The sequence below is a fragment of the Gymnodraco acuticeps genome, unplaced genomic scaffold, assembly GCF_902827175.1.
Source record: "Gymnodraco acuticeps unplaced genomic scaffold, fGymAcu1.1, whole genome shotgun sequence".
Classification (NCBI taxonomy): Eukaryota; Metazoa; Chordata; class Actinopteri; order Perciformes; family Bathydraconidae; genus Gymnodraco; species Gymnodraco acuticeps.
The window spans coordinates 3,911,198-4,035,256 of record NW_022990042.1 but is presented as its reverse complement, the minus strand read 5'-3'; the positions used below and the strand labels follow the sequence as shown (position 1 = coordinate 4,035,256).

At 40.5% G+C, this 124,059-nt stretch overlaps 6 protein-coding genes across 12 annotated transcripts in view; 3 read left to right on the top strand and 3 right to left on the bottom strand.

Annotated features, from left to right (window-relative positions):
• Positions 1-5,250, bottom strand: part of ipp (intracisternal A particle-promoted polypeptide) — a 7,375-nt gene extending 2,125 nt beyond the window's left edge. Inside the window, exons 1-9 of the mRNA XM_034215174.1 lie at positions 4,754-5,250; positions 3,948-4,360; positions 3,658-3,869; positions 2,639-2,858; positions 2,354-2,509; positions 1,430-1,597; positions 1,207-1,344; positions 356-478; positions 57-277 (exon numbers count right to left, since the gene is read on the bottom strand). Of these exons, the coding sequence (XP_034071065.1) occupies positions 57-277; positions 356-478; positions 1,207-1,344; positions 1,430-1,597; positions 2,354-2,509; positions 2,639-2,858; positions 3,658-3,869; positions 3,948-4,278 (1,569 nt within the window). The 5' untranslated portion in view covers positions 4,279-4,360; positions 4,754-5,250. The remainder of the gene's footprint in view (positions 1-56; positions 278-355; positions 479-1,206; positions 1,345-1,429; positions 1,598-2,353; positions 2,510-2,638; positions 2,859-3,657; positions 3,870-3,947; positions 4,361-4,753) is intronic.
• Positions 5,251-12,352: 7,102 nt separating this feature from the next.
• Positions 12,353-19,136, bottom strand: LOC117545568 (phosphatidylinositol 3-kinase regulatory subunit gamma-like). The gene is made up of 10 exons (XM_034215398.1): positions 18,791-19,136; positions 16,831-16,942; positions 16,626-16,724; positions 16,354-16,534; positions 16,126-16,242; positions 15,880-16,022; positions 15,399-15,575; positions 15,209-15,283; positions 14,931-15,101; positions 12,353-14,838 (listed from the first exon to the last, which is right to left on the bottom strand). The coding sequence occupies exons 1-10, from the start codon at positions 18,843-18,845 to the stop codon at positions 14,565-14,567; spliced, it is 1,404 nt and encodes a 467-aa protein (XP_034071289.1). The 5' UTR covers positions 18,846-19,136; the 3' UTR covers positions 12,353-14,564.
• Positions 19,137-59,565: 40,429 nt separating this feature from the next.
• On the top strand, positions 59,566-91,173 carry sgip1b (SH3GL interacting endocytic adaptor 1b). 6 transcript variants are annotated; one of them, XM_034215365.1, is made up of 24 exons: positions 59,566-59,926; positions 67,602-67,665; positions 68,097-68,142; positions 68,571-68,627; positions 68,894-68,951; positions 70,065-70,240; positions 70,363-70,374; positions 71,975-71,986; positions 72,804-72,828; positions 73,416-73,479; positions 73,617-73,687; positions 73,799-73,873; positions 74,756-74,824; positions 74,912-75,679; positions 78,547-78,668; positions 79,307-79,457; positions 80,760-80,871; positions 81,108-81,263; positions 82,044-82,176; positions 82,266-82,468; positions 84,609-84,656; positions 84,762-84,826; positions 86,535-86,693; positions 87,584-91,173. In XM_034215365.1, exons 1-24 carry the CDS (start codon positions 59,917-59,919, stop codon positions 87,604-87,606), a joined length of 2,679 nt encoding a protein of 892 aa, XP_034071256.1. In that variant the 5' UTR covers positions 59,566-59,916; the 3' UTR covers positions 87,607-91,173. The 6 variants fall into 6 exon arrangements, with proteins under 6 accessions (XP_034071256.1, XP_034071255.1, XP_034071260.1 ...); XM_034215364.1 differs by having other exon boundaries at positions 86,529-86,693; XM_034215369.1 differs by lacking the exon at positions 68,571-68,627 and having other exon boundaries at positions 86,529-86,693.
• A 3,271-nt stretch (positions 91,174-94,444) lies between these two features.
• tctex1d1 (Tctex1 domain containing 1) lies at positions 94,445-98,418 on the top strand. The gene is made up of 5 exons (XM_034215407.1): positions 94,445-94,645; positions 94,990-95,079; positions 95,715-95,806; positions 96,967-97,091; positions 97,181-98,418. The coding sequence occupies exons 2-5, from the start codon at positions 95,000-95,002 to the stop codon at positions 97,382-97,384; spliced, it is 501 nt and encodes a 166-aa protein (XP_034071298.1). The 5' UTR covers positions 94,445-94,645; positions 94,990-94,999; the 3' UTR covers positions 97,385-98,418.
• On the bottom strand, positions 97,525-98,111 carry LOC117545574 (relaxin-3-like). Its single transcript, XM_034215408.1, is given in 2 exon segments — positions 97,525-97,737; positions 97,790-98,111. Coding segments are annotated over 2 exon segments (339 nt in total). The 5' UTR covers positions 97,982-98,111; the 3' UTR covers positions 97,525-97,590.
• A 5,398-nt stretch (positions 98,419-103,816) lies between the features above and the next one.
• mier1b (mesoderm induction early response 1b, transcriptional regulator) lies at positions 103,817-115,188 on the top strand. 2 transcript variants are annotated; one of them, XM_034215400.1, is made up of 13 exons: positions 103,817-103,945; positions 104,695-104,719; positions 105,423-105,571; positions 106,242-106,433; positions 106,558-106,687; positions 106,781-106,848; positions 107,389-107,461; positions 107,555-107,706; positions 110,044-110,125; positions 111,033-111,127; positions 111,483-111,529; positions 113,005-113,132; positions 113,589-115,188. In XM_034215400.1, the coding sequence occupies exons 1-13, from the start codon at positions 103,937-103,939 to the stop codon at positions 113,915-113,917; spliced, it is 1,479 nt and encodes a 492-aa protein (XP_034071291.1). In that variant the 5' UTR covers positions 103,817-103,936; the 3' UTR covers positions 113,918-115,188. The 2 variants fall into 2 exon arrangements, with proteins under 2 accessions (XP_034071291.1, XP_034071290.1); XM_034215399.1 differs by having other exon boundaries at positions 111,402-111,529.
• Positions 115,189-124,059: the final 8,871 nt, after the last annotated feature.

Below are 124,059 nucleotides of genomic sequence, written 5' to 3'. Positions count from 1 at the left end.
TGTGATTTTGAATAGTTTTTAAAGGTATTACTGAACATTAATTGATCCCACTTCACCTCTTCTGGACAGTACTTCTCCACCGTGTCCAGTGCCCCCAGCGCCTCGTTCCAGCCACCCACGGCGTAAATGCAGTTATTGAGGCAGGCGACGCCCACGTAGGCCCGACGCGTGACCATGACGGGGAGAGCGCTCCATCGGCGAGAGATGGGATCATACACCTCGGCTGAACGCAGCTCCATTCCCTCGTCACTGATGCCTCCAATCACGTAAATAAAGCCTGGAAGGAAAAGTAAAAAATTCACTGCAGTGTCATTGTTCACACTTTAAATAACAAAGAAAAAGGCTATGAACACACCTTGTAGCTCACAGCAGCCGAAGTAGTACCGAGGGACGGCCATGCTTCCGATCACCTCCCACCGGTTCTCCTCCGGGTCGTATCGCTCCATCGTCTTCCCGATCTCCGAGCCAATCCAACCACCTGCAGGAGAACAGGAAAATCTTCAGCTTGTGCTTTTTTATGATGTTTCCCAAATTGCACTTGTTATCTATTTATTATCATTGGACTAAATTATTTGGTTGAATTTTTACAGCTTTTCATTGTCCCATGTTATGCACTCATGTTATGTTATTCTATTGCTCAATCCAGCTGTGTCATTGCATGTATTTTATTGCCCTTAAAAAAAGGTTTTTGTATTTTTACCTCCAAATTATTAACTTTTTTCTTAATTATTTCAGTGTAAGGCTTAAAGTTGACATGCTTTAATATACAAAAAGGTCTTTATTTTCCTCATACTGTCTATGCTGCAGCACCTCTATTCACCCTCTGTCTGATGTCCTGCACTTTAACCTATCACATACAGAAGCGCGAGTGTAACATAGTGATGTCATTATGTTACGGAAGTAAATAACGGAGTCTAACGGAGGCGTTTCAGGCAGGGGGGGAAACTCCCTCCGGAGAGAACTTTTGGATTTTAGCCTTTGCAGACCATTTACATGCACACAAACTATATAACACACTACAGGAAGGGGAAAACCCTCAAAAGCATAACAAAAAACCTTTAAGAGTCCTCCTTTTTTCTTAACAGCACTTATCAGGCCCTACCTAGAGTTTTGTCAATACATTTTATTTTACCAAGAACAGCTACACGACTAATAGATTTTGTGACATTGTGTGTTTGACAAACATGGTGCTACTGTGGCATTTACCAAGTGCATACAGAGCTCCGTGGCAGGGGCAGACGCCGACCCCACAGCGCGGGAAGTTCAAAGACGCCACGGCGGCCCACTGCTTAGTCACCGGGTCGTACCTCTCAGTGCAGTCAAAGATCATCGAGTCTTTCTCCCCTGGGGAAACACAGATTATTTCTTACAGACTGAAGACTGTTGAGGTTATTTCATTCCTGGGTTTGAAACCCGACAGCTCTCTCACCTCCCACCACGTAGATCATGCCCTCCAACACGGCGACCCCCAGCCCGCTGCGGGCCTGATGCAGGGACGACACCGTGGTCCAGTACTGGTTGAAGGTGTCGAAGCGCTCCACACAACTCAACGCGCGGCTGTCACTCCAGCGGCCGCCCTGCAGCCGAGTGTAGCCCCCTGGGAAGAAATATAGAGATAATGTGGCATTTCAGAATCAAAAGTCCTTTATCCCTCCAAAAGTGGGGACATTTACATTGTTACAGCAAGGGGAGAGTGCAGAAAGAAGGTGTAGACTAACGTTGTTATATTTAGTTGTACTTATTAGTTTGATGGAGACAACAGAGATACTCTTTTACGGTACGTCCACCATCTTGCCGGTGGGCGTGTCTGGCGTGCGACCAACAACCAATCACATTAATCTCCCGCCCCGGACACACAGGCACGCGGTTTGATTGGCTAGAGCTTGTACTGGCATATGATTTGATTGGCTGACGCTTCCGTCGAAGCTTGAAAAGTTGAACTTTTCTCAACTTTTGAAGCGAGCAACGGAGGCCAAGCGACGCGACGGAACCACAATGCAGTTCGGCAAAGCCTGACGTCACCCCATTCAAAGTGAACAGGAAGCGTCTCCGTTGAAGCACGCGAGGCTGCCGTGTGGACGTACCGTTAGGGTTTGTTGATTGTTACGTGTCTATCTGAGAGAAAACTCCCTCTGGAGGGAACACAGAGATTGTAGCCTTTGCAGACAAATTACATGCACAAAAACCAATATAACACACTACAGGAAAGGCAAGCCTTGAAAAGCATCAGGGCCACTTTAACAAATGTAAAATGCACAGTGTTACTTCAGAGTAACTTTTTCTGGTGTTTCTTATTTAGAGGAAATCAATCAGGTGAATTTTGAATGTTGACAAAGGTCATGTGAAACAGCACCTATAGCATAGAGGTATTTTCTGGCTTTTCTTCTGGGTCTCATCTTGGCTGGTTGGAGCTGGCTGTACATCTTATTCTCTTTGGGAGACTTTGTGACTTCAGTGTATTCCTTAAGAAGAGTCTGCAGTGCCACCCGCAGGCTGAAGTCGGTAATACCTTTAAAAAGCATTTCAAGATGTTGTTAACAATGTAGCTCTTAATCAACGTTACAGCAATATTGTGAATGCTACATCAATACATGTGTAAGATATAAACGTTGGGATGCCAAATGTTATGTTCCCTCACCCTCGATGTACTTGAACAGTCTCTGTGGGGAGAGCAGAGGGAAGCGCACCGGCTCCAACACCTCCACTACGTGTTTTTTCCTCTTTGCCATGTCTTGGAGGACCCAGTCCATGGCTGCCGTGAACACCTGGTACTCATCCTCGATCCTCAGCTCTTCACTTCTTAGGAGCCTCACCAGCTGATCCTTCGACAGGCCCCTGAACTCATCGGTCACACACACCTAAAAGGAAGCAGATGATAGGCAGAGTTGAAATGCTTCCATTCGGATTAAATGCTGATGGTCAGACATTTTTTTACAAGAAAAAGAAGATTTTGACAGAAACACTAGGGATGGGAACTGGTTCCAAATGGTCCGATCCATTGTAATTGTAGCGCTCTGAGGTTTTACATTATCTTAAATCATATGCCAGCATGTTTTTCTGACAGTTTTGTGCTGCAAAATATCTGCGGTATGACGTCAGAATCTGTGTCTACGCAACTTGAACTTCAAACAAATGGGAGTCATTGCGGAGAGGAAGACAAAAGGGGAAAAAACTCAAAAAGTAAGCAAAAGTGCTACTTGTGATGTCTGTAAAATTGGTGTACTGTATTTTAACAAATGTTATAAGGCAGAAATTCAACACTGTGTCCAGACTCAGAGATGCTAAAACAGCTGTGGTGACGCTAAAAAAACCTGTGTAGGACTACTGTCTTTCATGTGAGAAAATGTAACCTACATCAATAGGGAAATAGATAGAGAATCAAACTGATAAGTAGAATAAAGAATGGATTTTGCATCAATCAGAGGTGTTAACTTGAGTCAGATTCGTGTCACAGATTTGATGACTTAAGACTTGGCGGGGCATTAAGATTTGATAAGGGCTTCAACATTAGTTAAGGGCTTTCAGGCATGGCCTGGGACTTGCAAAGGCTTAAGACTTAATTTCAAAATTAATGACTTGGTCGCACCCCAGGTATCAATAAATACAAATATTATCCCTGTCAGAAACAGTGCCTCTTATTATTATATTGTCTCCTACCTCCAGAAAGTGAACCTGAATGTAGTTCTCTGTGAACTCCAGCATCTCCATGCAGGCGATCTGCTCCAGGAACTGAAAGATGCCCACACAGTTGGACGGGTCCATGTGGCCCTTGAGGAACCCTCCGCAGATGGACACCACCTCGTTCAGCTGCAGCATGTCCGCCGCCACCATCAGCTCCTGGACGTTCTCCACCGTCACACTGATCACGCCTGATAGGGAAGCAAAAATGATATAAAACAGATCTGATGGAACATGATGATGTGGGGAGTATCAGAGGAGATGCAGACCTGTGTATATGAAGTCCAGGAGAATCTCAAACACTTGAGTCTCCAGTCCGAGGATCTGCACCTCCTTTTTATCCGCCTCCCTCATCCCCCCGGAGAACAGAGCGGAGAAGTAAGGGCTGCTAGCAGCGAGCACCAGGCGGTGGACCATGAAGACCCGGCTGCCCACCTTCAGACCCACATCACAGAAATCTGTGCGGAGCCGCATCTTGTTCATCTGGGCCAGGATGAGTCTGGCGTAGCGATCTGAGGCCAGCAGAGCCTGCTCCGACGCCTGGGTTGCCATGACAGCACCACCACAACCAGTGGATGCTGACATGGAGGTGGAGGACATAGCAGCTGGGGCAGGTCTGTGCTAACATGGAGGCCAGTATTCCCAAACCCTCCTCTCTAGTGGGTGTCAGCATGAAACACACCTGCAAGACATACAAGCTCATGCATTAACAACAAAACCCACACTTTGCTGTTGTGTAACAACACAACAATGAGGCTTAGTCGGACATATTATAAAGAATATACGTTTACAACGGACTTCCTTGATTGTCTCTTGCTAAAGTCTTAGTGCATTTATAGAGAAGTTACTGTACGTTCCTGTTGCTATTATTTGCTATTAAACATTTAACGAAAAACGACGTTAGCCAGACGTGCTAGCCAACACAGACAGCCATTCAACCATCATATTCATCAGTTTAATACTCCACTGAAATGAGACAACTTTACCACGAAACAACCCCTTCTATAAGAGTGCAAATTCACTTGTATTGGGGGGAAAATATATGAAATTCAGCTTGTTTTTAGCCGTGACTTACCCATAAGTTTACTGATGAGGATGCAGGCAACTTCCGTCGCCCTGCAGACTGTCAACACATCCTCCACGATCGACTGCTCTGGTCTGGCGGTTGAATGTGTCCAATAATGACTAGCCGATCCCCGATAGAGGTACACGCTTTTTACCTGAATAATTTTGTTATGTCGCCACTGACCCTTGTTGTCGGCATGTCCGTCCTAAGAGACAGAGCTTAACATGAAGGTATGAGTTATTTAGCCTAAGTTTGAATTATGTTGTGCTTCCTTCCTTCATTTTGGCCTGTTTACTCAATAACTTTCGCCAGGCTGGTTGTAACACACAACACCAGATGGCAGTGTCGCCTTTGAACAAGCAGCTAAACAAATGGAAGTCCTTGACAACAGCCACAGAAACCTGTACATGTACATGTACATTATCATTATTCATAGCATACCAGCCCCCAGCACAATAGTACTTTTTCAGATACAGCCAGCCAACACTGTCCCATGTCATGCTTTTCCGGTTATTACCCGTATGTGTGTTATGAAGGTTTTTCTGCAGGTAAACGGTCTGCAAAGTCACAAACCCTCAAAGTACACCCTGTAGCGAGTACAACTCTAACACAGAAAATATCTGTCTATGCTGCCCCAGAACGCCTCGTTGGAGATTTCTGTTTTTCCATTGTTTTCTTCCTGGGTACAGTGACGTGCCCATACTCAAATGGACCCATTGGTCCGAATGGACCAATCCGTGGAGCCGTTACGTTACGTCTGCGGAGCCGTTAGGTCCAAAACTTTATATACCAATCCACGGACTTCCTCACACACACACACACACACACACACACACACACACACACACGCACACACACGCACACACACACACACACACACACACACACACACACACACACACACACACACACACACACACACACACACATACCATGTATACATCACTTCAGGGGACATTACATTGACTTACATGCATTTCCTGGAGACTTATCCTAACCTTAACCATAACCAACACATGCCTTACCCTTACCCTAACCCTAACCAAGTCTTCACCCTAAAATTAATGATTCCCCTCATGGGGACCTCCATTTTGTCCCCATAAGGGAGGCGAGTCCCCACACGTGACTATGTAAACAAATTTAGGTCCCCACAAGTATAGTAATGCTAGACCACACACACGAACACACACACACACTCAATCTTTTCTCAGATGCAGCTCCGCCGATTTCTCCTCCCTGAGACGGCGGGACGCGGCGAGGCTGTGAGTTTGTGTGTGAGCACCATGGTGAGCACTGAGCACACACACAAACTCCCAGCCAGGCTGCGGGTGTGTGTGTGTGTTCGGGCTATAAATCTATTTTAGTATACCTCAACAATAGAATTATGATCAGTAGAAATGGCCATGACATGGGACCTTTAAACTGTAACCTCATTCACTGGACACTTGGCCTCTATGAGCTAGCTAACATACTCTCAGCAATGGGTAGTCCAGTTTGTTTTAATCAGTAGCTTGACATCAAATTGGATTTAAATATAATGTTGGAAACCTGTTATTAAACAAAATCTAGCACTGCTTGGGCCTGTCAGACCTTTCTGAGTTGAGGTGAAAAACACCTGTGACAATTACAGACAAAATTCCTGTAACTGTCACTTGACTTGTATTTCCTGATATGTCAAAGTGTCACCCAGGATCTAACAGCCAGTGCTGTACTAGAAAATATGTGGTGGCACCAACTTTGGCAAATTAAAACTCAGACAGATATGTGCCAACCTGGCAACTCCCGTCGCCCTGTTTAGTTACATTTCCAGCTTTTCCTTTTATGCTAGAGGTGATCCTCCATTGCCATTATCTTAACTAAACAATAAGCTCATTGGACACAGCTTAAATAGACTCTAAGCCAATATAAGGCAGAGCTCACCCTTTCAAACTTCAATTGACGCAGGGCTCAACAATTACCCGCTTGCCCAGGGGCAAATGAAAAGCCAAGTCGAGCTAATAAATCTAGAAACTCATTTGCCCAATTTGGTGAGTTCTAAAAAAGAATAAAGTTGAGAGATGCCAATGTGGGAAAAAGAGAAAGTCGAAGCTGAAGCGTAGGCAAGCTATTGATTTATCCTGGAAACACACTATTATTTAGGTGGTGTAAGAGGATGTGGGTGAAACTCCACACATAAATAAACAACTATCGGGGCAAGTACAAATGTACTTTGGGCAAGATTCCAGACTTACTTGCGTAATGGGACAAACAAACCCAAACATAGCTGTGAAAACCTCATAAAAAGCAAACACTAATTGGAATGTCCCCCCCCTTTCTTTGCATCCAAATAACTGAAAATCTAGTCTTGAAATGTTCCTTTTCATCCCCGAGAGACTATGGAGATTTTCAGAACATGAAATAATTATGATGACATGACAGCCTACCCTTAAGCAAATTAATAAATAGCGTTTAATGATGAAGTAAAACAAAGAAAATATACATTTATATACTGCCAAGATCTGTCATATTCAGCTTTCAATTGATCTTACCCTGAATAAACTTGAACCTTTTTAAACCAAGCTATATTGGGATATTTTCCAAATGTATCCCATTGAAATGTTGATCAAAACGTCTTAAACTTAAATATTAACATTTTCAAAGGAGGATGTTTTCTTTATCTTTTAATCAGATTCGTTTTTTCTCAATGGTAGCACAAGCACTGTCACTTTCCACACAAGCCTGAGTTGTGTTAATCACATTACGTATTTTTAGCAGTCGTGAAGTGATCAGAGCTGTTTTGCAATTCAAGAGCCTCATTAGTTTCTCATTGAAGTTTGAGCACAGCCACTATTCATCAATGGACGGTACATGCTATTGAGGAACATACATGTTTTCTACAAGTCCAGGATGATAATATGTCCATGGGACATTGGTATAAATAACTGAGACATTTGTTGTTTGTGGCTTCTGGCTTTTTATATCAAATCAATCTTTTAAGCAAATTGACACTGCTTTAGGTGTTTAATTTCCAATATGAACATGTGTCTTTTTCTTTTGCCTTTTGTTCTTTAGGCTGTTGCCCGGGCAGGTGCCTCTTGTAAAACAGGTTTTAGTAAGTAGGTGAGGTGTTAAAATAAATGTGAAAGTAGTGACACCGCCTTCTTTTGGTTAGAGTTGTTCTGTTACATTATGAATTTTTTATTTGTAGTCTCTCTAAATGTTTGTGCTTGTCACGAGCATGAGGATTATTTTCACCAATAATAATATCCCTTCACTGTGGGGATGGGAGCAGTACGATTTCCCTGCTCCCAGAATCTCCAATGTAGTGGGAGAAAAAAGTCAATAGTGTGAGGGTCATCCTGGAAAGCGGTCACCATAATTACCATTCAGGTTTAAGTGCAGGGTATGTCTGACTTTTTCATCAGGGCTCTGTTTTCTTGGCTCGACGATGCTTTGACCAGGAAAGAAAAACATCATGAATTGAGCTTAAGGCTTCTTATGGGAGTAGGTAGAGTTCAGCGTTTACTGACTACTTGGCCATCAAACCAGATAATGCAAAACAAGTCATTAAAGCGCTCTGTGGAATAATGTTTTATCATTTTTTCCATGATATTGCGCACAACGTATACTCGAAAAATCCCTGTTTTATGATGAATGTATTCAATTTTCTGTTGTTAATACATCTTCTTTCTTATTTCTAATACCCCTCGATTGTATTTCAAATGGTGTCTACTTGTTTGTTCTTATCTTGCTAGACAAGGCTCCTTTCCTCACCTGACAGGACTTGTAAACTGCGTAACCCTTCTTTATCTTGGCTTGGTTCACCACCTACAATGTACATACAGTATTGTGCTTTCAGACCAACCTGGTTTCTGATTTGAACTCTGAAGCTTCTCTGCAGTGTTTCAGTCCTTTGCAACATTAGTTTGCTGGCTATGTGCCTGCTGGTTCTTTTTTTTTAATCTATTTGAGATGTGAACTCCTGCAGTGAGATTGTCCTGAGAGCTTGAGGAATACAGAGGTTCTTCTTTTATTATAGGTAGTTTGTAATTCATTTATTAATTAGGTTGTGAGCACTTTATAAATCATTAATAAGCTTTTATAAGACATGAGATAAACAGGGCAACTGTGACCGGTTGCTTGCCAAATAGTGAGCCCACATGTATCTGTACTGCTAAACCTTATATTGGCTACCTAGCTTGATTCATCTTCTTCATCAGCCAGCATCCTTGGTATCTGTTGCTCACCGAGTTGATTCACTAAGTAGCCAATGTAAGGCTTAGTCATCTTGCCAAATAGTGAGCCTGTGTTGATGTATGAAAACTATGTTAGATCTGGTTTATAAATGGTTCTTAATGATTAATAAAGTGTTTACAACCTAATTAATAACCTAATTATAAACCCTTTATGAATCCTTTATAAGGGTAGTCTTATTGTAAAGTGGTACCGTTACAGGTAAAAATGCTCTTTAAATATGTAGGATGCCCTATTATTAATCATGTTAGAACCACTTTGGGTCTAAACAACACAATCAAATACAAAGGTGTTTGCTTTTGGCCCATGGTCCACCATTACGTTTCAGTGTAGGCCCTACATGGAAAAAGTTTGTGCTCCCATGTTTCAAACTCATTAAATTCAGGGTTCATGATACAGTGTAATCTTCATTTTTCTGTAATTTAGGACACAGATTATTAATGCAAGAGACACACTGATGTTTGAATTGGGTCAAAAGGATGACATAAAGCTTAAAAATCCCTATGGGCTTAAGTGTTATTATCCTAAATATTTTCTAGAATATGTACAGCATTCTGCTTTCAAGGTTTTGTTTAACCACTACTGTACATTGGTCCTTATTGTAAGTAATCAGATATGTTGTGATCTTGCCTATACTTTAAAATGATAGCAAATATATATATATATATATATATATATATATATATATATATAATAAAATCATCTCTTTCGACTCCACTTCGAGCGTTAGAACTATTAACGAAGCACTTTTATACTAATAAAGGACTGGCTTACCTAAAGCCAGTTGAGTAGCATTTGAAATGTTTGGCTCTATGAAACCTGATGTACTTATATGATTCTGTTTTCTTCAAGGTTGTGTCTTCCTGGTCGAATGTACTTATTGTAAGTCGCTTTGGATAAAAGCGTCAGCTAAATGCAATGTAATGTAATGTAATGTAGTGCCTGAAAAGAAAAAAATGAAATATAGGCCTATGTTAAAAACTTTCCAAGCATAATTTCAAACTTGTTTAATGTGTATCATTTACCATAACTCCTCCAGGTTTTGAAACAATGTTCTGTCTTTATTTATTAGTTTTTCAGTTTTGCCATTACCTTTACGACCCAATAACATGAGCAGCTATATTATAAAAAGAAATAGATACATTAATTCACACATATACACGACATACAGACTAACTGTTTTTTAGAGAGGCTTCAAAGAAAATGTAGAGCTGTTATGTTAAATGGTTCAGTCCGTAGCCTACATGCTGCTTGGCAGGCAACAGCATCGCTTGCCTTCAGCCTATAAGCCAGCTATAATGTGAGCTAGTAAAAAAGAGGGGGGAAAAATCCGTTTTATCGATTCTGCCTCCAACATAGCAACTGGTCGCTGATTGGCTGACGCACGGCACGTTCCCGGCTTCCCATTGGCTCATCGGGTAGCGTGAAAACGTTGGTATCGGACGGAGACAGAGGGGAGGACAGACGCGATTGGCTCAGGGCAAACTGAAAGCGAAAACCTCTTTCCTGAGAGCCTGCGAGACAGTTGATGGTGTGTGTATTTTAGGCGTTACTCCAAAGGTAATTCGTCCTGCTGCCCCCCCAGCCAGGGCTTATTTGAATTGAGAACTATAAAGCAAAATGTCTATGAATTTAAACGACCGAGTTAGGAGACTATGGGGTACTACCGACAAGGAAGAAGGAAAGGGAGGAAAGTAGAGACATACTGTGGAATGAGCAATAAAATATGTGGGGGGGCTGGGCTTTTACATAGATTAAACCCATTCAGGGAGCTAAGGAAAATAGGACTTGGCAAGCAGTGTAAGCTAAATAGCTGTGAAAGCAAATAGCTTTGGGGACAAGCTAGGTGGGAGTGTGTTTCAGGGCAACGGAAATGTAGCAAAGGCCTAACTTGACCTTTTCAGCCTTCATTCTTTTATACCATCCTGTACATGAGCTAGAAAAATGCACTGTTTCCTGCCCCTCCTCTTTCCCTGTCTGTCTACCCCACACACTTTCTCTACCCACTCTCCTTGTCTTTTGGACACTCACGAAGCCTGACTGAGTCAGCGCTGCTGGTACAGTCTGTCCTTTCCATCTCCTCTGCATCTGGTCCATCTCTTCTGTCTATGGTCCATCCTAGCAGATGCTTGCCTGTCCACCAGCTCTCTTTGCTGACACAGGTAAGAGGTAGTAATCCATTGCCTGGAACTGACGCTCACCCAAGCACATCCATGCCCTCTCCACCTCATTAATCCCAACCTAACACAGACCTTATGTGATGGATGAAAGAGGCCACCTGTTGCTAGGTCACGGAGGACCAATGGTGGTGTCACCCAGGGTTGTCCTCATTATCAGTTGCTATATCGTGGGTTAAAACAGGTTTCTCATGGTAGATGGTGCTCAAGTTAATAAAATAAAAAAAGTTGTGGTAATAAAACGTAACTACGATTTCAGCTCAGTTCTAAATAAAATGAGCAACGTGTCTTTGCCTGTAGCAGGTAAAAATGTCATGTCCCCTGTAAACATGGCATAGGGGTGTGAGATGATATTGATACACTTGAGTATTGCAATATTATGATTTGTGATACTAAAGTTATTCCATAAAACACCTGGTTAATTTTGAATAATGTTTACATGCAAAGATTCAAATTGCAAAAAAAGCAAGACTATGTTACAGTGATTGTGGTAAATGCAAATCCACTGTTCTGAACATGTTTTAGATTGTATTCATATTGTGGTTTGTTCTATATTCTGGGACATGTTTCCTAAAAACACATTAAGAAAATCGCAATCTATGATTTATTTTATATTTCTGCTGTCTACTACGACGAGCTCTGTTTAAAATTATAAATCATTCTCAAAGATGTAATAAGTGGCAGACATAATAAATGGAATATCCAATAGAAATGTTAATTTAAGAGCATGATAAGAGACTAAACTCAATCTGCTGAAGCTTGCTGGTACTCAAAGTGGAGCAGCATTCTTTCCAGGAGCTTCAGGAAAGTTGTGTTGAACAATGCTGGATGTTATTAGTGAAGAAAGTTTGATGGATTGTTTTGTAGTGACTCAACGGCGGCCCGGCTGAGTAGGGAAAGGGCCTGCACATATCCTGCTATTGTCTTATCGCTTCCTTTCTCTTCCATCTGTCCACAGTGCGTCCTCCGGTGCCCTCGCCGCCTCCTATCTCTGCTGACCCAAGGATAAGCTCATCGCACGACAATGGCTCCACTAGAGACAGGAGGTAAAAACCAGATAACAACTTGTCTTGCTTTGTATTTTAACATTTTTGCTACCCAGGTTGAAAATGTTTTACCCCAAACGATAAAAAGGTTAGACATTTTCTTGGACATTAACTGTTATATACTGAGAACAAAAAGCAATGGATCACGCAAGTTGACAAAACCCTCATCAGTTTATTGTCTGTCAGCAAGAAAAAGGTCAGGATCTCACATTGCTTAGCTTCACCCGAGGAGTTTCCTCAATCCCCCAGTGGAGTTATATTTTTATAAGAGGCTTAATCACGCTCCTTCCATAAACCAACCTCAGAAATACATTTTACAGTTTCTCTGTACAGAGTATCTATTGTCCTCAAACTTGAAAAATGTGCCAAGTTCAACATGGATTCCTTTCCTCTTAAGCTATGTAGGCTGCATGTCATGAAAAACATTCATAGCTCGAGCAATGCCACAGTTCAAGTAATGGAGGCAGGATACTTCCGGACCTCTGGCAGTTCACACAAACATCGGAGGCCACATCATACCGACACCACCAAGGAGAGTGCATTTTTGTGGCAAATGTCAACCTCTCATAACAGCATTACCTTCTCCACCATCATCATCGTCAAACGTTGCAACAATAGAAACACTGTTGGATTGCACTTTCTTCTAGCTTTCATCTTGTGGCATGTTTATAGAAAAAATATATATAGAATACAAAAAGCTTATACTTCTTTGAGTAACAGAATATAACATACAGTACTTCAGATTATGTTTTGATCAGCACATCAGCAGGTGTACATAAATTGCCCTCCTTTTTGCCCAAATGCGATTACGGGACTCAACGTAAGGGACGAAGTTTTGCTCACTATTAAGTGCTTTGGTCAATGGTTATAACATTGAGTATGCTCTTACAATGGTATTCTACAGGATGTTAATGCTACATAAGTATCCACTGTATATGAATGTCTGTTACGAAAGGGGCAAATTGTCAAGATGTACCACGACTTTTTCACATATTCACACGTGGCATTTACCCAAAACATTGTTTGGTCCACCAAACCAGTATGACGGAAACAGCCTGTTTACAGCACCATTTATCCCCCTTCACAAATGCACTAAGTAGTAGTAACGTAATTATTATTCCAGAGCACGCGATGGTACATTTTAAACACAGGAAAATATTTCCTAAAATCACACAGATTATATTTTGTAGAGAAAATAAAGTTGCGCAAAGAATTTAGGGTTCTATACACTTAGTTTTTCAAGTTCACATAAGGGCACATTGGTTTAACTGATTTCCTCCCTCTTAAATCTCTGTAATTGGACACAAATTCATTCTTTCTCTTATTCTCAACATCTCTGCTGTGATTAGATCTGTATGTGCGTTCAATTTGTCACAATGGCAGCCAATCAGAAAACTGGAGTAGGTCATTCCTGATTGGCTGTTGTGTCTCCAATCTGATTCTTACTCTTATCAGTTACTTAGGGAGGGGGGGAAGCTTGATAAGCAGCTCTAATTAAAGTGTTGGTGACATGCCTATTTTAATGAACTTTAGTTAGTTTGTCTTTATTTATTAGCTTGAAGCTTAGCTATCTTGGGTAGGTTGCTAGCCAGCTAACGTCTGCCGTTTATGCAGTAGCTTATAGGCTTGCTTCGTGATTGCTAGCTACACGGCTAAGGCATTGTTAGTCTGGAGTCATGTATTGGCTTCAATATTTCAATTAATTCATTACATTATACAACCTGTCGGCAATCTTATAAAACAAGAAGCGGTACCCTCTACTGTTTAAATGTACGCAAATGTGCAAAACAGAGTGAAAGAGGTTATTATTGTATGCTTATGTGGATATAAGCATTTTTCTCTTTCGCTCAAATTAGACATTTCTTTACATTTCTCTACTGAATATAATTTATGTGGTAGCTTACTTTTCTGTGTTCAAAATGTTCCATAACACACTCAGAAATTAGCCACAAATATAACTCCATAATAAACAAATATATTTCTAAACTATTTGTCGGATTTTCTGAACTAACTAGAGAAATGGACATCTCTAGCAACATCAACTCTGCTTGTAAAAGCTAAAGTTAAACAAAGGTGCAGCACCTGATTTCTCTGGTTTTCAACATCCCTACCATAAAATGTGTCCATTAAACAAATGGCAATAAATGAAGTACAAAAGAAAATATTAAAAGCTTAAACAGTCTCTTTGAAAAAAACAAAACCAAGTTCAAGCTGACATTCAAGTTCCAGTCCCACTTCAATCTGTGAAATCCCATTCACAAAACCGATGGAATCACTCTAGTGCAAAACTTTACACAATGCACCTCGATGCAGTCATTCTCACAGGATACAGTAAACATGTCCTTTTGTCTCTTTCCCGTTGGATTACATTTCTGGAGCGGCAGGCGGGAGCCCCGACGTGTGTTTTGGAGTCTGTAATAGTTTGTGTTCCTCTGCATGTTGGGAAGGCGTGGCTGCAGCTTTGGCGTGAACTGGATGTGTCAGCCGAACATCCAGGGCATCATTGTGTTGCACTAAGGAGTGCAGGCGATAGTGCAGGACAAGGTCTTTCAGTGAGCAGTGGGCGTCGTATGGCTCTGCAAATCCGTATCCGTGCGGTGTGCTGTAGACCATACAATGCTTCACTTCTTCATTAACGCTGTAAGAAACAATAAAATTACATCGATGAGTGTCAGCTCAAGATTCGTCACAAATACATCTGATATAGTTTTCCAAAAATGTTATACTCACACAACAGAGCAAGCGTAGCATCCCTGTTTACTGCTCTCGCGGATCAGGAACGTTCCGGGTGCTTTTCCTTGGAGCATCTCCTCGGCCTGTGTCCGGCTCATTTCACCAACAAACCAATTTGTCTCCTCCTGATGTGGCAAATTCTTCTCGTCTCCTTTTAACACATAAGTGCTGAAAAACAAAACAAAAGTTGTATTGTAACACCTCCGTAATCTCATTTTTAGATTATAAGAAGCATTCTTGAACTTTGTTTCCATAATTAATTAGTTGAAACGTACTCATCAAGGCTGTCACTCAGAAGCCCCAGCCAGTCGTTTATGCGTTTCTGCCTTACGCCTTTGTGATTCAGCCAGCTGCAAGGAGAGGTGTAAACAAAGGTTTTGCTTTAATACAGAATACTACTTTACAGAGCAGCTTCAGAATGAATTCTCACCGACACCACAAACAATACTCTGATAATTGACTTACTTGAGGTACAGGTCTCTGATGTTGCGCAGCTCTATGAGGTCGGGCCGCAAGCTGTTAATTTTCCTGTCCGTCTCTCTGTAGTCCTCCACCTGCGTTCTCAAGTCTTCTTCCAGATGGATTTTGCTGTCGTAGATCTCCCCAAGACGACACTTCAGCTTCTCATAATTTATCAAAAAGCTAAAGGGGGGGGGGAAGTAAAAAAAAAACACCGGTCAGATGGCTCTACATGCAACCATATTACACAATTTTAGGTACACTTTTTGGGACGATAAAAATACAATAAAAACCTATAAAGCTGCAAATATTATTCGATTAGTTGTCAGAAGAGAATATCGTAGTGCATAAAACAAGACTTTTCATAATGTCATCTTGAGCTTTCGGAATAACAAATTGACATTTTTAAACATTTTGAGACACCTTATAGAGTGGACAACTTATTTTATATTTACTGTCGAAAATAAACAACAGATTATTAAAGTACCTCTCCAGATCTTTGTCAGCTCCTTCGGACTGATTGTTCATTTCAAACTCCTCTCCGTAACGCTCCTGTTCGCGACACTGCTCCTCGAAGATCAGCATCGTCTCGTTGAAGGCCTCAATTGCCGTTCGTTTCATTTGGATCTCCTGAATCACAAGGAACACATCTATTCAGAAAATGTCTACTTTTTAAACAAGTACTGATGTTACCACAGATCCATCAGGGTTCATTTAATACGTTGGTTTTTACCTGTGAGGTCTTTGTGAAAGTTTCATAAAGGCGATCAAACTCCTTGGACTTCTCTTGATACTGACAGTGAACCTCCTTTAACTTTCTTCCAGCGACATCTACATTATCCTCTTTCACCTGTAGTTAACACAAAATACACTTAAATTAGTACAATGATCACGCTATTAATACTTTAAAAAAATGTCTGACTGTCAAATTTGTCAAGCAAACATAACGTTGCTCACTAACCTGCTGGAAGCGGGATACGGGATTGGTTAGCATTAGGTCCAGTGTGGCGTTGTACTCCACCAACGGATGGTGCTGATAGTGCCAGATGAGCTCCACTACCGATATGAACGTGAGGGGGTCCGAGAAACCGTACTTCCCATCACGGTGGTAGATCTTAATCAGCTTGTTGTGCCCGTCTTTCCTGAGAACATGAACGGCAAAAGGAACACCATCAGATTATTGACGTCAAGTAAAATGTGATGTTATGATTAGATCTTTTTTTCTTTTTTTACCGTAACGTCAGTGTGAAGTCTCCTTGCAGCTTTGTGGATGCGTCACGCACCAAAAAGGAGCCATCAGGTGTGTCCCGGAGCTTCTCATTCACCTCGTCCCTAAGGGAAAATCAGTTAACAGTTAACAGATGTAACATACAAACGCATTAAACAACAACACATACTTTGAGAGAATGATGCCGTGTTTGTAGTGAAGATACCTTACCTGGTTACATCTCCCCAGTACCACTCTGCGTCCTCTATGGTATATGTAGGGGGCGAAAGGCAGTTGTTGTTCATGGTGGAGGACACTGGCTTTGTTGACCTGGGAGGGAGAGCTACAAGCAAAAGAGAGAACAGATAAGGTTAAAAATCAGGATAACGGTTTCTTAGAAAGAGCTCTATCAGAGACTGTAAAGCATTGATCTAGTGTGAGATCACATTTTGTTAACATCAATATTGCAATAGAGGATGTGCGCATGTATAAGTGTTAAGGAAATGGTGAATGTTTGCCACCCCCCACCACACACTCTGTCACACCCCTTTCTTGATGGAGCCTGTCATAATCTGAGGACAAGCCCAGGCATGTTTCCAACATGTATCACTTGCCAAATCATTACCAAGTGTGGTCAGCACTAAAAAAGGGAACAGTGGCAGTTATCTCTCATTTACGAGCACTAACAGTCAACAAATATGGAACACGTTTTATTTTATTTCCCAGAGATTCTCTGCTTTTAAGCATCGAGTTGCCTTTGCATCTAGCAAAGTTTGCAGCAGCCATTGCCTGGCACTGCCATGAAGTGCATGAAAGGCATTTAATAAACCATAAATTACATTTTGAGCCCCTTGGATCACCCCCTCCCATCGTTATAACCATTGCACGCTGACAGACCCTTCTCAAGTTTTCCGTCAACCTTAAAGGAATAAAAACCTGTGAGTCTGGCTGAAAGCGTTTTCCTAAAAATGAAAAAGGAGGGCAAACCGCATCAAGAGGAGGTGAAGGGCGATATATTTCACTGCAGGACAAAAGTGCCTTTCATGGGGCAGTTAGGGAGAATACAAGAGCACCCTCAGAGAGGAGAAGATGTGGGTTTCTCCCACCATCCGCTCTCCGATTTTCTGACCTTAAAATAAACAAAAGGCAGGTGCAGCAGCACAGTGGCAGGCACGAAACGCAAAGCTGCGGCTCCTGAACTCAGCAAAATTAAATCTGCACACCTTCCCCCTTTCTGTTTCCTGCCAAGAAAGTCAACAGGCTTCCAAAACCCACACGCACATACCAGCACAGACAAGAGCCACGTAATTTAAGTAAAGAATAATACCAAAAAAGCAGTTCTGCACTTTCTATAATAGCAGAAACACATAAAAAGCTAACACTTGAATTGACACTTAAACGCAACAGCACATAGCCTACCTTAAAGGAACAATGCATTGTATCTGTATTTTTCTCAATTGTATCAACTGTAGTTTTTAAAAATACTCTTTAATGTATGGGTAAGCAATTTTAATGAACTAATCAAATGAAATTAGCTTTTTTAGTTTTGTTTTTAAGAAGAACCCACAATAGCAGTGCATTATAAGTGTTATACGCCTTTGTAATAACGCTTAGGTCAAATGACAATAAAAACATGAAGTGTTGGTGAGTTGCCGGAGTTAAGTCATGAGACGAGCTGTCTAGTCTGCTTGCCTATAGCCTACTTTGAGAGCTAGCACACAAATTAACCACGGCTGGCTGCAGAGGAGAACAAAGCAGTCGTTTCATGCGGCGCTCATTAACGCACCCTCAACTATATTCCCTTTCAAAATGCAATTTGTACATCGCCATACGCCTTCAGCAAATCGCTTTTAGTTCACGGGGACAGGCAAAACCGCCATGCATTTGTGTCCCAAGTTTTGTCACAAGCGCTGGGACAAAAGAAAAGCCACTGCGCCTGGTCACAGAAAGGTATTACGTAATTGGCAAGTGAATTGCGCTATGCATGCCTGGGCAAAGCCACTGGGGGAGCTCAGCACTGAGGACCTGGCCATTATAACGTTTAACTAACACCTGCATAGCATTTGTGGAAATGTCAGCTTTATTACATATATTACGCAACATAATAGCAGCTAAAGGAGAAAGCAGAATATGTTTTTTCGACTCCCCCCCGAATATAAAAAAAAAAGACAATGGCTGCCTTTAAACTTACCTGGTGCTGCTTGATCCATTTCGATGTAGAATAGACCTTCGGGAGGATAAACCATTCCTGTTTCAAAAGAGTAGTCCAGGTTGCTGTCTTTGCGCGTAATAAAAAAGAATGCACGTTTCTTTTGCGGCAAATTGAGTCAATGCATTTGCAAACGCCACGTCCTACATAGATGAGGACAAAAAAATCTCCTTCGATTCCGAGTCCATGAAACATCCCAGAGTCCTGCGGTGTGTTCTCAACATATCCTGACTAAAGGGGTTATTTCTGACACATCGGTTGTCAGTTCGTGCCTTCTCGCGGTGCGGCGGATCTCTACTTTACTTCATCTCGGAAGTGGAGCGACTTTAAAGGGCTGTTCGTAACATCATCTTGGCACCGTCCAAAATGCTCCAATAGGAGGGGGGGATGTCTTTTTTATACATGATTCGTTCTCACATAAAACAAACCCAGTTAAGTTTATATTTCATATCCAAACAAAGATAATCTATTTTAAGTATATTATGCAAAGGAATATTTTATAACTTGAATTTAATCCATAGATACTGCGTATTCCTCATCCGTAACCCCCTTAATTGTAATGGAACATTCCAGACCTTTTCATTCAGTTCTCCTCAAGCTGCACTGTAACAGCTGAACAAATCTTTGCAGGCATGAATGGAAAATAAAAACGTAGTCTATTATATGGAATAATTTAGAAAGAACATAATTTTATATATACCATATATGTTTTAATATTCATTACAAGTTATAATACAATTATTTCCTGCCATTTAAGCTTTGCGCACATTTACTGGCGTGTGAATAGGTTGCAATAGATGACATCATGCTTTAGGTTCTTTGATAATTCAAGTGTCTTCAGCTGTTCGGCATACAGAGAGCACCAGACTTCAACCCCTTTGTCTGAGAGGTGACAGAGTTGCCTGCCTATTTGCCAACTGTATATTATATTCTCGTTGAGCTTGTCAAACATGTTCTGCAGCAAAAATGGAACGTTATTATTGCTGCTCTGACATCGACCTGTTCAAGACACGATAGGTGTTACCACCTGTTAACATCAGTTTTTTTTTTATGGTGACGCATTCTGCAGTTTCTTTCTTCATACGCCAAAAAAAGGATCAGGATTATTATTTCCTTTTGCAATTGTGTTGGATGAATACATGCATTGTTGTTTGTTCATGACACATGATGATACTGCACCATACATTTAAACAACCAAGGCCTCCAACACCAGCTCACGTTAGTGGCTGCAGGGAGAGTGAAACAAGGCCGGCATGGTCAGAGGTCTGTCTCTGTTGGTGTCCAGGCGTTTATGGCCGGTCTCCTTTTGAGTGTCAGGGAAGTAATTGCCTCAAGCATTCCTTTTTCCCATCAGTAAGACGATTCTTTACTGGATCCAGTCAGTGCCAATGAAACGTCCTAAACCAACTGCCATGATGGGGGCATATCTTGGCAAGAAAGCAATGCTGAAGAATGCTGATCTCACATGTACAGAAACAAAATCAGCAGGTATTTCAGTCAAATATTTGTTTACATTTAACGTTAACATTCTTTTATTGTATTATTTGCATGTTGTGTGCAAATGTTGTTTACACACAAGCAAACTTTCCAAATGGTAATTTTGGGACATGATACGACAGTCTGGATTTCCATTGGTAATCCTCTTAAAAAAATGGCAACCTATTTGTGGCCTTTGGTGGCTTTCAAAGGCATCACTTTTTTAACATATAGGTCAGTGAACAGCAACACGTGCACCTGTATGTATAGGAAGGGATTTAGCTGTCGAAGCAGAATCAAGGCAGATTGCTACTTTGTTTTTGTATACCAGGAATCAAAAGTGTATAGGTTAACTGATATCACTTTAAATTCGTTTTCTGTAAAGTATCCAAAAATGCATATTGTCTTGATTGCCGACCACTTATAAAAGTGAATGTTTAGTGGTAGATGTTGGCATGCATTATATCCACCATTTGACATGTACTGTATGTAATAGTGCAGGTGTGTGCATGTGTATGTTCTCTTGTGTACTTTCCATGTGTTTCCTGCTTTAAGAAGCCCCGAGGCCTGTCACGGCATGTCACTTGGCTGCTTTCCACCCCCCCCTTCTGGTGATGGAAGAGTACAGCCTTTCACCTTTGACTTCAAGGCCTGAACTCTGTGACACAGTTCTCCAACTCCACCTCTTTAAACTAAGGCTGTCAATCAATTACAATGGTGAATCAAGTTGATTACATTACATGCTGATTAATTAATCGCTTTTAATCGCATTTCTCCCATTTTGCTTGGAAAGTCCCCTGAAATGAAGATATCTCAACTCAAAAACATTACATATTGTTTGCACACGAGTGAATTATTGAGAAGAATTATCACAAGTGGCATTAGAAATCTTATTATTTCTAATCATGTTCGGGTGGGGTGTAGGAAAATCCGGTAACAGGTAGGGAAGCCAAAAAAGTATTCATTTTTACCAAACACAGAAACTGCAACTATTAAAAGCCGATAGGAAATGAACTGTTAGGTGACTTTAACACATTTTCGTTAGAAATAAAGACTGGTGCTATCAGAGGCTCAGATCTGAATGACCGCTCCAGGTAAAGTGTCAGATTTTTGGAGCATCTTCACAAAGTTGAAATTGTTTTAAATATGTTGCCTCTATGATAAATATTACAAAACCCTAAAAATGGGGATGAACGATATTAGATTTGTTCCAATATTTTCCACCTGGTTTGGCGTTTATCATTGCCATAACCGAAACACACACTCGAGGCTCTCCTGTATTTGAATACACATATGCTTGCCTACTGTTATCATAATGGCCCACTGGCAAATAAAAACATAAAATACAATAATTTTTCAAATCACATTTAATTTGGTTGATGATTTTATCAAACTCCTAACAACAAGTGCAGATATATTCACTTCAAGCTAGTCATACCATTGTAAGTGTTGGTGAATAGTTACAAGGCCCAAGCTAACTCAAACTCAAATAACTGTTCAAATTCACTATGCAAATTAAGACATAACTACTTGCTCTTAGGTTAACTGTTAATGTAACATATCCACCTGTCATGTTGAAGTAAATGTTTTATTGGCGGATAGATTGGCTGAATTTATTTGACATATTTAATTTTAAAACCTTTATCTGCCATCCCAGTTAGACTAGAGATACTTTTGAGCATCCCTACACTGAAAAATGTAGGATAGCCTGTGTATGTGTCCTGTGTATGTGTCCTGTGTATGTGCGCCCCGTTTGTGTACGTGTAGTGACCAGGGTGAGGGAGGGCTGACTTGCAGGATAAACCTTTAGGCTTTGCACCCCAGATCCAGGCAGTCCTGATGGGATCAGTGAAGGCTAATCGTAAGATTAACGGGATAGGCTGATACTGCATCTGCCAGCTGCCTGCTACACTGTAGCTGATGTGACTCATCTTGATATCCACCACCGCAATATGCCACCGGACTGTGGGAGTGCTGGGAAACGCTGCAGGAGTTTCAAATTAATAGACAGATGTTTCTCTGTGCTAAATGCAGATAACAGTTTGACTGTAATGCTGTTAGATTTGCATTGTTGACACTGACCAGCAACTTAGAGTGAATATTATAGGCAGCAAATATTAGGGAGAGTCGGTGTAAGAGATTTGGTCATTTATCTGGTCTGGAAAGGAGTGTCAGGATTGGAAATGGAGTCATGGAGAATGGCAAACAGGATTGTTTTTGTGTCCTCGAGGTTATTAGGTCAGTGGTTCAAGTGAACTATGTGGTGAAATTACGGAAAGAGCTTTAATCCCCATATTTAAGAGTGTTAATGCGTACATGATAGGCTACCCGCTGTCATTGAGCCAGCCACACTAAATGACAACAACCATTTGTAGAATCAGTGTTATAATCTCTGGGCTTTTTAGACTAATGCTTGTTTACACTTTGTCCACTAACTGTGTCATGGAATTTAGTAATCAACTGTTTTCATATTTCCCGTACGGGGCAACGTAGGACACGTTTTATCAGGATTTGTTTTGTTTGTTGTGGTAAAAAAAGGAAAATACGCATAGACACAACGCGGAAAAACCATGTCAGCAATGAGTTCAGTTTAGCCATGTCGGTATCTGTGTCATGGTCTCGCGCTGCAGCCCTGGGTGAATTGCACATCTCTCAAATCTTCTGTACTGTAGTGTGCTGCTATTCACGGCCATTGAAGGGCTGCATAATGGCCTTGGCAGGGCCTTCGACATTCACCATGGAGAGACTGTGGGGTTTCCCTGATCGGTGGCCAGAACCAGCACACAAAGCACGCAGTAGTTCTGCCAGAGGCAACTCAACTGTGGGCAGAGTGTAGGGCGGCTATGGTCTGGCCCCCAGGACCCTGCCATTGTGGAAATGTAAGTGGGGACAGTGTCTGAACGGCTTGAGTTGGAACAGAAAACTTTGGACGACCAAAACTATGAGCTTCAAATAGCTGGGCCCTGGGAAACATAGCGTGTTCTTTTAAAGGAGGTCAAAGAGAAGCCAGAAAGAGAAAAAAAGAAAACAGAAAACCAATGTTTGGTGGATGTCAAATTGGAGGCTACTGTTACTATAGACATCAGCAAAACTGACATGCCATTTTTTCAAACGCTTCAGCGTGTGCCTGCCTCTCTGTCGCTGTCCTCTGCACCCGTTGGTCACACACACTCATCATCTGTCACTCCACTCCGCCTGAGCCTAATCTTACTAACAGAGGTGACATCTGAGGTACTCGTGGCATGCCACCAGATAGCGTTTACCAGCCATGTGTCTGAGTTATGCCTACGATGATGATCCTGTGGTGTCAGCGGCCTCTGTCTATTCAAAGAGGCCTGACCGTGAAGAGTGCAAGTGTGATATATCAGTATATATAAGTTTGTTTCAAAGGGAAGTACTTGATTATTTTATTATAAGTCGAATTTCAAAGCCAATGGCCGTCTTCTATTAAAGAAATGTTTGCTTTTAAGAAACCAGGATGTAATACTTGGTATGTTTGTGATTTAGCGCTCTTACAACTTTATAATGCAATTCACTTACACAGCATTGTCTTAAAAATGGACAGCTATAAAATGAGTCATTACATATGCTTTTCTCCTAATTACATTACTAATGATCAAAATCTAGCGAGTCAACAACTTTGCCTACACAGCCAAGCAAAGAGCAGGTGCATAAACAAAATACTTAGCAAGCTAGCTAATAAACTACTACCGTAACCGTAAAAGCTATGTTTCCGTTGTGTTGCTCCAATTCTGGAACAACAACGGTGAACACCTGAAAACCTTGTCGTCCTTATCACATCATTACAAAATAAATAAAGTGCAATTCACTGATTCATCGGTGTTGCAAATGTAGACAGCTAAAGCGTTACAAGTGCATTGTTACGCTAATAAACAAAAACTCAAAACACAGCCAAGCATGTATCAAGTGCAACAATAGAAGACATAGCTAGCTAGCTAATATGACTTACTGGCCTGTAGAGGTTACTAGTGTGTTGAGTGGCTATGTTGCCTTAAATGTCAGAAATAATGCAAACATTTCCATCACAGTTTCCAGAAAGTTGGAACTTCGCATTGCTTACCATTTGGTTTTAACAGTCAAAAACCTAAAGCATTTTTTGTGTGTTTAAAGTTGTCTCTCTGCTTTATAAATTATACATTACTCAAATGAATCATTCCAGGAATAGTCGTGAATAAGTTCTTAAAATTACCCATTTGTATCTATAAAAACCCCTCTATTACGTCTGACTCATGCGGCCCACTTGCAAATTGTCATCAGCAGAACTTCTTCTGCATTGCATCTTTATCTGTGACTCAACTATGAGTCTTTACAAAGAGGACGTCATGTGTGTCAGTGAGCAAGGGATTCATGGCTGTAAGTTCAGAGAAGTTAAGTCACCTCACTCTCTTCTTCACACACACACACACACACACACACACACACACACACACACACACACACACACACACACACACACACACACACACACACACACACACACACAATCCCAGGCTTTCATGCAAAGCAACATTGAGAAGCCGTGGACTCTTTCAAGCTCCTTGCCAGTCCCCCCCCCCTTTATATAAAAGGACACTACTCTCCTCGGCTACGCAGCCATCACATCAGCACTATAACTCTATTAGGCACAGCTCCAGGACACACTAAGCAACCCATAGCCCACAATGGCATCATTGTCAGTGGGGATTGCATCCATTGTCGTCCATGCTACAGGATTTATTCCCCTCCTCCCATATTGTGACCTTCACCTCTGACCCCGCCTGCTATCTCACATGCTCGGGGACTGAGAGCTTGTGAGGCTTTATGCCTTCCAGATCTTAAATGCTCCTTTTACAATGACCCAAACCTGCTAAGTGGCTTCTCTCCACAGCACCAGTGTTGAGATGATTCAGCCTCACAGCAGCAAAGAGAGAGAGAGAGTTGAGATGAGGGAGGGGGGGGGGGGGGGGTCGCAGTATGGAGTTGTGGTTGGACTGATTGACCCTTGGAAAAGGTCAGTTGGAAGGCTCGAGAGGAGCAGCCTAAATGGCTCTTTTCTCTTCTTGTTCTCCCCCTGGCCAGGGCAGAGACTCTGTATGGTTATTTATGAGCGTGTGGGAGAAGAGAGAGGGGCTGCAGTGAAACCCACCAGCCCTCTTTGTTTCCAGGGCTGGGCTGGGCTGAGGTGCCTGTCATTGGTTCGGTTCTGTCATATATACATGCACATGCACGCACACGCAGGCACTCACACACCATTAAGATCCCAGAGCTGCAAGGACAGAGGAGAGGACTCTGTTGCGAGGCAGATTGGGAAAATGAGGTGTGCTTCACACAATAGCTGTCAGCAGTTTGATAGATGCCTCTCAGGCATTTAAGCTCCATGAAACTTCAACAAACTAGAGTCCTATGACATGATCCTGAACTAAAGCTGGCAGATATGTTAGTATTATGTCCGAATTGTCCCGAGTCAAGATGTCTGTTTTTTTAGATAAGCGTTGATAAACTTTTATCTAAATAATTGAATGTGACTGTTGTAGATTAAGTGGCTATTTCTGGCACCTACGCAGGTGATGAATCTTGTCTTAAAAGTTTTCATTCAATATTATGCAAAAGCACGACCAACAGAGCCATAACATTATCATGTTATTGTGGCTTATCATTGTTCGGAGAGCTATTATGCAATCTATTACTTAACACAAGTATTAGAGTACAGTTTACAGGTCGTGCATAAAACAACAAAATAAAAGATTTGAGTTGTATAGAAAGATAAATCAGAGTAGTTTTGTTTCAGTAGAGAAGAAATGGTTGAACTTTACCATTTGTGGCCCAAAATGCATTGTTTTAATGCACAGAAAATGGCAAAAAAGTAGTTTAAATTCTTGAATCATGACTGAAGTTGAAATACAAGCAAGCTGCAAAATGTAGTCAAACCAGCAGTCAAATGTTTTTCTTCTTATGATTTTCAGTATTGTCCTCTCCAATTGTAGCCCAACCACTTCTTAATCAAGTAAGTAGTTGATGCGTGAGATTGTCACGAGTCACATATTCCCCATGTGTTTGATATCCTAGAGAATACATTAACTGTGCTTTCCCTGTAATGCAAAAGTTACTGTTCACACCAGCGCTGCGCTCTGCCAGTGTAACACACACCACTTCTTCTGTTTTTCCCCTGACAAAGTTAAATCAAGCTTGAATTTCACGCTGAAGTCAAATGGTCATGATGTCATGGTTTGAGGACAGAATGACTCGGTTTGTCTGTTGACTGAGAAGGCCTATTCTTGCATGTTTGGGTGGGAGCGTAGCATATAATTGCAGAGCGGGATAGCATGAGGGGATGGGGGGAGGGAGAGAGTTAGCACGCAACATGAGTTTTGGCCCACAGTTGCTGGTGTGGGTGCCAAACTTGTCCAGAGGGCTGCTGTGTATATCTGTGCGCGAGCAAAGTTTCTGCTCAGCCTCGAGGCTCGCGCTGTTCCAAGACACATCTTTCATTTGCACACGCTGAATAGCTTAGGGGAGCCCAAAGGCAGTTTGGACTGGGGGACGGATCGGTCTTTTTGGGGCTTTTTCAGAAGGATGTTGGGTGGTTGCCTAGCTGTGTGTGTGCGCACGTAGGACAGATATTTTCTGGACGTGCAAAATTCTTCTGAGTGTCCCTTTTCAGCGAGAACCGTTGCATTGTTTAGTTGTCAAGTCAGTTGTTAGGGAGCAACCAAACCGCTGTACACGTGTTGCAGCCATTTGAGGATTACACTGATCCAAAAATCTGACAGTATAAGAAGAGAATGGAAAGCTTTGTCGGGCCTTTTCATATCCTCTCAGTGGGAGGTAGAAAGGCAAGACCTCCAGACCTGGGCTTGCAGTGGTGGGTGTTAATGGGGATGGAGGGGGGGCTCTCAACTGCCAACCAGATGGACAACCAAGCCCTGTGTATTTAGGGAGATCATATGGGATAACCTTGCAAAGACAGATTGACATTTTGCTGACAAAACAAACCAACCCTGTCTCGCACGCAAGTGGCCCCCTTTCGAATTTCACCCGCACTCTCATGTTCCGGGCGTACAAATGCTTTGAGTGGTATTTGCTTACATTGGTCTTAAGGAAGTTATTTCAGCATGTGTTAAGCACTCGGTCAGGAGCCATAACAATAAGAGGATAGTACAAAAAGAGTCTAGGATTACACAACTCCTAGACAAACAATGGCAGCCTCAGTGACCTGTGTAAATGAGACAACCTTGAGCCGTGCGGGGGGCAAGTTAACTCATTTTCTGCGTCATACACTGGGATTTACCTTGATGGCTTAAAGCCACAGGTTGGGATGTACATCCAAGAAGACTTGAGAACGTCATCATCTGTTTAACTCGATCTTGCGACCTTGTTTATTGCGTTAAAAGCATTACACTACTTATGAAAAGATCAAGTAGTGTATATCAGCAGCAAACTAAAGTAGGTCTTAGAGTTGTTCATCTAAATCTATTACGTTGGATTTATGTTAGCTAGTAAAGGAATCACACCAGATTAGATCCCAGTATGTGGTGCCTTTTCTGTTCCTCCAGTCTAGTCAAAATAGTCCAGTCAGTTTGGGAAAATGAGTCACGGGAACAAAACATTCTCTGCCATAAAAGAACAGAGTAAATACGATTGAAATGATCAAGAGTCACTCTGCTCTGTTCCTTAAAATTGTATCTGCAACAATCTAAACTTTACGGCCCATGAACTCCCTCCCACACCTCAAATGTACATTATTGATACGCATTGTACCAATACCTACCAAAATACTGATAACAATTCTTCATAGGTCATACAAGTGATACAATATCAATAAAATAGGTACAGATGTAAGACGATGTATCACACTATATACAACACAACTTCGTATATAATAAGGAAAGATCTACCAACAAATCCAGAAAGAGCATTGGATCTCATAAGATGAGACATTGTTTAACAATGAGATATTATTATTATACAGCTGAGAACTATAGGAGAAATCAAAAGGGAGGTATCTAGTTTATTGGAGTCTGGCATGATTTCATGAAGAAAGTCATTAAAGAAAGTCGAGTAAGCAAGTCCAATTTTCTCACCCTTTCTTACAGCTGCTTTGTGTTTTAATGTCACACCACAATGGTCTGTGGTACATGTGTGGGACACCAGAATGTTGTGGTGACATCTGTGTGTGTCTGTGTAGACTCAGAGACTTGAGCGCAACATGTGTCCCCTACCAACCCAGTCTCATGGCATTTCGTGTTCACCAACACGATTTTTAATCTATTGATTCGTGTTCACCAACACGATTTCCCCCTTTTTTTCGTGTTGCACAGCACGATTTTAAAAGCAATGTATTTCTACTGGTAATGACGCTCATGGAAGCACGGCATTCGTTTGTGTCGGCTGCCCTTAAAGGCAATGTGAGCGTCCATTCTCATTGGATAACGGAGAATTGTACACCCGGAAGTAAGTATTCCCCTTACTGTCGATTGATTTTACAGTGATATCTGCACTACTCATCGACTAAAAAACACCAGATTATCCTTGTTAATTACACAACATTGATTGGTTTAAATTGTGTGCAATGCTTTTGTATTTTTCCCGTTCGATTCGGAGAAACAAATATTTTTTCGGAGTAAAGGATGGCAGAAGACACTACACTACCCAGAATCCCCAGCTATCGTTTGGACTACACCATGTGCTCTGTTTGACGTCACGTGATCTTCAAATTTCTCCCTGCAGAAAAAAAAAACATGGCCGAACTTCGTTTTATTCTCGGTGGAAAATGCCTATTTTAAAGTTAGTTTGGCCATTAAAATGCGTTTTGATGTCATTTGATGCGAGAAATATGAGTTGTTATTTCAGATTATGTGTGCAGTGGATGTACATGATCTAGTTTGCTAGTTATTAGGAAGATTACTTCCGAAGTTTTCATTATTACCAAGGTGGTTGCTAGGGACGCTGCTATCGATATTATTTCTGTTATGTTGTGTAACTGTTTAATGGTGTTATCTTTATTGCTACCCCCTTCCCCGTCAATAGTGTTGGTCCACAGCGCAAACATATTAGTTTAACAAAATCCGCATCTAAAGATAGCCTACGTTATTTTCCCCTGTACAATTGCAGTCTCACATCTCACAGCACATCGTCATTAACAAATACCGGAAACAGACCGAAAACATTTAAAAAAAATAAAATAATACTTTATTCCGAGTGTGCTTGCTTTTCTCTTTGAAAGTCATCACATACCGGCATTGTAATACACGGTTCGGCTGCATTAAATATTACATATCTGCCGTAGTTCTGTATTTATAGAGCCCTGATGAGAAGACTTCTAGACAAACATGAGGAACTGAAAACGTGACGTGGATCATAAATATATCAGCCATTAAACAACATCTTACATTTCTTTTCACACAATACGTCTCCTTGCAGTATCAACACTAATTCGGCTGACTTCTATATTTGATCCAATTGGTAGATAGGCTGTATTTACACCATAAAGGTGCACAGCTGATATAAAGGGACACCTAGTGGTTAAAGCATGTTATTGAATTTCATTATTTTTATTATTAGATATTAATAGGATCCCTATAAAGTATATTCATTACTCGTTATTCTCTACTAATAGTTAATTAAAGACTGTATATAATGACTATTTTGCACATCCCTTTCAAGATTTCAAGATTTTCTAAGGTTTATTGACATATCATATAGGCCCACACAACTATGGTGTAGTTATGCATGGAATGAAAAACTTGGGTCGCAGGTTCCTCAATAGTGCACCACGTGATGGCCTGCTGAGGACGACATTTCCGCATGATTTCAAAGTAAGAGCATGATAATTTGTTTAATGCTCTGTTTTTGTATTATAATGAACAGCGGAACGTTAGATGCATTCTTCATCACCATCACCATCATCATCATGTTATAGTGATACAGTTAGTTTGGTTCAATGGTTCAATATAGCATATATCGAGCACTTTCGTTGATGTTGAAGTGCAGGCTATACGCCACTTTCGGGTCCCGGGGGAGCAGCTGGCAGTGAAACAGCCCAGATAAAACTCTTTCTTCATTGTTTGTTGTGTATTCAGTCAAGCGGGTCGAAGTTACAAAGCACTTCACATCTTATTAATCGGCCTAATTTTACCTTACCAGTGCAGTAATAAAGTAATCTGTAGAAAAGCACCGTATTTAGGTCAGGGTTATGGTGATGAAGAATGCATCTAACGTTCCGCTGTTCATTATAATACAAAAACAGAGCATTAAACAAACCATCATGCTCTTACTTTGAAATCATGCGGAAATGTCGTCCTCAGCAGGCCATCACGTGGTTTCCGAAAAATAACCGAGTGACACGAGTAGATTTTAGCCGAGACCGGCGGAAAATATGTCTCAAAATTCCGTGTGTGTAAAAAGACGATCCGCGAACAGATATTTGAGATCCGTGAACAGAGATTTGAGATCCGCAAGCGCATTTTTGGTCCACAAATACAAAATGGATTCACAAATGCCTGATCGAAAGGTGTAAATGTTAAAGAGATATTTACAGATCTTTTTTTTAATTTGTGAACATATTTAGCGTATTTGCAGATCCGTTTTACACTTGCAAATATATTTGTGAGTTTGCAAATCTTTTAAATGCATTTGTGCATGTTGTTTTACATTTACAAATCACATATTTACACACAAATTATTTTTATGTTCACACAAATAATTACGAGACATATCTATGCCCATATTCGAGGCTCGGTAACGGGGTTTGTCAAACAGAGCACATGGTGTAGTCCAAACGATAGCTGGGGATTCTGGGTAGTGTAGTGTCTTCTGCTATCCTTTACTCCGAAAAAATATTTGTTTCTCCGAATCGAAGGGGGAAAATACAAAAGCATTGCACACAATTTAAACCAATCAATGTTGTGTAATTAACAAGGATAATCTGGTGTTTTTTAGTCGATGAGTAGTGCAGATATCACTGTAAAATCAATCGACAGTAAGGGGAATACTTACTTCCGGGTGTACAATTCTCCGTTATCCAATGAGAATGGACGCTCACATTGCCTTTAAGGGCAGCCGACACAAACGAATGCCGTGCTTCCATGAGCGTCATTACCAGTAGAAATACATTGCTTTTAAAATCATGCTGTGAAACACGAAAAAAAGGAGAAAATCGTGTTGGTGAACACGAATCAATAGATTAAAAATCGTGTTGGTGAACACGAATCAATAGATTAAAAATCGTGTTGGTGAACACGAAATGCCATGAGACTGGGTTGTGCAGGCAGTAGAAATACATTGCTTTTAAAATCGTGCTGTGAAACACGAAAAAAAGGGGAAAATCGTGTTGGTGAACACGAATCAATAGATTAAAAATCGTGTTGGTGAACACGAAATGCCATGAGACTGGGTTGTGCAGGCAGTAGAAATACATTGCTTTTAAAATCGTGCTGTGCAACACGAAAAAAAGGGGCAAATCGTGTTGGTGAACACGAATCAATAGATTAAAAATCGTGTTGGTGAACACGAAATGCCGTGAGACTGGGTTGCCCCTACAGGGGGGCGATTTGAATAGAACATAGTTATTAAAGGGGTATTCCAGTGAAACACTTTGTGAGTCACCAGAGGCAGATTGGAACATAACCTTTTTTGTTTATGGGTGGGTTAACTGTGAAATCGTCACCATCGGGGCCTTCTTATTTCATATGTGTTACTTATTCAGTCTCTTTTTCAGTGATAGTGATTGTTGGAACAACAGAATTACTATTTTATTTCTGTGTAGTTTGAATGAAGCGCATTTGACGCATCATATTACCGTTTCTGTTGACGGAGTCTGGTGGCTTTGAGGAGAGCATGTTAAATTGTTTAGTATATAAATAAATACGAGTATTTAAATCCCTGTTGATTTGATACATTTTCTGTTTACTTAAACTAACTTCATAGCAAAGGGGACTGGATTTGGCTTGTCCATCCGAGTGTCATGTTTCCATCTTAGCCAATCAGAGCTTTAGCCAATATATTTCCCGTAAATAATAGTAATAATAATAATTCGAATGAATGCCTATTGTAACTTTTCCTACTTTAGATCATAAAAGCAAGATGTTAGTGGGTGGTAGTGTTTTTTTTGTCCGTTTAGAAATGGGCTAAAGAGTCAGAGTTAAGCACAGCAGTGTCACTCTTAGCTTAATGCTAACATGTTGGTTCAAAGTAGGTTTAGCTAAGCGTGTTAGCATGCTAAAGTCTGCTGATCAGTAGGTTACCAAAGGAGTACAGCTAGGCACTAGTGAATATCTTCAAAGTACATTTTTGACAGTGTGATTTGCGTAAAAGATGGCAACCCTTTACAGGCTAAGAAGTACTTCCTTTGACAAGTAAACTCGGGGGTTGTCATGTTTCCATTTCTGCCAATCAGAATTGACAAAAAGCCAGATGTTAGTGGGTTTTATGTCCGTTTAGAATTGGACTAAAGAGTAATACACAGCAGTGTCACTCTTAGCTCAATGGTTACATTCTGATTCAAAGTAGCCTATGTTTAGTTGTGCGTGTTATCATGCTAACATCTGCTGATTATTAGGTTACCAAAGTACATTTTGACAAAAAGGTGACATGTCTTTTTCACAGGCTGAGAAGTACTTCCTTTGAGGAGTTTACTGTCAACGTCCTGTGTTAAATTAGTGGAAATTCCTCTAATTAAAACAATGATTAAATGCGTTTATTGGGGTCAAATGTGACTTGTTCTTGTTGCCCCAATCTTCCTGTAAATCTCTCCGGTGTTGAAACGCAGAGTTCCCGTTAGCCGGTAATTACCGGACTACGACCGGTAAAATATGCTGAGGACCGGCAAATCTAAATCTCTCCGGTCAAAGTGTCCGTTCAAAATAATTTCCGTTTAGCGCAATACCGCATCAGTTGCGCAATTTGCGCCACGTACGTGACAGACAAAAGAGTATGTGACAGAGAAGAATAGTCCATTCTAATGTCTAACACTTAATGTGGAGAAAGAGATGTCCTGTATGGGTTGATTGTGCGTTGATCTGTTGGTAATGCCTCGGGGTTCCGGTGGGCATGTAAACAAATTCATAATGCGGCGCTATACTTTGTGGCCTCACCCGGTTTGCATAGCGACACTTATTGTTTAGGTGTCTTTTAATAAGCAGGTAGTCATATAATTAGCTAGAACTAGCTGGATCTGATCGATATGGACATAAACGCGAGTAAAGTCTAATCTGGCGGGAGAGAGAGATCAGCTGCTGCTGACGAGTCGACACGCAGCTCTGCATAATCACCTGCAGCGGTGAGCGGAACAAAACACACACTTCAGATTAGAATATCACACATAGCTATTTTAATGACCTCTCAAACTACCTAAACTAGTTATAGATAAGTTTAGTTTTACTGTCGGGTCACTCATTACTGATCCGCGAGCTGCATGATACTGACGGGCTGTCAGGAGAAGGAGAGAGCGCGCCGTTTATTATTCCCGTGTTATTATAATTACTGTACACTTTTGAATAGTTTATCTACTATGATTAGTTTGTTTAATATCGAATAATATCAATTTGTTTTAAAGCACAATAAATAACAAAGAAGACCTTTGACCGGCACTTTTCTCATTTTGTCCGGAAGATTTAAACTTTAACGGACATGTTGACCGGCGAAAAAATATTCTAACGGGAACTCTGAAACAAAGATGAGTTTACTGAGTGGATTCAATCCGGTCTCGTCATCTCACGAGGATAGAGCGAGCTGCTTGAAGGTCAAAGGCCTCTTAATCTCCTATGACTACCTTTATTTGACAATTACGCATGTCAGAGAAGGTAAGCTATTGTCAACAGAGGACATGTCAACAGGTAAGCAGGTAACAGCCTTTACCTGGGCTTTAACTGCGGAGACGTTGTAATGTAATAGAATGTCCTGGGAGTCGGAAAGACAAGCGGATAAAGAAACATCACGGCAGAGAGGCAAACACAAAGATGAGACAAAGGAATCCTCAACATCACATGGTCGCAAAGATGGTTTATGTCCAATGTCTAACCCTTCTCAGTTTGATTACACTCATCATGTTCAAATGTATGTTACCAGCAGTGATTCTTGCCTGTGCTATTTTTGTAAAAGGCCGTTGCTCGGGCTTGTCTCTGACGATCCAGCTCTCTCCAGCTCTTTCTTGAACTCTCTCCATCACACACACGTGCACACACACACACACACACACACACACACACCACACCACACACACACACCACACACACACACACACACACACACACACACACACACACACACACACACACACACACACACACACACACACCACACACACACACACACACACACACACCCACACACACACACACACACACACCTCTCTCCCTTTCTCTATCTTTCCCTCCCTACCGCTCTAGCCACATTGCCACACTAACTTTTCCATGGCCTCTCATTCCCGAGTTCTCTGCGAACTAAGTAAATGAACGACACAATCCGGAAATAGTGTTCCAGCCGGAGATGGTGGGAAGGAAAATCCCTTGACTGGTCCTGGCAGGAGGGTGGGAGAGAAAAGGAAATGGTACTGCAGCCATTCAACACTTCAGACAAAGCTTTTCACAAGACTCTCTCTTAAACTCCAAGTCCTTATGTCATTTCACTCCCAAACAAAACTGTTTGGTAAGGACATTTCTACTTCTGTGCGCTAACATAACAGCGTTATAAGACACCGCGTTGGCAGCTTCACGACATGATCGTGGAGGTTAAGTTATCTTTAGCCCGAGAGGTCAGAGATCAACATTAAAAGAGGGGCAGATGTCTCTGAGGAGCCTGGTGTGGAGGAGTGGAGCCTAAGGCGCTGGAGTTTGGCAGTGGGCGGGGGGTGCAAGGTGAAGACAGGAGGTGTGCCAGCAGGTTAAAAGCAGGGTCAACTCTATACCAGGGTGTTATCTGGATTCCTCTCCACAGCTGCCAATCACAATCATACCACAACGACCCGTCGCTTGCACTTTTCTTTTTAACAGGATGGTGGTTCAGTGTCTGCACTCTAACATGCTCAGAAAATGTTTCAGCTCTCTTGAAAAACCTCGTGCAACGGCCTCTTGGTCAGGGTGGTAAAATGGTCCTGCATTTGCCGGAGGATGTGGTTAAAGAAGCTGCACTGGTGAAGCAACACCGGTCATTTTAGATCAGTATAATTAAGAGTATTTTATATGTGCCACTGTCGGATAAGCAAATAATGCCCTGTCACGCATCTTTAGTTCTGTTTAACTTGTCGAATGGCAAACAAATGCTTCGCTGACATTTTCTAAAGGGGAGGAAAGCCTGCGTGAGTACATCTCACTATAACAGTCAGTAACATGAGATGGGGAACCACATAACCGCTAAATCAGTCAAATGGGAGGCCAGAGTCACTGTAATTTGGGAGAGAGCTGGTTAACCACTCCTCATAATGGATGGTGTTTCTGTTTAGCCTAAGCGTTGGAGCTGAGGTCATATGCAAACAAGGCAGATCCAAGGCCTTGGCTTTAACACGGTGAAAAATGCTTCCTTCCACTAAATACATTTGCATAAATATCATGCAAATATTAAACAAAAAAAGTAAGTTCCTAACTGCTTCTATTATTAAAGTCTATGGAGAAATGTTATATTCTACTCATTTTCCAATGCCAAAATGTTTGCAACACTTTCATTTAATGTACTTTATGTGAAACATATTTATTTTGCTCCAAACTAGGTACATATTTGTGAGAAATATTTGATGTGACTTTCAAATTTGCCTTCAGGACACATTTTTAGTAACCATAACAATAAAATCATTTTATTTGATGCCCTCGTATAGTATGTTGCATCCTTTGAGGAGCCTGGGACTTTTATTTATATTGCTGTAGCCACATAACAATAACGCTTTGATTATTTGAGACATATTTCATCTACATACTGTAGATACGGATTACCACACACACCTTTAGACAAACATTAGAGCTGATACAATAGTCTTTATACTCAAAGACACTCGATACCTGAAATGACATTGAATCAATCAGCAGCTATTTTCATAATGGAGTAATCAAGCAAACAATGCCCACTAACACTAGCTTGTTCCAGCTACTCAAATGTGTATTCACTACCTGTGTTTCTGAACTGCTGGTCTGACACAACAAGCAATATGAAGACATCACTTTTGTTTCTGGGGAATTGTGATTAAGAAAATAATCATTCATTTAAACGCGTGTACATGTCGTCGTCATGACAGCTCCACTGCACCCTTGCATCTTTTGTTCCTACGTTTTATTTTTGCGTGAATGTCCCTTTAAAGGATTACATCATCGTCTTCGCTCCTTTTTTCCCTCAGCACATTTCTCAGTGTTCAGCCTTTTCTGCCCAGAGACAATTGGTTCATTCACGGTGTATAACACTGCCACCTCCTGATCCACGGTTCCATCGACACACCTTTCACTGGCAGGTTTAGTCCGTCATGATATCATCCATCACACCTCGGATCACAGTGCTAAAAAACAAACTGCGTTACCGTATTGACGGCAGTTTTCATTATCACATGACACAGTGCCTTTGTGGTAAGAACATGTACAGCAGATGCTTTATGTTCATGAATCCACTATAAGAGCTGATTTGGTGCTTTCAGTGTGCGCTTCGGTGTTCATAGTGCTGTTGCGGCATCTAGTGGCAGAACATAAGAAAGAAACTCTTACTGTTACTCCATTATCCATAAACTCAAGGACATGTTCAGTCAAAATGTTCCCCTCATTGTAAAATGCCTGTTGCTTCCTGTTTGTGTTATTTTTTTGAAGTTGCTCAGTAGCTCTTTGTGTTGCCCACCGGGTCAGTTGACATCCACGAGTCTGTGACTTTAAGAGGCGCTCGTTCATAACACCACTACACAGCTTCCATGAACACTTAATGTCTCTTTGAAAAAGCCCCATGAAAAGCAAATGCTGGAGGGAAGATTTTTCAGCACAAAGAGATGTTGTTTGGCCACACAAAAATCCCCTTCTGAAAATATTGCACGAGCTTTGAAATATCCTCAGTATTAAGCAGAAAAAAACAAACATAAGTAGGCCTGCCATAATAAACACTTAATAAAGAATAAAGAATATCATTTACATTTTAAGACCCTCTTATACATCTGATATAATAATGGTAATTATATAATAGCATAGTAATTCAAGAGCATGATCTAGTTAAACATTTAAAAATGATCTAGGTCATGTCAGTATATAGCGCAATATGTTTACAATTCAAAGTTTAACAATTTGATGAATAAATATGGTTCATTTCATGTTGTCAGTAAGTCAAATATTATCTACATTCATTTATCGTGTGAAACAACACACATAAGCAAGCCTGTCATTTACACTCGTTGAATGATTTATTGTCCCAGAACTATATCTGCTACCTGTGTGTGGACGATACATTTATTACGTCAAAAACTGATTGAGGATATGACCATATGACTTACGATAATGTTAAAGGTCCCATGTCATGCTTTTCCGGTTATTACCCGTCCCCTTGTGTGTTATGAAGGTTTTTCTGCATGTAAACGGTGTGCAGAGTCACAAACCCTCAAAGTACACCCTGTAGCAAGTAAAACTCTAACACATAAAATACCTGTCTATGCTGCCCCAGAACGCCTCGTTGGAGATTTATCTTTTTCCATTGTTTTCTTCCTGGGTACAGTGACGTGCCCATACCCAAATGGACCAATCCGTGGAGCCGTTACATTACGTCCGCGGAGCCGTTAAACACACTCAATCTTTTCTCAGCTGCAGCTCCGCCGATTTCTCCTCCCTGAGACGGCGGAATGCGGCGAGGCTGTGAGTGTGTGTGTGTTCGGGCTGGGTTTCGCTGTGTCTCGCTGTCTTGCAGACGGCCACTGGGCTCATAGGGAGGGGGGGCAGGAGCTCCAACAAGCTGTTTAGGACAGAGAGTGAATACACATACTATACAGAGAGATGCTGTATGAGAAACCAATGTGAGTTTGGAAAATTGAACAATATAAATCTATTCTAGTAGACCTCAACAATGGAATTATGATCAGTAGAAATGGCCATGACATGGGACCTTTAATCATTAAAAAATGTTATTTTGATAATGTAAAAATGATCTGGGTCTTGAGAGTTTATCATACAAGTAATCAATAACGCAAAAACTCATATTAGTATATTGTACGATAAGTCAGTAACGTTAAAATTATCGAAGTCATGTCAGTATATTGTCAGTAAGTTAAAAACGTATTAATTATTTAGGTCATGTCATTATATCGTAGGATAAGTCCTTAACCTTAAAATGATCTAGATCTTGTCAGTACATGGTCAATAAGTCAATACGGTTAAAATGATTCAGGTCATGTCACTATATGGTACAATAGGTCGATAACCTCAAAAGGATCTAGGTCACATCCATGTATCGTACAATAAGTTGGTAACGTAAACTGGTTCCAGTATATTGACGACAAGTGGATAACGTAAAAATAATCTAGATCATGTCAGTATATCGTTCGATAAGTCGTAATTATCGTGACAGAATCAGAATCAAAATACCTTTATTTGTCCCACAGAGTGGACATTTACATTTGTTACAGATAAAAGTAGAAATTACACAATTTAAAATGTACAAAATATGCATTCAACCTATTCATGATGATAATCACACTTTTGGTCTAATGATATTTCACTTTCCTGCACATTTGATTATCTCTGGGTCTTTTATGTCACTAATTCAGGAAATTATTTCTGTGTGAAACAGGGATTCTTAAATCTGGCTTTAAGCTCACACGTCTAAAGATAGCAAAGCAGACATCAAATATCTCATGTTATTCCTCATGGTGATGTTTGACAATGTAAAAATGAAGGTACATTAGTCCTAAAAAAATAAGAAAAGCTTTTAGTTAACCTGGAGCTAATTCTATTCATACTTTTTCCAGAAGTTTCTGCCTAAATATTTTGCAACCAGTTATTCTTCTTGCCCTTCTGTTCCACCTTGTCCCAACTGAACCCCTAAAACCTCATAGAAAAGAACTGTCACTCACTCATTATGTGCCAAAACAAGCTTCAGAACAAATAGTCTTAAAAACAAACTTTTTTGAATACGTACTTTATTGTAAACAGAGCTCACAGTATTTTGCCGGCTATTAATGCAGGCAAAATTAATGAGGCTGTAATTCCCAGACAGCCAGGTGGTAACGTTGAAATGCTTCAAAATCAGCAACATAATTACCAGCACAGCCAGATGTGCCATATAAGGTCCCATGTCATGGCCATTTCTACTGATCATAATTCCATTGTTGAGGTCTACTAGAATAGATTTATATTGTGCAATGTTCCAAACTCACATTGGTTTCTCATACAGCATCTCTGTATAGTATGTGTATTCACTCTCTGTCCTACACGGCTTGTTGGAGCTCCTGCCCCCCCCCATCCCTGTGAGCCCACTGTGCTCTGATTGGTCAGCTGGCCCACTCTGTTCTGATGAGTCCACCACCGTCACAGCGGAACATCAGTGATTATGTGTTACAATGGCGTTAGCAACCAGGAAATGACACCAGTAAGGACAAACATGAGAGAATGCTGCGTGGGTCGTCTGGGTGCCGTGTTGGTGGGACGTTGCGGGGCTCGCTGCTGTGAGTAGGGGACAGTGTGAGCTCTATTACTGGTGTCGCTTCCTCGTTGCTGCGTGGGGTCTGCGACAAGCCCCCAGGAAGTGCGCCGGACTCAGATGAAAATATTCGTGCTGGCCAAACGACGGTACTACACTTCCGTTTGGTTGCCAGGCCTGGAAACACTTTTTCCCATTGACTTACATGGGGAAAGAGTGGTCTGTAAATCGTTGGATAATTTTTTTGAAACTAAATAAACTACCCAGTATGAACACTTGTATAGCCCTTATTAAAAACATTCGTTCCTCAAGTTGTAATAATGTGCTAATAACGTTATTCTGAGAGTTATTTCCCTCTGCATTATGAACGCGCATCTAACCCACGGGATCGCGCCGCCCGGCACGTTCATGTTACATGTCCCGACCATAGACAGTATATATAAATGGACGTAGGGTCCGTGACGTCACCCATAGGATTTTGCAGAGTTGCCGTGAAGCCCTTAGTAGGCGGAGTCGGCCACTAACGGCTCAACAGTGACCTCAGAGTTCAACTCCCGCCTTCTCCAGCCTGCTCCAAATAAGGGCAAAGAGGCGGAGCCGAGGCGGGACCTGCTGCCACCGAGCTGGAAGTTCCAGAGATAGCTGAAGCTACCAAGCTAAGCTAACATGCTCCCCATCTGCATGCTGTCGTCGCATTTTACGTTTCTAAGGTAAGCGGACATGAAACTATTCAGCAAAACTATAAATAATAATCTAAGTTATTGAGTTTTTAGCATAATACTTCAGAATCTTAAAACCCCTTAACGTTTGTATGCAATTGTGCTAAATTCAACACTGGAATCAAGCAAATATTAATATGTTTGCATGACATTAGTTATTTATATTTTGATATCACTTAACTATACGTTTAATACATTTAAGTCAAGCTAAGGTACATGTGATGGTAGCTAGTTATTACGCTTACCTGTGAGGGCTCCTCCAAACAGCATAATAACCAGACTGTATCATTAAAACTAAGTACCAGTTATAGATCCTTGACTTTAGACAAACAATTCAAAAGACAAAATGTATTTAAAGACCAATCTTTATTTGAATGTGCCTCTTAACCTGAGATATTAGTTATACAGTAATATTGACAATCTAAAAAAACTGAGCAACTCAACAGTCAACTTTATGTTTCTTATTGTCTAAAGCATTTATTATTTTCATTTTTCCCCTCTCATATTCAGTGTGGACGGATTGAGACAGTCTGGTGTCCAGAGAGCTGCAGAGATTTCAGGGAGAAACCTCCGTGTGATGGACGTCCTGTCTGTTGGTTTGGAGAGGACTGAGGGTCTTTCCTCTGCGAGGAGGACCAGGCCTGATGAAGGAGCCCATGCTGGGCAAAGCTGATACCAACTGCACAGGCCTAGTCTGTCACTTTATTTGACTAAATGTGTTTACTTATACATTTAATAGGTTTACACCTTCTGTCCATATGTGCTTTTTATTTAAAACATTTGATTAACTTTTGGTTCACATTTCAATAAATTGTATTTGTATTTGCACTCCTTTTGTCCATTATTCTTACTGAAAATGTTAGATTACACATTCACATCTGACTGAAGATTGGCCCCATTTATTTGTGACGTTGCAAAACAAGGTACATGTTGTGAAGCTCATAAAGTGAGGCAAATATAAATAATCAGCTGATGGAGTGTAGATGTGGAAATAGCTGCATTCGATCAGCTGACTGTTTTTACAATAAAAGTAGTTTTTTAGTGAATGTCCTGTACTGGTCTTAAAATCTCATAACATCAGCTTTTAATGTTCCTCTTGGATGTTCTTCTTGACCCTCATAGAAGGAAAAAATGTCGTGTCTTTCAGGCATGTCCTTTCCTAACAAAAATGACAGGAAACATAAAACATATTATTGCAGAACAAGTGTGTTATTTATGAAAGCGGTGTGTTTGTGTGTTTAGGGGCTGTAGATATAATTATTTTGTAATTGTAATGTTTTTTTTTTATTTCAACAATGAGCTACAAAGACAATCAGATTATGAATGAACAGTATGAAGTTCATCAACAACATTGAAATATATGTTATTATCAAAATAATATTGAACTGTTATCAAAACGTAGTGCAGCTGTAGAAGCTTGCTCTGTTGTCTCACTGAAAGAATAACTTTTACCACGTTTTTTACAGACAATATTAATAAATAGTAGCAGTTCTCACTATGTGTTAAATATCTTTGCCTTCAATACATTAAATTAGAAAGCTGACAAAGTCATATTGCTAAATATCTAAATGTAACTTTTTGCATGGAAAAAACCCTCAACTTAGGTGATCTAGTATTTAGTATTGTTTAATGGAATGTATATCAGTGTATTCAAGTCAATACTTCATTCATTTAAACCAATATCTTTCTTGATTCTTTGTACAGTATGAAAAAAGAGTATTTGTACCTGTGCTGAAGTTCACTGCTGTGAGGAGTCCAGTTCTGTCTCTCACTCTCTGGTCCAGCCTGTCTGCATCACCTGGACACATAGCCATCGCCTATCGGCCAATATATGAACTGCAGTGTGTGGCACTTCCGTATTGGCTTCCCGGCTGTTCCCCAGAGTTTGCCGCTTGGTTCATACATGGGCCGCTAGGGACTGGCTGCAGAAAGTAGCAATTTCCATAGACCCCCATGTTAAAATGCCCAACTTTACAGCAGAAAAAAACATGTTTCTACCCATGGATGCAATAAATATTATTATCGGTATAGTTAGATTCCACCTTCATGATTATGAATCTGTGAGTGAATTGTTTTCTAACACGACCCTTTTATTTATATTAGGTCTTAAAGTTTTTGCATAAATTAGGGCGTGGTCACGTTGATGGACACGTACATGCCTCACTGTCAGCTAACATCAACTTGTCCACTCTGCTAGGCTACAACCATAGAGGCTACAACGTTAGTTAGTCATAGTACTGTACTTGACCCTTTAGCTTTAGCCGTGTTCATGGTGATTGTACCTTTTAGGGAATATTGTTACAAATACCAGACAATTAAAATGTCGTGCTGTGCGCTTGAATGTACTAACAGAACTTCCAAGAAGTCTAAAATGATAATATTATACATGTTAACCCCGTTCGCAGGTGTTTGTGTGCTTGGTAGCTTAGCTTGTTACTTATTAGCCAGCTAAGGACGTAACCCTTTATGCATACATACATATACATTTTAGTTTATGATTCAGCCTTGGGTAAGACTTTTATAGTCTATGGCTATGACGCCCATAATGCTAAACGGGAGCAAATGTTAATAGGGGACCCAATTATCCCAGTGGTGGCCGCCGGAGCTAACGGAGCCGCAGGGGGCTAGCTCCAGCCGGCGTCCCGGAGCTAGCCCACTGCGGCTCCGTTAGGTCCGGGCGGTGGAGTCCGTCTTTTCTCAACGTGTGAATGACAAGCATTAAGAATAACAAAATATAGCTAATTCTCTTGCAGATTGTCTCATTTGATTATGAATGTAACGTTTATATAGGGGAACTACACTGTTAGCAGTAACTTGGTATGCATGTATTTCATGTTAGCTTAGCTTCTTAGTCTGAGCTAGCTCTGTTTACTTCCAGTTCGGAGGCAGCAGGTCCGGCCTCGGCTCCGCCTCTTTGCCCTTATTTGGAGCAGGCGGGATTATACTCTGACGTCACAGTCGAGCCGTTCGTGGCCGACTCCGCCTACTAAGGGCTTCTCGGCAACTCTGCAGAATCCTATGGGTGACGTCACGGACACTACGTCCATTTATATATACAGTCTATGGTCCCGACCAATCAGAGCACACTGTGCTCACAGGGAGGGTGGGGGCTGGTTGATTGATTGATTGATTGAAAAGTTTATTAACAGCTTGTATATTGGGTACAGTACAGTACAGCTCAAAACATACAATTGTTAAGGGGATGCAGACCAGAGAAAGACTTTCGTCTTGTTTACATCAGGGTCCCCCATTTCCAATTCATCATGTCATTTAAGACATATAAGACATATTTGACATACAGATGGCTTATTTACAATTTACATACAGGTGGTTTATGGAGCTACAACGAGCCGTTAAAGGCAGAGAGTGAAATTCAGTGAATACACGTAGTTTACAGAGATGCTGTTTGAGAAACCAATGTGAGTTGCGTTTATCTTTACCCATGGATGCACAATAAGAAAGGACCCATATCGTCTTACTGCCAGCCCACGGAGCTGTAATAATGGATATATTGCACATGTTTGCTGTAATTCATTATCATACTACATGGGCTGTATGATTAAATCTCCTACCGTAAATGTTGTATTAAATAAAGTTAATATTACTTATTATTATAAGTATATATATATATATACCAGGGTTGCCAACTCTCACGCATCTGGCGTGTGACACACGCTTTCACTCTCAATCTCACGCTCTCACGCTGCCCAAACTATTCTCACGCCAAAAACAAGAATACAGAAGACTAGAAACGGTTTTGAAAACTTTTGTCAGGTAGTGATCGTCTTCTCAATAGAACATCTTTGATAATGTCTTCTGGCCAATCAGAATCAAGATAATGGCGTGGTGTTGTTCCAGGAATTCCCGACGGAGAATACTTTTGCTGTAGTACATCTCTATATACATCGATACAACATTACGTGTTGATAGAAATCAACACGTAATGAAATAAGACCCCACGGTTTGATGATTGATAGGTGCAGGGACGTGCACAGGTACGGGCTAATGTTGCCAGGGCAACGGCCCGTTTGGCCTTTTTGGCTGACCTGCCCCTCTGGAGAGAGCGAGAGTTTATTTTTATTTTTTCTGTTGTGGCCGAATCAACATGATCGAGGATCTCATTGTTTGACCTTAAGGGATATAGGCCTACACTGTGGCCCTAAAGCAACTGCTCCATTATCTGTATCAAATGCAGACATTGATGCCACCAAATGTCAAAAATAAAAATAGAAAGTACTACAAATAAACTGGAATTCATTTACATCTTAAATTATGAATATATATACACAAAAAAAGGTTTACAAATATCCAACCTTCAAATTGCTTTTTTAAATCAACACTGCTCTGCACACTTGCTAAAGAACATTTGTCTGGAAATCTCAATTCATTTGTAGGGCTGCATGAGTATGGCCAAAAGTATGGGAGTAAATCTCACTGTAAACTATTTAATCATCACCAAATTCTGTGTTATTATGACCGATCATAACTCAGCTTTATGCAGACATATTTAGCATGGTGTACAGTGTACTCATCCTAATTTTCGGCCTTGATGTAACAACATTCATAATTAAGTCAAGGTAACACCCTTTTCACCCCGGTTACACTTTTCATTTGCCCTGTACGATGGACGCTTTAAGTGATGAAAGTGGGGGGTGTTGGCTTATCAGGCGTCCGCAGCTCACACCCAAAGTGGGTGTGGGATCGAGCGAGAGAGATAAATGCAATTTATGTAAACAAATATTTCCAAGGCTCTCTTTTATAATTATTGGGGTAAACAGGTTTGAAATCATTTCAATGTATACTATAGGACAGAAAACCAAAAATATCGTTTAAAACTTGAGAGATACAAAAATATGCATAAATAACTAGGTAAAATAAGATATGAATGAACAAAAATAAAATAAGTTGCATTTATTATCTATTGGTAGGTTACTGGTTATGTTCACATACTTATTTGATTATTAAATTGTAAACCAATCTTTTTCATATGGGTGTTTAGAGTTCAATCAGGAGAGACGTGATGTATGGAATACATATTTATTATCGGTCACATTATATAAATGAAACATAATGATGACAGTTCATAACAAGTGAATGAAATGGTGTTTTGGCGATTAGGCCCAGGTTTTGTAGGATATCAATCGGGAAGGGAAGAACCGTTTCCGATGAACCCCCCTGGGTCTAGACACTGGTGGTGGTGATAAGTGGTTAGGTCCGGTTGGAAGGGAGAAGGTTAAGCTTGGTCCTGAGTTGAAAGCAGGAGGCGAAGGGGTGGAGGAGGGTTGCGCGTTGACACCTGGAAGACAGCTGATAGGAAAGGGGAGAGCATATATAGAGGGATTAACAGATGCGATGATTAGGCTTGTAAATGGAGGGGAGTGATAGGTTAGCTGAGGAGTGGCGCTCCCTCTCATTTAGATGCAGGGAGCGAGTATTGCCATGACGTGCAATACGGAGTGATAGGTCTTCCTGTCTGAACTTGCGCTAAGCTTCATTTGTACCCCCTAGGTCAGGTCTCTAGTAATGTGTGCTCAAAGTGCACCCGATTGAAGCATTTTACTTTAAATGTTCAAACATTTCTTCCCGGGGGGGGCATACCCCCGGTCCCCCCTAGAGGATGTGACGTCCACACCCCAATTCAAATATGTTCATACAATACCGAATACATTTGAAGCCTTTTTGATGTATATTACCAACATGTCAATACGTTTCTGTTTTTGTAGTATATTGGTCTTTTGTAGAGATTTTTCATTTATTCTTTATATATTCTATTGTGTATTCCTTGGGTACTTTTAGCTTTTCTATTGTACGATTGAAGTAAATGTGGGAAGCGTTTAACAACAGCCATTTACTTCAAAGATAGTTCGCAATGTCATTCTTATTTTTGTTAATCCTGGAAGAATGCCAGAAAAAAAGACATTTTCTTCAAGAATAAAAAAAACATGACATTAGTAATTGTGAAAACAAATTAAATAAGTTGTTAGGTTAAGTCAGGGCCGGTTTTTGGCATAGGTGGTCGCCTAGGGCGCCAGATCTGGGGGGGGGGGGCGCTGCGCTCGCAGTTCTGGGAGGGAAAAAAACATTTTGACTGTTTGCGCTCATCCTAATTTTCGGCCTTGATGTAACAGCATTCATAATTAAGTCAAGGTAACACCCTTTTCACCCCGGGTTACACTTTTCATTTGCCCTGTACGATGGGCGCTGTAATTGATGAAAGTGGGGGGTGTTGGCTTATCAGGCGTCTGCAGCTCACAGCCAAAGTGGGTGTGGGATCGAGCGAGAGAGATAAATGCAATTTATGTAAACACGTATTTCCAAGGCACTCTTTTATAATTATTGGGGTAAACAGGTTTGAAATCATTTCAATGTATACTATAGGACAGTAAACCAAAAATATTGTTTAAAACTTGAGAGATACAAAAATATGCATAAATAAATGTTAACTAGGTAAAATAAGATATGAATGAACAACAAAAATAAAATAAAATAAGTTGCATTTATTTGCTATTGGTTATGTTCACATACTTATTTGATTATTAAAATGTAAACCAATCTTTTTCATATGGGTGTTTTACGGCCCGTCCACACAGCAGCGTGCGTTGAAAGCTTCACCATTCACTTTGAATGGGGTGACGTCACTTTGCTGGCGTGGCTCACTGCAAAAGTTGAGCAATGTTCAAGTTTTGAAGCCACGGCAGAAGCGTCAGCCAATCGAATCATATGCCAGTACAAGCTCTAGCCAATCAAACCGCTGCTTGTATGTCAGGGGCGGGAGATTCATGTGATTGTTTGTTGGTCGAGTTTCAGACACGCCCGCGGGCAAGCTTCAACGCACGCCGCTGTGTGGACGGGCCGTTAGAGTTGTACCCCCTAGATCAGGTCTCTAGTAATGTGTGCTCTAAGTGCACCAGATTGAAGAATTTTACTTTAAATGTTCAAACATTTCTTCCCGGGGGGGCATACCCCCGGACCCCCCTAGAGGATGTGATGTCCTCACCCCAATTAAAACATGTTCATATAATACTGAATACATTTGAAGCCTTTGATGTATATGACTTATGTCAATACGTTTCTGTTTTTGTAGTGCATTGGTCTTTTGTAGAGATTTTTCATTTATTTTTTATATATTCTATTGTGTATTCCTTGGATACTTTTATTTGTTCTACTGAACGATTTTCTGGCAGGGGGGGGCGCCAGCTAAAATCTCGCCTAGGGCAACAAATTGGTTAGAACCGGCCCTGATGGTGTAGGAAACGGGCTCCGTGTTACAAGACGGGTCGGGGGTTTGGCGGTACCACTGCAGACTCTCTGCACACACACACACACCGCTGCAGACTCTCTGCACGAAGGAGCCACGGTGCTGCAGCTCCTGATCGGAGCAGAGACACACGTTCACTAAGCGGAAAAACGATATCCTGTCACAGAGATCTGCTATTTTAAATTTTAAAGTCAACACATATCGACCCTAAATAAAGTCTATATTAAGAACGAGAGATGTTTTGACATTATGGCTTAAACAAATGACAAATGAGCGAGGGCGATGACGTCAGAGCATCGTCCTATGTGCCGGGGCTGAGCCCCGGACAGCCCTGGACAGCCCCGGCCCAATTTAACCCCTGGTTAGAGGCCCTATTTTATCAGTATGTCTGGACTGCACAGCAGTTACAATGGTCAAACTACATTAGAACAGAATTGTCCCCATTTTGTCTTTAATAGTTATTAACATTAGATATTTTAATGAGATATGGACCACAAAACAAAAAATGTCCCTGATTTTCATTTTTGAAATTAAGTCACCGAATGCAAGTAGTCGCCTTAGCTTATTTTGTTATGAGATGTGAATTACTGTTCAATTTAGTTGATGTAATGATCATTTGGTTTCTTTTACATTAAAAAAAGGACTTATGTTTTTTTTTTTCGGGGGGAGGCCCTTTTTCCAGTTTAGAGCAATAGCCCCTCCAAATGTCTGTGCACGTCCCTGGATAGGTGTGTGGGCTGTCTTTCATTTTGACACAAAGAACAATGGGGCCTATCCACCCTTATCCACAATGTAAAGTAATTCACACAGCCTCTTCCCTCTTCTCTCTGTGAGGAGCAGCAGGTTCAGCTTTCAGAACAAAGTAACAAAAAACTAAAATGGCATTACTTTTTTAAATATGTTGTGTATTTATTTATTTTTCTTCTCAAGAGAGTAGGCTACCAGAATGTGTATTTTATGTTAGTAACCTATTTCAAAACTAAAACAAAAAAATCCCCCCAGACCACCCTGCAGGGGTTGGGTTTTCAGCATCTCAACTCTTTCATCTGTGGGGAAATTGCAGGATTGGCTCCAGGTCGCCCTTTTTATTTACTACAAGACAAATGTGCCTTTTTATTTCATACAGTTCAATTTGGATTGAGACAGGGAAATAATCTAAACCTCACGCGTGGCGTTTCACTGTCAAGGGGAGCGTGTATGTAATTACATTGCAAATACTGACATGAGCCCCACCACTGTATGGGTTAGCCCTACCATAGATTACCCAACAAAAATACTCTCTCGCAACTGCCGACCCGTATTGCGCATGCTCAGATCTAAGAACCAGTAGAAATGATAAAAAAGTAAAAGTCTGCTGCTTATTGTTCTACTAGGCCAAAATAGAGTCAAAGAGTATATGAGAGTGAGAGTGTGTTAATTAATATATTTGGCAGTTTGGAGTAAGTCTGTAGATTTGTTTGTGTGTGTGTGTTTCATGTATAGCTCTCACGATAATTAATTTTGTTGGATACATTTTCCCGGAAATTATTGCGATAAACGATAATATTGTCGACACCGTTGTATGACCATTTTAGACCACTGACATAATGATAATATATAATAATAATTCAAGTACATCCTTTCAAACTGCTAGTCACATCCTCATGTAAATGGAAATGTATCGAGTTCATTTTTATTTATCGTACGATACGTCAATTCATTGCTTATCGCGACAGGCACACAATAAAACAGTGGAAACAAACATGTGTTTGACTTTCATTAGTGAATTAAACTTTGTGCCTTTTATAGTCTGTGTCCAATATTGTGTATTTGTATATATTGTATATATATCCTATATATAGGCTATGCTAAGGTCCTGCTACTGACACGATAGCAGTCATTTCGTGCGCATATGTAATTAAACCCATGATATCCAGTAGCGTGGCGTGGGGAAAAATGTAGGGGAAGCCCATTTTTTGGGTCGGGGGGGTGGTCAATAACGTAACCAGATGAGTGATTACAGCACCCGGTATCATTTTTACACACATTTGTATCACACAGATGCAGGACTTGCACTCGCCTGTTATCTAACCGAAAGGTCCGCACGCACTCTCCAGCTGAAACTCTCCTTATTAATTTAAGCATTTTACTTATTAATGTATGCAGACAATAACACAATCTATGTGATTTTTGGATTTACCGTGCCTCTCAATTGCCCGTGACAGGTTGGCAAGGTCGATGAATCCTGAAGTTGCCCAAGGATTGTTCAGGGAGCACGAATCCTTGTCAAAAAGAAGACATGGCCAGCAAAATAGACGCTGAAGTTTAGCGCTTCCAGTTAGCCACTCCGTGCGGACATAATTGTCCTCATTGAACGTCCGATTCTCTCCCTTTTTCCTCTGTGTACACACAGCTCGAGTGCGGGCATTGGCCTGTCATCTGATTTAATTTTCAGTTGCTGCTGTAGCGGAAGTTTAGTAAAGTTATGTTTGATTAAGTACGCCAAATCTCCACCCTCCATAATGCTTCATTTGCTTGATAATTTCTGACGGCGGTGATGACAGTTACAGTATTAAAACTGATGTTGATGTGATTTGATTGGATGGCAGTGTCCAATCAAATCGCCAGCCGCCAGCCGCCTCTGAAGGGAAGCAAGAGGCGGCTGGCTTCCCTTGGCATGGCCTTGACCAATCACAGGTTGGCAGGGGCATCACGTGGGCCTCATCTGATTGGTCAATCCCTCCATTTTTTTTCACCAAGGGAAGCTAGATTCGGCTGGCCTCCTCTCGCAACAGAGAGTGCAATCTACTGTTTCACCATAACATCTAGAGGGGCGCTGTTTGTTTCACTCTTTGTAAAATACTCAATGAGAATGGGGGAGCGACGGGCCGGCAGCAACACACAGCAAAGGAGAATTATCGAAACAAAACAAAGTGTTTTTATTTATTTATTTAAATTATAACTACAATCCGAAAAAACAAGGGAAGCCTGGCTTCCCTTGGCCTCCGGGAGAAAACGCCACTGATGATATCAAAATCTCACTCCAGCCAGGTACCCATGTTGGCAACCCTGATATACAGTGCAATCATTCTTTCATGCTAAATGAAGCTCTGTTGCTTGGATATCACTAGATCCTGTTACAGCGTAATATAAGTAACGATTGATGTGTACATTAGCATAATTACTAGCTAGCCGCTAGCTGCTAACTGCCGCCTCGTTAATATCAAATCCATCATAATAACAAATCATTACCATGCTGTCATGAACGTGAGGTGCTGTTACGTGTACGCAAATTGACGTGCTTGATGTGAACAAGCATTTTGGTTAAAGTTGCGCATGCGCTATGAGCGCACATACGGGTACTTCTCAGGCATGCCGGGTAATCATCATGCGCCATTGAGCAACTCTCATAGGAATGAATGAGGCCCCGCCTCCCACGCTGTATCCAGTTCTTATTATACATCCATGGTCTGCGAGACAGCGAGACATCGCGAAACTCAGCCTGAGCACCATGGACGCGGGAAGGGGGGGTGCTGAGGGGGCTGCAGCACCCAATCTACCGTCTGCGAGGCTCCACTATCACCCGCACCCCCAAACACGGCGCACCTACAGTGTAAGCGCATCACAGGCTCCACTTGCACCCCCCCCCCCCCCCCAGCACGCCACAGTTTCGCCGCTGAGAGAGTGTGTGTGTGTGAGGAGCTCCACGGATTGGTCCATTTGGACCAATGGGTCCATTTGGGTTGATTCACGTCACTGTACCCAGCAAGAAAAAACTCCAACGAGGCGTTCTGGGGCAGCATAGACAGGTCTTTTCTGTGTTAGAGTTTCACTCGCTACAGGGTGTACTTTGAGGGTTTGTGACTCTGCAGACCGTTTACTTGCAGAAAAAGCTACATAACACACAAGGGGACGGGTAATAACCGGAAAAGCATGTAATGGGACCTTTAACAACTTATTTAATTCACAAGAGATCTTTCCGCAACTCTTTTCCCTCCAAATTGGAACAACCTGTTGAGTTCTAACCTGTCAAACTGAATCATTAAGTTCAGCTTGTTTCAATATTTGTCAAACTGTAGTGTTCATTCATTCAAACAAACGTTTATGTAGGCTTTTGAATCAATTGAGGGAGACCCTTATTTTTTTGATGATGTTGAGCATGAAAAAAGACATAAAACAATCATAAGATTATAATATAGAAATATAATCATAGAAAACAACAAACAATATCAATTAAAATACTTACAGGCTTAAAGTATTGAGTTTTAGGTTTATGTGGAGAGAAATTCCATGAGTCTACTACACTGTTATATTAAAAGAGATATCTGAATCAATTTTAGAATCAGAATTTATACCAAAATTATGTTTTTCTTACACTGGCTCCATTAGAACTAAACTATTTACATAAACAAGAGTAAGTGTGCAATAATTTTTTTTAAATAAAATAACATAAATATACTAATATATACATACAAAGTTAAAGTACAAATGCCGAATTGCACAGTTTAAAAGGGTTTGGGTTGATGGTGAAGTCCAGTGCCAGTAAATAAACATCATCTGTCATCTGGAGAAAAGCAGTGGTTCCACTGAGGAGCCATGTTGCACACACACAGGATTAACAATGAATTGAGAACAGTCTCTCCTGCAAGAGGCAGACATTATGTGTTGTATACCTTGATTGTGAAAATGTAAATTCTACAGTATAAGCTTCAAATACAGTATGACCATTTAAATACAGGGATATACTGCCGCTTTTATGAGTTCTCTGAGTACAGTATCATCTTGTAGTTTGAGGAACTTTTCAGATTTTCCAAAGTGTGCAGAAAGTTAGTTCACACACCAGTGTGGAAATTAAATTACATAGTGTCATTTAACATTTTAAAAAGAAAAGATCACAAACTGGTTTCCTGATATTGTTTGTTTGGTATTTTATTCAAAACATTATACTTATTTTTCAATGAAGTGATGACACCTATATTATTAAAATGATTGATGTATTAAAGAGTTTATTTTACTAGAGCGCATATACAGCTGGGTAGCTGGTACATTTCAACAAGGGAATAGAGAGGCGAAGTCACGCCCATCTACTTCCGACCCATGGGACCTTATTTCATAAAAATTATGTATTGAAGTCAATGGGGAGAGAAAACTTATCTTTCGATCCCGTTTGAATTGTGCCACGAATTACATGATGTTTGTCAATCTTAAAAAACTATTTCCATGTCAAAAAAGTCACAGTTTGTCGTAAAATTGTTGAAATATAAGACTATGAAAGACTACAAATCCCAGATTCCCGGTCCCGCATGCTGGCTCTTACGGAACCGACTAACTGCCCTTGTGTGTATTGTACACTGTAAAATATTACCATGATTTCACAATATTTAGCTGTAATATTTTACAATAAATTACTGTTTTACCACTTTACAGTCTATACCTGTAATGTTCACAATATAATTTTGAATTTCACAGTGAAATCAATACAGGCACAGTTAATTACTGTGAATGTACAGGATCAATGATTACCAGGATTTCACAACATGTTACTGTATTATTTCACAGTAAAATACTGTATTCAGACCATCCTCTGTGATAACACAACAAATTAAGTGATTTTCTTGCTTTTATCGCTCTTGCTTGGCTTTAAATACTAATTTATTTTTTTGGTGCAGGTTTTACTTAAATTGAAAGGGGCACCGCTGCATGTGCCTTAAAATAAACGATGCAACATATAAATCTATGTCAAATTGAAATTGTTGTCTTGGCTTATTGTTTTCAGGTGCTTCCTGGGCATTAATCCCAAGACAGGCTCGAAAGCCAAAAAGAGTCATGGCAATTTAAACCCCCATGTCAGCACATTCTGTGTAGACAAGTGCTCCCCTCCTTGTTTTATTTTCTGTCTCCCTGCTGCGCAGGTGCACCTGGTCTGCACCTGGTCTGCCCCTGGCTCCGCCTCTGCCCAGGTGCACTTGGTCTTCCCCTGGCTCCGCCTCTGCCCAGGTGTTCCAAATTCCACTCAGCCGTGTATATATAAAGAGAAGCTGGAGGAGAAGGATGTCTCGCCTATCCTAACGCCGGGAGACACTCTCCTTAGAATACCTCTTTGCCATTTTGAGCTGTAGGCCATATTTTTGCAGATGTGTTTATGTTTAGCCTGGAGGACTGGCTACTGGCTACTGTGTTGCATTACTTCTACAGTAATAGTGTGAAAATACAGGTAATTACTGTAATCTATGTACAGCAAGGTACCATAATACCACAGCTCTGTACTGCTATATCACAGTAATTCCATGGGCTTGTCAACTGTAAAGTCACAGTATTTAGTTGTACTTTTATTCTAATTTACTGTAAAATATCTACAGTAAATTACTGTGAAATATTTACAGTAAATTACTGTGAAATATTTACAGTAAATTACTGTGAAATCCATGCAACTAGTAGCCAGTAATTTACTGTAATTTTACAGCCAAACATTTTACAGTGTACAGCTCTCAATATGCCCAGACTTGTAGTGATTTTCACCTCGTTTAATACTTTTCGCTTCATTCTGAAAGAAAGAAGTGAAATGTGCGAACATGACGGCCGTCTTGGTGTGTGGTGCGAGACGGGAGATGTAGTTCATTGAGCAGTTTCACACAAAAAAAAGTGTTACTTCACAGTTTTACTACACATTTAAAAAATGTTGACTTGCAAAATTATCTTTTAAATTGACAAACATCATATGTGTAATTCGTGGCACAATTCAAACGGGATCGAAAGATAATCTTTCTCTCCCCGTTGACTTCAATACATACTTTTTCCGAAATAAGGTCCCATGGGTTGGAAGTAGATGGGCGGGACTTCGCCTCTCTATAATAAAGTGTATGCTAACTTATATAATAAAACATGATAAATGATTAGTTCATAATAGTTTGTGTTAAGTAAATGAAGTGGAGTAAAAACTGTTCTTAAGAATATTACTCATAGTACTAAATGTAGTACTTTCCACCACTGCTGATGATGAGCTCTCAATAACTCCATCAGTAGGTGGCGGTATAGAGCCACACACAGTAAAGGGATTTACAGCACATAGTAGTCCTGTCAGCCATTATATATCATCCATCGTTTTTATTATCACCCTGAATTTCATCTATATGAATATAATACAGCTTGGTTTATATGTTGAGGAATAAAACATAGCTCAACCCACCTGGAAGAGGCTTTTTTTCACTTGGTACGTTGGACATATTTTCTCAAAGACATTCAGAATAATCTAAGTCCATTTACTTCTTGGTTATGTCATTTAGTATACTTTTGAGGTACTTGTGCCTTAACTGAGTCTTTTATTTTTATGCCACTTTTTAATTCTATTACATACATTTCTGAGGGAAATAATGTACTTTTCAGTTTACTAGAGATATGTTACTAGAGCTTTTTTTTACTTGAAAGTTACTGTTGTGCTTTTGGGGGTTTTCCCTTTCCTGTAGTGTGTTCTAGGTTTTGGTGCATGTAAATGGTCTGCAAAGGATAAAATCCCAGAGGGAGTTTCTCTCCACACATTCTTTGAGATCTCTGCGCCTGATCGAACAAAACAAACGTGGGGAAAAGGCCCTGGTTTACATGGGTTATTGTAACAGCTCTTCTCACAGTTTTTTTAGAAACCAAACAATGCAACAACAACAAAAAAGGAAAAAATGATTTGCAGAATAATACAGAATCAAAAATGGTTATTAGTTTCCGTCCAATACAATATATTTAGTCAGAAATCCAATGATATAACAGACAGTCAAACAGAGGAGAAAGATATCCACCTTTTATTTTTCATATCTTAGTACATTTCCTGATTAGTTTACTTTCAATTAACAATTTCCATACATAACTTTTATTAGTTACACAGTGTCATTTTACAACCTCCCTTTACTTAAATAAAATATCTGAATACTTCCTCCACCAACAGAAGCATTCATGATGTATTCAGTTTCCATTCTCCCCTGTACATCTGAAGCACATTTCCAAACATGAAGTCATCCTGGGCCAACAGCTCTCCATGTGTTTTTCTCTGTCCAGCTCTACTTTGTTAATCCTGCTTGTTGTCACCTCTGACCCCTCGATGGCCTCTTATGTAAGTAGCAGGTTAAGAAAAGCATACGGGAGCAGCCCGTGGTGTATTGCCAGGTTAGGTAAGCTCATTATCAGTTGCCCCTGGATGCCCAACAACAGCTACAAATAAACCGCAGTAGTGGGGAAAGTAAATCAAGGAAGTGATGACACCAGATGAAGGTGTTAGTTTCCTAAATAGTCTGGATTTCCGGGTTTAGAGCATATCTGACTCGACCTACTCAAGGGCATTAAGGCTTATTCTCTCTATGCATACAAACAATATCAAGTAACCTACAGAGGTGTGTTTGGGTCTGATTACACACTGACACTATACCTCACTGACATACAATAGTCACGGGACAGAAACATACCATGTGTAAGGTTACAATTAGCATCAGGGTTTTTATTATGTGTTCATCTTTGAAAACAACATGACCTCCACAGCAGAAACATCCACCCCCAACACTAATACATACACACACGCACACCATGGTACTATCCTCTAACTGCCTTCCCCCATCTGTCCATCCCCTATCAGTGAGGCTGAGTCACTCTGCTCCAATAAGCAGCTATCAAAGCAGCCATACCATAGCTTTTACTAAAACGTCAATTTTTTCTACCAAAGTGTAACACAGTATCACATGTAGGAAATGTTTGTCCTCTGCCACCCTGTCTTTCTCCCGGGCGAAAATGTGAGTCATGATTACAGCTGACAGTGTGTTCTCTGCGGTGGTAGACACACTGTCGTCCTCCAGTGTGACACACATTTCTAACAATACAAACAAACTCCCAATTTGCAGTTACATGGCAGTTAATAAAGAGTGGTGCAGGAAAAAGTCCTGACCCTGGAAACTAGTTAGCATATTAGCACATATTAGCAACTCAGCACTTTTGTCTCAAAAACAAGTTTTGAGATTTTCACGTTTTGTTCTACGGATTGAATACGCAAGGAAATACCACACTTAGAAATACCAACACTTTTAGGTGTTTTAAAAACAGAGTTTGCTAACTAGTGGCTAAATGACACAACTAAAAGTCATTGCGCCAAACATAGAGAGTGAAGCCATGCATTATTTAGTTAATTAATAGCCTAACATTAGACTATTATAAAAGTATACTTGTTAATATGTGGAGATTATCCTTCTCAACAAAACATCTAAGTGTCATGAACGTGTGCTTTTCACATATCTTTTTTTCTGCAATATTCTGAAATCCAATGGAAAATCCCATTGCTTTCTTTCATGGCAGCCCTTGCAATGCTAACTTCCGGGAAGACTAGTTAGCATCACACAGATTGTTGCTGGAAATGAAGTGTTAGGTAAATATGATACTCACACATTCTATTCAGCAAGATAATCTGCAAACCACATTTTCCTGATCCATCAGCTAAAGCACTGTGTCTGTATTTGGACTGCATCCACTCTAATGTATCCAATATAAGACTTGGCCCCTTCCACTGGGCATTCTTGCTCATCCTTGGTTCCCGTATCCTGGAGGCAACCCGTAGGCTCAACTGTCGCTCTTATCTTCTTCTCCATTTATTTTCCCTATTTAACCCTACTGTTCAAAAAGATGTCTCTTTTGATTAGTATGTTGTTTCTAATTTCATCTCTCTTTAAAGCCCCTAAATATGTCAAGTCTTAAGTATGTTATCAAATATTCGTGCATGGATAAGCTACAGTAAAAGCAATTATTAGCTATCAGCTAAAGCTACGATTATTCATTAAGAGTTTAACACTTAAAATCCAGAATAACAAGCTACTCCAGTAGGAGTAGTTTGATCAAATCTGCAGCAACTGTTATCCCATTCTGAATGAATGATTTCTATATCATGATTGGTTAATAGACGTGCGCGATGTCACCATGACGAAAAACAAGTTTGCTTAAAATTTGGCAGAAACTAGGCGTCTCTACACAGTTCCTGTGGAAACGTTTAATTTAGTTGAAACTGATTGAGAGAAATATTTATCTTTTGGGCCTTTTAGTACAATAGAGGGAAAAGTTGACTGATTTGAGTCAAGCTGCATTCACATGATACGCGGTAACACAAGTCTGCGCTGACATTGCCGTTGTGTTTTCATGGAGAATGCAGTAACGCCCGACTCGTCGTAAGCACTAGCCTCGGCATCGCTCGAAAATTGTCGCTGAGCGCTGCAACGAAATTATTTCAACTTTGACCTTGACACCGCTGAGCCTCCGACGCGCAACAAATCAGATGTATGTAGCGGCGCAAGCTAGCAGCGGACGAAACAATATAAACAAACTCAACTATCTGTTTTCACTACAAGACCCTGAGCTTTTTATTTTACTATATGCTCATGTGCATTAATATTCATTGTTGGTTGCATGAACACAGTGATTTCAATAGTACTAGTAGTAGTCTGAAACTCCAGAGGGGTACTTTCAAAACTTGGACACCTTTTCCCCTTTATGTTGAACCATTTACAATATACATCTGTTGAATTTGCATGTACGTTTGACTGACTTCATTTAGCTCCAGACAATAATTTTGCTTGTTATCTTTGCTGTCAATTGCTTTATATTCTGGTATCACTCAAAGACTTCTCTTTTCAACACTCAAACCAAGCCAAACCATTACAAAACTCCCTTCCCTAAGAAACCCAAGGCCTTTTTATCAGGGCTTTTAACTGTCGCTCTCTCAAGGACAGAATCATGTGGTTAACCAACCCCAAAAAACATGAAATAATCTTTCCTCTTCAGTTATATATTTTTTTCAGTCTATTCATGATTTCAACAAAGGACTTAAGGAGACTTAAGGGTTTCGACGACAGCGCCTGACCTCTTATTTTTATCCTTTTATGTCTGTGGTTGAGTCATGCCTTTTTCAAAAAGATATCTCTGCTGCTCTCTGTCCTGGATATATAATAGGGGACCAAGAAGTGCTACGCTCGATTCAAGTTACAAGTAAAAGTCTTGCAACATCTTACTTAAGTAGAAGTGCATAAGTATTGGCATCAAAATAAACTCATATAACAAACGTTTAATAAATCGTTATGGTAAAAGTCTGAAGTAGCATAAAATAAAAATATAAAAATACTCAGGTAAAGTACGAATAGCTGAAAATTGTACTTAAGTACAGTACTTGAGTTACTTTGAGGTAAATGTACTATTAAATTCCACCATTAATGTGTATAAAATAATAATAAATAATTAATATCATATCATATAAAAAATATAATGAATAAAATAATATAAAGAAGTAATAAAGGGCATACAAAATATAACATATAATTATACAAAAATAAATGTTTAGCTTACATATGAATATATAACATCAAATATATAATATTAAAAATATATATATATACGCTTATATGAAAAGGGGATGAATCACACTGAGACATTTAGACACACTGATTAAAATGTAGGAAATGTTCCAATTCTTATTTTCTTTCCATGCATCCCATTTCGTGTGACCTTGTATAATATGTATGCAGATGGCTGTGGAGTGTCTGCTCAAGGCAAGCCGAGAGGTGCTGAGGGGACAGCGGCCATGTGACCGTGGCTGCAGGGATTGGCTTAGTGCAGATGTGACATCAGCAAGCCTCCCACTCCCTCCCTCCCTCCCTCCCCTCTCTCTCCGCCTCTCTCTCTCTGTACCGCTCTGCTTTTTCCCCCTCCCCTCCTTCTCCTTTCCTCAGCATCCCCCCTCTCAGAGATGGCGTGTGTCGGTGCTGCTCGGGCGGCCGGGGCCTAACGTGCACTCAGAGAGGACGCCCCCTCCCCATCCCCCGATTTGCTGCATATTCCTCGGGTGTCTCCTCTCGCCGTGTCCTCCACCGCCGCCACTGCTGCTTCTGCTCTTCCAAAGCTCTTTACCACCCCACCTCCCTGTGCGGGTGTCTGGGAGTCGGGGGCCCTCGGGGGTGGAGGGGAATCGTGCTTCGCTGGGGGAGCTGTGCGGAATTAGCTATGCCCTACCCGAGCATCCTTTGACCGGCTGGATTTCTCCATTTCTGCGCACCAGGGGGGGGCGCCACGTAGGATGAAAAGCAGCAGTCATGATGCAAGGTAAATCATCAGTGCTCCTGCTCCTTTTATTCCCCATGGTTTCTTTTGCGTCCTCCTCCTGCCCTCTCGTGTCCCTGCTGGGGCCGTTAAAGCTCCTGAATCCCGGTGATGAGATCCGTCGTACCATGAGGACCTTTGAGCCGAGCTGCATGCATGACCGGTGTGACAATGTCAGTGTGGGAGCGTGGCGTTGTTAGTGACACATTAGGAGAAAATGCAGGTGATAGCAGAGGTGTGGATTTGTAAAGGAAGAGCAGTGTAGCCCTGCCTTGCTAATATCCTGCTGTGTGTGTTTACACGTGTGTGTGTGTGTGTGTGTGTGTGTGTGTGTGTGTGTGTGTGTGTGTGTGTGTGTGTGTGTGTGCTCCCTTTAGTTACACACTTAGTCATACAAATACATGTTTCAAAAGAACAGGAAGCGGCACTCATTCAAACCTCTGCTGCTATCAGAGCTTAATATAATATTCCAATCAATGCCTTAAACCATACCTTTCTTTAGTGCTCATGTTGCATTAAATAAAGTTACAGCTGCTGTTGCAAAGTAAACAGTAGTGGAATAAACTCGGATGGAGGAGCTGAATCATTTATCCAACCCTCCATGACAGATGCTGGGCCCTTACCATCCATTAATGCCAACATGGTAATAGAAGTTGGCTATTATTAGCAAAAAGGCCTGCAGTCAGCCTGCCATGATATAGTACTCAGTTCTTGAGCTATACAACAGCACACGTGTCACATGCTCATCTTAGCCCTCGTTAGCTGCGTGGCTAAGTCCACTGTGTACAGTAGGCTGTCAGGTGTACTTAGTGGTGTTATCTGGACGCAGACATGGAGTGTGCAGAAGGCTACATGACAACTGTTTTGTTTATGCAGCATATTATAGAACAGCTACATTATTTTAAACATACTCTGAACAAGCCTTATAATGTTAGACTACATAGTGTAAAAAAAGGGATGTTAGTCTTTGATCAAGCTTGTGCAAATGACCTTGTTTGGAACTGTTTACACTACAGTGGTTTGACATTGATTCCATAATGCTTTTTTTTAAATTGTAAAATTGTTATGTTCTTTACACTAATGGCTCCCCTGCCCCGTGGTTGGTTTTGTTCTTAACCGACTAAAAGAGATTTCTTGAATAGATTCAGAATTTTTTTTACACCATTTTTATGACGTATTAAATATAAAAACCTATTAGGACATATTTGGCAAACACAGATTTAAGGTGATACTTTTGCATGGATCTGTTTGTAACTATTGTATATAATGTTCAACAGATCTAGTCAATTTAATCAATTAAGTGGCAGAATCGAGGTTATTATTTTAGTGGAGGACGGTACAAATGTTGTCCATTTAACCGAGCATGGCATTGTTTCCAATCTATTCAGGCTGCCTCTTGATGCAGTTAATACCAGGACTGTATGAAAATCAACTTGTCAAAAAAGTGCAGCCTTATCGATAGGTGATCCATTCCAGGCAACACTATAAAAGGAAATTGATCATCCGACCACACTGTAAAGACAACTAATTGGACTGAAAACCAAGACATCATCATGTGTAATATGAATGATATTACATGTATTAATTGGTATAAGATATCAGTAGGTGGTGGTGCCACTTGTTGTTTTGCCAACTGCAAAATAAGTGGCTTATTCTAAAATGTAACACTAAGGATACACAATGATTTTGGCAAGTCATTGGCATCAATTGGAATTGGTTGTCATTTCCGATATCTGCACAAATCCTATATCCTACATCCCTATTTCAAAATATCCAACAATTATTAAAATAAAGGTCCAAACAGATAATAAAACCTTCCCCATTTCTAGGTGTACCTTTAAACAAGTTAAGTTACGTTTCCTTGGGATTGTTTGGAACTAGTTTTTCCCAACCTTGGTTGATTGGTTTTGTCTTTCCTCCGTAATTCAAAAATATTTCTATATGACTGGTAACTGAGGCATAGTGTTGTTTGGCTGTCAGTGTTGCTATAGCAGAGGAAGGTGTGTAAAGAATGTTCACACCTATGCACAACTGAACAACCAGTATCAATAACGTACATCTTCCCACGCTGGTTTGTTCAGATATGTTTTGAGACTCCATTATCAGAGATTTAGTAGTCCGCTGCTGACAGTCAGAGAATTTAACTTTAAGTATAATTTATTACCTTAAGATTGCCTTAAGTCCAAATCCACATGGAGCTCTCAGTCTAATCTAGTAGCCTTCATCTGCACACACTGTTTGTACTCCATCTATTGATAAAGGCCACCAGATGCAGCTGAATGCTCTTGAAGAAATTGACTTCCTCTGGAGCCTTCTGCCAATAAATACTACAAGATAATGCTAAGAGAAATCTAGACCCTTGATACATTTTTCTCAAAGCAAGAAAGTTGGAGGTCATGAAAATGATTTCAGTTTTGTAGCAAGGCTTTTGGGAAACCAACAGATGTTTTAGAGACAGTGTGCAGTGTCAGTTTTGGATGAAATAATTCGCTTTTTTCATGATGTTCGGGTTTCCCTGATACATTTGAACATTCACCAAAAGTGTACTTGAGGTTTACCATATGAAGAAGAATTTTATGCCAAAGTGAAAGTGATGGGAGTATATGTACGGAAGATTATTAGGGACAGACATACAGGGCTGAAACGAGAGGAGGAGGACATTCTTGACAATTGAACATTATTCTCAGAAAGAAAATAAGATAAAGGTCCTTCACCTCTCAAAATGTCGGCCTTCAAATTTGGGAAGTTTTTAGCAATTTTCTGAAAGCATAGAGGCATGCATTTGAAACTCTAATGTGAAAATCAAATGATGTTAAAATTGTAAAAATATAGTAATATCATTACCTCATTCTTTAGTAAAAAAGCACCAATCTCAAGTATGTGCCAAAATAACAACAACATATTCTAGATCTTACCAAAAATATTGCCCAACTTGTCTCGCAGTATTAGCACAAATAAGACCCAAACTGAACTACAGCTAATATCCTTAGTTACACTGTTTAATGAGAGTTGTAGGGCTCTCCTCAGGCACACTTGGCTTCTAAAAGCAGCAGTTTGCTTTTTCTCTCCCAGTATGTTTACTATTCTTTTAGCAAGTTTGTCACATTCAGCTTGAATCTCTATGTTGACTCCTTATCACACAACACACGTGCAGGTTAGGAGTGGACAGAAGGCTGGCTGTTCAGAGCTTTCTCCACTGATAAAGGTCGTGATGCAGGAGTAATCCGTGCTATTGAGCAGCCCGGCTAGCTGCTAATACATCACAGGTCCTGACACGTCCTTCAGTACACTGGAGAGCTTCCTCCCAAGTGAATGGTACTGAGCACCAGTCTTCCCTTTTATAGAATGTATTCTTATCAGTGTGTGTGCTGACTCAATATTTATTAGATTTCCAATTCAGTTTGATTTACTTTTCAGTACAGGACTACATATTGGAAAAATAAATGAGCAATCATGTATTCTTGTTTTCAAAAACAGCCCACAGGCGGCCTCTGAATAGCACAAAATGTTCACCACCCAACTGTCTGTCACACGTGTCCCTGTTGCTCTTGTATGGATGTGAGAACCAACTGTGCTCTCTTGTAAGAAACATGTTCCACACCGAGCCAATGCATAAAGAAGAGAGAATACAACTCAGATTATTTTTATTTTCTTGCAGTGTTTTATACTTCAGATCAACTGTCTTTTTGTTATTTAAGGTGTCAGACGAGTACATGTTTAATACAATCATATTTATTTTGACATTCTTAACTTAAGAGAATCAGGAATATTCTCACTTAGAACAACTCGGCTTGTTAGCCTTCTTAGCCTCTGTTGTTTGTGTATCCACAGAGCAGGACAAACAAACAAACAAACAAACACTGAGTAGCCATTCAGCTCTATTTGACAGAGAATTCTACAACTCTCAGACCTTTTTGAATCATCAATGTCAAATGGTGTCAATGTCTAATCATCTGCTTATTTTAGCTACACTAGTCAAAATGGAAATGCCTCTGTCTATGCTCAGTTGGTCTTTCAGTCCATCACCATGGTCCAGACTGAAAATATATAAATTATTATTAGGAAGATTTCCATAAAAAAATATACAGACATTTGTGATGTCCAGAGAATAAATCATTCATCCCTTTTACTATTCATCTAATGCAGGGCTTCTCAAACTCCGGACCAAGATCCGGATCCGGACCGAACTGCAAATCAATCCGGAATGAACCCTGTGTCACATTATAAAAAAATATATATATATATATATTTAAAAATTTAAAAAAAATCTGATTCTGATGTAAATTAAAGTGGACCTATCATGCTATATTGGAAAAAATATATTGTAGGGCCATACCTATACAAATATAGGTCTGTGAAGTTTTTTGCTTAAAATACCAAACAGTTCACCCATTTTAGCCATGCCTCATACTGCTCATACCCCTCTTGTGCAGCCCTGTTAGAGAAACGCGGATTTTGGGTCCTTAGCTTGGAAAAAAAAGAGGAGGCGGAGCTAATGCCTGATCAGAATTCTACCGGAGATAAAGTTAAATTCTGTTGTAATAAAACGGCATCTTGTTCTTATCCACATCAAGGATTATTTCTGAAACAGTATGGATCTCAAATGCTTTTTCTCTTGCGGGTTTATCACAAGGTGAGTTCCTTTTTTGATTTCCTGCTTTTTAAACACATGTGCTCTGCAGTACAGGTTAGCTCTGAGTGTTAGCGAGGCTTGCTAATGTAAACAAAGACGAGATTTCGTCCAAAACACGTTCAAAACGCGTCAGGCATTGTTTCTGATAGCAATTTTCTGTGGGTCCGCTGCCGATTTGACGTCAGATTGGCAGCAAATCTGTATCCGCCTCTTGTACACCTGTTTTTAAAAGATTTGGGTACGGAGGAAAAGAGAGCGGGTTTTATTTTCTGACACTGCGTGAGTTCCCCGACGCACCGGGGACACATATTTATGTATAAAAGACAACACAAAGTGCATTTTGCATGATAGGTCCCCTTTAATGTATATTGTCTTGTATCTGACGCATTCTGAGAATGAACGTGCATATATTTACTTGTGTGCGCGAGCGTGACACGCATTTAAGTTAACCACAAGTTTACCTTGACTTTCTAATGCTTCTAATGCCATTTTTGCCGAGGTTCAAGGCATTGGCTACAGACAAACAGTGCCATTTCTCCGACTAGTTCAAGCCATGATACTGTATGTATGTATGTATTGAATGTCTGTGTGTATACAGGGGCGCTGTTTACCGACAGGCAAGTGCTTGGACCAGAAGGGGGCTAAGGTAGATTAAACCAATCCAACTTTATTTATATAGCACTTTAAAACCTCCTGACCAAAGTACATGCATAGCACGCCGTTTAATTCGTTGCTCCGCTCCGGGGGGGGGGGGGGGGGGGGGACACTTTACTGGCATTGATCCGGACCATTGACCTTGTATAAAATTCGCAAGTGGACCTTTAACAAAAAAGTTTGAGTACCCCTGATCTAATGTATCTACCTTCAGCTAAGCTTTATTAGGCCTACAATTCAAATGTTAACATGCTAACACATTAGCAAAAACATTCATAAAGACATGGTTCACATCTGTAGGTTAGCTTGTTAACATGCTACACTTGTACCACAAAAATACATAGTAGATGTCTGGATGTTATCATGCTAACACGATAAACTATTACTATTACATCAATGCATGCCAGCAGACGCCTATATTAGCATGCTAACACATTAAAGTAATACATCAACAATGCATGCTAAATATCAGTGTGAAGCATGCTAACACACTAAAGTAATTCAACAACAATATAAACATCAGCATGTGAGCATGCTTGGTTAAATAATCTGAAAGTTTGCATGCTAACTCGCTTCAACTAGTTACTGATTTACATCAAATGTATCTATACTCTTTTAAAATGTAAATATTGTTGCAGACTAAAATCACAAAATAAATCAGCTTAAGAGATATTCAAATGTTTTTGTCAGACATAAAACATGTAAGTACCACTGACCGGTGTTAACCTAATTTCAGAGGTGCAGTGCATGTGTGACATAGGTTGGTCATTGACACCACAAACCAGCGTCAAAAACACAGATGAACTATTCGACTACAATTCTACATAGAAATACCTTGTTCTGCAGAGATCTTCATGCTCTGCACATGTTGAATGATTACTTGTCTGTTGTCCCAGCCGTCCTGACTCGCTGCATAGTGCCAACCGTCTGTGCTGCAGGGGTCTTGGCACCCAATTTGGCTGACTATGGCTGCTATAGTAGATCTTTCCCCCACTCTGCCTTTAATCTCGCTAATGAAGTGGACACATTGATCAATGTTTGTTTGTTTAATTCAGTCAGGGAGGGGACACTTTAGAGGATTACGTTTGCGCTGCTTCATTTTACATGAAGGCTTTCTCCAGATGATGTTTGTGTCCCGAATGGATTTGTTAATTTAAATCATCTTATTGTGGTTACTGTATTTCCTGCGTATCCAACAGGACAGAATCATCCTCACGTTACTCTACATCAGCCTGTTACCCTTTGGTGTTATTTACTTTTAAGTGCATTGTAATGACAAGACTATTAGCTTTATACACTGAACAAAAATATAAACGCAACACTTTTGTTTTTGCTCCCGTTTTGCACAGGTGTGCCTTAGGCTGGCCACAATAAAAGGCCACTCTGAAACGTGCAGTTTTGCTTTATTGGGGGGGTCTGGGGGGGTCCGAAAACCAGTCAGTATCTGGTGTGAGGGGTAGGGTTAGGGTTAGGGTTAGGGTTAGGGTAATGTTGTGAATCGAGTGGCCCATGGTGGTGGTGGGGTTATGGTATGGGCAGGCGTATGTTATGGACGACGAACACAGGCCATTCGATTCACAACATTACCCTAACCCTAACCCTAACCCTAACCCTAACCCTAATCCTACCCCTCACACCAGATACTGACTGGTTTTCGGACCCCCCCAGACCCCCCCGATAAAGCAAAAATGTACGTTTCAGAGTGGCCTTTTATTGTGGCCATTCTAAGGCACACCTGTGCAATAATCATGCTGTCTAATCAGCATCTTGATATGCCACACCTTCGAGGTGGGATGGATTATCTCGGCAAAGGAGAAGTGCTCACTATCACAGATTTTTTCAGATTTGTGAACAATATTTGAGAGAAATGGTTATTTTGTGTATATAGAAAATGTTTTAGATCTTTGAGTTCATCTCATGAAAAATGGGAGCAAAAACAAAAGTGTTGCGTTTATATTTTTGTTCAGTGTATATAAAGCTAATAGTATTTATATATATATATATATATATATATATATATATAGGCTCTAGAACAGTGTTTCTCAAACTTTTTCATACTAAGGACTACTTAACCGATGAAAAAACACTCGCGGACCACCTAACTCCACAAATATCCAAAATCACATCGTTTTTCTAGAGCAGATTACAAATCGCCTGAGAATGGTACAAACAAGTGGCAACATGTGTGATGAAGGTGTTGCGCTGGGCTATAGCGCAACATGAAACGTAAGCTCGCTCCATTGCGGAGATATTCCCGCGAGAGTGCGAAGAACTTACATTTATTTATTTATTTCAAATGTGAAATTTTACCAATATACACACTTTGAGAAACACTGCTCTAGAGCATTAATTTAATTCTTCATCATGTTGTTCTCCTTCTCTCTGCACTAGGACTCAAAAACAGAACCAGAAAAGCCCTGGGCTTAAAGAAGAAGGACAGGGATACGGATGGAACGTGAGTTTGTTCAGACACAACTAACAAGCCAAGTTCACAGCCGTCCAACTCTGAAAACAGAATTGGGATGAATAGGGCTGGGTATCAAAGCTCAATCATTTTACCGACTGAAATATGTCTCTACCATTGAGTATATAACTTTGCCAAATACAGAATGTTTTGTTGGATGTGTGCCTTTTTTGTATTCTCTAAAATAATATTTTTTTATATAATTCAAAATGTTGCCAATTTTAGTCAATTTTGTTAAGGCAAGGTTCTTGTACCGCTGTTTGTGTTTTGACAACATTCACATTTGAGACTATTTTTGTTAAATGAAAGAAAGGGATATTGTAGAATAACATGATTATATCTACGAAAGTATAATTAAATCATTGCCAAACCTAAAATATTATTTTCCTAAAATTGACTTTTTTGTCCTTTTGTCAAAACAGGAGTTCACCTGACAAAGAAGGAAGTGGAAGCGGGAAAAAAGGAAGTGTATGTACATTTCACATAGTTTTGTAGTTTGTTAGGTTCTTTTCTCTGTTAGTCTGTCTTCTTCTCAGTGCTTTTCAACAACAAAAACCATCCAAATACAAAAGTGATATTGTGATATACATACTATATCCATTGATTCAGTGTTTTACAATGCAACTGTTACTGCCTTTGGAGTATAACTTCCATGTATTACAACTTGCTTTACGTAGTTTTTGGCCACGGCACGACTACCAAGTCTGCCAAAGCACGAATCTTGAAAAGTCAGACAATCGAACATGTCATAAAAAGCCAACATTTAATTTGAACCACACTTTTTGAAAGTAAAAAGTTAGTAAATAAAGTAGGTAAGCACAATTGATTATTCACACGGACATGTTTATACTAACTTCTCTTTTCATTATTCTCTCTTTGGTCCATTTTGTAATTAGAAAAAAGCCAATGGAGCACCCAATGGTTTCTATGGGGAGATTGACTGGGACAGATATGTAAGTCTGCGCAGCTTCTCCTTTTTTTCAATATTTCTTACCAAGCACACTTGCAATCAGTGCCACATATCGTTAGGTTTGATATTACTGAGTAAACGTTGCAAATAGAGTGCTAGCTGCATATTCTGTGAGTCAGCAGGGGCTTCCAGCAAGACTTTTGTGAAATCTGACCCATATTTATATGCAGAGCTGTTCACAGGGAAGAGTTTAGCGACGCCTCTGTGACTGTACATCGTGTAACAGACTTTGTCCTCTCTCTTGTCCAGGCCTCTCCTGACGTGGACGACGAGGGCTTTAGCCTCCGGCCCGGGGACGAGGGCGATGATATCCTTTGAGGAGAGAAGAAGTAGTCCTGGGACTCTTCTCCTGCAAAACTATTGACCTGTTCTGCTGAGTGACTCTTTGGACGAGTACTTCGCTGTATTAAATAGGCCAAATCAATAGTCCTTCACTCTCTTGCCACATCACATGTGTATGTCCTTGCAGTTGCACAAAAAAAAAGAAAGAAGAAGGGCAGCCAGACTAGAGTTTTGGTTCTCTGCCCTGACCCCATTGGGGCCTACTTGGCCGCAAGTTTATTTTTTCTGTCATTAATAGGGAGTAATGTTATACCATCTCTATGGCAATGGCCTGTTAAATTGTTCTTACTGTGGAAAAGTGGCCTTTAAAAAAACAAAACAATATTCCTTTTGGGGGTTTTCCCTTTCTTGAAGTGTGTTATATAGGTTTGTATGCATGTAAATGGTCTGCAAAGGCTAAAATTCCAAAGTTACCTCCAGAGGGAGTTTCTCTCCCACACTTCCGTAACAAAGTGACATCACTTTGTAACAGTCTGCCGGCCAGCTAACCAATCAGAGCAGACTGGGCTCTGGTTTCAGAGCCCAGTCTGCTCTGATTGATTAGCTGGGTGAAAAGAGGTGCTGCAGCAAAGGCAGTATGAAAAAAAATTAAGGGCTTTTTTAACATTAAGGCATGGAAATATGTCACAGTAGAGTCAAAGACTACAAATATGAACCTGGACATTTGCATAATAGGGCCCCTTGAATCAGAACCTGCTGACATGGTTTAGATTCGGATGCTTGGACAGAAACTTTGCAGATTCATGTAAGGTCAGGCCAGATTTGTGTAGCCCCATCTTGGCTTTAATTGAGCACACAATCATCATTAAGATTGACCGCATGTTCACTGTTTCATCAATATTTTTTGCTCATGTAGGTGTCAGTGGCTTTTTGTTTGAAAAATAGTCTAAACATTTGCCCAAGAAGTATCGTTTGGAGTTTCATCAACAGCAGGTGTAATACAGTTAGTAACTGTGATACAGCAGACTGAGACACAGAGCATCGCACTCTCATTTGAAAAGAATATGCTATTTTTAAATTCTGTACAAGAGTGACTAAGCCTCCATCTGATGTTACTTTGTCCTTGACAAATGTTCACCAGCTTCCAGAGGAAAGCACTTTTTCTCCTCCAGCGACTCGGAGGACGATGAGGAGAACAAGAAGAAGTTCAAAATCAGGATCAAGCCGCTGGTGGCGGACAGTGCCAAGTGTGTCCCCTCGTCTATGGACGAGCTGAAAGCCTCGGTGGGGGGCCTGGCCCTCTCTCCGTCTCTGGTGAGCGCTGCTGATCAGAACCCTTGTTCTGCAACACAGCACTGAAGGTTCATGACGTGTAACAGCTGTTAAAGTCTGTATTTGTTTTGTCTTTTCTTCACTTTTTTGCTGTCGTCTTGTAGAAGAGAAGTCCGGTAAGTCTTTTTTTATTTATGTTTCACCAGCAACAGCAGTTGTATGGCATGAATTCACTTAAAAATGAGAACGTGATAATTCCCTTATAAACACTTTTTTTGGCCTAACACTTTTTTCTGCATGCAGTTTCTGTCTCACCATTTCTAATCCCTCAACTTCTTTTTGTTGACTTGGTTTCTGTTTCTGTTAAGCTACAGCTTTACTTGAACCTGAATGGCAAAGCGTTACATAATGCAGATTAAACATAACACCAGTGGTGGAAGTACATTTACTCAAGTACTGTTTTTACAAACTTGTACTTGAGTTTTTCAATCTATGCTACATTATACTTCTACTCCATTACATTTTGGAGGCAAACATTTCATTTTAACTCCGCTACATAAGTCACTTTGTATAAATATAAACACATGATAATGCTTTTATGATGCAATACTAATCCACCCAGTATTTTAAGAAGTAATTGGAAGTAATTTGGTTCAAAATTGACAAAGAACAAAGAATTTAAGATATTAAATACGGCGGCTGATTGGTGCAAACACGGCCAAAACATTTTCGCGAAACGATGCAATGATAAAAACACAAAAGTGCCAAAACACATGCAAATGAGGAAACATCTTCAACAACTTGATAACCCATGCGCAGCATTTAGAAAACATTCACCAACTTGACGAAATATGGGCAAGCTTTACTTAAAAAATATGTTGCAAAAAGCTCAAAACACAACGGAAACGGGGACATTAAAAAGTGATGCACCCGGCTGGAAGTGGAGCACTTGTTGATGTTCGTGGATTATAAAGTTGACCCACTGTCACTGTCACTGTAAACTTACCTAAAATTGTTAGTTTTATTCGTTTATTTTAACAATGTGATCGCGTGATTCTTGCAAACGTGCTGTAAGCTAAGTAGTTTACGTAGCTGACCTAGTCATTTCAAAGAAACTGACAAAACACTTACAGTTATGAAAAGACTAACTCTGCAACAGTGACAGTTGGCCGACTTTATAATCCCTGAACGTCAACAAGCACTCCGGTCCCAGCTGTGTGCATCACTTTTTAATGTCCCTGTTTCCGTTGTGTTTTGAGCTTTTTGCAGCGTTTTGTATTCGCAATGTTTCTCCTAATGGAAGTGTTTTGGGCCGTTGCAGCGCGTTTGCACCTGTCGGCCACCGCATGATATCGTCAAAAGAGCCATCCTGTGTACTGAGTACTTTACTTTTGATAGTAATCTAAGATGGTAGTATAGTATTTATACTTTTACTTAAATAAAAGCAAACAGATGGTATACGCTACTTAAGTAAAGGATTTGAGTTCTTCTTTCTCTACTGCATAAGAGACACCCACACATAGACCCATTGATTTGGAGCTAACATGCGGAGCAACTTGCTACATTAACCACTGTGCATGTCGGTCGTAAGTGATGCTGGTATTTTCCTCATAATCTCAAAGGGTGTTATGGCTCATGCTGCTGCATTATGAAAGCTTTGTGGTGCAAGTAAAGTGGTGCGATGTGTGTGTGCAGTTTTAGTTGGTGTCCATTTGACTGATTTGTCACTCACTCTCTGACCCAGGTCTGTTCTCTCTTCCTTTTTGCTGGTCTCAGAGACGCAGCCCGGTGAGTTTCTTTACACCCTCTGCTGGCTGTTTCAGAGCCAACATCCTGAAACACAGCTCTCTAATCTCTGCTGTCTAAATCAATCATTCAGTTATAAAGAGAACATTTGGTATATTAATCTGGACCCACTTTTCACATGTGTTGTGTCAATGTGCCCTTTTTGATTAGAGCGATTAGTAGATTGACAGATTTCTTTCATGCAAAAATGGCAGAAGAAGAGATTTCCTGCTTTTTTAATGATGTATATAATCCTAAACTCAATATCTTTCAAACGGTTTAGGATAAGGGTTTGTTTTTGTGTCTAAAAAAATCTCGCTCAAGGAAAAGTCCTTGTTCTGAAATGTCACATTGCCGAAAACAGCTAAATGTTTAGCCACAATATTATATAATATTATTTTTTAGATAACACTAATCTACACTTTTTGTACTCCAACACAATATGACAACACTGGCCTTCCAATAACAAGTCCTAATGACATACTAAATTTGACTCTTAGATTATATAATATAGTCCAGGTTGAAAGGTCTATTATTGTCCCTAAAACAAGTGAAATATGTAATGTTTTGTCTAGATCTCAGTTTTTTAAGATTGATAATGTTTCTTGATATGACTAAATTGACCTGCCTTATTTGAAAATATATATTTGTGCCTCAGAAGCTATCATACATAAATGTTTATGAATTTCCTCCTAATCTCACTTCTTTGTCACTTGTTTTAAGAAAATAAAACGTGTTATAATTGAATGGAAGAATGAAATGAGCTGTGACGTACTATTGTTTCTTATTTTACTTTTTGTTTGGATTCTATTTTTTACAGGGGCAGATGAAAAGGAATTTGTCCTGTAAGTACACCTACTGCTGACATATTTTGTTTACAAAAAGATGTATGAATGGGAGTGGAGAATGGGAATGAATCATGTTAACCATTTTAGCTTAGCGTGTTAGCATGCTAACATTTGCTCAAACTAATTGTTTTTAAAATGTTTTATCTTTATGGAATACAACACATTTACCAGAAATGTAAAAATGTTTTCAAAATCTTCATATAGTTGCTCCAAAAGCCAGGAAAGTTATTGTCTTTCTTTTGTCAATATACAGTAAGCTAGTCTCTCCAAAGCTAACATTTGCTAATTAGCAAAGTACAGCTAAGTGTAATGGAAATGCCAGTTTTGCACAAATAGAATTTTTCTATTTTCTTATAATATCTCCTGATGAAAAGTTACAATCACCCAAGTGATTGTAATATATGTATCAAATTTGGGGTCAATCCAGATATATTATATTCCAGTCCAGACTAAGGTGGTGGACGGACAAACAGACCAGCATGGCCATCCATCGAGCCAACCACAATTGCCAATTTGTATACATTTGATGTGATAATATTAAAAGTGCAAAGAGCAACAACTGAGTTTTTGTTGTGTTCCTGCAGGTGAAGAGATTGCCAGACCCAGACGCTCCACCCCAACACCAAGTCCCGCCCCCGAGACACCGAGGTCTGTCCTTATTTTAGCAATTTTGCCAACTGATTGGACTAGTACACTTATATTCAGTGTGTAATATGTTTTTGGTAAACTGTTGATATTTCAATTGTAAAGAGGTGAAATGTTTTTTGTGATTTTTCTCATTACAGTGACAGGCTCTCGCAGAACGTTCCTGCCTTCTTTGGCCCGCCTTCAGAGACCAGATATGCCAGATATGATGGTCTGTCCTTTATCCATATTAAGCCACATTCATTTATACTAACCAATTCACGTAGGAACTGCCAGTTAAATATGTGACATTTATTGTCTGTTTATGGTTATCCAATCACAGTGGTCCCTGCAGATGCGTGGGGAGAATCGAGACCGCACTCAGAATCCCCGCTGAGCAGAAGCTTCCCATCAGGAGGTGAGTCAGCTTTAAATACAACTCTGTTACCCTTTCTATAACTCTTATGTCTATAATGCATACTTGTTATGTGTTATAAGAATCGTATAGAGCTGTATAATCACAGAACATTGGACATGACTTTATAATGACTATATGTTATACAACTTAATAACTGCTGCTCAATCACTGACATTTTATATTTATTAGCTATTGTTTTTAATTCACAATAAGTGCTTTAATTAAAGCAAAAATATAATGAATACAATATAATCACATTAAAATGTATTATAACAGTGATTATAAGGCATTATACAAATATATTATAAGTCACAGTCACATGTGAATTATAATACACTGTTGCCCATACGGTTGGAATAAAACCATTTGTACACCTTCTCATGAAATGATTGTGACAATGTGATTTATTCTTGATAGATAAAGTGTATATCTTCTCAAAACTTTATTGATCAATCTCTTCCAAACATATCACAGTGAAAATTAAACCACAATTAAAAAGACGAATGTGTCTGAAAAATGAATTCTTCCAACTTTATGGGCAACAGTGTATATACTGTATCATGCTATTAAAAACAATGTTAGTGTGTGTCAGCAATTAGGCATCACCATTTTTTTATGATGATATTTGATCTTATAAGTTATTGTAAAACACCTTGTGTTTGATTATTAGCCTTAAGTTAATTGAAAATAATAATGATTATTTTAATTGAAGAATCTTATTTTTTTGCGACCAATGCCTTTATTAAACAGACAGAGTTGAACCAACACATGGGCTGCTAGCTCTACCAATTGAGCGATACGTTGGTCTTGATGTGTTCATTTCTGTCTATGTTGATATCTGAACGTCATGCTAAACTTGTCTGAACTTTCATCCCTGTTCAGCTCCTCCTCCGCTTCCTCCAAAAAACATTCCATCCAGAAGTCATTACGGCTATTCTTCGGACTCTGCTGGTAAATATAAAGCTTTCAATATAATTCATCCGGTAAATCCTTTCAAGTCTTTGATCTACTCTAAAGTCTACCTTTAACCCTTTGCAGCTGATCTACCCAATGGCAGGGCAGGTCGCAGTTCTGCCCCCATCTACCTGAACATGCTGTCCCCCGCCTCGTACCGCAGCCCCCCGGCCCCCGACCTGGACGACGTGTTCGGCCCGACGGACGGGACCCGCCCCAGCGAGGAAGCGATGTCTCCCAGATGGGTTACATTCACCAGCGACAGACCCCCGCCTCCAGATGAGCCTGCCCCCCCTCCGCCTCCGGACTCCCCCCCTCCGGACACGCCCTCGTCCACCCCCTCCACCCCTTGCCTCTCTCCAGGACCACCGCCAAACGAGCCCCCTCCTTCGCCTCCCCTCCTCTCTCCCGGGTCTCCTCCTCCTTTCACGCCGCCTGAATCCCCCCCCTCCATCATGCTCAGACCTCCACCCCCAGATGAGCCGGCCCCTCCCCTGCCTCCCGACTTCTCCCCCTCCACTTCGCCTACGATGTGTTTCGACGACGATGCGATCGACGAGGAGGTGCTGCAGTTTGCAGAGGCAATTTACTGTTCGTCCCCCGCCCCCACTAGCCCGGTGCCCCCTCTGCCAGCAGAGCGGAGGTCTCCTCGGACAGGAGTCATATCCCCGCTGGTCCTAGGGGGCTTTGGGGGGAAGAGGACTCCAGAGGGAGCGTACCTAAGGGATGATATCTCAGACTTTGTAGGTTCTCCCAGGGAGCTGACGCCGAGCTTCAGGGGCACGCCCCCCCCTCTTCCTCCTACCACCTACAGGTCTATCATGTCTTCCCCGGGACCCTCCTCAGGCAGCCGTGAGTACTCTTTCCACATCTTCACAGTGGGTCATGCAGCCTGCACACAAAGGGTGATGGTGTATTCAACCCTTAAATGAGCAAACACATTTATATTTTGGAAAACAAATGGATTTTTTGTAATGTATCTAGTCATTCATGATATCTTTCAAAATAGCTTTATTTTCTAACTTACCCTCTGTATCTCGTGAGATACATTGCACATTTTATACATTATTAAACCTATATTACACCTATATTACACCCACATTACACCATTAATACACAATATCACACCTATATTACTCATGGACAAAGCCTGTCAAATGAATGTTTTCCCCAGCAAAAAGAAACCATTTAAGGGTTACACTTTGGAGAGTGCTTGCGCCTGGATTCTGAGCGGAAATAGAAACGAATGCAGCCAACAGTGCTACATGTATACCTTGGCCAAAATCATTTAATGATTTCGTCAATTTTTTTGGCAAATGAATTACACTTAAAAAATTTAGGGAAGTAGAGAGACAGTGTCTTTAAAAAAAGTGTACTAAAAGAACAAAAACACTAATTCACAGCGAAAAAGTAAATAGATGAATGGTCGAAGCGAAATGTAAAGAAGTGAAAATTATTTGAGGTGCTGGATTATTTACACAACATTATCTTATGTGTATTATAAACCTGATATCAAAAGTTCACTCATTAAATTCAAACAAGATACACTTTTAGAGTCTGCGGTAATGTTCTGCCAAACTAAAAGTTGGATATAGTTTTAGTTTGGCAACAATTCAAAAAGTAAACCTGTCACTATTAACAAACAATTATATCCTGCTTGAATCACACATAACATGACTCCTTGCCACCACTGCGCTGCCTAATGTGTTTTCGGTGATATAGATCTGATTTCAATTTGGTCGTAATCTGAACCAGCTACAGAACAGCAGTCACCATTTGAGTTTACCATTTGTTTTTCTGTACATATAAATATGATTCATATCTTGATGCCTCCAAGTCAGTGAAAGCCAAGGCGTAATGATTTGGGTTGTTGTCCATCGCTCAATTCTTGTTAAGGAAGGCAATATCTCAGGAACCCCTGGAGATAATTTCTTTAACTTGGTCAACAAGTCTGCATGGACTCAAGGATAAACTAACTCAAATTTATATTTCCCTGTGATGGAGAATACATCTGCTATTTATGACAATTATACACACATCTCTAACAGGATAAAGTGCTGAAGTGAGGACATTTTGAACACACATTGGCGTAAACTGACATATGACACCATGATGTTATTATAGTCACTGGAAACATCATATGGCATGATTTAATTCTAAGTTACTTACTGACATCTAGTGGTATGAATATAGAGTAACAGCCTCTTTGTTCTTAACCCTTAGCATTAACTCTGGAAAACTACATACTTCTATCATTTCCCTTATCATAGATTGTGAAGCTGACCGTTGAGCGGCCCGACCAAGTAAGGAGGCAGAGAGTTCAAATATAACCCGGTGTGGGCATTTATTCCTCTTTGTGGTACAGGATACACAGCCTCAATATGACTGTCTCCCCTGAACACAGTCACCAGCCACAAGGACCTCACACACACACTGGTCGTTTCTCAATCTCGAGGATGCTGGCTTGGTAGTCGCGTACTTCCAAGTCACTTCCTTCAGAAACGAAGTAAGTATGCTTCCAAACCACGGCTTCGGAAAAGGAAGAAGAATGGAACAGACTAACAAGTGTGCCACTCTCTCTAACGGTTTCAACATAAACTGTACCGATAATATATACCTCACGATGTCTATCTAATTATGAACTTGCTTTACTTTCACGGAACACATTTTTGGTGATAACAAACAAATGTAACAAAGTAACATATTAACATATTTACAACACATGTTCTACGCCACTACATACTTACATTTAAATGTGTGCTGCGTCGGTTCAGCCATTCTCCGCAAGGGTTTTTGAAATTGGTCCGTGCGCAAAGCATTGTGGGGATTTTAAGGACGCGAAGTCTACCCATGTGCAGCCTCGAAATTACCCCCAAACCAAGGACGCAGCCTCGGTGGAATTCCAAGTATGCTGGAGATTGGAACAGTTCTTCGGCGGCACTCGATGACGTAGCATCCTTGAAATATTGGCTTGGAAGCCAGTTTCCTCGAGATTGAGAAACGGCCCCGAACAAGCAAACAGAACCTAAATACACACAGAATAATCAAACCAACAAGACACAGGTGAGGGGGGAGGAGACAACACAGGGCACCAGGTGACCACAATCACCAGTAACAGACAAGACGGGAGGGGGAACACTTTTGAAAATAAAACAGGAAACAGAGACAGACAAACTAAAACACCAACGAAGCTATACAATCCGTAACGGAGGCCGAGATCTATGGCCCAGAGATCACCTCTGTTACATAGATGCTAAACTATATTCTTAATTTAAGATACATAGGACATTGGTACACACACTTGACACTTGGGGGTGTGTATTAGGCAATGTCAATGGAGTTATCAAATGGGTATATTTATCACTATAGATAAAGTAATAAGTGATTGTGTTGGCATCCCGGAACAGCTGCCCTCCTTTTTTGTTGCTGAGAAAGTTAGGTATTTTCTGTTAAATGTATCAATTGTAGAATGGAGATTTGGTTAAATGTCACAGACACCTTTTCAAAACCTCATTGGTCAGAAGTCAAGGGCCGTCTACACCAAGAACAATAATTATAAGATGGTGTGTAGGGCCCTTTACTGTCCGAAGCACGCTCCTGTGAGGTCATCTCGCTCTGTGAGTGACATGAGTGGAGATGTAGGAGCTGATGTTGAATGATAACCTCTCTCGCTGTGATCTGAAGGCAGCGCTAACCACAGACACTGGTATGTGCCACAGGCCCCTCGTCCCCCGCTCGTCCCGCCACGCCTCAGTCTCGAGGAAGCCCGGTCCCCCCGCCTCCTCCTCCTCGACCGTCCTCGCGACCAAAGCTGCCCCCGGGGAAGCCAATCACAGACCTGGTACGTGTGAAATGTCCTTTCCTTTTTCTGTTAAAGGCAAAACAGAAATGCAAAATACACTTTTTGATGTTTTTATACATAAATATGTGTCCCCAGTATGTCAGTAGACTCACAAAGTGTCCGAAAATACAACCCTTTCTCTTTTCCTCCTTACTCACATCTCTAAACACGGAGGCACAATGGAGCTGATCCAGATTTGCGTCCGATATGACGTAATATCGGAAATGTGGGCTGGCTTTACGCCCACAGCCCTATCAGAAACGTCCCTATTAGAAACAATGCACAAGTAATATGTGTGTAAAGAAGCCGGATATACTCACCTTGTGGTAAACACGTGAGAGAAAAAGCATTTGAGCTCCATACTGTTTCAGAAATAATCCTTAATGTTTAATCATGTGAGCGTTTAGCTGAGTATCTGGGTAGAATTCTCCTGCATGAGCTCTCGTCACTTGTTTTTTAATTTTTTTAAAGCTACGGACCCAGAATCAGCACTTCTCTAACAGGCTGAAATAGAGGGGTATGAGGCATGGCTACACTGTTTGGTATTTTGAGAAAAACACTGCATAGACATGTTTTTATATATCTGAGACCTTTAAAACTGATATCAACTGATTTCTAATTCAACGTTCTGTGTCCAGTCTCGGCCCTTCAGTCCGCCGGTGTCATGCAGCCCCCCGCCTTTCGCCCCCCTGGCCCGGGCAGAGAGCTCCTCCTCCCTCTCCTCCGTCAACCTACACAGCGCAGCGTCCACTCCAACCTTAGGAAGGGACCTTAACATGTCCGGCGCAGGTACAACACTAACAAGTCATCGTGCTCTTCCTGTTTTTCATCCGTCCATGTTGTCTGTCGCTCATCATGCCTCACAGTCTTGTCCCTCTCCATGACTCTCTCCTCCTCATGTCTCACTCAGAGGCCTCACAGCCTCTGGTATGGTTTGACCACGGCAGGTTTTATTTATCTTTTGAAGGTGAGTCGAGCCAGAATGTAGTCCCAACAGTGCATGGGTTGCCCTCTGCCTACCTGCAGTCCTCTTCATGTTCACCTTCAATGCTAGGAACTGCTGCCCATCCCACCCCATGTCCTGCTTAATCAGAAAATGCTGCTTTCTAGATGCATTGTTGAGTTATGAGGTTTTTTTGTTAATCAGGGTACCTGCAGAATCTTAAAAGTGTTAAAGAATATTTTTTTAAGTATTTATATTCCTTAAATTAAATGGATTTTTTCCCAAAGACCTTCAATCGTTTTGATGGTCCTTTATAAAAAACTGAAATATCATATAAACATCTTAAATAACTGCTACAATTGTATAGTGTGTCAGAGCTCTGACCGCAAATCAGTCAGTTGATCAGTCAGGAATGATAACGAAACACCTTGCATATTGCTGCTAACAAGCTAACGTCAGCTTAACGTCTGTGTGTGTTTGTGTTTGTGTGTGTGTGTGTGTGTGTGTGTGTGTGTGTGTGTGTGTGTGTGTGTGTGTGTGTGTGTGGTGTGTGTGTGTGTGTGTGTGTGTGTGTGTGTGTGTGTGTGTGTGTGTGTGTGTGTGTGTGTGTGTGTGTGTGTGTGTAGTTAGTTTTATTATGTGCATGATTTCTGGCAGCAAATTTGTTAGTTGTCAGAAAAATAAACAAAACTTTGCGCACTCTGCTACTAACACGCTAACATTAGCTTATCACATCAGTGTATCTTCTTTTTTTGTAATCATAAAATGTTCTGTATGTGTGTGAAGTTACAATTAAAAAGTGTGCGTGAACTTAAGCTGTGAATCAGACAGCTCGAAATATCTTGCACCTTGCTACTAACAAGCTAACATTAGCAGGTAGCCTCAAAATGGGCAACTGTCGATTTAACATGGAACCACATTTTTACCAAGGGAGCAGACCGCCAAGACCGGAAAGCTTTTGTGTGCAGTTACTAACATACATTATTAAAGTTGAATACATTTTCACTTGAGAACCCTGGGGGTACCCTGTTTTTAATCCTCTCCTATCATTTGCGTATAACCCATAGCTGAACATTTGAGCATATGAGGAAAAAGCCCAGAGAATACTCCAAGTGTATTAAAGGCATCATTTGTGTGTGTTTCATCAGGATGCTCCAGAGGACCCAGTCCGCTCACCATGGGGCCCCAGGACACTCTACCAGTGGCAGCTGCCTTCACAGAAACCATCAATGCCTACTTCAAAGGCGCAGACCCCAGCAAGTAGGCCCACATTTCTCTGTTCTAAACACGGTGTCCTTTACCCTTCTAATGACCAGTATGCATTGATATGCAATGATTTTCATTTTGTTAAGAGTCGTTTTTAGAGGAATGATACAATCTTGGCAGCTACACACCAACTTTGCTGTTCAATTTGGACACTAAAGGGGTGCTGGGAGTGTGTGTTTTTTTGTTCAGCATGATCTCTGAGATCTGCCTCTTCACTCCCTCTGTCCCAGATGTGTTGTGAAGATCACAGGGGAGATGGTGCTTTCCTTCCCAGCGGGCATCACCAGGCATTTTGCCAGCCACCCGACTCAACCCATCCTCACATTCTGCATCAGCAACTACAGCCGACTGGAGCAGGTCCTCCCCAACCCTCAGCTACTGTGCTGGTAAGAATAGCATTACAGGCACACAATAGTCTCACTTGTCTCTGTATTTTTAATACATGCAGGGCAGGGCTATTAGGGCTCTTAGGGGTAGGGCTTATAATGGCATCTCAATATTTTTAGACTTCTGGTATAAGATACAAATCTTGACATTTTTGTATATCTTCTCCATAAAATATGTTTGATTTGTAACCTTTGGAAAGTATGATCCTTCAGCATCGTGGTGGTGTTTTACTGTTTGTTTTAAGTCTCTGAGATTGGTCACAGGAAATGTATTCTTGAATATTAATATTTTTCATTTGATTTATTTGATTTTTATTGACTGATTAACTTTTTGATAAAGTCACGTTTATTTTAGTTCTTGGACACTTTTATTTTAAAATCACTTCTTATACACTCTTAATGTAATACCTTGTATGTGCACGTCTCATAAAATAAAGGGGTGGCTGGTTAGTAGTCTTTTTCCGAATCAGGCTGGCATTATCCATTGGGCTTTTTCGACCTCAACACATAAAATCTCATAAAAAATGTCTAGATATTAAAACACACACACTCACTTAGGAGAGTGTGTCGGTGGGGGAGAGATCCCAGAGAGAAGGGGAACAGTAAAGAGAAGCTTATGCCAACAGTCATTTAATACATCCCACAGAAAAACGCCGCAATACATAGTATATTCAATATATCACTCTACTTGTATATGATATAATTAAGTGTCTTATATTAATGCTCACATGGTAAATGGAGTAGATTGTTTGAATCAAAAGAATCCCTCTCGTCCCTCAGTGATTCCACAACAGAAAGTGTAGACACCAAGGAATTCTGGGTGAATATGCCAAACCTGATGAGCCATCTGAAGAGAGTGGCTGAGCAAAAGCCTCAGGCGACATACTACAACGTGGACATGATCAAATATCAGGTATCAAATATCCCCTCGTCTATGTATCTAGTTGATCTATAGTATCCATCCACATGACCCCACCCCCTCATTGTGTCCATGATTCTCAGGTGTCTGCAGAGGGAATCCAGTCCTCTCCTCTGAACCTGGCGGTGAGCTGGCGAGGCGACGCCACCAGCACAGACTTGAGAATAGACTACAAATACAACACGGAGGCCATGGCCGCCCCTGTGCCACTACACAACCTCCAGTTCCTGGTTCCTGTGGACGGAGGCATGGCCAAACTCCAGGCCATGATCCCCCCCGCCACCTGGTAAGGAGTCCTTTCATAAAGCACTATCTCTAGGCAGGGGCGGACTGGCCATTGGGAATACCGGGAGTTTTCCCGGTGGGCCGGTGCTGTGCGTTTTGTTTTTTTCCTAAATCCTACCGGCCCACATTTGTAAGTGTTCCGGCCACTCCCTGGAGGGGTGTGGTCCACACCCCACTGGGCTGGGCTGGGCAGGGAAACGGGGTTCAGGGGAGTGGCTGTACCCGTAGGATAGAAAAGGGGGAAGTGACGTCTGACTCAGAGGTCGCGCCGATGTGGAGAAGAACGTGTTGCCCACATTCTGTTACTGAGTTTAGGCTAGTTAGCTAGCAGGTTTATTGTTTTGGGTGCAGTCACTTTTGCCTCCACTTGCTGTTCAAATAAATGTTGGAAGAAAAATTAAATCTGTTTACAGTTCTGTTTCATATGGGTGTTGAGAGATGTATCCATAGATTTAGTCCCTAATTTTGTTCTCAAAGTGCACTAGATTGACGCATTTAACTTCAACATCTCCCCGGGGGAGCTTACCCCCGGACCCCCCTTGAAGAGGTGAGGTCCACCACCTGCCCACACCCCCTGTTAAATTGTCTCACCCACATTAAGGATGCTTCCTACGCCCATGTTTTATTCCATGCGTCAAGTCAGGCAAATTGGGTCCAAATGTTATTGCATCAATGATCTGTTAACATTAAAATCAAGAAGTATATGCTGTAACTATTTTGCTCTAGGCAACTCAAGGGCTCAGGTAATGTGATTACTATATGAATAATGGTCCAAAATAACATAAAATGCATTGGGTTTTTTGTTAAGTAACATACTTTCGTCGCCGGCCGGCCGGCCGATACATGCCGCACGTTAAGTGGGCCTGTCTGTCAATTAATCCCCGGGCCACTTTTTCCCCCAGTCCACCCCTGTCTCTAGGGGCTGAAGGGGAGACCGTTGTGGGGAGTACAGCTACAAATGTTAAATGATGAATCGGGTGCACTGTAGTGGTAAAGATCAGAAGAGTGGCGCAGGGATGAGTCCTAAGACCTGGAAATTAGTTAGCATTTGACCACTTACAGTGCGGTTCCCTCGTCATGCAGTCAATGTTTTTTATGCAGTAATTTGGTCCGATACTTGATATGAGATATGTGGTTAACACAAGCTTAAGATATTTTAACTTTTGTTCTAAAACATGAAATATGTCAGTAAATACCCCACTGGTGAATGTCAAAAAACAGTAGTTGCAAACATGTGGCTAAATAGGACTGCTAAACATCCTCACACTGAACATTAGCCGCCTTTAGCCTAGCGGCGGTGACATGAAGTCATATACCTGTGATGTTGTTCATTTATAGCCTAGCGTTAGCTTTTTACTCAGTGTGATACAGTTACACTTCAAAAGTGTTGTTATTATATGGAAATGTTCCTGCAGCAAAAAGTTTGCCACAGAGCTTATTTTCTACAATATTCCTAAATCCAACGGAAAAATCCCATGCTTATTGTCAAGGGAGCCCTTGCTATGCTTACTTTCTGGTCGGTTTACACAAATATGTCACTGCACCACTCGATTGAAACAAAGCAGTGGCACTCACACATACAAGTTTGTATAGAAGCTAACTTATCATACTTTATTTGCACTTCTGCCAAAGAAATGGAATGTTTAGATGCTAGGTTTTGATTTTAAAATGTAAATGTTTCCATAATGAAGTGGAAAATGGTATATGTGTCAACACTATCTTCAAGTTTTCCCGTAATAATGGAATAAGGCCAAATTTACTTTCTACCAATCAAAAGAATACCCAAAATGATCATTTATATATCAATTACTCCCCCCATGTTACCTTGAATTCTTGAAGAAAACTTTGTCACCTCGCATGAGTGAACGCAGAATATAATAATTCATAATAAATTCACAGCTTACTATATCAAAACGCCCACATAAATAGTCTCACACTTGTGCAGGTCCGCTTTTTGTCCATGCTTGTTAGGTTTATGCTGTTTAAAATAGTACAGTTTTAGTAAAAATGTATGTGTTTGTGAAATAGTGAGCCTAGAAGTAGATAAATAACACTTGGATTATACTGCACAGGTTTTCTAAGAGTTTATAAAAAGATATCTTGCTATTTGTTCCGTTTCTGATTCTTCCTTCACCGTGGAGGCTTGTAAGAAAAACAAAGTTATCTTCACGAAATAAAGGTAACACAGGGTGAGTAGTTGATATACAAAAGGTGATTTTGTAGGTAAATTGTTCCTTTAATGCATATCAGACTGCAACATTGTCTCTGTAATGTGGAATCACTTTCTTATAAAGGAATCCAGAGCAGCAGACGATACAGTGGAAAATCCCCAGTCTCTCTCACAGATCAGAAAATGGAGGTACGTTTTCATTTTTGTGTTCATTCATATTCTTCTTGGTGAAGTTCCTTTGTTCTTCTTATGTTTATGCCACCTAATGTCCACACTTGACCATATTTAGTTATATCTGTGTGAAGCTGGTCTCTAGGGTGTTGTTTTCACATTCCTGTCTATGTATCCTCCTAAAATCTGAGATTCTAACACACTTGCTAGCTGTGGGGGAAACTTCTGTGTAGCAATGTAGTGGGAGTCACCGACTCATGAAGGAGACACGGGAAGAGCAGGAGCTTTCATGTCAAACACTGATGGTTTATTAGGAGCTTCGGCCGGAGGATTCACAAAACAAGTCACACAGTCAGAGGTTCTGACTTCACGGTAGAGTTGCCACGTCAATTCTGAAGATCTCTACCCCAGACCCATACTTAGCTAGTTCAGAGAGAATAATCAACATTGTGCAGAACAAGATAGAATCCTAACACCTCTATCAGCTGACGCCAACAGGCAGGAACAGGGAGACAAAACACTGAGAGCACAGCAGCCAAGGTTACAGGTGCGTGTGCTCAGTCAGGACAGTATGAACTGATACACTGGGTCAAAGTTATGGGCTTTGGAAAATATTTCCCTAACACTAGCTACAAGCTAGCTTACGTGCGTCACAAATTGAGCAAAACCCAGTCGTATACGTCAATGCATACATATACTGTACCAACAAGGAGGGTCTTCAACACAACAGAGTCCTGAGGGCAATGTGTAGAGTGGGCTTGTGGTACAGCGAGGAGAGTTAGCATTAGCATTGTGAAGGTTTTGACAGCAAACATGGAAAAGAAGACAGCTTTTGATGTAAATTGGACGCTGGAGCTTCCTTCCACTATCTATAAAAATAATTCACTAGATTTTTTTGGAATAATTTACAACCACTAACATTTAATAAACCACTGAATGATTTATCTAGCAATGTAAACAAATAAGAAATGCTAACTACAGACTCATCTTACTCAAACATGTTGGGACAGAATTTGTCATTAAGGGAGTTTTTATTTATTTCAGACTTGAGAAATGTCAACGAAACAAAATGTCAAATTAAATATTAATCATAACATAATTTTGCATTTGTCAAAACATGTATGGAAGGGAAACAAATTTTAAAACAAAATCAGTTCTCATCTTATCATATTCTCCCTTATACTGGACTGAACTGAAATCTCAGTTACAGGCTAGAAGTGTATTACTATCGTCTTTTTAATTGATTTCTACATTTTGAATTATTACTTTATTAATCTCGGGTGAAATTCAGTTTCTGGGCAGATACTGCATTTTAGAATGAAAACAAATAAAAAATAATAATACATGTGATTTATAGCGCTTTTCCTGGTGCTCAAATCGCTTTACAAGTAAAGAAGAAAAATAACAACAAAAGTAAAAGGTGCTAAACTAAGTGGAATAGGGGCGAGGGGTTAGTGGATTAGGAGTTGAAGGCAAGAGTGAAAAGATGTGTGATTTTGTGTGAATGAAGTGAGAGTGTTGGCAGATCAGATGTGGCTGGGAGGGAGGGAATACAAATATGCATAGCATAAGAAGTTAAAGTTATGTTGTGCTATAAAAAAAAGATAAAATTAAATAAATATATTTTAAAGCTTCTATATAAGAAGTTAAAGCAACATTTGCAAATATAAAGTTAAAATGTGCACATTGTACCCATTAGTACTGTGTGTGTGTCCCTCAGGAGTAGGGGCTCTCCTGGGCCGGTTCCAGATGACAGAGGGTCCCTGTAAACCCTCCCAGCTGGCTGTGCAGTTCAGCAGTGAGGGCTGCACTCTGTCGGGCTGCGACATCCAGCTTCTAGGGACGGGCTACCGGCTCTCGCTGATCAAGAAGAGATTTGCTGCAGGTCAGTTTGAGCATCCAGTATTTATGTGACCTCTTTAGGGCAGCATTCTGTTCAGCCTGACATTAACATGTGATCCCATCACAGTGCACAGCTTTACAGGTGATATACAAGGTTTAGTTAGTTTCCAGAGTGTTTGCTTGCTTTATTTTAATTCGTTTTAGTTTATTTAATATATTATGTCTTAGTTTTTTTACAAGCTTGGATAACTATGTAGGCTAGTATATGTTTTGATACAGCAATTAACTTGATTCTTCTTTCACCATCTTACTTAGAAGAACAGGACCACAGTGGGTTAAAAGTTATATATACAGTCTATGGTTAAAACTAGCATAAGCACAATAGTTCATGTTTATGTAATTTTATCTGCTACAATATTTAAATCTGTTAAGTATGTTCATTTTCTGTGATTTAATGTCACCAGAGTGACAGAAAATCTATTATATCAAAAAACTAGAACTCAAATTAATTCACTTTCTTCTTCATTGTATTTTAATTTGTACTTAATATATATATTAACCGGGGAACATTGTTTCAGGTTTTCTTTATAAGGATATTGTTTTTATATAGTTTAATTTTAGAGAAAACAATTTTCATTTTAGATTCTGTTCTACCCCACGATAATAACCCTGGTTCCTATTACACGACAAACCTCTCCAATACAATAGGACAATGTGGATTTGTATCGGTGCCTCCTGCTGGTTAAAACGGAAACAAATTTGTTTTTTGCAAGCAGAAAACATAAATGTGTTTTTTTGCATAAAGGGCCATTAAGTTATACCTAACCACAAGTGGCCAATTACTTAGGGAGAGGCATTTTAATGTCAGGGCTTCATTGCACAGACACAGATGAACCTTTCCGCTTCTCTGACATATTTTGTTTTATTTCACAGGGAAATATTTGGCGGATAATTAGCGGACCTGTTTGGGAACAGAACCAAAAGAATCAATGGCATTTGACTGTGAAGACTATGGATCCATCCCATGTTTAGTGCATCTGAAACCTCATTTTAGGCAACCATTAAAATAACTGGTTGTTATTTTACAGAATAACAGAACACACACACACAGGATTATTTATTTCATGACATCATCATTCAGTAGACGGACTCCTGCTGAGTTTATGCAAGTAAAAACAAATCATTCGTTTTGTGCACTAATGGGCTTATATGGAGTAAAACATTGCAAAACCCTGATTCTTTGTACTTGTTAACATATGTGTGGATTCATACAGTGATCCAGCCTTATTCATTGCAGTTTCTGTTGTCATTGCAAAATGCACTGTAAAGGATGATGTGAGTATAACGCAATCTAAAACAAGGTGGAAAAGACAGGAAAATGTAAAAAAAATGGTGTATTATAGATTTGCTATACAGTTGTATTCCGATAAGTTGTAGGTTTCATGGTAATATCTGATATACACTGCCACCTCAAATCAGAGTTTTTTTTCCACCATGAGTGAGATCTCACCGGCCGTCTAAGCAGAATTGACGTTTCTGTTTAGACAGCCTTTGAAATGTCACAGTCCATTCTATCAGTCTTGTGATTGAAGGGGATTGGTCAGTTCACAGTTCAGAATGACCCGCAGCGCTGGATCAGCACTTTTAACCTGAAGGTGCTTTTTATACGGAATTATATTGGTGCCTCAATCTGGAGCACATGATGGGGAATTTGAGGACAGTAAAACTTTGTGTGCAAGCAGGTTAATATTATTTTGTAGAGTTTGAGCCATGCAAATAAAACATTTATTTGAGCATTGGAAGAATTATACTTATTTTACTTATCTCCAATTTAAATTAAATGTAAATGTGAAAAAGTTATAATTAATATTTTTATATTAACACTGTATCACATAATTACAGGCAGCTTTTATAAGAGTAAAAGCTCATTCAAACCCATCGTACAACCTGCCCAGCAACAAACAGATAGCATCATAGTTAGCAAACTGGCTAGAAGACGCCACAGTGACAGTGATCCTCAGGAGTTGGTAGGAACAAGAAAACATGAGTTAAAGGCGAGAAAATATTGGACTGTCAAACATCAGGTGACCAAAAACACAACTCCAAAATGCTAATGTTACTACTTATTCGCTGTGTGTGTTTATCAGGGCTAATACGCTAAAGTGTTGATCAAATCAACTTAAAAGCTGATTAAATGTCAGTGTTTCCGAAAGGAACCAGAAAATCATCAAATTGCAGGTTTAACTTAGCTTTTTTTAAGTGACTATATTAATTATTATAGTACCATGGCTGTGTATCTGACCATTATGAAGTTAGCCAGCTAGCTTAGTTAGCTACGGCATATCTAGCAGCCTTTTGCTAGCTAGCTACCAAGATAGCTAGTGTTCTTAATGACTTACCACCAGTTTCATTAAATGTGTGTATGTATTGTATAAAACATACTTTATTTGTGACTGCTTTCCATTCTACAACCAGATAAGTTTATTGTTGTGAATTTTATTTGGCTCAGCTGATAACCCTTAAATAGCTGCTCCTCGTGGCCGACATCAATAGGATGGCCGATCGATTTTCCATTTTTGTATTCTAAAAGAGAAGTTCATAACCTGGCTGAGATGTAGTGAGCTAAGAAGGAATGCAATACAATCCCATAGTTCTGACCTAACCAAATGAAAGTGGCATCACTATTGTTAATTTACAATGAGCCTCCTCAAATGCTATTACATTTTCTGGTAGAAGAATTGAATTGCAATCATATTGTCGTATACTGCAAAATTCTTCTACACTGGTGCAAACATAGCTTTCTAGAGTTTTCTTCTTCTTGAATTTTTTTTAAGTCAATGAAAGTCATACTTTATTATAGGAAGTTAGGAACTGTTCGTGATAATACACATTTCCTGTTATTGAACAATTACTTATTGACCGGATTTATATTGTGCATCCCTTATGAATACTCTACAAAATATCATTTATGTGCTTGCAACAAAAATACCTTATTTAGTCCCATCCTGCATTCAAGATTGAAGCACTTACTGTATATGTAATGCTACAATTTTACACATGCAGCTTTTACCACTGCAACGATGGCATTTTGTCTTTAAAGGGTCATGTGAACAGAAAGTTGAAACTATCTGCTGAAGAACAAAAAGCATTACATAACCACTACGGGCACGTGCAATGCTGAGATACATCAACTTCCTCACACCACAGGACTTTTAAGTGGTATTTGTTGTTGTGAATGGTCACATTGTGTAACAAAAAGGCGAAACAGAAGCTGCTACTTTCACTGGAAGGTTAATTTTATTCTGTTAATGTTACAGAAAATATGTTTGAAAAGGGCCTTAAGACGCATACAGAGCCAGACGTGAGTGCCATACAGTGGGGAGGAGGAGCTTTAAGTTTCAGGAGAAATCTAGAAGGGGTTGAAAAGTGTAGGAATTGCCTTTGATGCTGCTTAAAAAAGTCAGCCACTTCCTTTGACCACGATCTTTGATAGAGGTCTTGACGAGGAATATCGGGGACCTCACAGAGTAACAAAAATAAATGTCTATGAAGAGGACAGCACTATTCATGTCCCTGTTTCATTTCCTTCCTTTTCCACCACGTTGAATACATGTTTTATCATTTTCTAATAGCAATATTTAAGTGTATAAAGTGTACATAAAAAGCTATGTTTCGAATATTTCTCTGGGCATATGGATGTGTCTGTGATCGTCTTTTGGGTTTATCGATGTCAGCACTCATGATGAATTCTGTAACAACACCAACACTCATCTATTGTTTTACATGTGGGTTTCTGTACCAAAAAATACCTGTAACTGTTGATGAATAACTCCAAACGGTGCCGCATGAAATCTGCATTCGTTCCATTCCAGTCTTATCAATGCAATTCCAATTTATCCATTTCACTAAGGTCATGATGCGTGTGTTATTGTATAATCGTGCTATGGGAGGAGACTTTCTGCCTTCACTTAAACATCCACTCTGTTTTGCTGTTGTTGCACCTTCAAAAAACTCGTCGTCCATACATTTGGCATGTATTCATAGATAATCCCATTCCATGCATCTGATGTTCTCCTGTTTGACTTGCACACAAAACACACTCATCCCATTAAACAACCCATGGGCTCATGTCACATATGTGTTTGAACCATTTTATACAATGTTTTCATGTGTTGACTCACAATTTGGGCATAGGTGTAATATTTCATTATGTCTTAGAAAAAGAAAAAACGATATTTAAGTCATTTAAGAAGGACGGTTTTCAGTGTTTCTGTTTGTTATGCTTATATTTTTCTTTGCCTTATTTTTCAGAATACACTTATTCCTCCGATGCGTGACGGTTTCTGTACGTTAATTTTTTCTACAACTTTTATGGCTGTATTCCTTTCACTGCATTAGACACAGAATATGCAAACATGTCATGTAAATTTCCCATCCAAAGATTTTGAAAGTAAATATATGAAAAAAAATCAATATAATGTAATACCTGTTTTACTTGGTAATAAAGAAGAGGAAATATGTGACGTGTATCTCACTTTCATTTGTCCAAATATAGAAAAGTATATGATTGTTTTGTACAACATGTTTTAGTGGGGCATGTTCTTGTGAAAGTGAATCACTCAACCTGATTTCCACTGGTTAACTAAAATAAATATATAATTTATTTCAGGATTTATTCCTAAATGCCACCAGTGGTGGAAAGTAACTAAGTGCATGTATTTAAGTACTGCACTGAAGTACATTTTTGATTACTTGAGTATTTTTCTTTTATGCTACTTTATACTTCTAATCCATTACACTTTGGCGGCAGAAATTGTACTTTTTACTAACTTTATTTATTTGCAAACATTAGTTACTAATTACTTTTGCAGGTTTATATTATAAATACAAAAATGAATGACTATCATGGATGCAGATACCAGGCAGAATACAAAGTTATCAATGTTATATCATCCTTTAACCCTGTAAAGCCCAAATATAGAAAACCATTAGCACATTTTTTACATCATTAAAATGATAGACATATGAATCCATCTATGCTTTTGTACTTTTCTAGGTCATATTTTGAATGCAGGACGTTTACTTACGGTATTATTACTTTTACTTGAATAGAATCAGGTTGAGGCTATTTGAGAAATCAATCTGACCACAAGGACCCGTTTTCCCGTTTTTTTCCAAAACACTTCAATCTCTCACATGTTATCTTAAAGGCTGAGGTTGAAAAATTCATTATTGAGCTTGGAAAAAAACTAAAAGGGAATGTGAACACATACAAACCCCATAAATATTATGTAATTAGGCTATTCAAAAATCTCTATACAACAAAATCTATCTTAATGAGATTATTTCTCAACTGCTGTGTCCAAAATCCAGTATAAACACAAGCTTTTTTAAGAAGCTTACAACAACATTTAGCAGTTTGTAGAATGATGTAACAGCACAATAGTCATTTTATCGTCGATACACAAAAACAAAATGTACATCTTTAGAGCAGATCGGCAGCAGGAAGTCCCACCGTTCGTAGGCTCTTACTGGAACAGAAAGGGCTGCTGAGTAGTTTTCAGAGCGGATTTCTGTACTTTTCCAAAGGGCGGTCCACAATAGGTCCACAATAGATGCATTAGTAAGAGTGAGTAATGATGTGGAAAAAACATTGAAAATGAAAGAGATAATGGCAATAGTGTACTTTGACATTGAAAAGGCGTATGAATGTGGAGGGATGGATTACTGATCAAATTGAGTAGAAGGGTATTGGAGGGAGAATGTTCAATTGGGTAAAGGCCTTTTTAACAGACAGGACATTTAGAGTAAAGGTTGGAGCAGATATTTCCAATTATTTTGAAATAGAAAATGGTATTCCCCAAGGGACTGCAGTCAGTCCAATATTATTTAACATCATGATTAATGAGATATTTACATGCTTAGACACATGCATCCAATCGGCTCTATACGCAGATGATGGGGCTATTTGGATGAGGGGAAGAAATGCCCCATACGTAATGGAGAATATAGCTAGAGCGATTAAAAAAATGGAGAGGTGGTCATATAACTGGGGATTCAAAATGTCAGAAAGCAAGTCATGCTACATGGTATTTACAAACAAACGCAAGATTGATGGCCAACAGCTAACACTATATGATCGTCCAATGACAAAGGTGAATGCTCAAATACTTAGGACTGTGGTTTGATAGCAAATATACATGGAAAATGCATATTAATCAAGTGGAAACAAAAAAAAGTATAGTGTATGGAGCAGCAGCATAAATATCGCTTTTAAAAATTGATAGAATACAAAGCATTGCAGCTGTGTGTATTGGAGCGATAAAGTCATCCCCTATCAATGCAGTTCTGATAGAAGCAGGAGAGACACCTCTGGAGATCAGAAGAGAGAAACTTGCTCTGTCATACTGGGTCAGACTACAAGGAAGTGGAGAGGAAAATATCACAAACAGAATATTACAGGATTGCTGGGAATATGCAAAGTTCCAGGGGCGTGGGTTTGGCTGGACAACTTAGTAAGGAAAGAACGAGGGCATGTGGAGTGGAGACCATCACGTTTGCCAAAGCAACCCCATTCAGCAGTGTTCCCCCATGGCTTTTCCCAGAAGCTAAAATAGATATGAGTATTGTAGAAAGGAAAAAAGAGTGGCAAATAAATGAAGTGGGAATTAAAACAAGTATCTGAACGAAAAGTACTACAATTACCTAAAAATGTACACAGATGGTTCTAAGAACAAGGAAGAGTGTGTTGGACTTTAAAATATCGATTTCAAAAAGAGCATCTGATCAACTATCAGTGTACGCAGCAGAAATGCTTGCTGTAATAATAGGATTACAGTGGGTTGAAGAGGTCAGACCAGATAGGGTGGTGATATGCACAGATTCATTATCCATATTAAAAAGCACACAATCAACAACAACTGCCAGAGAAGACATTCTCATAGAACTGAATCATAGCCTGTTAAGACTTCACAGAGGTGGTATAGATCTGCAGTTCTGCTGGGTGCCTGCACATGAGGGGGTGAAAGGGAACGAGTGTGCTGATAAATGAGCAAAAAGTGCACTACAAAAGGAAATAACATTACCAGTTCAACTTGGAAAAGGAGAAGGAAAAGCAGTCATTAAGAAAAAAGGGATGGAGATCTGGCAGAAAAGGTGGGAGAAAGACCAGAAAGGCAAAGAATATCACAAAGTACAAAAGACAATTACAATTAATATTTATAAAGAAAGAAACAGAAGGGAGGAAATCATGATGGCTAGACTCAGAATAAATCACACAGTTTTGAATGGTACGCTGTATATCATGGGGAAAAGTGACAGTGACAAGTGTGGGAACTGTGGAGTTAAAGAACATGTAGAACACATCTTGTTACATTGTGACATCTATAAAGCTGAAGGAGAAAAACTAAAGGCTAAAGTTTTAGAGGCAGAGAGGGAATGGAGTGTGGTTGGTGTTTTGGGAACAAAAGGAGAGGGAGTAAGAGCTACCAGAAAGGCACTGTTTACCTTCCTGAGTGAAACTGGGGTAGGAACAATTATTTAACATTAGGTCAGGAAAGATCATTTTTATTTGTGTTTTATTTATTTCATGTTTTTGTTGATTTATTTATTTATTTTTGATTAGATCATAGGTTAAGAGCATAGACTAAATAAAGAGTTTAAGAGATTAAATTATATGATTATTCATACTCATGTGCAATAGGTGGCGGTATGCACCTTTAAAGTTGTTTGCAATCCGCCAAAAACGGAGAAGAAGAAGAAGAAGAAGAAGAAGAAGAAGAAGAAGAAGAAGAAGAAGAAGAAGAAGAAGAAGAAGAAGAAGAAGAAGAAGAAGAAGAAGAAGAAGAAGAAGAAGAAGAAGAAGAAGAAGAAGAAGAAGAAGAAGAAGAAGAAGAAGAAAGTCCCGCCCACTGACTGATGGTACTTGGTTGCTATGACGACACCAAGCTCTAAAGGGCTAACTACTTCTGCTCGGTTCAAGAGTTCCTAAAATCGGTAATAACCTGTTAAAATCGCTTTGGTTATATTTATTTGTGTCCTATTTGACACAAAATATTCTGTAAACTATACTGTTTTCCAAAGTTAGCTAAAAGTAATAATGGGTTAACAAACAAGCCAACTACAAACAGCCTTGGTAGCATATTATGTTTACATACCCTGAAGAGCTAGCGCATAGCACTGTTTCAAAGTGTTAGCGTTAAATGCTTTATGAGTTTTCATTTTGACAATATGTATTTAATACTCGCCCTCAAGTGTTGAATTTAGCTTATGTTTAACTATACCACTGTATATGTATAACTGAGCTAACGTCAGTATGTTTTTGTTGTCGTCCTGTGAAGACAAGCTGTCATGTCTGAGGTGTTTAAAGACAAGTCCCAGAGGAGAGGACATGGAGCCCGAGGCAAAGAGGCCACAGGCAGGACCAAGGAGTGAGTGCTCTGTAATCATGTGGGCAGATATCCAACTTTAATATTATTGCATTTTCCTCAGTCGTGTTTATTATTTGGTCCGATAGTAAGTAACCAAGTACATTTACTCAGGTACTTAAGTACAATTTAGATTGACTTGAACAGAACTTGAGTATTTCCATTTCCTGCTGCTTTATACTTCTACCCCAGGGGTGTCAAACTCAATTTCATCGTGGGCCACATTAGCATTATGGTTGCACTCAAAGGGCCGGTTGTAACTATATAAATATACATATATATTATAAATGCATAATGTATATGAAATAATGTATTATATTATATTATTGCCTCTGCAACTGAGACGTAAAGTGTATTTGTATTCAAAAATATTTTGTACTATTTCATTTAAGTAATACTTTGAATACAGATATGTAATTGTAACATAGAAATCATACTTAGTTGTCATTTCTATTTTAACTTGAATATAAGATTGACATATTTCTTCGAACACTGATTTGAACTGATATATAAAAAGCATTCCCAATACGTGTGTATCCTTTCTGGTTGAGAAGTTCCTCTCAGCTCTTTTTCAATAATTCCAGAGATCAGGAACCACACACCCTGTTAATGTTCCTGTATCTGATCCTGTCTTCCAGCTCCATAAGCACTGTGTCGTACATTGATGAACTCGCACACCATGATGACAACGCTCGGATGGCCATAACAACGGAGAACACCTACCAGCTGGGTGAGGTCATATTTACTTGTTTGACACACATGCTATACATGTTTCTGGTTTATGGTTCACACATGCATCACTGAGATGTATACTGTCACATTTACGTTTTATGGACTGGTGTCAAACTGGTGTCAAAGGTGTCAAACTCAATTTCATCGCGGGCCACATCAGTATTATGGTTGCACTCAAAGGGCCGGTTGTAACTATATAAATATACATATCTAAATATATAATATACATAAAATAATGTATTATATTACATTATTGCCTCTGCATTGGATTATTATCGGATAGGGTAATAACTTCATAATTAACTACGTCTGAAAGCAGAAGTCTAGGGCAAATAATTGCAAGTCTCTTCAGTGCGCATGTCACAAAATGAGATGCATTGTGGGACATGTAGTTTATGGGCAACCTGCTTCTGTAAAGTGGCATGTGACCATATAATAAACGTATTATATTCTTTGCAAGCTCTTGCGGGCCACATAAAATGAAGTTGCGGGCCGGATTTGGCCCCCGGGCCTTGAGTTTGAGACCCCTGCTCTAAACTATATTATGACATTGTGTTGTTTTAGAGGAGATGTATGCCACTGATATGATAGTGATAATATTACAGCATCATTTTAAAGAGCAATGGACTTCTAATTCGAAAGAATAACCAAACTTTGGAATTTTTATGTAAAACATATATGAAAGTATCCTAAATAAACAAAACATAAATAAACCCTTACTAAATAAAAATTGGACTAGGCCTACTGTTTTAAAAAAATCACAATGTTTGTGTGATGTGAACTGACAATAATATTATATATAGTATTCATTTTCTAGCGCCTCTCAAATCATCATTTTCTCACTTTGTCTCCTTCCCCCCTAGAGCACCACACACTAATTCATTTGATTCGTTTTCTTAATTAAAAGTAGACAAAATGAAGAAAAAAAGATTAAGATACATTTTTGTTATAATGTTAATTAGCGATATAGGCTATACATGTTGTAAAATCTGATATAGTAACACCTCTAATTGGTAAGGGATGGAAGCCTAACTAGACCAGAAACAGGTTTAGCATTAGACATTTTGACGCAATATTCATTGAAATTTCAAATGATATATGATTTACTGCACAAAAAGTAAAAGTTGGATTATAGTCTCTGTGTTTTTCTCACTACAGGACCAAATAAACGCATGCCTGTCCCTGCTGTCACAGACATACTGAAGGACGTACTGACCAGTTACCTCCAGGAGGAGAAATACGAAGTAGAATGGTCTCAGAAAATGACAAAAACAATATGTGAGGTAAATAAAACAGACAAAACAAATGCAACACCTTTTGAACGCTTGGAACTTGTTTTCTATCAGTTCCCTTCCTTGGCTTTCCCCTCCAGGTGATCAGAGCCCGTGTGAAGGAACTCATGATTCCCAGATATAAGATCGTGGTCCTGGTCCACATCGGCCAGCTCGCGGGACAGAGCATGCAGATCAGCAGCCGCTGTCTATGGGACGCCGCTAATGACACCTTCGCCTCCTTCTCCTTCAAAAACAGCTCTCTGTACGGCGTGGCCACTGTCTACGCTGTTTACTATGAGTAAACCATACACACAAAGACTGATAAACACTTTAGATTCCTAAAAGATTTCTGCTGTTAAAGAGTATATTTTGCCAAGTATCAAATGATAAACAAGAATTTGTAAGCAAAATCACGGTGTTTTTTATTATTGGTAGCATGGAAAGTGAAATTACATTATGTTCTGAAGATTTTATTTCAATGTGTTGATGATTTTGGGGATGTTGTCCTCTAGCAGAGCATGGAGAGGTCACTCTTTCGACAGCCTACTTGGCAGCACACTGTTATTAGCGCCTGGTTTAGGTCCCGCCACTGACGGTCATTATCTGTCCTCTTCAGTTCTGGCTCTCTGCGACCTGCAAACAGACATAAACCAATCTGTCAATGATTTGAAATGAACCCCAATGCTACAAAGAGAAATATAAGTGACTGTTCACTCACCGTCTTGCAAAGTCTCCTCTCCCCCCGTCACTCTTCTCCACCTGGATCCTCCGCAGGTGTACACCACTGCCCGCATTAACGCCCGGCCACACAGCCTCAGTGTGTTTTTGTTGTCCTGCGTCTGAACATGCGCCACACACACCGTGCACAGCAGCAACGCAAGCAGGAGTACAGATTTCATGTTGTTTATTTTCAGAAAACCTGATCCAGATCAACCCTTTTTATACAGAGTCTACTGTGACGTCACACATCTTCCTATCTCTGGTCACCACCATGCGCTTCAACAGCGGATGTCCACCTGGTCATTTAGGGATATGTGTGGGAATCTAAGCCATTGTCACTGATTAAGGACGTTTTCTTAAATGTTAATGAGAATGAATTGCTCTTTTATGTCCCTTTTTATTGCCATGGATTTAGCAAAGTGTTTCCTAATGGGTGGCTTGAGATATCCGTCCCCGAACAAACTGAGATGATGGCTCTCTACATAGCAACAGTGGAGAGTGGGCCGCTATCATGGACATAAATCAGTGATTCCAGGCAGAGACCTTTGCATTAGCTGGGACATTTGTTGTCAAATTGAACTGTGTCATGGAATAAATATCACCTTCAAATAGTGTTGACATGCCCATGTTTAAATATCAATGGTGTGGCTAAGCCTAACCAGCATCAAAAACACAGTTTGTATTTATTATAATTGTGTCTTGAATTAAGTTTTTTACGTTTTAGAAATATTTGTATTGGCATTTCTTTCTTCCCGAAAAGGACATTAAACAAATGTACCCCCCCACCCCCCCCCCAATTAAATACCAAATAAATAAATAAAACAGAAAGTTAGCAGGGATAACGTTTAATTTGTAATTGCAGTTGCTTGAATTGTTTCATGGTGGTAATTTTTCATAGACGTCCTTTTATAAAAGGAGCATTCAGTTTCGCCAGGACTTATGAATATACAGTATAGAGAGCTTTTGAATCGTTTTGCTGTGGTGAATGATGAGCTTTTTGGAAACACAAATTGGCATAGTCTTGGCATTTAGATGAAATTCTTTTTTGGGAGTTGTTTTCTAGTTTTTTAGGCAAAATAATAATCGATACATATTTTTGAATAAATAATCAATCTTAATGGAGAGCAAACTTCCCTTGGGCAACCCAAGACTAAATAAAAAAGGGGAAATATGTATATTTAAATTCTTTACATTTGGAGTCGAGTAATATTAAAGACCAAACAGACCAACAAACTGTTGTTTATTACAAACAAAACAAAATAAGAACAGAAAAGTCTAAATAAAAAGTTGTTGTTTCTGTTTAAAAAATAAATAATAATGTTGTTATAAAATATCTGACTTAAATGCACGGTAGGGGCTTGGACTGGGAGCCGTAGGGTCGCCGGTTCAAGTTCCGCCTGTTTTTCAGGTCTCAGGCTCGTAAATGACATTCCCAGAACAAATGACCATATCTTCCCTTCTAAAAGGGTTAAATTAATATTTTCTCTCAAAGCAAGGTTACACCTGTTAGTTGGATGTAGAAGTGTCAGAATCAATATAGATGTTTTTTATTTTAAAGTAAATTCAGATTGAACACAGTAAAAAAAATGTAAATGATTGTGTCCGTCCAAAAAAATAAATAATTACTTATAGTGAAAACCACCCTTGAATGATGGGATGGTAGACTAAAAGCTTTAGGAATCCAAACTACAACATATAATAAGTACCCTGTATCAAGATTGATGCAAAACAAGTGAAATTTGACCTTTTTAGAGAGATTTAGCAAAAAAAAACACTTCTGGGGTCATTTGGGTGGATTTTCCATATCTCTGGCCCCCGTTGGTCGATTTTGCTGATTGACATCTCTTTCTAACCGTCAGAGCCAATGGAATCGAGGGAAACTCCCACATACTCCTTATTTGGTAATGTGTGTGTCTGAGACTGCCGCATACATAGATATATATATGGCCGCATAGCCAAGACCGGAAGCTGCGATAACTCTGGTGGCTACCATTAGCAGCTAACTTTTACTCTCCGATTTTTACATAAAAATGGAATTATGGATTATAAATTAAACAAATTATTACCCAGAAACATTATCAACCTATGGATTAACCGAGTCAGCCGCGTTTTTTCTCGTTTTAATGCCATTGAACCAGCCTTTTGATCAGATTCACAGCTACAGTGAGACGATCTCCAGTAAAAGCTCCGTAAAGGTACGTGTTGTGATGTCTGTGTTTACTTCCCCTGTCAAGAGCTCGGATCACTCAGTGATAATATATATACCTAAATAATATGTGGAACCTCAGCTTTAATCGGATATCTTGTATGTGCAGCTATGATAAGTAATAAGGGTATATTTTATATTGAGTTCTGTGCCAAAGTGCGTTAGAATATTTCGTTCAGGGGTCATTTAGATGCTTCTTATGAGACTTGTGTTTTGTTTTGGTAAAAATGGTTTGTATCATCAGTTAGCTGAGATTATTTCCGTTAATCTGGTATAACACATTAATAGGTTCTTAAATATTAAGATCCCCTGAGACACAGTAGCGTGGCGTGGGGAAAAATGTAGGGGAAGCCCATTTTTTGGGTCGGGGGGTGGTCAATAACGTAACCAGATGAGTGATTACAGCGCCCGGTATCATTTGACACACATTTGTATCACACAGATGCAGGACTTGCACACGCCTGTTATCTAACCGACAGGTCCGCACGCACTCTCCAGCTGAAACTCTCTCCTTATTAATTTAAGCATTTTACTTATTAATGTATGCAGACAATCACACAATCTATGTGATTTTTGGATTTACCGTGCCTCTCAATTGCCCGTGACAGGTTGGCAAGGTCGATGAATCCTGAAGTTGCCCAAGGATTGTTCAGGGAGCACGAATCCTTGTCAAAAAGAAGACATGGCCAGCAAATTAGACGCTGAAGTTTAGCGCTTCCAGTTAGCCACTCCGTGCGGACATAATTGTCCTCATTGAACGTCCGATTCTCTCCCTTTTTCCTCTGCGTACACACAGCTCGAGTGCGGGCATTTGCCTGTCATCTGATTTAATTTTTAGTTGCTGCTGTAGCGGAAGTTTAGTAAAGTTATGTTTGATTAAGTACGCCAAATCTCCACCCTCCATAATGCTTCATTTGCTTGATAATGTCTAACGGCGGTGATGACAGTTACAGTATTAAAACTGATGTTGATGTGATTTGATTGGATGGCAGTGTCCAATCAAATCGCCAGCCGCCAGCCGCCTCTGAAGGGAAGCAAGAGGCGGCTAGCTTCCCTTGGCATGGCCCTGACCAATCACAGGTTGGCAGGGGCATCACGTGGGCCTCATCTGATTGGTCAATCCCTCCATTTTTTTTCACCAAGGGAAGCTAGATTCGGCTGGCCTCCTCTCGCAACAGTGAGTGCAATCTACTGTTTCACCATAACATCTAGAGGGGCGCTGTTTGTTTCACTCTTTGTAAAATACTCAATGAGAATGGGGGAGAGCCGGGCCGGCAGCAACACACAGCAAAGGAGAATTATCGAAACAAAACAAAGTGTTTTTATTTATTTATTTAAATTATAACTACAATCCGAAAAAACAGGGGAAGCCTGGCTTCCCTTGGCCTCCGGGAGAAAACGCCACTGCTGAGACACAGTGTCGTGAAAAGAAAAGAAAAAAGTAGGGGCTTAACAGTTTAAAGAGGCTTTCATCCCTCTGATTCTATATCTATCTATAATGCATTTCATTGATTTACATTACAGCTTTTTAAGGTACAGTTAGAGACACAGTTTATGCCTTTATGTACATGTTTTGTAGTTGTTTTGTTGAAATAATATGACATAATGCCATAACACCACGGTCAGTGTATGTTTTGGTCATTGGATTTTCTTTTCTCGAAATGATATTCAATAACAAAAAACGACTGGATATTTAATTTTCGTTTTAAAATTGAAAAAATAGATTAGGGATTAACTACATTTAAGAAACGGGATGATTTGCATTATCTACTTCTCAAAACTAAAAATAAAGCCACTAATGAACAGAAACGAAAAAACCGCATTTTTTTCATATTTTGCTACCGGAAGTTGTCTCGCAAAATAAGAGCGCAGATCAGTACGGTCCTGTGTCGGCCGTGATTCGGTGTTCCGTGGTCAAATCAGCCCGCGATAAAATAATATATTTAACCCTCCGGTATCAATCTGGCCATTTTTGTCCAAATGGGTCATTTTTTACTTTTCATTTGCCAATAACTTTGGTTGTGTAAACCAAAGTTATTGGCAAATGGCATGATTTTTTGTAACAAGGCTATTTTCTCGATATATTTTAGAATCCCAATTGTTCTAATGGGTCTATAATTCACTGTGAACAACATTGACTGCCCTAATTGACCATTCGGGACAAAAATGTCCACTGCCAAACATTTTGATAAAAACATTATATTAAAAATATTTTTTCACTACTTTTTTTAGATCAATCTTTAAAGCAACTTCAGCCCTAATCAAAAATACCAAATATTTTATAATTTTCAGGACTTAATCCTTTAAATGCCATTTTGAATACATGAAATCACTTTTGTTTTTCATGAGAAAAACACAGAAAATGTGTTATCTTCCGTATAATACATATCTGGAGACTGGCTTTTTTTTTTTAATGACATCAGTCTTGGACGAGATTTGTCGCATTTGTCATGGGCGCACCCCACATACTCAGCTCTGCTCATCCCACAAATGCATGTTCCTCACAAATGTGGCACCATTTGAAAGGTAAATAAACAGGCTTTCCAACTGATTTATTGTCAAAAAGCATTGTTACAACAAAGAAATAATATACCAAACACACATTTCACTTGTTAAGTTTAGATATACAGTATATTATTGATGTAGTCTTTAGCAACACTTTTAAAATATAACGAATAATTGTTTTATAATATTCTTTACAGAAAGTTGCGTGAAAATACGTGGAAACTTTATTAATAGCCTAGCAGATGAAAAGATTTGCAGGAGGATCAATTATTCATGCTTTTCAATGGCTCTCTAGATAAATAACGTTTTATGTTTGCTTGTATTATCCTCAGATAGTGATTTATTAGGATAACTAGTGATATTTTAATAAATATTGCAACAAAAAAAAGCCTATATCACCTTTGGCTTATTTTTTCAAGCACCACAAGATTCACAGTTTATAAAGTACAATTCTGGGCCATTTATTGTGTAATTTCTCCAAAGACATACAGTAACAATGCCTGTTTTGCAGCCTTAAAAGGGTGCTCATCAAAAATAGCAGGACAAAATGCATTCTTGTACTCAGGAGGGGGAGGAGTATTACTGAAAAAATACATAGTAAAAGTAAAAGTACTTCATAGTAGTTGTGGTAGTAGTTTAATTAGTACTGAGTCAAACAATATCAATATCATTAAGAGCTCATGACAAAATATATTTGTATCGCTCATCAAACTTAGCAGAAGTGGCTTGATTTTGTTCTCAGTAGGGGACTTTGACAAGAGTATTCCTTACAAATTAAACAGTAAAAGTACTTAATTGTATTGCTAGTAGGCGTACTACTACTGAGTCCAACAGTATCAATTTCCTTAAAAAAACTAATGGTAAAAAAAACGTTTATCACTCATCAAAGCGTCAGTGCCGCTTCACAGCGATTACCGTAAATTAAGAGCTGCTGATTTGAACAAGCAAACGCGAGAGACTGCTGAGTTGACCGCAGTGTTTCACGGCCGACACAGGACCGAACTGATCTGCGCTCTTATTTTGTAAACAGCTACTTCCGGTAGCAGAGTATGAAACAACGGGCGTTTTTTCGTTTCTGTTTTCAAGTGATTTTATTATTTGTTTTGAGAGGTAGAACATGAAAATCATCCCGTTTTTTAAGTTTAATTAATAACTTTTTGGACCATGATAAAGAACAAAGCCTTGTATTTCAAGTTTATTTCTTCAATTTTAAAACAAAAATCAAATATCCACTCGTATTTTGTTTTTTTAATATCATTTTGTGAAAAGAAAATCCAATCACCAAAACATACACTGGCCCACCACATCATGTCCCTGCATCATCCGCGTTTAGGAGCATTCTGGTGTTAATACTGCAGGTGGGCGGGGCTCTACATCCGGGGACCGCCGCTAACCCCTGACGTGACCCTGCAGGATTGCAAACATGGCGGAGGTAAGAAAGTGAAATAAATATTCGGGGGAAATAAATGTATCCTGCAAAATAGTCGGTTCGGTCGAACGTGTTCATAGTTTGCGTGATGTAGCTTTAATACACGAAATTAAGAAGCACATGTTTACGTTGCTATATTTTGCCAATTTCTTCACAGAATGATGTTTAGTAAACTTCGGATGTAGCTAACGTTAGCTGCGCTAGCCTGAAGGTAGCTGCGGCATTAGCGATGTTACTTCTCGGTTTTGTTTAAGAATACTGAACTATACACTTTAACGCTTTTAATTAGATATGTAGCAGCAGCTTGGTGTTTGGAGGTGTTTTATGTATCTTTTCCCGGTCACTATTCACAGGCAGTTGATGCCAAGCGTAAGTTGGACGCGTTAGCTTAACGTTTGAAGGAGATTTAGCTTTCTATTTGTATGTGAGTTAGCCAGTAAGTACATTAACACAGTAAGTGCCGGTCTGTTAAGCTAACTGTGGTTGAATGCAGGCGATAAGCACCACTGTACCTGGTTTAATATCGAGATGCTTTGGAAGTGGTGACAGTTTTCTTTGTTTCTTTTCTCAGTGAACTGCATTCGGGGCACAGGGTCGAGCGCGCTTTTTCTTTACTCACATCTGGCTCTGTGTGTCAGAGTAACTTGCTCCAGTTATCAACAGCACTAAGCCCTGTGCAATTGTAATGTTATAGGAACACGTAAGATATTTTGAAGCTGTCTTTTAACTTTATTTATGTTTTTGTTTTCCAGCCCTCCCTCGGGAATTCGAGCCCAGGTACATAACGTTGGAGCCTTTTTGTTGTTGTTGTTGTTAGCGTGCACCTAATAGTACGTGTTCAATAGGATTCTTAAAAAATAAAATGTTGGTCAAACTCAGAATTAGAACTTGCCATTATCCAAAATTAATTGATTGTTGAAGAATTAATGAGCTCTGTAATATCATTAATTTATTATTTATGTATGTTATTAACGACTTCTAAAAATAGGTTGATTATTATTTTTTGTTGCCAAAATTGTTTATAAACAATGATAAAACACATTTAAAATCATGATTGTTGAAACAAATAATCTTATTTTGCAAACCTATGTTAATATTTCACAATATGCATACTACCAAATAAATGGTCATAGTGTGTATACCCTGCATCAGTTTTCTAAGGTTCTTACGAATGGCTTATTTTCCCCTGGATTATGATGAAACGTGCATTGAATATCAGAAAGAAACTATAGACAATTTGCAATATGTGTATATGTAAATATCTGTTGCTGAATGTTTACAGTTATCAAATAAGAAAATGAATATTTCCAGTAGCTTATTGCATGCAAAGATTTCATCTGTATTCACAACCCTATGCCTTAACACATCTGTTATATACATATACATATATTCAAACTAAATAAACAGTGATACTACAAGTAAATGTCCAATTCAGTCACCTTTTGCAATATTGCTTTCATTTTTGTGTTTCCTTGTGTAGGAGGCTCAGCAGTCGCCGCTGACCATGATTTCGACCCATCAGCAGACATGCTCGTCCATGACTTTGATGATGAACGCACCCTGGAGGAAGAAGAATCGATGGAGACGTCAGATGAGACCAACACCAACGAGATCGAGGATCTTGCACGCGTGAGTTTCAGGCTCCACTTGTATTCGTTTTTTTCAGCCCTGTCCGAAAAACAATAAAATGCTGTGAGGTTCAGTAAGCTCTTGACAATTTAACTTAGCCCCCAATCCTGACATTTCAAGGAGGGCATTTTCTGCTCATTTTCAGGTTCATATTTGTATTTAGTGACTTTAATGTTCAAAAAGCTCTTTATTGTTCTCATACTGCCTGTGCTGCAGCACCTCTTTTCACCCTCTGTCTGAAACCAGAGCCCAGTCTGCTCTGATTGGTTAGCTGGCCGACTCGGTTGTGATTGGTCAAGCACTTTGCAATGTCCCTGACCTAAGTCTATCACGTCAAATGTGTTGTAGCGCTAGCCAATAGAAGCGTGGATGTTACATATTGATGTCACTATGTTATGGAAGTAAACAAATAAGTCCAATAGAGGCGCTTCAGGCCCGGGGTGGGGGGGGAGTGTTTTGGAGAGAAACTCCCTCTGGAGGGAACACAGGGATTTTAGCCTTTTGTAGACCATTTACATGCACTAAAACCTTTATAACACACTACAGGAGAGGAGATAATAGGGCCTCTTTTTATATCCAATCACCACAGTGATTTGTTTACTCATCAAATGATTCGTTGTAACTTTATTTTAATTTACTGTGACTTTAAATGTGACTTTTCTGCCAACAGGAAGGAGACATGCCCATTGATCAGCTGCTGAGTCTCTATGGTTATGGGGGCGGCTCGCCCGCAGATGAAGAAGATGATGATGACGAAGACGAAGAGCTTGAGGAGGAAGATGACGATGACGAAGAGGATGAGGAAGAAGACCTAGACAACGATGAAAGCAGTAGAAGCACCGGCGAGTTAAAAAGAAATGAAGTAAGTCTGTTTGTCTTGAGCATCTTTTCAATGATATCATTCCCATACATTTTAAATATTTAGTTGTGTTGACTGTTTTTGTATTTTCAGCATTGTTGGCAACTAGATGTGTATGTTTTTACAGGGTGATGGAGGTAAGATGTCATCGGGACAGGGGGATGAGTCCCAGATAACATCTGAAGTCCGCACGCGACCAGTCAGGACGCTGGGCACAGCAGAACTCATTCGACCCCAGAAACTGAAATATTTTGAAAGTACGTGCCATCTTCATCGTCTTCTCTTCATCTTTTTCTTTCTTTCTTTGGTTGAGATTTAGCTGGTTAAACGGATATCACATTGTGCCTCAGGTAATAATGATGCAGAGGATGAGTCAGATGAAGATGAGGACTATGTTCCATCGGAAGACTGGAAAAAGGTATGTGAGATGTTTTTATTTTTCAGAGTGGGATACAGGTTCAATTACGGCTTAATTTAAACTACACTAAAAAAAAGATATATACCGGATAAGAAAGATGGTTTAATTAAGTAAAATAGCAAATACCATGATCTCAAAATACTCCATTTCAAGTAAACGTCCTGAGTTGAAAATGTTAAGTTATTACGTTTTCTAAGCTCAATGTGCTTCAAGTATCACATGTTAATGTTCTCAGTAGGCACAATGACTCTTTAGAAGATTATTATATTATACGGTTTTTTTAACCGTATAATTAAATATGTGGGAGCATTACAAATGTGTTGTTTTTCAATGTGAGGCCAATTTACTAACGATTTCCCTCTGGAGGGAACTTTGGGATTTACATGCACAAAAACCTTTAAAACACACGACAGGAAAGGGAAAACTCCACTAAGCAGAAATACTAATTAACTTCTGAAACAGAGTATACTTTTCCGGTTATATTTGTAGTAAATGATGAAGTAATTGTCAGCCTGTCTAATATGTGTTTATTCCCAACAGGAGATCATGGTGGGTTCCATGTATCAGGCAGAAACTCCTGTTGGCCTGTCTAAATACAAAGACAATGAAAAAGGTAAACTTGATGTTTGTTATCAACATCTGCAGTCTCTCTTGGGTCTAAAAGAACTGTATTGCATTGACAACTTTCCATAAATTCACCCTCCAGTTTATGAAAACGATGACCAGATGCTGTGGAACCCAGAGTGTCTTCCTGAAGGCGAAGTGGTGGAGTTCTTGACAGAGGCGTCGCGGCGGACAGGAGAGGAGAAGGGAGTGGACGCCATCCCAGAGGGAAGCCACATCAAAGACAACGAACAGGTGATACATCTGAAGCATGTGACAAAGTCTATATCTGTCTTTCTTTGAACAAATCCCATGAAAAGACCAAAACTGTAAAACTGCAAAGTCATCATGCTATTGTCTGTATATTCAAAACGTGATATATGTTATTTATAGAGCTGACACCTTTTGGTTGGTTTATCGATATGCTCTTGTTCCTCCAAATTCTCTCTTGTCTTTTTTCATGTGCTGTGTAAGAGAGTCTTCCTTTACTTTTACACAGCAGCACAATTTAGAAGTGCTCACTCATTTTAAGCCTCTCTCTTTTTTGTCTGTGAGAAGTAAAGTGTGTTAGAACAAATCCTTTTCAGAATGAGAACTAACGGTTAATAACTTTGATCCGTGTCTCAAACTATATGATATATATATATATTATGTTGGGTTCTTGAATTTGTGAGAATTTGGCCTGGAAAGTCTTTGAATTAGCTATTTTAAGAAGGTGTTAATACCCTGACATACAGAGAGGCCGTTTCTCAATGTCGAGTATACCTGCTGCAGAGCCACTACTTCAAGTATACTACGTCATCGAGTGGCGCCGAATGCTGGGCATTTAAACAGTCCTTCGGCGCCACTCGATGACGTAGTATACTTGAAAACGGTTGTATCCGCTACTTTTCTCTTTCGTATAGCCCGTTCATTCACACAAGGTCGTAACGGAAACGGACCCCTAAAACGATAACGGGTCTCAAGGTGGATAGATCTGCGGACGGAAAGCTCTGGGGGGCCAAACGGCTCCCTGTGTACGTCCTATACGATAATTTTCCTATGGCTACTGCTACTGACCATGCTATAGATGCTGGTGCAACACCTACAGCTCCTCTACCACAACCATCAGCCTCAAGTGGACATGGAGAATTACATGAACTACATGTTGCCAAATCCACCGCGAAGAATAAACAGAAGGGCAACCATGCAACCATGCTCGGGGGTCTTCTTCGCTGCTTTTGGTGTAATTTGTGGCAGAAGTACAGCGCCACTTACAGGCCCTGCATATGTACTACAGCGTCTCCAGCGCTTTCGAGCGGTCTCGTGTGAACGGAAGACTTTTTTGATATCGTATTCGGTTCGTTTTCGTTTTTGCGTTCCCGTGTAAATGGGGTCTCAGTGTCTCTTCTTCTAGTTCTCAGTCCTGGCAATGGCTTCTTTAATGCATAACATTACATGTATTATGTGGGTTGGATTCAGTTGGATTTTAACATTTTGGGCACTTTGGATTGGCTCTCTTTATTGGTCGGTTGGGTGCTGGTGTTAAAACAGCTTGATATGCTCTGAGTGTGATCATATCAGATTTGGCATATCTAGTCAACAGCCTAACTTTTTTTGTTGAAATGTAGCTACTTGCTCATCCCCTCGACAGCTTCAACATTTTTGGAAATCATGAATGGACCATTCATGATCCGTGCATGCTGTTCACCTATGAGACTGTTGTTATCATTTCAGTATTGCATCATTTGGTAGAAAATGATTTAATATGTTGCTAAAAAAGCAGTTTGATGTCTATTTATAATTCATGTCGGCATCCAGGTAGAGTGTGGTTGATTTTGTAAATCAGAGATATCCTCACCACATTGGATAGTTTAAGAGTAGATACAATTTATAGGGCTGCTCGATTATGGCAAAAATAATAATAATAATAATCTCGATTATTTGGGTCAATAATTGATATCACGATTATTAAAAACCATTATCCATTTACTTTGAAAACATCCATTTATTGAAAGAAAAAAAATGTTGATGTTTTTAACAGTTGATTACCCTGAACTTTAAGTATAATTCAACTGAAAAACCAAAAAAAATGTTTTTAAATAAATAATTGTTTTATTTCGATTATGTTGTTTTCATAATCGTTGCACGCCAAAATCGTAATTGCGATTAAAATATGATTAATTGAGCAGCCCTAACAATTTATATACATCATTTCCTTTGGATGACTACACGCTACTTATTTATCTTCGACATAGATCTTCATTGTTGTCCAGAAACACATCAGTGAGCTTCTGCACTCGTTCATGCCCAATGAAGTTTATGAAATATTTTATTTGTATTTTCCATATGAGTCATGTTGGCTAAAGACTCCTTGCCTAGCTGCTGTAATGATGTACTAAGCCTATACAAAAGGAACACTTTAAAGATTTACACCTGGAGTAGGAAAGAATGTGCTCGGGGCTACGGACAGTGTTGAGAGACTGACTAATATGTTGTTGGTCTTTTCATGGGTTTGTTTCCTGATAAGAAAACTGTCACACAACATTTAAGACGTCTTACATGTCTTTTGCTCTTTGCATGGCTAACGTTAGCTTGTTTGTTTCCCTGCAGGCGTTGTATGAACTAGTGAAATGTGACTTTGACACAGAGGAAGCTTTAAGAAGACTACGGTTTAATGTAAAAGCAGCCAGAGGTAAGTACACTATCACGCCTCAATGTCATTCACATATTGAGCTTCACTCTTCTCTCATGCAACATGGTTCCTTGGTTGGTAGACCACTACAGTATACAACCCCTGAACCAACACAACTACAAAGAGACACAAAATGACCGCAGAGAGACACGACTACAGAGAAATCCTACCAAAAGACACCAAATAACTACAACAAAACACAAATGTTTGCCCTCTCTGGAACACACCTCCACCTCCCGCTGCCGCAACAGAGCTAACAAAATAATAAAGCACATCTCTCACCCAGGTCACAGACTGTTCTCTCTCCTGCCTTCTGGGAGGAGATACAGGAGCGTCAAGTCACGGACAAACAGACTCAAAAACAGTTTCTACCCCTGGGCCGTCAGGCTGCTCAACCACCACACATAATGCAATAACTGTAACCATTCTCACACATACACACACTTTTAATGCACTTTATATACTATTTTTATATCAATATTTTTAACTATTTATTCCCCCGTATGATTGTTTATGTTGTCTGTCCTATTGCCGTGTTTTTTAGTGTTATGTATGTGTTTGTATTTTTTGCACACCGGGACAGAGTTGCACTCTGAATCTCGTTATACTCTGTGTATAATGACAATAAAAGGCTTTAACTTTTTTTTAATGACGACAAAAAGACTTCAAAGTACTACAAAGAGACACAAAAGAACTGCAGAGACCCATAATGTCCCACAAAGAGATCTAAAATGACTTGAAAGGGCCCCTGTGTGCTGTTCCTGGATCAAATGGAACTTTCAGCCGCTAAAGAACTTTGTGTTTAAACTGTTAACATGCATCAACATATCTGCAAGTCAAAGATGAAAACTAACCATCCTCATTTTGCAGAGAAACTGAGGATTAACTCTGTTTTTTTCTGTAACAGAAGAGCTATCTGTCTGGACTGAAGAGGAATGTAGAAACTTTGAACAAGGATTAAAAGCTTACGGCAAAGACTTTCATTTAGTACAGGCCAACAAGGTAAGAAGTGTTTAAAAAGCACCTTAATGAACCATTTCTGTTTTCAATCTGTCATATGTTTGTTGATGTGTTTGCTGTGTCTGTGTCATGCTCAGGGTTGGAATCAACCTTGCTGCATTTTGAGACAAATCAAATGTGTATTTAGTGTCCGTACATCATTTGTCATCGTCCAAAGCAATCATTTGATTTGTCTCTTCTCTGAAATTGTACTGACATATCTCTTCAGACGATGGTAATAATTATTATTTCATGTCTGCTGAATTAAATCTTTCAGGTGAGAACTAGGTCTGTAGGAGAATGTGTGGCCTTTTATTACATGTGGAAGAAGTCTGAGCGTTATGATTTCTTTGCACAGCAAACCAGACTTGGAAAAAGGAAATACAACCTTCACCCCGGTGTCACGTAAGTTTAAAACTTATATATATATATATATATATATATATATATATATATATATATATATATACAGCTGTGGGTCAATTCTGAATGTAATCGTGGTTTCCTGTTTCAGGTTGATGTGTTTGGTCCTGTTGGTTGTTGTCTAATATTGCAGTATTATGAAAAAAAGTGAAATGTTTGTTAACCTTTATTTATCCATGTCGGGAAAAACAGATTTGTATACAAAAATAGAAAAAGTTCTATAGTAACTAACTAAGATCTATTTACATGTGAGTGTGCAGTGCAGATTTGATGTATGTACAGTATGGGTTACTTTAAATGGGTTACATGGTTAGCTCTTGATCGTGCAGCAAAAATAAGTCAGTTGGTGGTTGGTTCTTTATGCAGACACAATTTAGACATAAAAAGGGATTAGAAAGAGACACAAAATGACAATGAAAATGGGCACAAAAAAACAAATAGAAAAAAAAACGGATAGAAAAGGCATATTCCCCCCCCCCCCCCCCGTATTCTGGGTGTGAGTTGCAGAGTGTAGGAGATATCAGCCGTAAAGATTACTGCCTTCTCTCCCGTATGATCTTCAAATGTTTTACATTTTCTTTTTTTACTTGTATTAAACATAGAATAGTGAGGACTGGGACAAAAAGCACAAATACTTTTTTAAGATCCTTGGCGTTTATAAAAAGCTTGTATTAGCCAAAATGTAGAGCAATGTCCTCTCTTCGCTCACCATTTCAACACGCTTAAAGGTGGGGTAGGTAAGTTTGAGAAACCGGCTCGAGATACACTTTTTGTTATATTCCATGGAATGCTCTTAACATCCCGATAGCAATGAATATCTGAAGTGCTTTGACAATAAATCCATAAAAAACGTCATCCGTGGAAGCAGTAGCGCTGTAAAAAGCACGACCAATCATCTGAGCCGGCCCGGCTAAAATAACTGGATGGCCTACCTGCCTGTCAGCCTTCCATCTGTGCACAAACTTATCTCGTGCCCTCATTGGTCATGTGCGCGTTAGTGTGTGTTGGAGGAGGGGCTCTGGAAGGAAGTGGCAGATTTGTTCCGGCTGTGTATTTTCAAATTCTAGCGCACTCCAGCTGGTTTCTCCAAAATGACCTACCCCACCTTTAAACAAAGGTCCTCTCTGACCCACATAACTTCTTTAAAAATAAACAAATCCTCGCCCGCTTACTCGAGGTAATCCACAGACTTTGTTCTGATCATTTACATTTAGGAACTGTTTTTCTTTCTACCTCGAAATCTACTCATAGATGAGATGCAGATATTAATACTAATGCCGGCCTCAGCTGAGCTACAGCATCAAAATGCAGGTGGACACTAGGGGACGCACTCCGTATGTTTTACCCAATTCCAGTTAAAGATGAATAACCTGCAATCACTGACAGACCAGCACAGCCTGCCTGTGTTTGAAACCACATCTGGAGTTGACGTTGTGTGTGCCGCTGTGTGTCCTCAGAGACTACATGGACAGGTTACTGGACGAGACGGAGAGCGCCACGTCCAGCAGGGCGGCGTCGCCCCCCCCCACCACCTCCAGCAGCAGCGCCAGCCACTCGGAGAGGGAGGACAGCAGTAGCCAGAACGGTGAGCTGACCAACACACCGTGCTGATAGAAGAGCACACAACATTTTTTATGCATGATATACTTTCGTTATTATTATTATTATTCCATTTCATGTTTATTTTCCCCTGCTCCTAATGTACTCTCTCTTCTCACGATCCTCCCCTCAGGCTTTAACTCATTGTTGCTTTGCTTTTTAGAAATGAATGTACTTTTTCTTTTATGAATGAAGGGGGATCTTTTGGAAGATGATTCCCATTAACTGTGACAAAAGAGCTGTTAAGTGATTGCCTTGTCTTTTAAGCATATTTAGATCATTATCGGGATAATACTGGGATCACACATTTTTCAGGTTTAAAAAATACTGTTGGGTTTTTGACAGTGGAAACAATTTGAATTGTATTTGTGGTTCTTCAATCATTGACAAATCAAACCATTGAATCATCTCAAGTCACTCACCTTTCATTTGTCTTTGTCAGGTATCGGCAGCCACAATTCTGTCCACCCTGTAGACGGCGCTCAGCTCCTCCCGGTGAATCAAGTCAAACCAGAGCCCGTTCAGTCCAACGGCCCCTCACACTCGGCAGCGGAGGCTCCCCCTCCTCCCATTTCAGACAGCAACTCCAACGGCTGCAGCCAACCCAGCGCGCCCAGCCACGACCAAAACGGCTCCCTGGAGCCCCCGCTGGACCACCGAGACCCGGCAGCAGCAGCAGCAGCGCAGGAACGGCCGGCCAAGAGGTGCAGAACGGAGGCGGAGGCGCTGGGCCAGAGTGAGGTGGAGCCTTCCAGAACACAGGAGAACTGAAGGAGCGCTGTGACGTAGACTTACAGACGCTGAAATGTGAGGTGGAGGCCGGCTTAGAGAAAAGACTCACAACACAGCCAACCAAACTGCAGTTGGTCCTCCGCCCCCCCACCCTCCATGTACTGACCGCCTGCAGAGCTCATCCCAAAGCACCACACATCCACCATGTCCTAGAAAATACCATCTCCCACCCATCGTCACTTTTTTGGAGACAAAGATTTGCCAAGAATTTCCTTTTTTTCCCTATTTGTACTCAAAGAAAAATAAATCACCTGTGATATTTTTTTACACAAGAGATATTTCTATTTTTTAACAAAAGACAACTATGATAGGTAAATGCTGTTCGAGCTATTTGATGAGACGGAGCACACCTTTTTAAACAGTTCTGTGCTTAAGTTGTAGGAAAAAGGAGATGAGTAAGTAAGGCCGAGAGCGGTCTCTTTAGTTGCACTTTGATTGTATGTTCCTCGTCTTCATCAATGAAGAGCGGCGTTGAAACCCAGCAGAATTACATTTTCACTCCTCTTCTGAAGCCTCTGTCGCGGTGGGACTGATAAATAAGCCGATGGGGGGGTTTGTTTGTGTAAAGCAGCTGACATCAGTGATGTCCTGTATTATAAGTCATCCTGTTAGAAGATCGCTGTATTTTTGGATTTTCATAGTCAGTGCTTCGCTTTGTTTTTACTAGACAGAATGTCCGTGATTTTTTATGTAAAGTTTGTATAGATTTCTTACCTTGAGCAGTTGGTACATTTTTTATAACTGTCTGTTCATCTCCTTTGTTCCGGTCTCCCATGAAGAGAAGTATTTCGCTCTGAGATGGATGTAATAAAAACAGGAGCCATTCCTCTTTCCCTCTCTGTTTGGCAGCACTTCCCATTCCTGTGTGATTTGAATTTGTGTTGCATTTGTGTGCATAAAAAAAGCCCCACATTGAGGTTGATTACGCTACTTACTCAAGTGCTTATTTTGCGACAATATTTTCTCAGTAAGAGGCTTCAGAGCAGAGAAACACCGGTTGACCTGAGCTTGTTTTGGTACAGTAGCTGTTCAGATTGATGCTTCTGTGTTTTACTTTTTCTCCAGCTTACATTCACAAATTGAAATACGTTTGTCTCCAACAATGTTGATCCATGTCTTTTCTTTCCCTTTGTTGACAATGATGGGGTTTTTTTCTCTGTAAATTATGACATTAATAAAAATGAAGTGTATTTCAAGAGTGGCTATGAATGGAATAACATCGGCTATATTTAATAAATGTATTAATGAGTCCGAGTTGTACTGTGAGTTTTCAAACGGCACTTTAGACAAAACAAATGCAACACTTCACGAATCAATTCAAATCCTTTTCTAACATCACAGTTGAATTGTAGGCTACCATCAAAGTATCAAAACAAGATGAAGATTTGTTTTGCAGTTCAAGAATACAACACAAGGAAAAAATAATGTGAAGAATATTTATTTGTGTAATTCAATTTAAGTTTTATAAAATAAAAAATGAAAGCACTGTCATTAGCAAATATACTGAAAGTTCCACTTTATTCCTGAAATAAAAACTAATACAAATATGAATCCAATGAACCCCCGCCTGAGGTAAGCCCATAGGGCAGTGGTTCTCAAAGTGGGGGGCGCAGAGGCATGACAGGGGGGGGCGCGAGAGACCAGGAGGAAAAATGGTTATAAAAAAAAAAAAAATCATATTTCGAAAAATTATTGAATCGAAAATAATATGATACAGTACAGTACTATTACGTCTGGGTCTCTGTGTTTCATTAAAGCTCGGCTCTGTGTGTGTGTGGGACGAGCCATTTTGTGTGTGTGCGCGAGCGAGAGAGAGAGCGCACCGGTACCGGAGATCGTTGATGTTAGCTTCTGGTGCTAGCGAGCTACGCTAACAACAAAGTGGAGGAGAGTCCTCTCCTGTCAGACTGAGAGACTCAGTGAGCTAAAGGACTCTCTGTGTTATCTCAGTGGGTCTCAAACGTTTTGGTCACCATTCATGTAAACAATTATTTCCGAGGCACACGTTTATATGATCATTATAGTTATAAAGTGTAAAAGGGGAGTGATTTGTAAAATATCCATAAAGAAATAGTAAATCTGTTTACAGTTCTGTGTTGAGAGATGTATCCATCTCTTCATTTTGCTCTCAAAGTGCACCAGATTGATGCTTTTAACTTCAATATTTAAAAATAAATCTTCCCGGGGGAGCTTGCCCCCGGACCCCCTTATGTGAGGTCTACACACCACCTATAAAAATAGCACTTTACCCCTGCTTACACCTCAGTGTTTCCCACAAATCTGAAATATACTTGGGGGGGTGGTGGTAGCGGGGGGTTGAGGTGACGTGACGTGCAACAACATTAACATTAACCTTTCTATTGGTCGCTTGTTAGCAGACCCTTCACGCGATGGCAGAGCGAACAGGTACAGGCAGGGTCCATAATGATAGCCCTATAGTTTAAATCTACTACCCACACATGAACATATGGAAATGGGTTACTATTTAAAAAGATAAATGTATTTATAAATGTATTTAGGAACCTATCCATGTGATTTTTAGTGGGGGTCGACCTCAAATCCTCTAGGGGGGTCCAGGGGCATGCCCCCCCGGTAAGATTTTATTTTTTATTTTGGAGTTAAATGCATCAATCTGGTGCATTTTGAGGGGGAAATAAAGAGACTAGATCTATGGAAACACCTATATTAAACAGAACTGTATACATTTCAATAATCATAAAATCAAGGCCATAACCAATAACATACCATTTCCAATATGAAAAAAACACTGAAACTTGTTTATTAATTTAGTTTTGGTTAATTTATAGTTGTGAGTGTGTCTGTGCTCCTGAATCAGCCTCTCCTGTCTCCCTCCTCTCCCCCCTCTCCATCCTCTCCCCCTGCTCCTCTTTGAGGCAGCAGCAAAGACTAGTTTTCTCTCAACAAGTTTTAAAAGTGTATCTTACCTTTTTTCACCTAGTTAACTTTTTATTTATTTATTCATGCATATTTTACTAATCACATTACATTTCATTTAGCTGACGCTTTTATCCAAAGCGACTTATAATGACCGATTACAGGGACATTCTCTCTGGAGTAACTAAGGGCTAAGTGCCTTACTCAAGGGCACACTAGTGGTGGTGTTCCTGGCGGGATTTGAACTCACAGCCTTCCGATCTTCAGCCCACCTCACTATCCATTAGACCAATCACTACCCTCTCAAATGGAAATATGTGTTTACATGATGAGGTGACCACACCTTTTGAGACCCACTGAGAACTTAGACTAAGTTAACTATCTAAACACTCAGAGAGTCCTTTACCTCACCTGAGCTGAGGTTATCCCGAGCTTGAATGACACACAGAGACCAATCAAGGGCTTTGATGTGATCATGTCGGCAGGCCACATCATGTGGACAGCCAGTCACCCTGTGTGAGGCAGGCCACTTAACAGGCCAGACGGAGGCGAGATCAGAGCAAGGGAGCGAGGGATCATTGTCCACAAGTTAATCGATCGCAGATGGCGTCGTGGTCACGGACAAATAAAAATAAAAACCTAAATGGGTCGCGAAATATACTTGGGCGGCCGTTAATATACCTGGGCGGCCCGCCCAAGTATAGTCTATGTGGGAAACCCTGCACCATATGCCGTGAGCTGATTATCGAGCCTTCATTGTAACCAGTGGTGTAGTGGGGATTTTTTTACTGGGGGGACGCTATTTTAATTAGGTCATCCCAAACAATGCCACACAAGTGCGCATGCGAGCAGTGCACTCACAAAACGGGCAGACAGGTCCACAGAAACTACCGGTATGCTTAGTCCTACTTTAGTTACTGTACTGCAAAAAGCAGACGGCGCTGCGCTCAACACACACACAGACTCAAAACCATGGACACACTGGCACATAAGTTACATAAACAATTTATAGGCCTAAATTGCATAAGCTACAGTATTGCAACTAAGCAGAATAAACAAAACGAAAAATATAGCCATACTTATGCAAACAACATTGAATCTGGACTTGACATTATTCTGATTAGGCCTAGCCTACATTGCAAATAAGCAGACAGCGCTGCTTTTCACACACACACACACACACACACACACACACACACACACACACACACACACACACACACACACACACACACACACACACACACACACACACACACACACACACACACACACACACACACACACACACCTTGGGTTTTGAAGACTGATAAATCCGTAATGGATGAACACACTTTGCAGCCCAGTTTCCCAGCTTTGCAGTCAATCCACGGGTATGCCTCTTGTTTTCTCCGCCACATCTCCTCCGTCCATACCTCTGGGAAAGGTGAGCTTGAGCTAGCCAGGGGAACGTTGCTAGCGCAGCTAACGCGCACGTTAGCTAGCATTATCCACGTCTTTAGGCGGCTCTTCTGATGATGTATTACTAGCAGCTTCACTTGTAGCTTCGGTGCTGCTAGCCTCTTTCTTCTTGTGAATTATATTCTTTTTAGAAAATAAGTCAAGTAAAACATGTTAGCCTGCCATTATAGAGCTGTTTCGTTAGCGTTCTTGAGGGAAAGAGCTGCCGCAAAATCGGCGGACGTGGCGAGCTGGCTCACCGTGGGTGTGTCAGTGACTATGGTCAGTGACCGCGGGGTCAGTATGAATCATACTTTTTTAAGGAAAATAGTTTTTATTTTTTATTTTAATTACTGTGAAATGTATTATGTTTTCGTCATTATTACAACAAATACACACTTGCAACTGATAACACTGGCAATGATTTTATATTTATTAGACTTGAAAAAAAGATCATGCTCCAAATAAGTGGGGGTACGGCATACCCCCGCGTCCAACGCCCACTACACCACTGATTGTAACAGTCGCGGGTACATTGTGTATATGCGTGGCCCACCCAGTTTACTCATTGGCCCACCCTGAGAAAGCTTCGGTGTGATTTAAAAAAACATTTTATTTTTTATTTTTATTTTTTTTAATTATTATTATAAAAAAAAAAGTATTCACCCATTGAGAATATCCAAGAATTTAAAGTGAAATTCAAGTGAACAAATATCGAGTTTAATTAATGTTGTATGTGTTATCCTCTGAACCAAACTCATTGACGGTAAAAACTGATTGTTGGTTCCGGGCGCGCCATAATAACGTGAGAGAGGCAGAGAGCTGCCTGCAAAATAAATGATGGCTCAAAGTTCACTAATGAACTTTGGTTTAAAAAAAAGCTAGACTCCAAGAAGAGCCCCAAGAAGAGCCCCCACTGCCCTCATCTAGCAGCGATCTATACGATACGATACGATCATTTTCTGATGACGATGAAATAGTTTTATGTGTGGTGCAGATGAGAGAGCTGTCCAGAATGACACCAAGATGTTGTGTTTGTGCTCTTGATAAGCCATTCAAACAGTAAAATACGTGTCTCCTGTTCACCAAAACATACCCATCTGTTATGGAAAAAGAAAGTATTCTAAAAGTAATCTGCCACCGGTAGGCTACCGGCGGGGATCGTTGTTAGCTTCTGATGCGCAGAAGAAAAATCTGGCCCACCCTATTTTTTACAGGCCCACCCTAAAGTACATTTCTGCCTACACTACTGGTAACATGACGTAACATAAAGTCTCTCCACAGCATATTCCTTCTCCCATACACCCAGACCCCTGGCAGAGGAGGTGGCACTGGTCTCCTTGGTTGCATTCGGATAGTTTAAAAATCAGCTCCTAAATTCTAACCCTATCTCCTATTCCTTGACCTCTAAGTGAAACGTCATGGGGTTAAGGGATAGTGGATAGGAGAATTCAAACGGACTTAGGAGAAGAGACTGTGGTACTTTAGAGAATCCGAATGCACTTTCACTATCCGACGTGTTTATGATGCGCCAGCGGACGTCATTGTGTGCGTCTGCTGCTGTGGGGAAACTATGGAAACTACAGTTCTCATTCATAACACTCCGTTCGATGTCTCACTATGGGATGCGCCTCAACGCGTATGCAAACAGAAGCATCAATCTCATTACGCCAATCCTGATTGGCTGGTGATCTTGACGTCTACGTCAGGGAATCCACCCACCCTTTAAGTAGCTTGCGCTACGTCGCAGCGTCATTCAAACACCTCTTCTCGCTTCAGAGCACATCTCGAATATCAGTAGCCGGGCTAGCTTAACGGTCCACAGACTGAACCCAAGCTAACATTCGGTCGACGGGCGCTTGCCGGTTACTTTTTTGCTTTGCAGAAGATTTGAACAAATATTAACACACCAGTTAATATTGTAATCTGCCCCGCCGTTTTTCTTTCGAAATAACGGTAAGGTTTGATTTTTTCTTCAAACAGTAACATACCTGTTGCTAGTTTATCCCTCCGCGCCGACACCATGGCGAGCGAGGACGGACTCTTCTCTCCCTCACACCAGAGGAGACGGAGATAAGAAAGATATTAACACACCAGTTAATATTTTTTTGGAGAAGAATCTACCCCGTCGTTTTTTCCTTTCGGAATAACGATAAGGTTGGATTTCTTTTCTCGGTAACATACCTGTTACTAGCTTGTCCCTCCACACCGGCAAACGAGGATGGATCCTTCTCTCCCTCACACCAGAGGAGTCGGAGGCTCGGTTCGGAGGCTCGGCTCGGAGGCTGCGGGTTTAAGATCTCGAGCACGGACTCACACCAGGTTTGCTCGTCCTTCCTTGGGCTGGAACACGCCCAGGAAGCTATCGATACCCCCGGTTCGTGCAGGCATTGTGCCCGCTTCACCATCAAGAGCCTCCGCCGACGGCTAGCGCGCCAAGCTAGCCTGTCGGGACAGGACCCCTTCATGTCCGTTGATTCGCCGGCTGGCAATCGGGACATGGTGGCGACCGCCGCGGAGATTGAGCCGAGCGCTGTGTCATGCTGGGGCTCAACAACGGCGGTAGCCGCGGAATCGGAGCCCCGCGCCGTGTCAGGCTGGGGCCCGGTGGCGGCAAGAGCCGCGAGAGCGGAGCCCCGCGCTGTGTCAAGCTGGGGCTCCCAACTGGACCTCACCGTGGTTCCACCCGCGGAGGATGTCCTACAGCTGGATTATATGGAGGAGGATGAAGAGGATGCCTCTGAGTTCCTCTTATCCGACTCGGATGAGCACGAAGATGACATCTTCGTTTCATCTGCCCAGGCTGCCAAGCCGGAGGCGATGTCCGCTCCCCCGGGCGAAAGCACACCAGCTTCACCCTGCCTCAGTATGGACTTGCAGGCCGTGTGCCAACGCGCTGCGTCCAGGCTGGACATCCCCTGGCCTGAAGTGGCCAAGGAGACCTCCAGATCTCGCTATGAGGGGAATAACTTGCCCCAAGCAGCGAGGATGAGGAAGCAGCTTCTCCCAGTCTTTCCAGAGATGCTGGACGAGGTGTCGGTCTCGTGGAGAGACCGCCCTCTCAGCAACAAGGCCCCAATCCAGGGTGCCTCCTCTTTGGACTGTGACGGCATGGAGAAGCTCGGCCTGCTCCGCATGCCGCCCATGGAGCCGCTGGTGGCAGCCCACCTCTAACCGCGGCTGGCTTCGGCACCGAGCAGGAACCCCACACTACCGGCAAAGGCAGACCGCTTCCAGTCAGCAATGACCAAACGAGCCTATAAAGCCACAGCTTTGTCCGCCAGGGCGCTCAACGTCTCCTCGCTGCTGACCGCCTACCAGGCAGAGCTTTGCGAGGACATGACGGTCAAACCTGAGCCTGCCGTTTGGGACGAAATCGCAGCGATCACGGACATTTGCCTCCGTGTGCAGCGCTGTGCAGTCCAAGCCACGGGCAAAGCACTGGGGATAATGGTGGTACAGGAGAGAGCCAGGTGGCTTACCCTGACGAACCTTCCAGACCGGGAAAAAGAGGACGTCTTGGACATGCCTATTGTGCCCGAGGGCATATTTGGCTCCGCTCTAGCTTCGATGCAGCAGCGGTGTGAATCCAAAAAGAAGGAGGATGAGGCTCTCCAGCTTTGTCTTCCCCGAAGGGTCCAGCCGCCACCTTCAACGGCTCCGCGGCAGTCCTTCGCTCAGGCTGCCTCACGTCCTGCCCGTTTCAATATCCCGAAACAGCAGAGGCCACAGCCCGCCCCGGGTCTCCAGCCCAGACACGAGGCGAGGACGGGCTGGCCAAGAAAGTCTCCGGTTCCGGCAGCAGCCGCTCAGGCACAGCCGGCCCAGACTTTCAGCCACCAGACGAAGAAGAAGAAGAAGAAGGCGGCCTGACAGCCTCCTCTCCTCTCCTCGATAAAAGAGCTGGAAGCTCCCTGTTCTCCAGCTCCAGAACACGTTCCAGTGTTAGATGCTCATGTGTTTCCAGGGTGCAACCATCTCCCCATCTTCCCGCCGCCTCGAGTGATGTCAAGTTCGCGCCATGAGGGAAATGCACTTAACATCAACGACAGCAAGCTCCGCTGCTCGTTTAAGTCACACAAACACATGTCATCAATATTGTCTTTTAATAAATCATTTTCCACTATCATTTCCAGGCTTAAAGCCAAGGGCGCAGTCAATAAAAATGAAAAGACAATAAAAACAATAAACAGTCTGACGTCTACCCCCTTCTAAGAGTGGCTGCTACCTCTCTCAGAAGGCGGACGATGGACGGCTGTGAAGGTATCACCGCCACGTGCATGCGCAGTGTCGACCGGGGTTGTCAACCTGGGGTACCACCGTGTTCAGACACTAGAGGGCCCCATAACACAACAAATAAAGACACAGAGGGCAGGCGGCAGGGATGTGACATCTCCACTCGCTTTGAGAAGCGAAAAGTGGAGGATGCTCACAGATTCTGCTTGGGTTTTCAAGACAATAACACGGGGTTACAGACTCCAATTCGCTGTCACCCCCCCTCACTTTTCGGGCATCCTCTCGCTACTAGACAAGAAGGCTATATCTATAATACCCTCCGAACAGAGTCAGAGCGGCTTTTAGTATTTCCTCGTTCCCAAATGGGAGGGAACGGGATTCGGCCTATACTAGATTTGAGGGCTCTGAACAATTATCTCAAAAGATACAAATTCAGAATGCTCACTCACACATCTCTGTTGCATCTCGTGCGCCAAAACGATTGGTTCACATCAGTCGACCTGAAAGACGCGTATTTCCACATCCCAGTATATTATCCACACAGGAAATATCTGAGGTTCGCCTTTCAGGGTGTCTGTTACGAGTACATAGTACTTCCCTTCGGTCTGTCTCTCAGCCCACGAGTGTTTGTACGGTGTACGGAAGCCGCGACAGCCCCGTTAAGACAACAGGGTATTCGCCTGGCAACTTATCTGGACGATTGGCTCCTTCTCGCACAGTCGGAGCAAGAGGCTATTACGCAGACGAATGTCCTCGTAAAACACCTGCTCGACCTGGGTTCCGCAATAAACACAGAAAAGAGCATGTTGTCCCCAGCCCAGACTGTACTCTTCCTGGGCCTACGCCTGAATTCGGTGCCCTTTACAGCCCGCCTGTCAGCAGAGAGAGTGAAAGCCTTCAGGACTTGCCTCGCTCATTTCCAGCTACGCAAATATGTTCTCTTCAGATCATGTCTGCGGTTACTGGGGCTCATGGCGTCAGCCATCCTGGTGGTACGACTGGGACGCTTACACGTGAGGGAGTTTCAGCGCTGGGTAGCTGCCCTCAGACTGGACCCCGTGCGTCATGGCGCGCGAAGAGTGATGGTCACTATGAAATGCGTAATGGCACTGCGCCATTGGCTGCACCCGACTTTTCTAGTACGGGACGTGCCTATGGGTGCTGTCCTATCGCGCAAGGTGGTCACCACAGACGCATGTCTGACGGGCTGGGGGGGTATATACGAAGGTCGACCTGTGAGGGGTCTCTGGATCACAGACCTCCATGGGTCACACATAAATTATCTGGAGCTTTTAGCGGTGGTCCTCACCCTGAAACGCTTTCTGCCTTTTCTCAGAGGACATCATGTCCTCGTGAGGACAGACAACACGACCACAATATCGTATATAAACCGCCAAGGGGGTTTGCGTTCTCTCCAGTTACACATGCTGGCACGCAAACTGATCTTATGGATCTGCGGACGTCTCCTCTCTCTGAGAGCAACGCACGTACCAGGAGTGATGAACTTCGGGGCAGATCTGCTGTCCAGAGGTGCACCACTATATGCAGAC

Bases quoted from the DNA above. Each gene is read 5' to 3' on its own strand.
- tctex1d1 (XM_034215407.1), top strand. From the start codon at position 95,000: ATGTCTGAGGTGTTTAAAGACAAGTCCCAGAGGAGAGGACATGGAGCC. The intron at 95,080-95,714 runs GTGAGTGCTCTG...CCTGTCTTCCAG, and splicing joins GCCACAGGCAGGACCAAGGA to CTCCATAAGCACTGTGTCGT. The intron at 95,807-96,966 runs GTGAGGTCATAT...TTCTCACTACAG, and splicing joins GGAGAACACCTACCAGCTGG to GACCAAATAAACGCATGCCT.
- sgip1b (XM_034215364.1), top strand. The intron at 82,469-84,608 runs GTAAGGAGTCCT...TTCACCGTGGAG, and splicing joins ATGATCCCCCCCGCCACCTG to GCTTGTAAGAAAAACAAAGT. The intron at 84,827-86,528 runs GTACGTTTTCAT...TGTGTCCCTCAG, and splicing joins TCACAGATCAGAAAATGGAG to GAGTAGGGGCTCTCCTGGGC.
- mier1b (XM_034215399.1), top strand. The intron at 104,720-105,422 runs GTACATAACGTT...TTCCTTGTGTAG, and splicing joins CCTCGGGAATTCGAGCCCAG to GAGGCTCAGCAGTCGCCGCT. The intron at 107,462-107,554 runs GTAAACTTGATG...TTCACCCTCCAG, and splicing joins ATACAAAGACAATGAAAAAG to TTTATGAAAACGATGACCAG.
- LOC117545568 (XM_034215398.1), bottom strand. From the start codon at position 18,845: ATGGTTTATCCTCCCGAAGGTCTATTCTACATCGAAATGGATCAAGCA. The intron at 16,243-16,353 runs GTTAGTGAGCAA...TGTTAACTACAG, and splicing joins CCGTATCCCGCTTCCAGCAG to GTGAAAGAGGATAATGTAGA. The intron at 16,023-16,125 runs GTAAAAACCAAC...CTTGTGATTCAG, and splicing joins CTTTCACAAAGACCTCACAG to GAGATCCAAATGAAACGAAC.